The 144,179-nt window shown below is 44.2% G+C and overlaps 1 protein-coding gene across 1 annotated transcript; it reads right to left on the bottom strand.

Annotated features, from left to right (window-relative positions):
- Positions 1-54,281: 54,281 nt before the first annotated feature.
- Positions 54,282-136,298, bottom strand: CRADD (CARD and death domain containing adaptor protein). Its single transcript, XM_074575036.1, has 3 exons — positions 135,767-136,298; positions 132,026-132,331; positions 54,282-54,798 (listed from the first exon to the last, which is right to left on the bottom strand). The coding sequence occupies exons 2-3, from the start codon at positions 132,321-132,323 to the stop codon at positions 54,503-54,505; spliced, it is 594 nt and encodes a 197-aa protein (XP_074431137.1). The 5' UTR covers positions 132,324-132,331; positions 135,767-136,298; the 3' UTR covers positions 54,282-54,502.
- Positions 136,299-144,179: the final 7,881 nt, after the last annotated feature.

The raw sequence follows: 144,179 nt of genomic DNA, 5'->3' as shown, positions 1-144,179 counted from the left end.
TATTTTTAAAAAGTATATAACCATATATATATATATATATTCATTTATCTATGTATCTTTGAGCTCCACACTTTTTCACAGGCAATATGCCTTTATAATGTAAAGGTAAATCAAACCATGCATATATTTAGAGAGCTGAAAGTGTGTTGTTTTATTTTAAAAACAAAAGGTATTTTTCGGGACAATACCTTAAACACAAATGTTGAAGCTTGTGGCGGGCGAACCTAGCTGTTGCATACCTCAGGAAGGAAGAAAAACGCTCCAAAATCCTCCATGAAAACAGAGCTAGCATGGGAAGAAGGGGAAAAAGAAGGCCAGAAAACCAGCACAGGACTGAAAAAAAGAGAAGTCTAAATCCCTGAATCTATAAGATTGAACTCCTACGGGTTTGGAAGCCAAAGAGATACTCCTATCTTGCTCAGCTTGCATTTGTTTAGTTGTCCTTATGTGATCCAAGTGCAGAAGTGAGTCACAAGGTTGTGATAAGGCTGAGAAGTTTGCATGGGATCATTGCAGCAACAGACTGGCAAAAAGCTTCTCAGAGTCCTAAGGGCTTTTGAGTATAGCAGCAGGCACTGAGCTGACAAAAGTCTAAATAAAAAAATAAAATTAAATTTTTATTTTCCTTATTAAAGATAAATGCACTTTAATGGGCTTAGTTTAAATGCATTTAAAGAATCATCATGACCTATATTAACTCCTGATCTTATGCTATTAAAAACCTTTACGTTATATAAGGAACATTATTTAGCCAGTATATATTTGCTTAAATGAAATTTACGTAGAAGTCAATTTACTTATGAAATCACTAGCGGAGCTCTGGAAACAGAATTTGCTAAAGCATTAAATTTCTTTTTGGCAATCTGTAGTCTCTTCTGCTGGAAGGATATTTTCTTCCTATCAGATGTGTTCAATTCAATAGCTACTTCAATAATGTAATAGAATTTGAGAAACCAGCTGGGATTTGAAAAAAGCAAAAAAGCCAGGCTTCCGCTTCCAATTCACTTATAAAAATGAGGTGTGAGAAGGTGACATCTATTAGCTCGAAAATGCTGAGGAACATGCTGATCCGGAACCATTAGTTCAATTAATTTTCTATGAATAATGCTAAGGTATCATTTTGTTGAAAATGTGTAGCATGTACCAATTAAAAGTTTTTGTGTTCATTCAGCACAGGAGTTGTATTTTTAAGCTATGTATTTAACTTGTGTATAGTATATCACCTTGGCTACCAAAAAGGAAATACTGGTTGTAGTTATGGGCTACTTTTAGTAACAAACCAACATATTTTAATAGCTACCAACCAGTGAGAATCAGTTTGTTTGTAGGAAAATAAATCTAAAATCTGAATATAAGTAGAAAGTCAAAATCAAATTAATCAGGACTACTTGATTTATGATTAAAATTAGGTTATTTCAAATAATTTGGTGCTGTCCTGGCATGGGCAACACAAGACCATAGAATCATAGAATGGTTTGGGTTAGAAGGGACCTTGAAGATCATCTCGTTCCAACCCCCCTGCCATGGACAGGGACACCTCCCACTAGACCAGGTTGCTCAAAGCCCCATCCAGCCTGGCCTTGAACACTTCCAGGGATGAGGCATCCACAACTTCTTTGGGCAGCCTGTTCCAGTACCTCACCACCCTCACAGTAAAGAATTTCTTTCTAATATCTAACATAGTTCTACCCTCTTTCAGTTTAAAACCATTATCCCTTGTCCTACCACTACACTCCCTGATAAAGAGTCCCTGCCCATCTTTCCTGTAGGCCCCCTTTAGGAACTGGAAGGCACATCTAAGATCTCCCTGGAGCCTTCTCTTCTCCAGGATGAACAACCCCAACTCTCTCAACCTGTCCTCGTAGGAGAGGTGCTCCAGCTCTCTGATTATCTTTGTGGCACTCCTCTGGACTGACTCCAACAGGTCCATGTACTTCTTATTTTGGAGGCCCCAGAGCTGGACACAGTACGCCAGGTGAGGTCTCATGAGAGTGGAGTAGAAGGGGCGAATCACCTCCCTTGACCTGGTGTCCGTGCTTCTTTGATGCAGCGCAGGATACGGTTGGCTTTCTGGGCTAAGAACCTGGCCCTAAGACAGGTTCAGAGAGAACTGATGTGCCCTGTAATGGGCTGAGTGCTGCAGAGCCTGTCTGGGAGTGCAGTTTCCCTGCTTGACATTCTAGCCAGCAAAGCTTCTGACTTTTTCTGTATAACCTCTGCTGGTCCTGAAATAACTAGAAGATAGATGGTCAAGTTGAGAGCTGAGTTAAGGATCGTGTAGCCTTTAAAGACCCTTAGGTATTAGAAAAGTTAGCTTGGGACTTAACTTTAGAACAAACACATTTAGGACACAAATTATATTTTATGGGGTTATGGGATTCTATATTGATTTCAAAAGAGTAAGCTGTTGAATTGTACTATAGGCAGGTAACTTCAAGGAGTCACAGAGTGACTTGAAAGCCAAGGAAACCAGCCGTTGCCTATCAGCCTGTCCCCCAGGGCATTGCAAACATTTTCTTTCTGGCCTGCCAAACATTTTTTGGGGTGTTCTTCAGTTAGCACTGGATAAAACATACCTTCTTCAAAGCCTTGCACTTCTGATATGAAGACATGTGGAGGTGAGAACTTCACCGTGCCCATGGCAGTCTGGTCCGCTGTTAAACAGCCTCGTTGGACAAAATCTAAATTTTATGTCTCATTTGAGTTTATATGGCTTCAGCTTCCAGACGCTGAACTTGTGCCATTTCCCATTTGAGCAGAGAGCACTTTTGTAGCTAGTATTTCCATCTCCTGAAAGCACTGATATGCTATAATAAATTATTTACACATGCTTTCCTGCTTAATTATCTCTTGCTAGTAGAAGCTCCGTTACAGCAGTCAGGACAGACACCGACACTTGTGTACCTTGGATGGGGATACAAACCCCATGCTCACATCTGTAGATGAGAAGCCAGCCTGTCGCTCTTGATAAAAGAACAAGGCTTCACTATATTAAAGTACACAACTTTTTATCATTCCTTTCTGTGCTCAAATGGAAAAGATAAGTCAACTGGAGAGGAGCCCGGGCACTGCTGGGGCAGGTGCAGCTCCCAAGACACCTGCTGCCGCTGCCTCAGCCCCAGATTTGCTGCTTTCCCTCTCCTTTCTGAAACCATCGATAAGAAACTTGTTCAAACAGGTTTGCCAGAGTTTATTTATTGTAGTTTGACTAAACTCCCCCCTTTTAAGCTCTTTAAACAAAGAGGCACTTCATAGTAAATCTCTGCTGGTTCTTCAGTCGAACACTTTGACCTTTCACAGCTCAGCTGTGATTGAAGAGTGTTTTCTGAGCCTGAATAGCTCCTGCAGGATCTCAGCCACTGGCCCGTATATTACGGGGAATAACCCGGGCAGCCCTTGTCTCTCCATTTGGCATGCTGGTTGGTTTGAGGTGGTTCGGTTGCTCTGTTCCCCAGGGTGTAACTCTTTCTGCAAAGCCAGCTGAATTAGCACCGAGCACGCACACCGCCTGGCGGTGCAGCCTTTTAGGAAAGCACATTTTAGAGCACTGAGGGAGCAGGTGAGACTTTATTGTATGGGAGACCAAGATTCAAGAGAAATGGTGGAGGAGAAGGAGAGCTCCATGCCGGCCTCGCCATGGTGCTGGATGCTGGAGATGGTGGCTCCTTGCCTTCCACTGAAGACTTTGCTCACTCTGCTAGGAACAATCACAGACTTGGCTCCCAGATGCCTCATTTGAGTCTGCTGTGGGATCATCATCCCATGCCAATCCTTCTGAGGGATAGTCAGGAGGAGCCACTGCTTTGAAGCAGGAAAGGACATGCCCCCGTCCCCCAGAATTTGACCCGTGTTGTTTCTTCTTAGTTCAAGAGCTATTTTTAAACATCATAAAAGTGTAGGAAAAACGGTCCTGGTGTTATCATTGCAGGGCCCGCTACTGCCCAGCCTCCCACCAGGCCACTGCTGGCTGCTCTGTTCAGGGTCTCCCTCTGGTGCCATGTTTACCTGTTTTTCACTCTCTGGCTCCCACTCCTCTCCCTTATCTTCATTCTTGTACCCCATAATCATTTGATCTCTCCCTGATTTTTTTCCCTTTCCCCGAGAGGGAAACAGGGTGGATAGTGGCAATGGAGATGCTATTTAGGGAGAGTCAACGGTCCCCAGTGGTCCCTTTCTGGTACTCCCCAGCTTCCCCATTTGATATACTAGGGCTTCTGCAGGGTATCTCCCTGCCTAGTACCTTTAGTGTTGCTTTATAGCTGCACCATAAACTACTTTAACCATTTAAATTGCCCTTTTCTGACTCTGTTATGTCCTTTTGCATGGGGAATGTTTTCAAATCTATTAAGAAGGAAAGTGTCTCAGTACACTTTCTTTGACAACTGACATAGATGTTTTTAGTTTTCCTTATGGGTAGCTAATTGCTTGGAAATGAATAGGCTACTCTTTATGCCATGCACTTTCAAATTACCGTTTTTTATTTCCCTGCAGCATCTCCTTGACTCTAGCCAAGTCTATAATCTTATCTACAATATTGATTTTGGTAGCATCCCTGAGTACAGTGTGTCCAAACTAAGCAGAGGGGTAAGGAGCATACAGAACAGTCTTTCAACGGTGAGTCACCAAATAAAAAGTTGTTCTGGTTGCTGCATTATTAAGGTACTGACAATTCTGCCTTTTTCAGTGCAAGCTACAGAAATCCACCTTGCCCTTAATTACTCAGGCTCCTGGACAATAAATTAATGCCCCTTGGATGGAGAGGCTAGCCAACATTCAGGGTTTGCAAGGAGAATTGATTACAGAAGTCAATTACTAGATCTCTGGGATTGTACTGATTATTTACAGAGAATGCAATATTTTACACAAAACCTGTTTCTGTGAACGCAATAAAAACAAATGTCTGGCAGTTTCCTTGCTCGCCATTTCCAAGACGACTCTTCCAAGGAGCACACTTTCTGCCTGTGATTTCTCTTCGGGACTTAACAACATCAGTCCTCATTTGCTGGCTTTCTCTTGCTTACTGCAGCTTTTTCCTTGTGATATAACCGATGCATCCTGGGCTTGAGGTCAGTTTTCAGAGAATCTCTGAATTTCCGGTGGTGTCTTAGCTTTGGCTTCAGCTTTGCAGTGATGGCTAGGCATTTCCCTTGGGCAGCAGCTTCAGCTACCTTTACATTAAAAGATGTTTGACTATTCCCTCTTAGGGCGCAAACGAAGGCATCTGCGTGCACTGGGTTTACACAGGTCTGTGCTGACTGACTACTGCCATCCACCACAGCAATATTGTCAGAAGTCTGACACAGACCAAGACAACCTTTCTTAAATTGCATAAAAACCAAAGTCTATAAGCTGCCATGATATTCTCATCTTATCTCCATTACTTTTTTTTAAGGTTCATTTAAAACCCCATTGTCACCGTATCTCTTAAAAGAAGAAGCCAGGACGTGGCCTGGTTTCCAAACGCCGTTACCACCTAGGAGGGATTTGTTGCTCTCATGTCTTGACAAGCAAAAAGCAGTCATGCAGCTGCATTCAGTAATCCCAGCTCCTGGCTGGGAGCAGAAACTTGTTATGAATTGCACATGCAATTTGTATGAGAAGGAGCTTCTGCCTGTGATTTAAACATTTTCCAGGAAACTGGGACATGGCACTGTGCTTCAAATGCAGTTAATAAGTGTTGGAAGCTTACTGAAGTATGGGAAGAGTCATTAAAGACAGAGTTCATCCCGCCTATTTTAGACTCCTCTGGTGCAGACATCCACATCTGAGAGAGCTGCTTGAGGAAATCATGCTTGAGGAAGCGTGATTCATCTGGTCTCCTTGAGATGTTGCTGTAGCATGCAGTGATGATAGCCTGGAAGTACATGTAAAACGTTCATCAGTTATAAAAGGAGTGCAGACCCTGGTGTCAGCTGTTGACATCCACATTATAGCTGTCCACATTTGGTCAGACAAACCCCACCTTGTCCAGCTGGACATGTGAGACTGTCCAGTCTTGACAAACCTTCTCCAGTAATGGTGTAACAAGAGGAAGATCCAGATCTCTTCCACCTCAGCTAATGGAAGGTAAAGAAATAGGGGGGGAGTTAAATGTGAATAATCCCCAAACTCTGATCTCTGCTACCAAAAAGGTTAGCAGTGTTTGTTGCTGTTCAGGCCTGGGCTCTTGAACACGGTTTGGAGAAGTAAGACTGAATGAGAAAGGGGGTCCCTGGCCAAGGAGCGGTGGCAATGGCAAGGTGTGTGTCCTGCCGTGGGGAAGTCGGTTTGAGAGGTGGCAGCACAGGAGCCTGGAGGAAACGGGATTGTCCTCTGCTCAGGAGCAGTTCTCTGGATGTGGCGAGGCAGTGGCGAGCACCTCTGAGCTCTGGGGGTCCCAAAGGGATTTTTCTGGGACTCCCTGTAAATGAGGCCTCTGCCTGTTATGCACCATTCTGCTGCATTACGCTTCTTTTATTACAGCCTCATTACACGGAAATTGAGCATTAAAATAGCACAAAACCACCAGAGTGGAGTGAGGAATCGGGATCCTCCCATTTTTTCGCATATAGTTATGCCACGAGCCAAAGTGTGGGTTTCAGATTTTGAAGCTCTTGGCCTCAGGCTTTATGTATGTGTTGCTGCGGCATAAACTGTAGGTTTGATGCTGTCTGGCTAAGCAGTATATTGGCAAAACACAGCAAAATGGTTTGACTCTGGGAAGAGCCTACGGCACAAGTAGAGAAAAAAACTACGCGGTGTGCCTGTCTGACGACTCCTCTTGCTGCTGAAGGAGCTCCATTGCCTCTCATGGACGGCTGCCATCCCTGTCCAGAGGAAGGGGAAGATAGGAGAAAAAGAAAATATGAAAATGAGGAGGAGCACGAGAGTCCCAGGCATGACCACAGCATCAGTATGTGGTGTTCCCACAGCCAGACCCTGGCAGGACCAGGGATGCGGGTGACGACGCCATTCCCATGGGAGAGGACTGATGCTGCCTCCTGATTTCTCTGAGCCTCCTGGAGCCCAAGCACCACCACTTTTGCTCCCTTCACACCCTGAGAGCGATTGCTCCTTCCCGAGCACAGGAGATTTGCAATTATGCAATATGAAAAAGGAAGATGATGGTGTGGGCGGTGGTGCAGGAACATGTCCCCGGGGTGGCCTTGCAGCAATGAGGAGGGTGGTGGGAAGGGCCAAGGGAAGCCGCATGGCCCGCTCATGCCTGAGGCCAGCCCTTGATGGACAGACACCAACGCAAGCCTTCACGGACAAGCGTCGACAGAAACGTTTGGTGGTTTTGTTGCCCAGCACAAGGAACACCTTTCTCAGGATGTCCTGCCAGCTTCCGAGGATGGTGTTACGTGCCACCATGAATGCCCTGGCACAGGATAATATCATCGTGCTAGAGCTAGGTTAATTATAATTGACATTTGAATAAAAAAATCCTCCGTTCCTCACCCCACTGATCCCTTTGCTATTTGATTCCAGTCCATACGTCTAAAATTAGGCCTTTGAAAGTACTTCATGGCAGGGGTTGTAAATGGTATATTTTCCTAAGCCTGCTGCTCTCGAGGCTTATGTTTTGCCATCTTATGACTTGGCTCATGGCCGGAATTGCATCTGCGTAAATTTGGGACACGAAGGCTCAGTAACACACTGCAACTTCACTAACAGGGGAGCTGAAAAAAATCTATTAAAGCATATCAGGTTCATTTAAACAAAGAGCATTATTATTTAACCCTTAGACTTGCGCTAGGCAGAATGTGGGAAATAAATCCTCAGCAGTCCAGGACCTACTCAGCTTTCAGTGTAGCATTATCCCCTCCTGAGGTTTCCTTGAGACACCAGCGGGTACATTTTGGCACAGGGCACAGGCTCAATCTCAGTTGAGCACTGTGTGGATGCAGCATGACCTGCTGTCACTGTGTGCACTGGGGAGGGGGAAAATTGCTGCCTTCTCCACTGCTAACAGCCCGAGCACCCCACTTTGCCACCATCTTCAGAACACGTCAGCTGATTTTTTGTGCAATCACCCGTTACATAAAAATAAAAAAGTAATCCACTAAACCATCTGCACAAATAAGACAAATTTTGTGTCGTCAAAGAAAATTGGCTTCGGATCATGTTTCAGTGGGGCGTTCCCTGAAGGGTATCTCAAAATAAAACCAGGCTATTAAAAGCAACAGAGTTCTATTTTTGTCACGAGTTTTCTAATTTTAGATGTAAGTTCCCACTATGGGCCCCAGACTCTTGTGGGTTTTGGACCAGAGCTGGACTGATAGTAGAGGTCGAGATTCTCCCATGCAATCTGCCTCCTCTGGTTGGGAGCTTGTTTACTTGAAGAAGTTAGTAATGAGGATACTACGGGTGAAAATAAAGGGCAGCAGCGCTCACTCCTTGGACAGTCATCATGTGTGCATCTGACACACGCACCACCATGCAGTTTATGCTGGTCTTTTTGGTAGCAGATTACTACAAACTTTGAAAAAACACTTGCAGCAAGGAGGAAGGGTGAGATACACTTGCTCTTTCTCACCCCCTCGTGCTCCCGCCTGTCCTTTGTCCCACTTTTTTTCTGACGTCAGGGTAACACCACTGTCACTTAATCTCTCTGGTGCACAGCACACAACAATGTCCTGTGAGATGCTATATTAGCTCACTCCAAGTCTGCCTTTTTAGGGCCTCGCTCTGCTCTCTGCATTTTAGCGGCTCTTTACTGTGGTACCCATTCTTGTCATTCCTTCTGATATTTTTGTCTTTGAGTTTCTCCACATCCTGTCATTAAGTGATTTCTTCAAGCCACACTATGCACCCCTGTTATTTTCTTTCCCTCTAAGCGCTTGTCTTTGTCAACCATCTCAGCTAAGATAACCGGGATAATGATTTGGTGTTTACAATAGCTAAAAAAAGTGAAGACCATAGAGGACTTAGGCATACCAGTGCTGTGATTCCATTACCAAATCATTGATGGAAGCAGTATGGCCTGAACAACAAGGGCTGACTGGAAAGGCGGGACAATTACTTACCCTCCAGTTCTTGTGAGGCCCAGAGCAATCACTTAACTCGCTCTCCTTTCCCAGCTGTCGGATAAAACTGAGTGCTGCTATGCTGTGCAGGAAAGAGGCAGTATAAGTGGCAGATAACTATTGGAATTGCTTGCTTGACTTCAAGCCATGACATTTCATATCTCTGGAGACAGAGATCAGGGAAGGGGTTCATGAGAAGGAAGTTCCACATTGCTGGAAGGCATTGATGACATTTCCATTACTGATAGGGAAGCGTGTAAAATAAATGCCATGAAGTTAAAATAAAATCACACATGAGTGGCTTTATATATTAATTTTCTCCTTTTCTATCCCACTGGTTTGAACTGTTCTCGTGTTTTTACCTTGTCAGCTAGAAATCCCCTCAGGGCTGCAGATGCAACTCTTGTGATGATTCGTATTACTCCACTTCAAAGGAAGTGAGGTTGCCCTTCAAGCCAGCTTTTGACTATTTCTCTTGACTACCTCTAGCCCTTGTGATACCCTTCACTGGAGTTTTAGAAGCTGTCACCAGCCCACGCAGGCTCTGTGCATGGCCCAGGGCCTGGAGAAGGCTTCACCTCCCTGTAGTCACTCCCAGATTGGAGACTCTGGAGTCCTACCAATGCTTCTTGGACTGTTGAGGTTGAGCTATTCCTGCTGTCGATCTTTTTTGGCATCTCCAGGCTGGCACTGGAAGTGCAAGCCTCTGCCTGACATCCCCCATGGGGATCTCAGCTCCCTGCTTTCCTGAGAGCAAGTGCAGCTACTGAAAATGTTCCACCACTTTCCTGCTCATCCCATCACTGGTGCTAGCCTCCTGGCACCCTCCATGCACGTGCAGACCAATGGACTCATGCACTTGGACACCACACCAGTGCTTCTCATGCAAAGGGCGAGAAAGACAAGATCGCACTAAGACACTCCAGCAGTAGAGGGCCTGCTGTGCTGGGGATCCTTTATCCAGTGGGATGCAGAAGTCCTTCTGCAGTTTTTCTGCCGCCATGGAGCATGCCACGTCCTGCTTGCAGCACCATGTGCTTCCTTGTCCCAGCATCTCTGAGCCCCTGTCAGGGGGCTGATAGAGAGATGCCCACAAATGGCTCTCCCTGCAGAGGACCTGTGCCCCAGTTTTGCAGCACGGAGCTGCTGTAACCCCTCTCCCAGCCCAGGGTCTATTTTCCACCTGTAGTGCTTGTGGTGCTGGGGACCCCAAGGCTGCTCCATGCTGCTGGTTGAGGGACAGAAGAGGTTGTTGGGATCTTTAATTTTTCTTGTGTACATCCAATTTACTGCATGCGCACTGAATGATGTTTCTACTCTGACTGGACTGTTTGATGTCTGGCCAAATTTATTTTTTCACATCTGGACAAGACTTTCAGGCAGAAGAAAGGGGTGTTTCGTAGAAACTCTCGATATAAGGGTAGTCTTGGGTGACGGAATGGGCCACGTGCCTCATGGGCCTGCAAGGAGAAGTGACAGGGGAGGTGAGTGGGCACACACCATCCGTGAGGGGAAGCAGGAGGAGACTGAAAGAGTCTTTGCAGAAACCCTGCAGAGCCAGGAGTCCAAACCCTGTGTTTGGGAAGGACAGCTGGAGAAAGCCCTCAGAGGGCTAACACATGGAAGCTCGCAAGATGGGGAAGGCTGCACCATTTCAGGTATTCCATGTAAGGGTCCTTCTGGGCCTGTGTTTCTGCAGTTACAGAATCAGTGCATTGCCCTGGGACCAGGGGAGATGACTTCCCTTCAGGGAGGTGTCATGGCCTGTGGGTCCTCAACCAAGCATCTGCATGGAGAGGAACAGGAGATCCATAATTGCAGGAGACACTCTGCTGCAGGAGACAGAAGTCTCTGCCTGACAACCTGACCTGCGCCTGGGTCTGGGACACTGCAGAGATGACCAGGGGTTGTGTGGCCTCAGACTATTACCCTAGCTGCTCTTCCACATGGGCACCAAGGTTACGGCCAGGGACTTCAAGCATATCAGGAGAGAGTACATGGATTTTGGGGTGCCGGCTAAGGGCATGGGGGCCCAGGTTATGTCTCTTCGATCTGGCTGGTGAAGAAGAACTACAAAATCATTGGAGTAACTGGGCCGTGTTGGGACAGCCCACAGAACTGCAGTGCTGTGATGGGCAGATACCAGGTCTTCAGGAAAGACAGGCAGAGAGACAAAGGGGTGTGGATGCATATATGTGACAGAGCAGCTCTGATATATGGAGCTCCTCAATGGGCCAGACAGTTGTCTGCGTGAGAGCTTGTGGGTCAGGGCAGGGGTGAGTAATCAGTAATAGTGGCAATCCGGTGGGAGTTTGCTAATGGTCACTTAATTGGGGTGAGGAAGAAGATGAAGCCTTCTGTAAACAACTTGAAGGTATTTCTGGGTCACATACTCTGCCTTTTATGGGAGATTTTAACTTCCCTGATGTATGCTGGAAGAGAACTAGAGGGAGATGCAGGCAAGCCAGGAGGTTTCTGAAAGATGTCAGGGCCAACCGATTGACACAGGTACTAGATAAGCCAACCTGGGATCAAAATCCCACTCCCTGGACCCGCTAGCCACAAAGCACTCACACCTTTTGGTGGAGTAATAATCAGTGGCAGGCTTGGTTGTGGACGCTCTTCAGGGTGGACTTAAAGATACCAAAGAGAGTGAGGAAGACAAGACCATGGACTTCAGGAGAGCAGAGACTTCAGTTTCTTCAGACAATTGGTTGGCTGGATCCCATAGGAACCAGCTCTGAAGGGCAAAAACCAAAAAACCCTCAGGAAAACTGTCAAGTCTTTACCGACAAACTCTTCCAAGCACAAAACGATCCTAGCGTGCAGGAAAACAAGTAGATGTGTCAGGAAACTGGCTTGACTCAGTGGGGAACTCGTGACAGAGCTACAATGCAAAGACTGCATGTAGGGAGAAAATTCTCCTCCATCAGAACTGCCAAGCAGTGGCTGCCCAGAGAGGCTGTGCGGTCTCCTTCCTTGGAGCTTTTAAGGTCCCAAGCAGATGAAACCCTGAGCAACCTGATTAAATCTCAGTCCTAACCCTGCTTTGAGCAGAGGGTTGGACTGGAGACCTCCTGAGGTCCCTTGCAGCCTGAACGGTTCTGTCATCATGTGAAATAGTTAACTTGGTAAAACTACATGATTCTTTATCATCAATGTCAGTATGACCATTAAAGCCCAGTGAATTTCCAGCATAACACCGCTGAGTAAGCGTGAGCCTAAGGCTCTCTTTTTAGCCTTTTTATGTGCACATTCAGGAAGGCAGCAGCTTTGGAAAGGAAAGTCTGGATGTTGCAGATACTAATAACACTGCCAAAGAATGCTGGAGTGACGTACAAATACCACTATACATCTACTCAATCTCTGTCTTTGTACAGAAGTAGTTCTCAGACCTACCAATGGCTTAAAGGGATATTTTGGCTTAAAAATACAGAGCCATGGCATCACTGACATTATGAAGAGAAACTAAGCAAGGCTGTTATTACTGCCCTCAGCTTTCTGTGTCAAAAATCAGATCTTCTTTTTCCAAGAACAGCCCTTCATGGAGAGATGAGTATTGTTTGTTTTTCAAGGATGATGGAGTAAAGCTTCATATCAGTGCAATCTTTTTAATATTTGGAGATCAGCTTATCTTATTGGGCGAGCCGCCAAAAGTGATTACAGCTGCAGGAACTCTACATTTGAACAGGGATTTTATCAAATCACTCACATCTGGAAAAAGGCCAAGAAAAACAGTGACTGGAGAGAGTGGAAGTCATGCCTTAAAAATGGGATGAGAAACTGTGGAATAATTATTCAAAAGCTATGTGAACTTACATGAACATCTGCCAGGTGACCAAAATTGCCATCTGAATAAGGCATTATCCACAGTTAGACCAGATTTAGCTAAACAAGCCATTCTACCGGGCATAATTTCACATTTTCCATCCTTATAGCTTTTCTATCAAGTGCAGATACCCCAAGAGCACTGTAAATTCATACCCTACCTTAATGCACACTAGCCTTCCCTTGTAGACAAGCCCTTAGAAACAGAGGGACCTCCACCAGCACGAACAGAGAAATGCTTGTTTAAAGGCTACAAGATGGGGAAGCGATTCAGTGATCACTGCAAACAGAAGTGGGTAAATATGCCGCTGGCTATTGGAGTAGACCTTCAGTAATGAAGGTATCCATTACGTTTGTTTAGCCAAAAACACAGAAATATACCCATAGGCATCCACTTCACATATCAGTATACGCCCTCCAGAGTCTACGAGAGCACTGTGTGCAAAAGTAATTTCTCAAGCACTACTGAAGGCTCTTTTTCCACTGATGTGAGAAAAGGGGGAAAAGGATACAACGCTTTTTCCATCCCAGTTGTGTTCCACAAAACAGCTGTCCACAGTCATGAGCGTCAGGCACCCAGAACACCTGGGGTCTTCCAAGGGCCATTAATCACAACCCGTCGGGGAGGAGAGGCACGCAGACACCAGCGTCAGGAGGATGGGCTCCGCGCATGGGGCCAGGGCAGCGGCTCTTTGAAGGTGGCGTGAGACCGCTGCTCCAGCTTGCTTTTTGCTAATGCTCCAGGAGGAAGTCTGCACCAGCCAGAATTCCTCCAAGGATCTGGGGGCAGGCAGCAAGGGCTGTAAAAAAAAAACACGTTAGTTGGTCTCAGGCCATAAGTCTGCATCTGCATAGCAAGATGCTGTTTGCACATGGGTAAATTCAGGATCTCTATTCCCTTTGCTCATTTCAATACAGTCTGTGAGTTCGCAGAGTGAACCTTAAATGCAGATGTGGCTGGAAAAGATTGCCTTTTGAACTAACACTTCTCTTCTGTTAATTCCTTCTGGAGTGTATTGCCTGGAGTAGAGAGTTTACAAGTGCCAGGCTTTCAATTAATTTTGCCTACATCGGGAATCATAAATTAGAGATGGAACACATCTTCAGGTCGTCTAGTTTATCTGCCAGCATAACATTTCACAAAGAGAGGACACAGGCTGTTTTTCAATTGCTTTTTCACTCAAAAGAGGGCACTGGTTTTTTGTAAAAAAAATAATTCCTGCGATATTTTGGTGCCACTTGAGCCCCTGTAGGGCGTAATAGGTGTACAAAATGGGGGCGTGCACACGCATGTGTGTGTACATGTGTGTGTTTGTGCACCAGGAGAAACAACCGATGAGAGGGAGAAAAACAAAACTAGATAGAGGGAGAAAAACAAAATTAAGTGCTTTGTATGCATAAGGCATGTCTACGCAGATGAGTGCAGACAGATGTGGTCTCCTCTGCAGGGCATGTTAGCTTGGGCACAGAGCTGCAGGAACATGGCTTGATGGTTTCCAGACCAGAACTGGCTCCCATTCGATCAGCTCAGAGCATGGCAGATGAGCGTACTTGTCTGGGCCCATCCATGTAGACATGCCCAGACCCACCTCCAGACTTTCAAAATACCCCTGGAATGGAAAGGAGCTTTTCCAGTTAGGACCTAAAACAAATATTTGCTGGGATAACATGCGTGCTTGCTAAAGCGTTTGAAGTGGAGAAAGACAAAAATGACAGTAGAAACCAAAATTAGATGATGATGAAACGGGTTGTTTAAGGAGGGTTCACTTCTCATGAAATCATGGCAGATCTCCAGACCAGTGATAGGTATTTATTTCAGAAAACAGAGGGATGTGAAATATAAAGAGTAAAATTTGGCAGACTTCAAAGGAGAAGAGCACAAAAGGAGGAGAAAAGGCAAAAATGAATTCCCTTTATGAGGCTTATAGTCTGAGCTTTCCTTTGAGTACCTTGGATGCCACTGGCAGTCTTTCTCTCCTTTTCAGCTCTCTGACTTTTGGGTAAAAGAAGGCGTAAAGTCATCATGGTCACTAGCATGTTCCTTGATCAAATTTACCTTAAGCCATGGGTACCTTCATGGGTCTATGGTCTGTCCAAAGTCAGTGAAGAGGGAAAGTCGCTTCCAGAGGCTGCATTTAGGGTGATGAGAAATGAAACTTATAATAAATGACATGAATTACATATACCCTGTGGTTGGCATCTCTCTCCTTCTATTGACTGTAGCAGATGAGTAGCTTAATCTAAATCACCTGAAGCCAGGGGGAGATGAATCTTCAACTTAAAGGGAGTAACAGAAAGAAGAAAAGTAAATAATGGTCATGGAGGATTCTGCACACGCTGGGTCCACCTTTGTCTCTGGTGTATGCCTAAGAGTATCTCCTGGTGTAAGCCGAAGAGTATCTCAAAGATCAATGAGGGTCAACACATCTGCAAATTTTGTAGCTGAAGGAAAGGCCTAAAATTAACATCCTCATTTAAAGCAGAACTTGGAGGCAGTGCTGTCAGAAGAGGAAGACTCGCTTTTGACCAGCTCCCCATCTTACAACCCACATTCCTTGTCTAAATAAGTATCTCAATCTATTGAGGTACTTCAAAGGCATAATTTCTTTTTATGCCAGTACTAACACTCAAAGGCTTAATAGAAAATTGCAGCTTGTGCCATGTGTTTCCTCTGCTTATACAGATATTGTCAGGTCAAATTACAAAAAAACACCACCTCTCTTGCTCCTTGTAAGAGTCTTAATTTAGGCTTTTTCCATTACCCAGTTTAGTAATGACTGAAGGTCAGATTCACCTCCAGGCTTCCCATAACAAATACAATCTGCCCGTGATGTAATCTGAGACACGCTGGTATTCGTAGTACCGCATATCTGAAAAATTCTTGGTAAACAAAACGGACACTTGCTGGTTCTCTGTTCCTCACCACTTACCTGACCGATTCTAGCTGAAAGAGTGGCAGATACAGTGGCATCCTTGACCATCCTCACACGGGCTTTGAGCAAGGACTGGACCCAAGCGTCTAATGTTTACAACGTACGAGGATGAATGCACACTACAGGTCTGTTTGCCTCGGCGCTGCTCTTGCAGCTTATGAACTCCTTATGTTAGAGAAAGAGAGCAATAATAAGCGTGCTTAAAACAAAGGCCTTAATAACGCGGTAGAGGGGCCATCCTTTCCCCTTTGCCCCATAAGTGAGATGAGATAATAAAAAGTCGGTGCTGTAATCCCCTTTCAGGTAAGAAAAAGCCAGGATTTTCATTGCTACCGCTTGGTAAAGAGACTAGCACGGAAAGGATGGAAAGATGGTAAGTATTAGAATACCTGACTGAAAAAAGCCAATAAAGCATGGCGAGCCTAAGAAGGGAAAATCACATCCGCAGCAGCTAATTATGCTGCTTGGCTGTAACGACCTGAAGGCATGACTGTGCTGTGGGGATGAGCGGTCCAGGCCTGCGTTACAGCTTGTTGTGTGTGTGGTATAGTAAAGGCTGGTCATGGCTAATCCTGGTCCTTACCCACTGCTTTAACTGACAGGCCTCACAGTACTCTTTGGGAATGAAGTAAACATCCAGCGATGAACCACTTCTCCACGGCAGGACCCATTGGCCCTCCACCCTCGGTCCCAGAGAAACCTCTGTGAAAAGTCCCTGAAAAGATAACATCATGGCACTGGGAGTATTTTAGATAGGGACCAGCTGTGATTAGGAGATGGCTATCATCTGAAAATCTGTAATTATTAGAATAACTAATGTTAACGTATTCCACTTGGGCTAGACCATCCATGCCGGAGATTATTGCAGTTTAAAAAAATAAAATGAGAAGCCTGAAGCAGTTGTGTTTCTCCAGGAATTTTTTTTAATGAGTGTTTCATTTATAAAGTCCAGATTTTAGTATCCTGCACAGCCACAAGACGACTAGGCCTACCTCAAACTGATCAAAATGGAATTTTTCCATTGGGTTCAGTGTTCAGTTGATCCAAACATCTGTTTTGTGGTTCGTTCAACCTTATACGTCAATATGATGTTAATCTCCTTTATACACAAAAGCTGAAGCAGTGCCAATGATTTAACTTCCTAGGAAGATGGAAGATCCTTTCTCAAGCTGTAAATCCTTCTGGCCTGTGCCCAAAGCGAAAAATGTAAATCACCAGAGTGGAAACATGGCAAACATGATTTTCTGTCGAAACAAGGGCAGTTTTAACTTTGGAAATTAATCAGACTCTTTCTTAGAAACACCTTCAATGACAATGAAGAGAAATCTCCCAGAAAATTACTTTGGAAATTAATCAGCCTCTTCCTTACACATTTTTTCCAGTAATTTTCTAGGAGACTTGTCTTTGTTGCCATTGTAGGTGTTTCTAAGTCAGTAAAAATCTCTTCTTCAAGAACAGAGCCAGCAAAAGCATTTTTTAATGTATTGCAAGCTTTCTTTCTCTACACTATTTTCTAAATAATACCATTCCTTCCTTTCCCTGAAACCAAACTGTTAGTCTGCGCAGAGGTGGACTTAGTGAGGGGGTCGGGGCAAGGGAATTTACAGGCACCACTCCTGCCCCCGCAGCTGGCGCTGTCCCACTTTGGAAGCAGCCACTTGCACCTAGACCTGCGGATACGAGTCACTTACTGTGAGACACAAAGCCCTTTTTTGTTAAAAAAGATGAAGACTCTAGTGAGAACAATCCCATCTTAACACGCTTATCATTCACTTTCAAACTTAATAAAGTTTCTGTTAGGAAGCTGCAGCCCTTTGCTTTTTCTGCTCTTATGTACATGCTTTATGGGTTCCATACACTACAGTGTCATTCCTAATAAATGATCAAATTTAACTGCCCCTGCCCCACCTTGTTTCTTCATTCCCCACAATTTTCTCCAATAAAACAAGCTGGGAAAATCACAGTTTCCCCTTGACACGGGCTGCTTCAGCCCTTGAAATCTGAGAACCACCACAAGCAATTTTTGTCACTCCTGACATAACGTGATGCCAAAGAGGAGCTGGACAGTTTGGGAGCGCACACTCAGGGATGTGGAACTGGGGCAAAGGGAAGTCTGGAGGGATTTTGAAACCGCAGCAAGACTTTCACAGAGTTTTGAGGAGTAAAGGCTCAAGCAAGCAGAAATGAAGGAAGCATGGCAGCATCTGTAGGGTGGAGGTGCAGGAGAGGAACGGAGGAAGGGAGCAGCTGCGGAGAGGGGAGGGATGTGAGCAGCAGTGTGAGGTGGGAATGCAGGAAAGATGTGGATGCGGAGGAAGGGAATGTGGGGAGCACATGATGCCATAAAGCAGCAGATCCTGCAGAAGGGCTCACAAGTCCGGAAGGGCAACCAGAAGTAGATGAGTGACACGGGAAGTGGGATTGTAAGTAAAAAAGTTTGGAAACTGCTGCCAAAAAGTTATTGAAGTTTAGGAACAGGAAAGCAGCTCCTGCTCTGATTCAGCCTGGAAACCTTGTCATGTCCTTCATAAATTCTGGCAGCAAATGCTTCAGGGGAAGGTGTAAGAGCTGTAAGTGGGTGCAGAGGTAAATGCAGCTGTGCTGAGGTTGGGAGGAATGGCCCGACTGCGTTGCCCTGATACCACCAGCGGTCAGAAACGTGTCACATGTGGCAAAGTTTGGGGCTCAGAAAGCTTCCTTAGCTCCTGCGTAAAATTGCTTATCTTGGGAGGGTAAGCCACTTCAGCACTTCATGAGTCACTCTGGCACTTTATCTCTAGAGACTGGCATGAATCTCGGAGAATGAGATTTAGCATCTTTCTTTGACACTGTTTTCAGTACACATGCTATCTGGAAATGTACTCTATCCACATCCATGCCCTCTGTGGCTTTTTGAATCTTACATCTCAGCTAAAAAGAGTTCCCATGGCAATGAATGGTCAAATTATAAGTCTGTGGAAGAAAAGGCTTCCTTTTATCCATCTCAAATTTCTTGTCTTTTACATGTCAGTGATCTATTATTAGAAGGGAGAAAGAACTACCCACATCTTCTACCTAACAGAAACAATCCAGACCTGCCTTATACTTTCACAGACATCAAGTTGCAGAGTAAATAAAAAGGAGAAGATTTACACAGGCGTGAGCACAGCAGGATTTTGCAATAGCAGGAAGATCGGATGAATGCAACTTTTTCTCAGCAACTAATAGAACCACCCAAAACACAAGACTTGCTGTTAATGAGATTAACTCCTACACAGACGCTTGCTAGAAGAGGAAAATAGCAGGGTAGAGAGAGTCCACAAGAGCTTGTGATGTGTCATGAGCAGCATTGTTAATGCAGAGGGTGTAGAAAGCAACTAGAAGAGAGGATCTTCTTCATTTGATTCTATACAAGAACATGGAAGTGAAGGCAACCTGTACAAGTGTCACCATGATATGACATATCCTATAACCCTTAGAAAAAGCAGGAAGAGAAAAGACTAAAATAAAGAGAACGGACTTCCTCCATGAGGAACGGAGGAAGCAGTCCTCAAAATACTCAAAGACCTAGCAGGCAAGATCAACGTAGAAAATAAGTGTAAGAGAGAAAGGACTGAGGGAAAGTGGAGAGTCCCTGAATGTTACAGTAAGGCCAAAAGCATGATCTACTCCAGTGAGGAGAACAGCTAGAACTGAGTGTCAGAGGCAAACTGGGATAAATCATGAGCCTAAAAAAAAAGGTCAGTGTAGTCTCACCATTATAAGGGAACAGAGGAATTACAAGGCAACCAACTTTTCTTCAATTCATAGAAAAATGCTGGAGCAAACAATCAAAGAATTTGGGGCATCTGGATGATAAAAACCAGATGAATGACACCTAACAAGGACCTGTCATGTTGAACTAATATAATTTACTCTCTGTGGCAGGGCAACAGGTCTTGTTGGTTAGAAGGAGGACGTTAATGGCACGTACCTTTTGTTTATTAAGGTTTTCATGTGTGACATTCCCATAAATAAGCATGGAAAAAAGGAGTAGATAAATGTTAGGAAGTACCATAACTGGTTAAAGCCGTGTACTCAGAGAACAGTGATCAACAGCTCATTCTCAGATTTGCAGAAAGTATCTGCTGAGGTTCAGCAGTGCCTGTACTGTGTCCAGCACTATTCAAGATTTTCAACAGTTACTTACATGAGGGAGCAGACATATGCTTTTTAATTACACAAATGACTAAACTGGGAGAAGCTGCAGTGATGACAGAGGACAAGATGGGAAGGTAGAACAATCTTGACAAATTGAAGAAATGGCTTGGACGAAATAGGGTGCAAGTGAAAAGGGATAAGTTAAAAGTTTTACTAGTTAAATAGGAATAGCAAACTCCAGAACGTTAATGCAGGGTAAAGCAGCTTGGACGGTACAGTAGTCTGCAAATTCCCTACCAGCCAAGAATTCAGACACAAAAATGGCAACAGCTGTGTTATGATGGATAAAAATGATCAGTCCATGAAATGTGATGTAGCTCTTTTGCTATATGTGGTGCTGTAAAAGTTGTGTCCCATTTAGGTCTCAGCGATTCAAGAAGGATTTGTCCTCTAGGGGTTGGTAGTAAAGGGTCAGAAGAATTTGGCTCATTATGGAGGAGACTCCAATGAGAAATGATGAGACCTTAAATATTTCATGACGAGTCCTTAGACACACATAATTCACTAAACATAAAAATAATTCTTTAATAGGCAAAAGATAAGTCATAGGAAAGGAATAAACTCTTCTCGGAGTCTGCTGGGTGTTGGATAAAGAGTAATGTCAGGCATCACAGCAAAGAAGACAGGTTACTCATCAGGAAAATTTCTGCAGTGGTAAGGACCCTGCAGCCCTGGAGCAGACTGGCAAAGGCGGGCAGTAAAATCTCCATCACTGGAGCTTTTAAAAAAGGATTACGTGAGCATCTGCCAAGAATGTCATGTGTTTAATTAATCTGTCTTTGCTTCCTTCTTTAAATCACCCATAATTTTGTTACCTGACAACCCACCTTGCTTTCCAAAACATTGATACACAGGCACCAGGACAGGATCTTCTGCCTTTCACCATTTTGTCATAATGAAAATAAATCTTCAGCCCTACCCACTGCTCTCTGCCTCCTGCACAATGTTCAGCTCATGATAATGCTCCGACTCTCATTTTTTCTCTATTTAGCTGCTTGGAGTGAGACCTGACTAGATGGCTGTGGAAATCCAAACAGCTTATTCTGCTTCCAGACATCTCACTGCTCTAGCTTCAATGATAGTTTCAACCAGTACAAATGCGTCAATTAGTGATTATGGCCAGATTTTTCCTTGTGTGTGGGTAAATACTGGATAAGCTTGCCACTTGAAGTCCTCAGGCACACAAAAAGCTTGCTTTCTTTCAGCCCATTTCAGCTCCACTCCTTGAGGAGTGGAGCACCTTCCCATTCTTGGATATTACTATCTGAATGTAGCAATATACAACTTTTTCAGTTTGCTCCAACATTTGGAGACCTCAGCACAAGAAGGACACGGACCTGTTGGAGTGGGTCCAGAGGAGGGCCACGAAGATGATCCGAGGGCTGGAGCACCTCTCCTATGAGGACAGGCTGAGAGAGTTGGGGTTGTTCAGACTGGAGAAGAGAAGGCTCGGGGGAGACCTTATAGCGGCCTTCCAGTACCCGAAGGGGGCCTACAAGAAAGCTGGGGAGGGGCTGTTTGCAAGTACATGTAGCGATAGAACGAGGGCCAATAGTTATAAACTAGAGCAGGGTAGGTTTAGATTAGACATTAGGAAGAAGTTCTTTACAATGAGGGTGGTGAGACACTGGCACAGGTTGCCCAGAGAAGTGGTGGAAGCTCCGTCCCTGGAGACATTCAAGGCCAGGCTTGATGAGGCTCTGAGCAACCTGATCTAGTTGAAGATGTTCCTGCTTACTGCAGGGGGGTTGGACTAGATGACCTTTAAAGGTCCCTTCCAACCCAACACGTTCTATGAGTCTATGATTCTATGACCTCAGTTGTGATATTTCCTCAGCAGCTTCATCGCATCCTTAGGAACAGGACCAATATCGCTGGTGGTAAAGACTTGCACCAAAAGATAACTTTCCCAAAAAACGCCCTTGTCTTCCTGTCGTTGCTTCCTTCGGTCCCTGGTGCTCTCACAGCCCCATGGATTCTTTCCTATGACTAACACTTCTAAAGAAAACATCGTTTTATCTTTACTAATTTTTTTTTGCTATATTCCCTTCAAGCCTACGTTGATCCTTCTGATTTCCTGCTAATTTATCACCTACTGTAATTTATAATCCTGTTTATTGCTCTCAGTAGGGTCAGATTTCCAAATGCTGAAGGACTGGCTCAAGTTACCTCTTAAATCTTGCCACTTGGCATTCCTCTGCCCCGTCTGGTTCCCTTTTATTCAGCCCTAGGCATATCTTCTGACGCTACATATCTGTTTTGAGTAGGCAACTTTCTAGGGATTTATTTTTTTTTAATTTTAATTTTAAAGCCTTTAAAACTAACCTGTTCATCTCTTTTTTTAATGCTTACCAGAACCATGTCACTTTCCGGCGTTTTATTTTCCCTTTGTGAGTCTAATTATATGGTTGTCTCTAATTATTTGAAACTCAGCTACTGTCATTTTCTTTGAATTAACTCCTGTGTGTTAATTAAGACTGCATCAGGAATAGCTTTCCCTCTGATGTGCAAGCTCTTGGCCTACTTACAGTGAGATCGAACACTTACATCCAAGGAACTGCCTCTCTAGGGCTGGTGCAATCTGTCCAAGCCATGGGTACGCTGATGAACTCCCCTGCCATTGCCTCTTCCCTGCTGCTGGGCTCATTTCTCTCTGCTCTCACTTTCCTTCCTTTGATCTGGAGATGTGCAAATCCGCCTTGATTTTCCTGTCAATCTGGCAACGTCATTTTTCTTTGCATTTGTGATGACATTATAAGCTTCCCCTTTCTCTTCAAAGGTTGGGCATATCTAGGTTTTTCTCTGGTTGGTGAGTTGTCAGCAACACCTATTGAATTGTGTCTGCATCGCCCGCAACTATTAATTCCTCTCCTAGCTGAGGAAGCCCGTAGCCCTTGGGCAGCAAGGATACGCTGGCCACGGCATGCTGCTGGGCAGGAGGAAAGCCCTGCTTCCCTCCTAAGGTTTGAAAAAGCTTCCTTTTCCCATGTCTGTCTTGCAGGGGTGAGGAGAGTCCGTGTCCCAGGGTGTATGAGGACCTCTGTGGCAGGGTCCAGCCCTCATGTAGGGGTGAGGAAGCACAACGACTCGACTCACAGCATTTCACTTGGCCAACAAAGAGTCCTTCAGAGAAAGAGTTCACTGCTGTCAGTGGCGCTGGGGCTGCCTGGACTGGTGTGCCTCTATTTCAGTCCTGAGCAGATGATGTATCTCGTTAAGGAGAGAATACAGGTGACTATTAATACACTTCTTTTGAAGAGTTCTCATTTGGGGAGTTAATCTCATTAAATGCATCTGCAGCAGCCTGGGCAGTCGCAAACATCTGCTCGAGAGGCTGCCGTGACAAGGCTATGTCTTCTCCCCACTCAGCTGCCACCGGCGCGGCCTCACCGCCGTGCGGTGCCCGTCACGCACTGCCGGCGACACGCGTCCGTCTGTCTTTGGCAGGAACACGCTGCACAATGTTTGGCACTAATCAGGAGGATGCGCTGGGTGCATGGACACATAAACCCTCCCGGCGTCAGGTTACGTGTTGCACAGCTGTTTAAATTGTTGGGAGGCTTTCCCTCAGTGATTCTTTTATATGGTTTATACGGTGTGAAGGGAGCATTACTCTTGAAGGGACTTAAAGACCTTGGCCCGGTTTGTCTGTGGTCTTTAAAGATCCCATGACGCTTTTTGCGAGAGCTGGAGAATTAATCTCGTTGTGCTGCTTAAATTTCAACAGGGAAAATTATATTTTGCTTTTCTATCCTTTCTCTTTCTGTGCTCTGCTTTGTAGATTCAGGCATTATTAATACGTTTTATAGTATTTTAAATGTACACTGTGTGTGGCACTGTGAATGGAAACCTGAGGGGTTAAACGCAAAGGAAAATCAGGTCCCGAACAGTTTATGTGCTGGGAGAAGATCATGGTAACGGGCAAGAGGCAGCGCTGGCAGCTAACTTATGGGCATTGTGAATATTGCATGAGAAATTACATCAAGTTAAAGTCCTGTTAAGTACATAAAATATTTTTTAATTCCAATATGATTTTCAAATAGTTTTTTTATTTAAAAAAATGAATATTTTCTTCACAAGCTTATTTCTTTGACATTATGATGGAGTTCAAAGGATAACAGACCTCGCATCTGATGTAAATACAGAATACCGTGAGTAGGTGTCATAAAACAACTTGGTTTATATCAGTGTAAACGAAAACAGAATCTATCCCGCAGCAGTACCCACATGGCAGGGCGTGTTAACAGGTCGGTTGTCTCACACGTGGATTCTTTCTCAATATAAGAAACAATCAAGTGCCAAATTCACAGAAATAATTTGGCTTTGCGTAAGAGGTACATAATATCCATTAAATAAAAGGTGACGAAATGAGGGGAAATTAAATGGAAAGAGTTCTTCAAAAATGCAGGAAGAAAAATGGACAATGAGAAAGAAATGGCCTCAAATACAGGATTTTAAAACCCTCAATTAATTTCTAATAGCAGTCATAGGACATGCCTGAAGGTTTTCTACACTAAATAACAGCTGTAATTCAATTACTGAGGACAGAAAGACTATCAACACCACAGACCGCGTCTCTCCCTAAAATGGCCTTTCTACGAGACGTGGTGGTGCCCTCCAGACCAGACACTAATTGCCGACTATTCCGGTCCTAACAACCACATCGTGCCCCAAACGGCACGTCCCAGAGGATGTTTTCTTGCCGGTGTGCCAGCCAGCCATGAGCTGCCTACCACCCACCTCTCAGCCCCACGTCCCCATCCCACTGCCCCCCAGCATGGCCGAGTTTGGGGATCGGTGTGTAGCACCTCCTTTTACTACAGCAGGCAAAGCTGGGGAGCAGAGGAGATGCATTTGGGCAGAAGCCTTCGTGCCAAGCCATGGTGCGCGGGGACCCAGCCACACCGAGCACGGCCACCACCGGAAAGTGCTCTTCTAAAAACACCACCAAAGAGCCTTAAATTCAAACAGCATGTTCCCCCTGCTTCAGGAGAGACCGTGGTAGCAGCAGGGAGGTGGAATGCCAGAAATGTTATTGCTTCATGTCTAATAAGCAATAAATGGATTTTATTATTTGCCTTAAATCATAACCCCTATACTAGCTTTCAGAGCTGCTGCAATCCAAGATAGCCATTATATGAGATAATATATGGCTTCCTGAGGTTCCAACTGCCAAATCACACCCAATAGCTATTGTTCAAAAATTACGTGAGTGTTATAACTGTAACAGATGACACGGGGAAGCTATGTTGAAGTGCTGTAGTCAAATATCACCAAGTATTAGTAATCGCGCAGTGGGGCCATTCTGATTTAACAGAAGCTGGAATTAAGTTTGGAGCTGTATATCCTGATTTCTCTTTGATTTAACACGGGCCATGACATATGTTGTTAGCTTCTTCTCTTCCAGGCTGCGTGGAGGAAGCCTTCTGTCTAGTCAGTGGGTTAAAAACCTAATACGACGCCGCTACAGGAAAAACAGAACTTTTAAGTGAAGAAGCCTATACCTGGGCATGGGTTTCAGGCTAAAGGCTGCTGTTTATTCGTAATCTAAACACACAAGACAAAGAGTTATTCTAATACTTGTCCTACAGACCAGGGATAACATCCAGAGGACATGTGGCCTCCTCGGGCTGACACAGGAGCTCCAGCTTTGCAACTCCATCTGACACGCAACAAGAGGCACAAAACTGCCAGTACCTAATAGAGAAGAGGGTTTGCAGCAGACTGATTTGTCTGATCAAGGGCATTTCCACTTAGAGTGAAAGAGAGAAAACATCAGTTCCCAAGGACTCGAAAGGAAATAAGGGATTATTCCAATGTTTGGGAAACTTCCTTAGTTCACTGGAAAGATTTCACAACTCTAAACCTGACACCTTCTTTGAGTCTTGCAAAGCTCATAAGCCTTTTCTCCAGACATACAGGCCAACTCCTACTTCTGCACAAACCCAGTTTGCCAGGGCAAGGGGGCTGCTCCGACTCCCCTGCCAGCAGCCACAGAGACCACGGGGGTGGTGACCAGCAAGGCACCCCAAAACTTAATGTTCTGGCTCTGCCGGACATACCCACTGACGGTGGCCACGTAACAGTGTCTAAGCTAAAATCGGCACTGAGATTTTCCGTGTGATGTGCCGTTTGCTCCCTTCTCCCCCAAACGGGGCAACTTAAAGCAACCAGGTTGTTCCCTGTTAGAAGCAGGCATTGCCCACGGTCCCTTATCCCACCCGGTGAAAGCACAGGAGCGCTATTGTCCCCCACCACTAAAAGTGACTCACTTCCCCAGGTGTAAGCATTGATGGGACCCTTCCCTTGGCAGGGCTAAACATGCTGGACACATGCCTTGCCACAACTGAAAAAAAATAAATAGCCATACCGCTATCTGAGCAGATTTTTCTCTAGCTTTATTCTAACAGTTAAAACAGTAATGGCTCCCTCAGTGTTTCCTGCAGAAGTTGGAAGACGGCTTTTGAAACGGACTCAGGCTTTGCATTCAGGCTATCCAATCTTTGTATCACTCATTTGATTTTGCTAAATGCATTTTCAAATGAATGCTAAATACTATTAATTTTCATTTTCTCACAGGCACTGCAGACAGACGCAGCTGAGTGTTTGTAACCTTCCCATCGTGCACAAACCAGAGATTTTTAAAAACTTATTATCATACATTTTGAAAAGCTCAGTTGATTTCTCCATCTTCCAAAAACTGAAACATTTATCCACAGCTGCTTTTAACAAAACCTGATTTGTGCACTTCACTGCATTTGAAAAATGTTTGCTCCAAATGAATATAAATGAAATGTAACTGTGAGGAGAAAATGGGCGCTCGCATGTCCTCTCTCTCCTACACACATATAAACACACAGACGCAGAGAATTAGGAAACTGAGGAGCCAAATTTCTATTAAATAGTTTCATTTGCATTTCCTTGAGCCCTGGTGAATGCGGATAGAAATTCTATAAACTATTTGTACAAGAAAAATTAAGATCAAAATTATGGTACCCACTGCCCCCAATACACTCATGCTGCGAAAGCTAATAATATTAGGTATTGTTTTTCATTTCATACCCTGTGCTTTGTAACCAAAGAAGATAACTAGGCTTTGTAATTTTGAGTACTGAAAGGACTTGGCTATCTGCTGCCAGTTGTAGCGGCACTAATCCAAAATAATTCTATTACGTGCAGTTGTTTCACATTTGCTCCATAACGTGGCCATTAATTTTACCATCAAGGAAGCTTACTCCTACTAGAATTTAATTGATGTTAGCAGAGCATTTACTCCACGAGGCTGTACCTCAGCGCAAGGAAGTGAAATAATGAACTCCGCACCGCAGAGGACTGGGAAGAGCACACATAATCAAATAACCAAAAAGCATCCAAACAACTAATGGCAGAAATCATTATCTATCCTAAGGTTTCTTTAGCCGATGGAAATGAAGCATCTCCACGCGATTTTACACGGGAACAGGCTCTCCCGGGCTGTTGTACAACTGCCTGGCAGAGATCATCGCAGCCTCAGCAGAGGGGCGGCCGTTCCAGGGGGGACAGACCTGTCCTCACCCCAGGGGTGAGGATTAGGAGGTGCTGCTGGGGGGAAGAGTTACCTGGCTGCTCTTCAGAATAGTACCTGTCCTGGGACATATTCAGGGTTTCTAGCCTTGTAAAGTGACTTCACATAACTTTTTTTCCTCACAAACCTCTCCTTTTCTTCATGCAGAGAAACACATCTTCACACGTGTTTCAGTCCATCATATTTTGCATTTCTGTTTGCGTAAAGTGAAATCTAAATGTGAAGCAATGCCCTCCACCTCCCCAATGTGGTCTAAATTTCTTTGCTACATAGACCAAATCCTTGGACGTTAAAAACCCTTGGACACTGTTGTTAGAAATAAAACTTGAGACACAGGTCATCACCCCCCAACACCGCGCTCAGCAACAGGCCATGGGGACCAGGATTTTTGCCTTGCTGGCAATGCCCCAGCCATCACCATCGCCAGTGACTGAACGAGCCACAGCTTGGTAACATGCTCTCTTCTCTCTGCAGCTCGGGTGAAGCCATAAGCCAGAGGAGCACCGGTGGGTTAGAGATGTCAGGTGCTATGGGGGCATCTGACCAGCCCAAACCTACCTGATAAGGGAAGAAACCCCCTTCAGACATCCATCACTCCGGCTGTGCTCCAGCGCTCTGCATGTGGGACTAAGAACCGGTGGTATTTTGGGCTTGCTTTCACTAATCCGTCACAAGGTCCTCCAGGTTGTGCTTTGCCTTTCTGCCTCAGGTTACCTGCCCCTGCATGGCCAAAACACCCCCTTTGGCCACTCCTTCCCTGCTTTGCAGCTCTGGAAACGGTTCTGCAGTTCAGCTGGTCAGAGGGTTTAACGATGAAAAGCCATTAGTGTTACTCCACCCTCTTCCAGGCTTGGCTGACTCGGTAACCTGAAGAGAGAAGAAAGTTACGGAGGTTTTTACTACTTTGGCTAATGTGTGATGGGCCTCCTGGGTTATTTTTCGCTAAGTTTGTTTTTTAAAAGCCCATGGTGGAATTATGCAGAGCCTGCCCCACCTGCCAGGCAGTGGGGTGGCAGGAATGGGCAATGCCCGGGCTGCCCAGAGCCCTTCCTCTACCTTCTCTTGCAATTACTCATCCTTCCCCCAGTCCCCTCCTCCGCAGGCTCCTGACTGGAGGTGTTATCGCACATTGTTCTTACGACAAATAATTAAGAATCAATTCTTTGAATTTACCTCTGGCACGATCAGGTTCAAAGTCTCTTACTGTGTTTTGCAGAATCTTTTGTAACAGGATTAGATACGGCTCTGCAGTAACGGCACCATAAATAAGTCATGACTTAGGGCAATTTTTTACTAGAATACCTGTCTTAGTGATTTGTCATAGCTCAGGGTGAGCTGCCCGTCCTGACCTACACCGGCTTCGGGCCATCAATATTACGGCCTTACAGCCTTTACCTCTGTGGGCTGCAGTTTTTCCACTTTCAGGTTGCATCAGACCTTTCAGTTTAGCTTCGAATCCGCTGCTGAGTTTAAGGGCCATTTTCAAAAATCACTTAAATGCCTGGAAACCAAAGAACTTACCTCTACTGATGCTCTTACTATTTTTATGTCTGTGTACTCTTGATGGATTTTCAACTTTTGTACCCGCCTGTGAAGACAGGAGGAACATCCGAGCACAGGATTCAGAGTTGCATGTCAGAGGCAGAGATTTTCAAGAACCAATCTTAAGCCGGTAATTGCAGCAAACCCCCTAAGGACTGCGTATAGTTATACTGATATCAAAGTGCTAAAAATGGACTGTTTTGCTGTAGGACCGGCTAAACTAAGGTTTCCCAACTGAACTCTGCCCCTGCAAAATCTTTTACTGACATAAACATGTATGAGGAAAGAAAAATCAAAACCATAGGAGATGCAATTATATCAGGAAAGCCTGCATTTCTTAAGGATTTCAGGCATGTAATAACTTTCGAAACAAATGAAATCTGCCCACCACTCACAGATTTTAAAGCCTATCAGGCACTTGCACACCTTTAAAGAGCTGGTTCTAGGAGTGTTTTTGGTCTCTTCTTGCTTTCATTTGAAGCCAACAAGACTGAAGTGGTGCTGAGGATTTCGCTGTAGCTTCTCTGCCGGATGGGGAAAACCTGCATGCTGTTTTTGGCATCGGTTGCCCAATATCTGGCCCTCTTGGAATGAAAACATTGTTAGGGTCACTGTCGTCAGTGCTACCTAGTTTACTGGGTTGCCAAAAACTGAACAATGCTCACAGTCAGTGCAAATTAAAAAGAGGAAATCTTCAGGAACGCATGCAGTTTTGACACCATTCAGTTTTTGATGAATTACCAGCACCAAGACCATACCAGGGGACACTTTTGGTGCCATTCCCAGTCCCACCAGGAGGGTATGAGCGCAGGAGAAAAAAGGGCAAAGCATCCCATCACCCCCACATTCCCACAGCCAGGCTCTCCAGCTGGCCCACAGTGCATGAACCTTGCAGGATGGCTGCCCGGAGACACCCCAGGTGCCACGTGGCCATGCTCGGAGTGATCCCTCTGCACGGACCAATGGCCCATGCCACGTGTGGGGAATGACTCCACGCAGGGGCAACCACCCCAAGCACCTTCCACCATTTGCTGGGACCCCTCTGCTACCCGACGGGGGCTGTTGCCTCCTGTCCACCCCCACAGGGCAGGGCTGAGTGTGGGATTTTGGAAAGTGTGTTTATGGCAGCTCCCATACTCCTCCAAATAAGCCCTCTGCAGGCAGGACCCTGTGCTTCGGAGGAGACTGGCCCAAGGATTACCACCTCACCACTCTTTGCTGCTTTTCCTTAACGCAGCAGACCTGATTTAGGGCTGCAGCTGGGCTGGGAGGCAGTTAAACACTTCTCATCGTATTGTACGAGATGGGGACAGACGGTAAAGATGATCTCTGAATTAGTACACATGGCAAGTTTATAGCATCAAACGCTTCTCTCAGTGCTTCTGGCATGCAGACCTGCTGCGGAGGGTAGTCAGAGCTGCAAAGAGCTCAGTGGGAAACCACGCGTGCAACCATAAGAGGTGCACACCCTCACTGACTAATGGGCAGAGCTTAGAAATGATGTTGTGTACGGGAGTGGAAGGAGCTTTAGCTGTTGAAACATGGGTGGGGGATGCCTGAGCATCCCTGTGGGCACAGGTGGGGTTGGAGCTGATGAAGCCCTGAAAGGGGCTGGGGCTCAGGCTTCCTGAGAGGGATGGCGAGGCTCCTGCAGCCTGCTACGGCCAACAGCCTGGCTGTGGGCTGGGGGCTGCGGGGGGACAAAGGCAGGATGGCACCCAGGGCTTGAGAAAATCTCAGTGTTGGGAAACCTCTCCCCATCTTTGCTGGGGGAAGAGGCAGCGGGGCTGTTTTGGGGCCAGGGGCAGGCTGCTGCTTCAGGCTGCAGCCTGCTTTGCCTCGCTAACACTAGCTTTAAATAGAGGAGCTTGCCTGGCGAAAGCATCAGTTTTTACCGATTTCCTAAAGGGAAAAAAAGTTTATTGCAGTTTTGCATAACTGATGGTGTTATCTGAGAGGATAATTGTTGGGTGTAATAGCAAACATTCCTGTTCTCCATGCAGCCAGCAGGTTTTGGGAATGAATAGAGGAATCTTGTTCGAGCAGTTACCCCTAATGGGTTCCAGCTCCTTCCCTGAGACATGGCTCGCTGCACGCTGCGCCAGTTTGGGACTCCCTTGTCTCTCGAACGCAGTGTGCGTTTCAAGACTCTCCCAAAGGTCAGCAAGCCCACAAGGCAGCGGTTGTGATCCTCACCCTCTCCCATGTTTATTTTTAATCAATATGGATTATGTAGTTGTGGTGGGAGCCACTGTATATAAAAAGTCTAGAGACCACCCCACAAGTGAGTTACAAGACAGCCCACGTGGGTTTTTTTGCCAAACACTCAGGTGGCCCTTCGAGCCCTCTCTTGGCCCATGCTACCTCCATAGGCACAACCAAGGGGTGGCACTTTGCTACCAGCGTGCAGAGACCCAAACCAGCCCATTCTGGGTGAAAGCAGCATCGGGAGGGAAGGTAAATAAAAAGGCAGTGGTGGAACAAGAGAGCAGGCCCACACACTATCAGCCCCAGCGTGTATGATCTTGCACGCCTGCTCCACCCCAGTGTGTCAGACGAGCAGGTGCAGACAGCGTCCTGCTCCTCTACCAGGGTGCCAGGGGTGCCGGCCAGCTCGGGATCAGTCCGGTGTTAGCACAGCACTGACCACAACATATTAAGCTGGCGGGAGCACAGGGACACACTATTACGGTAGCAGGGCTTGGGGACGAGGACTCGCTTGCATCTGTTTGCTCCTGACTGCGAAGACATGCTCTTGAGGGGGGAGTGGTGTCACGCTGGGGCATGAACTTTGCTTTACTAAGGTTTCCTCTTCTCTCGTCATTGTGTCCTGACAGCTTTCAGAGAATCGCTGCGGATTTCCCTCCACCGCCTGCGGCCCTGGGCAGGTGTGGCTGGCTTGCCAGGCTGGCTCACCTGCCTGCTATTTTTTCCACAAGCTACTTTTTTAACTTGTACCATTGCAAAAGCTGGATGGGAGCACGAACTTTCATCCTCTTGCTCGATAAGGCTATCAAAAACTGTTGTGTCCCCTTTCTGGTGACAAGGAGCACGGGCAGGCTCCTTGCCCAGCACGTGTGGGAATGGGCAGTAAGTGCTATAAAAAGCCTTTGCGCATGGCAGCTTCACATCTTTGCTGGCATGTATATATACTGCTGTAAATTATCGGCTGTACAGGTGCCTGCAAAGTTGATGCAGTACCCTTGAAAGCAGCAGGGCCTCTGGACATGTGCTTTGGCTTTGCAAAGTTGCTGCAGCCTACAGCTTACCTGGGGAAAGGGCCGGCCGCTGCAGATGGACGCAACCAGGCAGCCAGAGCCCAGCGTGTTCCCCCGCATGGTCTGCCTGGATCTGTAGGGTCTGTCCACAGATAGGGCTGAGGGGGGAGAAGGTGCACACCCTGCTTGGCAGGGGGAAGGACTGCGAGCAAGCAAACGAGCCATCTGAGCAGAGAGTCTGCAAAATCTTACCTTCTCCGTGTTTCTGTCTTGTCTGCCTTTCCCTCGTGCGTTGTCTCTGTCTATCTTGTTTTAATCTCTCTTTATCCATAACAAAGCAAAGAAAGGCTTCATTGTGCTGTCTTTACTGAGCTAGCTACCTGCTTCAGTGAGTTAGTTAAAGCACAGATTTTATAATTCCAAGATAAGGAAGCAGCAACTCAACCAGCGTAAGCAGTGGAAGACGGAAACACAAGAAACCTGTTGGTGGGGACTTGAGCCTAAGAGAGGTGAAGGAACAGGTATTCTGGCTGTAAATAATTTGAAATGGGAAGATGCCACGTTCTCGGGTCACAAAACATGAAAATCTCAAGGGATGGAAAACCAGGAAAAAAAAATCTACATATTTTTCAGATAGGGTGTCTGTGACTTTCTGTGTCCATTTGTGGTACAACGTGTGCCTATGCACACCACTCTCAATAATTTCACAAGCGAGTCATTCTGGTAACGCATTCCTCCAAAAGGCAGGCAGCAACAGCTTCAGGAATCTCAGGAGCTGCCTCCAGCAGCCATCTCGGCACAGCATCTTCTGCATCAAGCAGGAGATGGCGGAGGCAGGCAGAGGGTCAGTGTCCCTAGACAGGCGCTCAGCGCTGGGGCTCTGAGCAGGACACACGCTCCCCGTGCCACCAGCCTTGCTCCAGCACTGCCCATGGCCATGGCCACCAAGTGCAAAGGGTGGGTGGGCTGCTGGGGTGAGACATCGCATCACAGCATCTGCTTGGGCCCTTACGCTGCTCCAAAACACCAAGGGCTATGAAGCGCGATGAAAGCTTGAAGCCATTGCCCAGGGTTTCACCCCTGCAGCGTCCTGTGAGATTAAGTTCTCATTCCAGACACAGAACTAGTCAGATGTGAGCTGACAAACATTGAAATGAGCCTCAGGTCTGAAGCACTTTTTGTTCTTGTTGACAGCATTCAAATCTCTCTGGTTTTGGGCCAAGCTTGTTTTTAAAAAAATGCCTTGTTATTATTAGCACACCTCTGCAATTCTTTCTAAGACACTTCAAGCAGAAAATTCTTATGTGAGTACACCAAAAGACAACCGAGTTTCAAAATTACACTTCAAGCCGACCACAAAAGAAAAGCAGGAAAAGAAAGGAAATCACGAAGATAATAATGAGCCCTCATTCCCCGAACAGGCATGAGGTTGCCATTTGCGCTGCAGTTCTTGGCTCTGACGTGAGCCCAGCATGTTCCAGAAGCGCCTTTGACCCAAGCGTGATTTGATTAGGAAGCTTGAATTAAGCGGCTACTACTTAAAAAGTAGCCTACCAGACTAAACTATGGGATTTTAATTAAGGCACTACCTTACAAGGAACAGTAAAAGGGCACTGGGAACAGGAGCTGTTTAGTGGATGAGCTCCCGGGCGGGAGCCAGGTCTCTGAAGGGGCATCGGCTGCAGTTCCCCTGGCCTTGCCCTCTGCCCCGCCACACAGGCAGGAGGGTTTCGGAGAAGGAGTCCTGGCCACACCTGCTGCTGGTCTTGCTGGCTCACATGCAGCATCAGCAAGTCTGGTCTTGAAAGCAGCCCTACGGCGGCTCGCACCAGCTGGTGTAGACATAACTGTGGTGGCCCAGAAAGGAGCCACAGTGCAGAGAGAAGCGCCTTCTTTAACAGAAGCAAAGAAAACTGCTGGAGTGCATGAAGAGGATCTCTTTCAGGCACGCAGACCTAGAGGACTTCATGAACGTCACAGTTTGCATGAAGAAGGGTATGGTCTACAGGACAGGGTGCACAGGGGATTTGATGTCAATGGCAGCTAGGCAGAGGTGTCTGGAAAATAGCAAAATGTGCTAACAGGAGATGAATAGATAGTCCTCTGACTGGGTTTATGAGCAGTTGCTGCTTGGTGGGGAAGAGATGAGAAGTGGAAGATTAGTATAAAGGGTGTCAGAGGCATGTTTTATTCCAGGTGCATCAGAGTGGAGGATATGCTGCTTCCTTGGGGATTTGCATTCTCGGTCCCTTCCTTCCCCTACCTTTGTCCCCTTGTGCCACAGCAAATCTAGTTCCCATCTTCGAGCTCCAATGACTACCCCCAGCTACGAGACTTCCAATTCCTCCAACATCTCCTAGATTCCTCGCTCCCCTCACACCCTTACCCCCTCTCTGTATCAACTGCTTTCAATGTCCCTCGGTTGCAACCTGGAGAGAAGGAAGCACGTACTATGCTGTGTAGAGCTGTAAATGTTAGATAAAATAAGTGCTCCACTGTATAGATGCCATGAATTTGCATCTCGTTCCTCTCCACGGCTGCCTGTTACCCCAAGACTTGCAGAATCTTTGAGATTTCTATCTCACCGTCAAATATGGCAGAATCTAGTCAACCCGGTCAAATCTATGAAGAATGGGCTAACAGACACATAGGGACAGCACAGATCCATAAATGAAATTACATTAGGAAATCAGCCAACAAAAGGCTTCACTGCTAAACATAAAATGGAATAAATAAAGAGCTTGGTTTCAATTGCAAAGAATTTTTGATCTGGCATTTGTGGTTTTCTGCAGGGAAGACTCTGATAAAGGCTTGAATTCCAGTCAGGGGTGTAGGCAGAATAAAAGAATTAGTCTCCTCCTTTAAATGATGGGAAAAATCAAAATGGCTAGCCCAGCAGACTTGTACTAGGAAACAATTTTCACATCTGTGCTCAAATAACAATGATACAGTCTATTTTTATAGTATATATCAGTGGAGGATCACAAAGTGCCCTGGAGCTCAATGAGCGCTCATACCTCCACTTAAAATGCACCATCTTTGGAGAGATATGCAATAGCCATTTTGCACAAGAGCTGGCAGGAAACATGGAAGACATCCATATCACATCTTTCCTAAATGGGGATTGATCAATATGCTAAGGGTAATGGGTTGTACAGTCAAGAGAAAGGCTAGGGACACGGTTGTTTCACTTTGTGGGTTGCCTCTCTTGACCTAGCTAGATATGCCTACACATCATTTAGACTGTGTACAGAGCAATCCCACGGCGCCCATGAGGATTTGGCAATGTCATGTCACCAGATGGCAGAATTGAGGACTGAAAGCCAGGATTTGTTGGTGGTGACCAAAAGTTTGTCTCCCAGGATGGCTGTTTCATCACCCATGGGACACGAGTTGCTGATCTCAGTGCAGTTCTCAGGGAATAAGTGATCAAATTACCAACACTGTCACCAAGGTCAGTACAATTAGCTTTCTTGCTGGTTGCTTCAGAAATTAGCCCAAGGGTTGTCTCGAGCGTTTTCCCATTTACAATCTCATTGGGTTAAATCTAAGCCAGACCAAAACCTGGAGAGTCCTGGAGGGCGGATCTTCGTGTACCCTTAGGAAATGGCTGCTGAAAGAATTGGGAAGTACAATGGCAGGCAGCCACCAATGCTGATTTTCATCAGTCCGGCCTCAGCCTTGCTCTAGCTATATTTAAGCGGTCACATCTCATGATCTCTGTATGCGACTCTCACAGCTACCTTCTGCCTCACGCTGGCCCGCTCAGAAACCCCTCATACATGCCCAGTGCGGGGCTGTCATTCTGCCCAGTTTGGACTTACACTGGGGCCAGACACAACCTCCTTCGTCACACCTGCCCTGGAGAGCTGCAGGGAGACATGGAGCAGGACTGCCCCAAGGTGAGGCCCATGCTCCATCAGAATCCCCAGCCTCAGCCTTTGGGCACCAGCGCTGCTGCCCGACATGATCCGGTGTGCCATGAGCACCCAACAGCTGTCTACAGCTCCTTTCGGTGGTAGTAGGGGTTGTGGGCAGTTTTAATCAGTGTATTCTTCCCCCAGATGAGCACAGGACTCTTCATATACTCATGCGTTAAGCTACTGGTCTACTTTGATCATGCTTTTGCAAGACAATTGTGCTGTTATTGTTCAGGAAAGTTTCCTATAATAGCTTAATTTCATACTCATGACTGTGTCAAATGAATGGCAGCCTCCATAATAAATTGCAATAGCTTTGCAAACCCCATTAAGTTCTTTATCCATTGAAGGGCTTATTTCCCTTTGTCACTGGCACAGGCTTGTTGATGGTTGTCTTAATAGAGCTAAGATCTATCTACGTACTTTGCAGCACTCATGCTTTCATAGGCACTTAGGTTTGCAGTTGTTTAGGTTTGCAGTTGTTTACTTTATTTACTACCACTGGTTTCCAAACTCCTCTAATCTCTTGGTTATGCTCTTCCAAAATTTATCCCAATTTATAGTGCCCACATGTGAACCTCTGAATTATCCAAATAATATCTTCAGTGCTTGAAGTGTTTGCAAGTGATCTGCTTTCTTCTGTGTCCAGCTTAAGCTGCTTGCACATAGCAAATAGTTTCCGAGTGTCTTTTGTTTATCTGGGGAAGCTGACCTTCAAAACTACAGTCCCCTATGCCGCAAGCCTGTTCGTTAACACCATTGCATTGCTAATGCAATGAGAATGGAGCCTTATGGGGAATAAGAGGGCTCAAAATCTCCCTGTGTTCAAAAGAGGGTCCCCAGGGTCTAACTCGTGTTCTTCCATTGCACTTATGCCCTCTGAATCTCACTTGCAGGTGCTAAAGCTCGAGGCCGGGTCCACAATGGATAGCCCGCGACTGTGCAACACAAGGGAAGGGGTGGGGGCAAGGCTTGGAGACCACTCAGATATAATGGTGCAACCTAATACCCACAACAAATCCTCCTCACCGGGAAAACTAGAAGAAAAAGTGCTTAATGCAACCCTTGCTAGCAGACACCGTGGTGGGTGAGTTGGAGTCACTCAGAAGAACACGGGCGAGTCAGCCAGGAGATGCTCACGGTTCTGTTTGTTCATTCAGTAAAGAGAGGATCTCAGCCCCTCTTTTAAAAGAACAATAAATTTAATAACAATATTTTTTAAAAAAATCAACAGCATTAGAGTGGCACAGCTAGTGATGCAATCAAGTGAAAACTGTCAGCTGTGACAAATGACTCTGCTGCAGACAACCCATTGATGAAAAGCTGTCCTTTTAGATAAATTCCTTTATAGACCCCTGACACTCAGGCGGTGGCCTTTTCCACCGCCCCCATTTTATACATGAGCTTCATAGCGTGCCCCCCTCCCCTCCCAGACCCCTCTGCCGTGTGTTGAAAGCGTCTACATGTGAAGCGGACTGAGCATCGAGCTCCAGGGCTCTTTGGAATCGCTACAACAAATTACAAATGATGTGATCTGATGGTATGAAATGAATAATCTCTGCAGACGGCATGGTGTACTAGCCTGTTTGCTGCATTAGTCAGACACACGCTTCGGTTCAGCAAAGTGCTGCCAAAAATTCTGACCACACCCAGAAAGAAACATGAAAATATTCCTCCCAGGAAAACAGAAAGCTTATTTTAGTTAATTTTTGAAATGAGATGGTTGCCAGCTAACTGGATTTGACACAGAAAGAGGGAAAAAAAGCAGTATAGCTCTCCTTCCTCACAAAGGAATTATAAATCATTCAAAGGGTTTTTTAATTACTGGGTCTTTCCAAAAATGCAGACAAATGCTGGATGTGCTTGAGCATATACAAGTGCGTGTGTGAATTTAGGGGTAAAAGTGTACATAGATCCTAGACAAGTGCGCTGCATATCATTAATGTCCCCTTTGAGGGTTTCAGGGTTTCAGAATATAAGAATGTGAGGAAAAAAAAAAAAAAGAAAAAAGATCCCTGTCAGGTCAAACTTCAAACTCAGCCTCGGCCAGCCCAGTGTCCTGACTCAAAGAGTCGCCAGTAGCAGATGCTTTGGAAAGACTATAAGAAAGCAAGCAACTACAGAGCGATCCTATGCTTCCAACAAGTCATGCAGGGGCTGAGGGGACTTCCTAAGATGCAGGCTACATCTGGAGCCCAGTTTTTAATAGCTGCAGAGATGCTTACTGCTCAGGTGGTCTCTCTGCACGCCGGGGAACTTGGCCCTGTAAACAGCGATGGAGGAACGGCCCCCGGGACTGCACTCGGCTGCTGCAGAAAGAGCTACCACCTGCCCCCGCTTCTCCAGGGAGCCCCCACTTTGGGGCATATTCAATCCCGGGTTTCTTTGCTGAGACAGCCAACAAAAGTTATTATAATTAAAATAAATTGTGGTGATGGACTCCCTAATTCTGTTCAGAGAGGTTATTATGCAGCTATTAAACTGCAACAAAATGTGGCCACTACTGATCTGGCCTGGTTTGAATTAATGACCCAGAAATGAAAGACTTTATATCCTATTAACAGTCCGCCAAGCCATGCCAGATCCCATTACTTTGGTTTATTTGCAACCCGTCAGGAAGGACCCAATGCAAATCCAGATCTGGAGTCGATCCAGAGCAACTCCAAAAGGCCCCTCCATGGTCTCTCTCGCATGGCAGAGCAGCATCTGCCCAGTTCCACCCAGCAGGGGGGAAATGTTCATTTCCATGGGGTCTTGTTCACCCCGGCGCACGTTGGAGGACGATGGTGGAAAGGGACCGGTGAGACATGCAAAGGGACTCGAAGCCCCACTTTGCAAAAGCCATCTGCCGCACTGGTACCACGTTATAAATGTGTCAATGCAAGACAATCACCTTAAATTTCTACTCCGGTCGGTGTGTGACCCTGGTTTGTATGTTGCTGGTTCCAGCTGGCAAAAGAGAGGTGGGTTTGGCAATGGCAGGGCTGCAGGTGACTGCGTACGTGGTGGGTACAGGCCCCAGCAGGTACCACCCGCCAACCCCTCTCCCTGCCGGTCGATTGGAGCCAGTGGGACCCTCCAGCCGGGACAGGGCCACCGCAACAGGACCTTCCCAAGGGCACGTTTCAGCCCCGCTCCCCACCCTGCCACCCAGGCAACTGTTGGTGCAGGGAGTGAAACCTCGGTGCCACAGCAATAACTGCAGGTTATCGCCTTAATTCCAGCAATAAAGCGATAAGGGAATTCCAAGAATACCACGCCGGGAGCGAGTTATGATTGTGGGGGCCTGTGCCGGACTTGGCAGCAGATGGTAGTGATTGCCTGTGGAATAGCCCAGGTAGGTTGTGTGCCGGGCTGACAGCCCAGTCGCGTGCAGCACCGCAGGTTTTCCTATCTGCTCGCTGCTGGAGACGGCAAGTAAGGATAAACATACTAGTGTGCTGAGACGATCCTCAAAAATAAATAATAAATCACCCCTTCCCACCCCATCTGATGTGAAAGGAGGAGGAGAAAGGGGAAAAAACGCATCCCCTCCGCCCCGGCCCCCTGCATCCCCGGCTCCCAAAAGAGCTGCTGCGACAGCATCACCGTCTGGGCATCTGACTGCAGCCGTGATCCAGTCCAGGCTTTCTGCAGATCCCTACTGGAAGGAAGCCATTTTTCTTGAGTGTATTTCCAAGAAACAGTCGACAGGCTTGGCACAGCTATTCCTGGAAATGTTCAATAGGTCATCTTCTGGAAGAGAGTGCTGACTGATGGAATTGAACAGATCTTGTTCTGCGCGCCGAGCGCTGCTCGCTCCCTCTCTTGCGACAGCTCGGCGTTCGCCTTCACACTGTGCCCGGGGGGTCCCCCCTTTCCATCACCTTGGCATCCCCCCCTTTCTTCCCCCACCCCACCAGCTCCACCCAACCCGTTCTGCACCCAAGTGTCCCGCAGGATTCGGTGTGCTGCGAGCCGCGTCTCCCCTCCTGGCAGCACCGCCATGGTTGTCCTGCGCTGCCAGAACAATTGCTGCGTGAAGGCGAACGGCCCCAGACTATAAATTAAAGCTCTGCCCCTTTGCACACCCGCTGGTGCGGTGGAAATCCCGTGCATGTACACACGCACACACACACACACACACACACAGAGGCACGTGGTGGCCGGGAGCAGGGCGATGCCAGCTGTCCGACCCTGCTGTGCCTGGGTGTCCCTGGCCATCCCTCTGCGCTGAGGCGCACACCGGAGATGGGCTTTGAGCTTTTGCAGCGTGCGGCTGTTTGCCAGCCGCGAAAGCAGCGCAGGGTGAAGTCACGCTAGGAGAAAGTTGCTTTAAGGTGAGGCACACCGGCGAGGAGAAAAACACCCAAAGATCCATGTTGGGTGGGTGGTTAAAGGCTTCTCCTGCCTTTAACCTGTTCCTGGTTGTAATTGCCCTGGCGAGGTCCACTTCTTTCGCTGATTTTGGGGCGGACCCTGGCACCTCTTGGGGACTGAGGAAAAGGTCTTGGACAGTCATCCCGGCCCAGCCTGAGCCAGGGCAGGTCAGGATGACTTGCTGGCATTCCCACCCAGGGCAAAGAAGTGCTGCCATGTGCCAGGACGTCCCCTCCAGCGGCAGCGGGGAGGGCCTGTGAGCGTGGTCAGTCACCCAGCCTCCCCAGCCCCTTTTCACCAGCCTCGGCATGTAGACAGCGACAGGGGTCGTGCCCTCAGGGCACCAGCCAGAGAGCAAAGTTGCTCTGTTTTAGAAAAGCACGCAAGGCCGCTCCCCACAAAGTGCCACAGCCTGGCTCTGCCATGTCCCACCCCAGCCAGGATGCAGAGGAGAGCTCGGGTCCCCCCCCGTGCCTTAGCTCCAGGGTCAGGCTTGCCCTTCTGCCCACGACAGCTATTTTCTCCTCATGTTCAGAGAGATTTAGCTGGCTGTGTTTAATGCTGGCCTAGATAGCTCCTTATCATGTTAAAGGATCTTTGCTTCTGTATCAGCACAGCTCAGCAGGTATATGCCGATATCACCGGCAGCAGCCACGTAATGCTCCCTGCTCCTGCTCCACGAGAGGAGCACGATCTGGGCTTGTCTTCATGTCCCTCCCCAGCAGCGTGAGGTGGATCAGGGCCAGGAGGGACAACCCAGGTGCTTAGCTGAGACGTGGTGCAAAGAGCCGCTCTGGCCTCCGCGTTTGGGCTGTGGTGATTCTGCAGGTTAAATGCTGTCTCTGCCCGGAGTCCCATGAGCTTTTTCTTTCTCTTCTGTAGCCTGCGAATGCAGCTGTTCACTAAAATTATTTTTAAATAATGCTCTGCAGGTTCTGTGTTATCCCTCTTCAACTCTATGAACAACAAATAATGTACTCGCTCTCTGCCAGGAATTAAATTTCATCCATATCTGTAAAAATATCAAGACAAAACACACTCGGCTCAAAACAGTTGCCAGAGCTGGCACCTGCTGGGTCCCCAGGCAGAGGCTCAGAGAAGCCTTCCCTTTTCCCCTCTCACATCATGGATACGTTTCAATACTGTGTGATTTCCCCCTTTTTGCCCCGCCCCTGATTGGCAGTGGCCCAGAGCTCATCTTGTCTGTGGGTTCCTAAAACTTGTTTAGCATACAACTGCAGAGGTGTAACAGAACCATAGAAAATTGCCTGGTTTGGAAGGGACCTTTCAGATCCACAAATTTTAAGACAGGAAAAATAAGGACTGGAAGGTAGTCCTTGTGCTAGCAATGCAAACGGAGGCGATCACGCAACGGACACTTGGTCCCTACACCTCTGGAGAAGACCCACTTCACACCTTCCCACTTGCTCTTGGATGTTGCAAGTCTTCCCCATTTGAAAAATGCAGAGTAATTTTCAAGGAGACAGTAAAACCACTGCCCTTGTTTACCGGTGAGCGGAGAGGTGTGAAGGGGGGCTACGCTGGGCTGGGGCACCCAGGCCACCGACTCCAAACTAGAAGCTCCCTCCCCCCCGCCAAAGAGGACCATGGTGCCCAAGGCTCTCCACCCCATTACCGTGAAGTGTAGCCCAAAACAAGAACTTCCCTCAGAGCTGGGGGAAGGTATGAAACGAAAGTCTGATTTTAGAGAAACTCAAAAGGAGAAAGTTGTAACCCTTCCGAGCAGAGAACAGGAACGCGCCTTTACTCTTTAGGCTTTACTCTCTACCTCCGAAGCGTGGGACTGAGGAACGCTTCTCCCATAAACACCCCCTTACGCTTGGGTGTGGGTGACTGCTGCAGCATGTTGGGGCGAGAGCCATGTCCGTGGCTTCCCCCTCTCCTTCCCTTGCCCCAGCCCATGTGGGTCCTCTCATTTCCTGCAGATAACCCCAGGCGCGCAGACACGCCAGACCTAAATTGAGCTCACTGTGGGATGCACCTGCTCTTCAACACTGACAAAGCCATGTTTTTCCAAGTCTACGTCTCCTAGTCCTTTTCTTTATGCATTAATAAACATCTCAAATCATCATTTGTTACTGACTTAATTACCGGTTGTCACCACTCAGCAAATACTTCAAACAGCTGACAGCGGGAAACACCCTGTTATGAGCGGTATACAAGACGAGCTCTTCAAAAAAGATCCCTAAAAAGAGGAGTCGTTCACAGTGATGCTTTTTGGTGTCCTTGCCTCCTAGTGGGTGGGCATACAGAAAAACGTGCAAAAATCCTTCATCCAGCATTCATTCCGAAAAACCTTCTCAGCGGCTTCACGTAATTTTCGGGAGCTGATGGATAGGCAGTGAGACCAGCTGCCGTGCCTTCCCCGGGGAGGCTGCGGCTCCGTGGTCCCCTGGGCACAGCGGTGGGAGGACCTCCTGGAGCTGGAGACTGTGCAGGGCCGTGTCAGGCTGAAGAACGCACCTTTCACCTCATCTTCAAGAGAGCACTTTCTTTAACGTGAGACTTGCCGAGTCGGCAGGAAAAGCAGTTTATGGCTAAATGCAAGGAGGGTGGGGTAAGAGTGGGGAAGGGGTATAGCAAAAGGGGACAAGTTGTGGGTGTTTGAGCGGCTGCAGGAGAGCTCATCCTCCTCTGGCTGAGAAAGAAATCCTAGCTTACAGTTTGGGATAGGATTCACGTGGAAGATACATCTTTTAAATCATACAGTGTTTATTAATAGATTACGCTCTCCTTCCCTAAACCTAGATCCCCTATAACTCAGTGTCTGCCGACGGGCAGCTGACACTCAGTATTGCTTTGTCATTTTTGTTCAGAGCTGTGGTTTTTTAGAAGCTATTTAGAAACGTCTCTTCCATTTTACTTGCCTGTATATCTCCCTGCTCTCTGGCCAGCTTGTGGCTGATAATTCTCAGTGACTCACAGATAAAAACTATTAAAAAAAAAAACCCCTAAGCAGTGATGCACCAGATGTGCAGTGAAATTTTAAAAACATGTTATGACTTTTTAGGAATACATGCAATTAATATTAAACAGATGCTCGAAGTTTCCTGCACAGCTGTTTCTCTATTACGTGTCATGACTTTTAATGGCACTGAGGTGAGACACACAGACATGAGGAAATGCAAGTCTATTCCAAATTCAAGCTTTTAAAATTCTAGCAACAAAGAAGGGCGGGGGGGGGGGAGGATAAAAAAATCCAAACCACCAAACTTCTCACAAGGCGCAAAATGGAACATTTTTACTCTGGCACTTCACAAAGCAGACAGTGACGTACCTTGGTAAAGGTAACACATACCATCTACTGCTTGGTAGTTTATCACCTTTGTTAGGCACCCTTGTCTTTATTGGCTTCCTCTCATATATCTATTTTTGTAGCAGAGATCCACTCTGTGTTTATACACAGCTAGGACTAGAACTGGATTACAAGGCTGCGTTTTGTTCCAGAATCCCTCTTGCTGTGTGTGAACTGTTTATACAAACTGAGTAGGTCTTTTTCCAGGGAAGCTTGTCTACCAAGTTTCAATTTCCTTTTATTGGATACACGAGCCATTTATTACCCCCTGAAAGGCCTCCCTGAAACTCACGTTGTCAGGACCTCCACAGCTGGCAAGGTGGCAGCAGTACTGCAGGGGCTGTCCACGTTGGCAGCCAGAACCATCAAGTCCCTGATTGACTGCACTGTCTCAAAAAATCAGGACTTTTGGGTGGGATTCATTTAATCTGACATGAGGGATGGGATTCATCTCAATTAACATGCATACCTACAGCTGGGCTAGGCATCAATTATAGTCACTGGGGTGTGAATTCATCCCATCCTAGCAAAAACATATGGAAAGGTAGATGAATTTGGCCCAAAAGGTGCCTGCTTCTCTCCCTTGACTATAAAAGAATGTGACAAGGATCAGCTCTGATGTAGGTGTCTCTACGGTAGATGTCTAGATGGATCCTTCTCTGGCTTTCTAACACTAAATGGTTGGCCAGATGAAAACTAGAAGGGATGAAGTCAGGGCTCCACCTCGTAGGGTTACTTTGCTTCAGGATCACACCCTCACCCACGACCTCAGTAAAGCCTCAGCCCACCTTTTGGCTGGCACGGTGCAAATGCATTGGTGCTTTCCCGTTTCCTCAGGTATCTTTTCTGGCTTCAGGGTGAAGCAGTTAAAGCGACACGGGAAAGCCTCTGGATGCTAAGCAGCTCCACCCTGGGCACCCTACAGACCCTTACCCTTAGGGTGCAGTTCCCCCTCCCTCCCAAGGGGATCTCCTGCGGCCCCAAATTCCTCCGGCAGCGGCAGTAGCTGCTGCCTCTCCCTGTGTCCCTTTAGAGGCTCATTATAGTTCTGATATTTGCTCTCTCGCTATTCATCGTGCCTTCTGCGGGGAGTCACAGCCAGTTTATCAGCTACCAGGAGCATGCTTTCTGGGCTGAAAAGCAATTTCCTTTTCTCTTCTTATTGCAGGAGCCTAAGAAGGGTTTGATTTATGCCATCAGTTTTAGATTTAAAAATCTTCAGCTTCACCTAGGTACATTTCCTGGAGATCGGCAATGCTCAGTATAGTAAGCGTTTAGTAATGCTTAACAGATGAGCAATTCTGTTATGCCGTATGATCACCTCTTATATACTAGGTCTGGATTTTTCCTACCACGTTAGTTATAGCCGCTGTCAAATGGTGCCGTTCATCTTTTCCTCGTTCTCTCACCAAGCTCATGTTCCCAGGAGGGTTCACAGCAGCGAAGGTGGCAGCCCGTCGATGCTGCTTCTGATCAGCTGCACTTCTGGCTTACTTTTGTGCAGCACTCCTACTTGGTTGCTGCAATGGCCCTTAAAAAACATAAGGGTTTGCCAACGTGCTCAAGTACAGGAGAACACAATGGCACTATTTGAGAAATGCTGGCTTTTTAATGAAAAACACTGCTGTTTGCCAGGGGAAGTGGCATTCACCACTGCATGGGTAGCTCCAACTCAACGGGCCGCACTCGCCGTTGCTGGATCTCTGCTGGGCTCATCAGCAGGACACCGGGGGGGGGGGGCATTACTCTGGCCATGCCCACGCTGTGACTCGGGTATGGAGCAGTGCTCCTGTGAGCTCCAGGGCACTCGCACAGCTCACCCAGCCACCAGTTTCCATGTCATTAAGATCAGTGAAGCCCAGGCTGCCTGCACAGTTGGTCTGGCCTGGCAGCTGGCCACCTTCAAGTCCCTCTAGGAAGGCACCCAGATGACTCCTGTGCCCAGCACGTCCCAGTGGGGTGGACAGGAAATGGGAGTGGGCGGGTGATGGCACCATGCACAGCTTTGCCTTCCAGCAGGGAGGTCTCTGCTCATGGGGATGGTGAGAAGCATCAAGATGGACTAAAACATGCCACCATGGTCCACCCTGAGGGTCCATGCGGGCCCATGCTGAGAATGCCCATGGTGGGGCAGGCAGAGCAGAACTAGCCACGAGCATGGGTACAGTAAAGGGGCATCCTGAGGAGCAAGCAGGAGTATGGGCCTCCACGTTGGGCCAATGCTCACCCACTCCTCTTCTCCTTGATCAAGGTGCTTTATTTATATCACTGAAGAGAAGAAACCTGCATTTCTAAGACAAGACACTTGAGAGCAGCTGATGCTTCTGTTGACTTATTTCGGTTCCCAAGGAACCAGATATTTCATTTGCCAGTTTGTTGAAGGCAGAAGGCAGGTTTCTCCAGCTGATGGAGCCTGACATTCTCGTGAGGCTTTCCAGCTCCAAGAAAGCTGCACCCAATGGCTCAGGTGGTTAAACACATCCCAAAACTAGGCCACGACAGCCAGCAGGAGGCCATGGATGGGGTGGCGAGGGCTCATCATCCAGCCTGGCACGGTGCATGTCCCGAGGTTGGCCCGGTGCTCACGTCCCCCATTCAGGGAGGCGGTGGTGGCCACGTGCCCCTCGGGGCGGTGCTGGGCGGGCAGCAGCCATGGCCAGAAGTGTTTGCTGTCGGCCATGCTTGGCCAGGTGCCTGCTGGCGCTTCTTTTGGGTGACGACTTTGCTTCAGTCGCTCATGGCTTGTCCCCTCGCCAGGATGCACGCCTCGTGGGATTAGCTTTTGGAAATCGCAGCCGCGTGCCCTGTGAGCAATGTCCCTTCTAGGAAAGCATGTTAAACCTGGAGGCAGCCCGTCGGCTGGATTTCAGGGTGAAATCTGATGTGTTGGGTTGTGTCTGCCTGGGAAAAGAAAAAAAAAGAAAGAAAAGGCCTACCTGCTCTGGCATCTGCTGGTGTCAGAGGACACATCTCCCAGCACGCAGCCTCGTGGCAGGGACAGGGACCTGGGGCACTGCTGAGGATGGGGTGATGCTGGGAGTGAGCCCTCAAGGAGCTCCGGAGCTCATTCTCTCCTCTCCCAGTCCCTTTATTTTTGTCCTCCACATGCTCAAGCATCCGTGTTCCTCTCTGATCTGTTTGCTATTCCCTGTCTTTACCAGGCGCCTGGGCGCTGACTCACCGGAGCCCCGAGCTGGCATGGAAGCGGAGAAGCCCACAACCCATGACACAGAGCCCACTGAAACAGAACAATCACAATCCTCAAATTCACGACAGGCTGGTCATCAAGACTCGGGGCGTTGTTTCCAGTCTAGTTTTCTTCAGATCTTTGCTATTACTCTTGCTTGCTTCTAGGATGTGACTCTTGCTTTAGATAGCTAGTTTCAGGGCGTTTTGGTTTTTTTTTTTCCGAGTTCTGTGAGACCCAAATACTTGGTGCTGGGTGAGAAAATGTGTGCGTATCACAAGAAGGAAAACCTCTGGTTGCCTCCTCAAGAGCCGTGTTGCCACGCTTTGCGCCATGGCTGAGAAGAACGGCCACGCTCCTCAGAGCTCCCTCTGCTCTGCAGAGCTTTCTGTGCTCCACCCTGCTCGCCCTGCGATGGCCACTTGCTCGGACAGCAAACCCCAGGCGTGCATTAAGTAAACAATCTCAGGCTCGCTATACCTTCGTCAAACTCTGCTCATCAGAAGTCTGCATTCGCTCTACAAGTTGCAGCCTGAAGTGGTTTCTCAAATGTTGCAAAGTCAGGACCAGCAATGGAGAGGAAAAATATGTAATTATTGAGGCTCATTTCACATGCAGACATCAGACCTGATGGCACAGCGAGCCCAGTGCGAGGCAAGTAAAATTCCTTCAGAAGGCTTGATTTTCCAGGTCCCTGTGTGGCTTGTTTGTTAATGCTGAGACTTTTTCTCAGAAGCCCTTATTATCCGGAACAGGGGTGTGTGCTGATCGCACACTGCTTCTTGGAAATTACTGGGAGGCAACTTACTGGGAGGTAATTCTAGATGGGAATCTGAACAAAAGGTGTTGCTTAAGCATTTTGAAGAATAATTGAGCACTTGCTATGCAGTTTGTTTAATAACCCAAAAGACGGATCCTTATCAGCAGTCTCCACAAGCTCTAGTTATTCAATTGCTTTCTTATTTAAATAAAGCCTAGCAAATGTGTCCATAAAAATAAAATTACCTCATAAACGGCGGTATCACTGAGGTATGCCTGCTCAGATAATTGAAAGTTTTATTTTCCTGTTAGTATGTCTTTATATCCTTTATTTTACAGGGCTGTTGGGTGCCCATTGGGCTGTCAAGGGCAACGACTGTGCCGTTCCTGTTAAAGTGCAACAAAGGCGAATGTGGTTGTGGGCTCATCCCGACCAGCCTTAGCCAAGTGGGAACACTCCCAGCCCCTTCCTGGTGTTCACAGGGTTGGGAGCGGGGACGCATCACCCTCCCCGCAGAGAAAGGATAACTAAAAAATCAAAACGATCATCAACGGAGTGTAAGAGTTTGCGTGTGTCTGCTTCCCAGGGAACAGTGCTCAGCGTGCGCGCATAAAAATACCCCCACTCCGGTTTGCAATGATATCCTTCAGGACAATCCAAAATTAACGGTGCAAAGACAGAAGATTAGAGACAGTAAAAATAAAATAGCTAAGGATTGAAATCACAGTGAACAGCAACATGCAGATGTCGCAGGTGCTAGAAGAGCTCACATATTTTGGAAGTCAGAATGGCTACTTTTGAGGCCCGCGCCTGAGCTGTGTGCCGTGGGGCAGGCTGACTTACAGCTACGGAATGGCCATGCACAAGCATCCTGATCCCGGGGGCAAAACTCACTCTGCCACCACAGAACTCAAACCAGGAAGCAAGTGCTGGGTCAGCTCTGAATTTAAGGAAAAAAAAAAAAGGCATTGTTAATCAGAAAACAACTCTGACTCTGGAAACGTATCTTCAACTAGAAACACTACTGATGGGATCTGCCTGTGGGCAGCGCTCCCAGCTAAGGTGTTGTCCTACCCTTCCCCGAACCCGTTCATGGGAAGAGACTCTGTCATGCAGAAATGGGACTTTGGGCAGTTAAATATTATGCCTAGACACACATTCCTCAGGAAGGGCTATGACAGCACTCACAGGAGAGCAATAACTAAGCAACAAGTGAAAACAGCTTTTGAGCGTATGCTGCAAGGAGTTGTTACGGAGGTCCCTGTGTGTCCTCTCTGTGAAGGAGCTTGCTGTCGGTGTGGAGGAGGTCTGGGTGACATCTCGGGAAGCTGATGGCCTCTGCATGCACCATGTGAACACTAACACCGGCTGTGGCAATTCACGTTGCCTACTTTGCCCTCCCAGGGTCTAATGGGTTTGTCCCTCTTCTGGGCAGAGGGCAGGTCAGGCACTTGGCTCATTTAATCCTCTATGCCCTTTTCTAAATGTGATAGCAAGGGCTGGTGCTGCGTAGGTCAGAAATGAAAGTCCTAAAGAAAGAAGAAAGAAAATGCACAGTTCATTTTGCACAAGCTGCCACTAGGTTACATTTCTTTTGGGTCAGTGTGGGTTTGGATCCTTGATCTCGAGGTGGAAAACTCCATGAATCTATTAACAATCTCCTGAGCCATCAAATCCCACCTCTTAGGCGATTATTCACATTCCAGTACTCCAAACGTTCTCGGTTTTGGAAACATACCGATATCCTTTGCTGAATGGCTCCACTCCTCTGTTCTTTTTCCTTTCTTATGACGCTTACTTTGAAGTGAATAGTGCAAAGTAGCACTTGAGGCAGTGAAAAGAGGACCCCATAACCTAGACTGCTTGCTACACCCACAAAAAAAACCCCTTTTCTTTTTATTGCCCCAAATCCATAAAGACTGCTTTTCAAAGGGAGGTAGTAAAAGTACCACGCTTCAGCAGGTTCCAATTAAAGAAGGCCTAATCCAAAGCGCACTTTTTTGCCTCTTTGCTGTTGGGGCTTGGACCAGACGTCAGTGTCAGAAATGGTATCTGTAACACGTGCAGACGTGTTAGTGCAGTCACTGCTGCAGGAGTGCCGGGAGTCTTCCTGCACCCCAATCAGGTCTATTGATCATCCAGCTCTCCCCAACAGCTTCAAAGGGAAATTGCCAAGCCATCTCTTTTTGCAACTGAAATGCTAGGTTCAGAAGTGAGTTCTGCTAAAACACACGCTTCTTTTTTTTAGTCTGGAAAGATATTTTGAAAGATTATTTCCTTTTCCGGCAAATGTTCATTTTTTCTCAGGAAATCAGTTAAAAAAAGGCACTGTATTAAGGCCAAAGAAAAGGCAAATCACTGGTTTTATTTTTAGATCTATTTATCAGGCAATAGAAAGACACCTTGGAAATCAAAATTCTTTTCATTTAGGGAAATTTGGACAAAGCTTTTCAATATTCATTATAAATACAGAAAGCTTTTACTTCATCTCTACTTCTTCTATGCCTTGACATCAGCCTATGGCCATGGAGAATACGGAAGTTTATAAACAGATTAGCTCTCAGAGACTGTTTTTATTGCCAATAAGAAACAAAACTGGCAGCATGACCGCATTTAGCATCAGATGAGCGTGCCCGTTATGTTCTGTGAATATAATATGACTTTGTTTATTTTTCCAGCCTTTTGCAAAATGTTTTATTCCATCGATCAATGACTGCCATAACATATGACTCAAGATGGAAATTTCCCCCACATCATCTGGGAGAAGCGGCTCAAAGACGACTGCATTTTCATTTTACTCTACAGTCCAACTACCGTTCAATGCAGCATAAAGCCTCCTTGACATGGTTCTGCCCTGAGGAGATCCCTCCTTTGTGATCATCCATGCTACTTTATACAGGTGGGAAGCAGTGCTCTTAGATCTCGCCTGTTGCTATGCTAAGAGTCCACCTGTACTTGCAGAGTACAAAACAGCTTTTATAAAGCCTGCTTACCACTTAGGAAAGTTACATGGGATCTCAAAGTGTCCTTTACAGACCAAGGAAAAGAATCAACAACTACTTTTTCCAAGGAACAGAAGTTAAGCCATCCATTTCAGTGGAAGGTCCAACAGGGGCCACCTTTACGCTTTCCTCTCTCAGGGCTCCTAAACACTGCCATAGGTAAGTAGATAGCCATAATACCATTTTTACTAGAAAGGCTTTTTCAACACCAATTAAGAAACCCAAACACACCAGAGAACAGTTGCTGCTGCCTAGCCTTTGTCCCTGAGCCCACGCACTAGCCGGAAGCCTGGAGTGGCCACTCAAGGTAAGCAATGAGCGGTGGAAGAGGGACGAGTCCTTGCTGGGGGGGCTGCCCCCAGCTCTCAGCCTGTCCCATGCACCAGTCCTGGGGGCACAGGAACCCCTGCGCAAGCCCCTTGTCGTCACCCAAACTGGTGGCGCAAGGCAGTTGAGGCGAAGGGAGAGATGGGGAAATTCACTCCCTGAGTTGCCTCACTCCTGAACAATACTGAAGTCCCAGCCGTGTCCATGAGTGAGATGTAAATAAATAACATTTGCTCCCAAATTAGCCAGAGAAGAATAAACATTTTAAGAGCTTTTGGCTGTCCTAAGAGAGAAAGAGAGGTCTTGCTATACATTTGAAGAATTAAATTGTCTTAATTGCATCCTTGTGCAAAATAAAGCATTACATACAGAAGAAAAATATTTTTAAGTGGACGGAAAAATCCACTGGGTTAAAGGAATACTACTGTCAAGTTAAATGTGTCCCTGCATTTGTGTGGTGCAAAAACAAGCTTTAATAAAACTGAAGAGTCTAATAGGAACATTTCCATGAATTTAAAAATAACAGCAATGGAAACAGCCTCATAAAATAAGTAAACCTCTCCCTTCAGTATTTGCAACTCAAGTATTACAGCATTAATTTAGGGCCTGGGAATGTGAAAGTAACTATAAATTATGAATTAAGTGCTTTGTTCTACAATACAAGAGGCCAGGTTTTAAATTTCTTGCTCAGCCATGGCTCCTGTCACTTCGGTACCACTGCCGGGATGCAGGATTCAGCCCACCTAAAGCCCAGTTTAAAGACTGTGGGGAAACTACCTGACGAGATAGTGACCCATCAGGTTTCCAGTGGCCCCTAGTAGATCCACAGAAGGATACCTGGATTGCAAGGAAGGCTTCTTTGGCATGAGACTCCACACCTACTCCAGGCTGTTTTCTTAATCATTAAAAATGCTCTAAATATATTAGTTATGGATAACCTGACATTGGTCTAACAAATCAGGAACATGAAATACAAAGTTCATGTAAAGAAGGTGGTACTAGGGCCCTGTGAGTGTGCCCATTACACTGCTCTACCATCCAGACTGGTTGCCTTCCCGGAGCACTGCCTTCAGGCTGGGTTAACTGGGAATGTCTCCTTTGCAGACCAGTCTGTATTAAGACTTGGTCCGTGCCAGCTCAGAACAAGGTAAGGTACTTACATTTATATGACCGGGAGCCAGCTTCTTCCTCTACGTGATTTCAGTAGTTTCTTCCATCTCTAGCTTTTGTTCCTCCAAACTGCTGCCAGGGACACTGCTTTTCCCCTCTTCCCTAACACGCAGACCATGCTCCTGCCCGTCTCACGGGCAGAATTGCTTCAGAGTCCTCATCACACTCCCCATGCTGGGCCACGCTCATCTCAATTTGCCAAATGCCTGTACACCACCTCTAGGATGATTTTCAACCAAAAAGGAATACGCTGGCATTAAAGCATCATGAAACAGAAAAATAAATAAATCCCAAGGCCTAAACTTATTTACATTGTTTATTTGGGACTTGTTGATAGCCTTAAACCCTGTAAGTAGCCATAACAGGATATGATTAGTTAAGATCTGAGTGAGGTATAACAGGATCATGATTTACTGAAGGTCAGAACTGTATGCAGAAGATTAAAACCAAAATACCATCAGACTGCTCTGGGACCTGTAGGAGCTGATACTGCCAGGATATGTTTTCTGTTTCCATGCTTCTTAAAAACAAGGCAGACAGCGTGTCCTTAAAATCTCTTTGTCTTTCCTAATTTCCCAGACGTCTTCCAAAATCCGGGCACAGGAAGAATTAAAAAAAAAAAAAAAAAAAAAAAAAAAAAAAAAAAGGCAGTAAAGTTCATTCATGCTCCAATAAAGACTTCTGACAAGGCTGTTAAGCTGTTAAATTATACGGGGCAGATCGTGTAGGATGGGAAGTAACTTGGCAAAGACTCTGCAGATGAAAGAGTCTACCAGAACTTGCTCATAAATAGACCTTGGATGCAGGAAACCCTGCATCCAAACTTTGTTCCTCGTTTACTGTACAGCAAACTGCCCAGGGAGAATTAAAATGCATTCTGCCTCTTATCAGCAGGCCTCAGAGAGCAGCTGGTCACTTCCATTGCCTTTGGATGCGTACCCTGTGGACTGATCGCCACTTACCTGATCAGCAAAAACCTCAGTGGTTTCTTCCAGCAGGAAGAAAAACTCCCTGCCAGGAGGGGAGGAGGAGAAAAGCCCAAGCTTTACCTTTCTTCTGGATAAAATCTAATCATCACTGGTGGTACGATTACAGCTGGCAAAGAACTAGGGACGGGAGTGTCGAAGCTGCCCCCATTAGGTGCAGAAAAGCTGGCAGAACGCAAATGAGCCTGGTGGATGGCACAAGCTGGAAGGAGAGGAGTGGGGAGTTCATCTTGACCAGCAAAGACCTGCAAGTTTCAGTACCCCGTTGGGCACGCGGTGGTCAGAGAAAGGTGCCTATGACACTCAGCCTAAGAGTAAAACTCCTGTGAAACAAGATTGCCTGGATCCAGAACATAGTATAAAGACTCAGCAGGCACCTGATTGTCTCCCAGTTTATCAGCAGAGACAAACACGGACAACTTAGAAGTTGTCTCATTTTTTATGCCCCTTCTTGCTCTGTTTGCCGTCTCCTGCCTATCTTCTGGTCACTTTTAAACCATGTGTCTTACTAAGAACTCCCCACCCGTGCTATGCTAAGAGATGGCATATATGCACACTGCCTGTCTCCTTGCAGAAACGCATTAAATAATAACTGGAAAAAGCCTCACAGGCACACTAGGTTCCAGTTACTTCCACTTAGGGCCAATTTCAAAGGCAGACTAAGGTGGCAGCCATCTATCCTAGCAAGAAACCGTAGGTGCTAAAACTTTTATAAATGTGAAATTAGCCACCTGCAATAACCGTTGTAAAATTGTTAAATTAGTAACAGTGATTATTCTCATTTCTTGCTGGGATATCAGGGAACTAGCATGGAACAGCAGTAAAAAAGGCTCCTACATAGTCCAGAAAATAGGTTAAACCAAGTGTTGCTCCCGCAATGAAACCAGAAACCTTGCTGAACTCACTGCAGGGCCTCCTGCTTGCAAGGACTTTAAGTGTCACCCTATATCCCCACTGGAATAGTACAAAAGCGAACAGGAAAGAGTGATCCATTTTTTAATGCCTGCTAAAAATTAATCTGGCATGAAAAGAATTACAAGTCACAAGATGCCACAGAAAACTGGAATGTTTAAGCTTAATAAAACCACACTTCCCAACCCCATTTTTTTCCAGTTTGAGGTGTCAGATCTTCAGTATACATTTCAGTGAATCCTCTAATTAATTTAACAAGTTACTTGAAAGCTCGCAATCAATAGCAAAGCTTCACTCCAGCATGTACTGTATCACAGAAGGATCCACTTCTTCTGCCATCAGACCGGCTTGGAGATTTTGGATTGTGGCTTTTTTCCCCAAACGCTGTCTCCACAGGACAAATGCAGCTACGATCTGTGACTGCAGGTTGTGAGGGTGATTGACTTTACATCGATAGATGTCAGTATGGGACAAACCCAGGCACAGAACTATATGCTCCCATTCGGGTCCCAGTCTCCTCGCAAGCTTGTTCAGCTGCTGATCTGTTGGTGAAGTCTTCAAAATACATGGTGCGATTTCAGTTACAGCTGTGAAAAAAGAGAAAGAAAATGCGTACACATCTCACTAGGTAATGATGTAAACACCAACATAAGACCTTGACAAAAGAGGGAATAAGCAAAGCTGAGGTGAAATAATTCATTAATTAAAGAAACAGAATACATACTCACATGGAAAAATTAACTACATAATCAAGCAGAATATTAATTAGAAGAAAAATAATGCTCTGCGGACCATACTAGGGAGCCTTGAGGGTTTGTGTGTCAATAATCCAGATACCAGAATTCTACTCCAAAGCCAAGACTTCCAAAAGTAATTATAGATTTTGGGGAACACGTTTCCAGCAGCCATCACCCTCTGAAAATCAATCTGCTTGCACCAGTATGATATAGTGACTAATGACAAATATGGGACCAATAACATCTTATTACTCCTATCCTGTGACTCTGGTTATATACTTCAGAAATAACTTTGATTCCTTAGTTACTAGGTAGTACTCCATTTTTTGCTGAGGGCTCTTCACAGGAAATTCTTCTGTCTCCTAAGATGCTACTTACCCTTTGTGCTCTGTCATACACGGCAAACTCATCTTGAGGAGACCAGCTCTGGGGGCTTTTCTTCTATTTGAATGAACCCATAAGCACGGTTCAGGGGAATCCAAATGAACAGGGCATCAGCACTGTTCCCCAATACAAATTATGCTTCCTTATCCCTCATCCCAGTTGTAGTTACACACCTGAAAACAGGCATGTATATCCTACAGCCCCACTCACCTGGCCTCCTTGAGGCTGTTCTGAGGAGAGTGCAAGGAAGACCCATGTTCTCTCAGAGATTTCTGCCCTATGTCCCTTCGTATTGCCCAAGTACCCAACATGCCCCAGAGCGCATTCTTCACCCGAGAAGATGGCTCGGTACCATCAAAGTGGTACCTGAGCCATGGAGGACAGGACCAACACGACTATCAAACCAGCTTTCACAGGAAGCATGAAGGTAGCTGTAATTACCAGCGGTAAAAATCTCTTAGGGACCGAATCAAGTATTTCTTACAAACACAAGTGATCCCTTTGTGTGTGCCCTACAGTAATCTGATCATTTAAAAAAAAAAAAAAAAAAAGCATTGATACAGTGTTAATAGAACAGTGAGAGAATACAGTGCTATTCAGAAACATGCTGTACGGGATCCATCTCACGTAACTACAGATAGCCTCTTCTGAACTAATTATACTAGGATTAGTTATCGCTTAGGAGAGAAACAGACCGTTCTAGAACACAATCCATCTCACTGGAAAGAAGATGCCTAAAATAATCAGATGAATTACTCCCCTAAACGTGCACATTTCTCTCCATTGACTGTAAAAGGAGCGCTGGGAAAAAGCTCAGATGTTGACGTCGACACTGTAAACACCCAGTGCTGGTGAAATGATTCTCTGCCTGTAAATTCAAGCCACATACCAGTTGCTTTAAAAAGGTATATTTACAAAAGCAGCATAGGATACCTATAAAGCATATTTGCTCTTCGATACCCTTTGCGATCACAAGCTGAAATGAAGGGTCAATGTAGCCCTGCAATTGCTGCTCTACTTCTGTTGCTGAAGATACTGCATCAAAACAGAGCAAAAATATCCCCAAGAAAATGCTAATTATAGCCTGTCCGTCTGAAGCAGCAGACTCCCTACAGAAGAGCCGCTTTGCAAAATCTAATTTATAGCTCCAATATCATGCTCGCAGTCTCCACTACAGCAGAACAGCAACACTAGAAAGCACCACTCCTTCATTTTATCAAAAGTAATTGTTTTTGCATAGAATACCCAGAGCCTGGAAACGTTTGTACAATTTAAGCCCAATCATACATAAGTACTACACAAAGCTGCTTTGAGTAAAGGGAAAATTGCCTTCTGAAGAGTATTTAGGTCCCTTTGATCTTTCTGTCTCCAGATTGCCAAAGGAAGCCGGGGCAAGTGGCTGGTTCGGGGACAGGGCAGAGGATGCACGGCTCCTGAAAAAGGCTGAGCAATACTGGTGGGGCTGCACTACGCTGTCACATCCCACGGGACACCAGCTCCACAGGTAAGTCAGGACAAGGGGATGCCTTTTGTGAATGCAAATACTTGAGAATAACTAAAATTTAAACTAAATATAGCTACACTGTGCTGTCGGCAACACTGCCTTTTGATATTAAATCCTTGTATTGTCTTACTGAGTCTAAAGCGGCGTGCCCGAAGGAGCGCTACGTGCCAGCCTGGGCTTTTTGCTCTCACGCTGGAATTTTTATACTTCATGCTCACTAGCAGAATGATTTTATGATACTGAAATGCGATCAAGCAGGGAGGCCTAACAATAATACATGTCAGCTTGTCCATCCAGCCTTTGATACTAGGCAGATTTTTTTACTACAACAAGTATCTTGCCTTCAGCCTGTTATCAGCCCTTTAATAAGAATAGGAATAAAACCCATCCAGGAAATCTTTTCATCTTATGCTACCATCTGATTCTAATATGGATGTGGAAAATCCTGGGACAGAAGCCAAATGTTAAATTTAATACAAAGGACTGTTATTTTAGTCCCATTTTATTTTCTGTGATAGCTCTTTTTCAGCTCTGATACAAAGTCACTGAGGAAAATCTGAGACAAGTATTACATGATGGGTGATATTATTTAGAGGTATGGAGAAATATTTAGTGAGAACTTTTAGTTATGACAAATGCAAAATCACAAAAAGATTTGGATATGTTCTAGGATTAATGCCACTCTTAATTTAATAAACATAATGGCATTTCAGGTAAAAGGGAAATGTGTTTTCTGTGCTCAGCACCCAAGCTTCTTTGAACACATTGCAAAAACATTAAAGATGCCTTTTTTTAGTTAGGTTTACTACAGACCCTCACTTATAATCTCCATTTGTCAGGAACTGCCTGAGGGAAGTAATGAGACTAGAGCAAAAGTTTCAATTATGCAGATCCTGCAGTTGCATTTGAAAGGTACGTCGTGGAGACTGAGACCTCAATTTTGCAAAAAATGTGAAGCTCTTCTTGCTTTAGGTGGATCCGATGTGGAGGCATCCATGCTTACATCGGGTACATGCTTCAGCTTAGCAAAACGAGCACTGCACTGTCAGAAAGGGGAAGAAGCGGTGCTTGGGGCACCACTGGAGGGTGTTTAGGGTTTCCTTGGAGAAGGCGATTTGTGGTGCTGCCACCTCCAGCGAGGACACCGAGTGAAACACCGTGTCCAGCTAGGGACATGGTCGAGACCGCAAAGTGCCAGGGCCACACGCTGTGGAGATTTAGAGGCTAAAGTCTCGCTGCTCACGCTGAAGCCACGAAGTCCCTGAGGAAATGGGGAGCCGACAGCTTTGTGCTGGGGAGCGAGCCAGCCTGGTGCAGAGCTGCTCTCCCGGGACTGACGGCCAGCGCGCTGGCACGGCTCTTGGGACCATGAAAATCCCCTTTCTCCAGGTTGGCGGTGGGGAGGACACTCTCCATCTTGGTTTTGGAGATTAAACCGACCCAGAGAAAGACCTGCAGCTCCTTCTATTCAAAGTTGCAGCACAAGGGAATGCGCTTCTCCCCATCTCCAGCTCTCACTGGTCAAGGAAGCTCATCCACCCTAAGCTTTCATCCTATCTGTCCCAGTTAAAAAAACAGGAGATGCTGACAACTTCTGGCCTGTGTGTACATCTGTGCTTCCAGACCACTGCACAGACCAGGAGACAGGAGCTGGTGAGCGTGGACAGGAAACAGAACTGGATATAAATAGACAGTATCACAGATATGCACCAGACAAAACAGAGTAACCCAGATACCAAAGCTACATATGGGGCAAAGGCTGCCAGTCGCCGCTTGTGCGTTTCTTTTTCTTCAGGACCTCTCCAGCCTGAAGTAGGAGACTCCAAGAAGATGTTGCAACAAACAGGGGGATGGAAAATAAACTCACCCCAGCTCCCGCTTGGCACAAGTGGGAGGATGCAAGATAAAGTCCAGTGAAAATGGGCTTTGACTCACTTAAAGACTTTTTTTTTTTTTGCTTTTGCTTTCTCATGACATCTCTAGGTGATGAAAAAAAGCTGAGATCATCTCTTAGGCTGTCTTGTGCCATGGGAATATCTTTATCAGCATCGAGGAACTGACCTCCCGCTCTCCATGCTGTTGGAATGCAGTGGGGAGCAAGCGAGATTGGCTCCAACACAGGACACAGCAGCGAAAAGTGCTGAGGCATTTTTGGGTGATCTGTAAACTACCCAGCTGATTCCTCCAGACTGCTGGCAGCCCAAAGTGCCTTACGGTTTTGTCTAAAGGACCCCCCTCCATGTAAGTATGACTTCTCTGCACAACAAAAATGTGTAGAGACACACAAACCAAAAGCATCTGTTGGGAGTTTCAGGGAGTCTTCTCCCTTATGCAGTCAACACATTTTTACATGATGCAACACAAAACCAACTATTTAGCTTTTGCTCTTTGCTGTGTAAAAAGGACTTCGATGGAAATGATGTACCTGAATCCAAAATGCTGAAAAAGTCTCAATCAGCTGCTGCCAAATCCTGCAAGGACAACTCCACAGGCAGTTCAGGAGACAGCTGGGGAGCCAGGGATACAATGGCCCACCTCTTATCTAATAACTACGTAATAAATCTGTCCCTTGGGAAAGGATGTTCTGGGGACTGGTCTCAGCTTCCAGTGCTGCCTCTGTATTTTATCCATTTAAATGACCATGTACATACTCAGTGGATAAGAAGACAGAAGCAGCCCTGGAAGCAGAGATGGGAATCCAGGTCTCTCTGAGCTGTACATCCTAACGCTGAGGCGCACAGTCATGCTCCTCTTAATTCCTTTTCTCCTGATAAATCATTCCAGCAAAAAATATAAAGATTTCCCTGGGAAGGGCCAAGAACGCTTCCCAGCCTCTAGAATGGAGCCTGGTGGAGAGAAAACTCTCCCGGGAATCAAGGGGTGTGCTGAAACAGAGCAAAATTGAATGCAAGAGCCCTTGGCAGAAACAGTGCTAGGCAAATGCTCTAATTTTTATATAATCACATCGGAAACAGGTAGGTGATTTTGGGCTTCAGACCCTGCATAGCTGGAATGAGACTGTAAAAAGGAGTAGTTGCTTAGGCATGCATCTGGCCTCAGCATCTCCTACTGATAGGTGTACAGAGTCCTTCAGTGATCTGGACTCAAGTCACTGTTGTTCACTTGACCCTCTTACCAGATCCTGTTCGTAATTTCTGAAGAGTTCAAAGCAAGCATTTCAGAGTCCTCTTTAATCATCTTTCCTGGCATCTGGAGTACAGTTCTTCCCTGAGAAGTGCTAAAGTTAGATCAAGCAGTTCCACAAGCAGCAAACCGAAGAAGCCTTGTTTCCCCCAGGTGCGAGTTCTACAGCTGACTCGTGCTTCAGGACGTCTCTCCTCCAGCTGCTTACCAATTTGCAAGACATCATGAAATTGCTCCTTTCCACAACAGCAACTAGGCAGGCTTCTTGAAGTTGGCCAACAGGTTCAGAAGCTACTAGGGGTACATGAATACACACAACGGCCCGCAGCAGAGGAGCACACAGCCGTGGTTACTATAGGAAATTAGGCTAAAAGGGACTTTGAAGCTCCACAGAGTCATCGTGGCTACCATGCCAGCAGCCAGTGACATTTGGGGCACTTCAGCTAAAGGCCAACATATATAATAGAGAATCTAGCGTCAGGCTCTGCTTCCCTCCTGCCCCCTCAGAGCACAGTGCACTTGTTCCACAAACCTGAGCCACAGACCCAGCAGTGGGCACTGAACGGGCATGGTCATGGTTGCCAGACTGTGTGCTGTGTGTTTTGGCAGCTGTGCGATGTTCCAGAAATTATTTAATGACTGCATGTCACAATAGCAAACACAACTTGCACACAACCAGGTAATATTTGCTTTAAAGTGAAATCCCCTTGGCCTGAGCACCTCGGTAGAAGTGGGTCAAGCAGCAGAACAACACTTGGCGGATCAGGTTGGGACAGGCTTTCAAGAGCAATGAGGTGGGGTTGCACAACCTGAATTGGAAGGTAAGTATGCAGTGCTCCCACTAATGGAGAGATCGGAGACTTCTGAGAGCCGCAGCCCCCCCTTGAGCCACCAGAGAGGCTGGATGGAAGGGAAAGCAGAGAGTAAGCATTTTGAGGGATCCCAGTGGGGGCTGTAGGTCACTGAAGTCAAAGACGAGATCACGGTGGAGGTCCTGGAGAGAAGGGTCGAATAAACAAATGGTGCTGGGTAACAGCAGGGGGTGGCTTAGCTCAATTTGTTAGAAAAGGGGATAGGAGGTGACAGTGTACGGCTGCTCCTCTGCTTTCTTTTTCAGCTGTTCTCTCCCAACCCTGTCTGAACAGGTGGAACTGCAGGCAAATGCCTGTCCTCTTCCTACAGCGCATCCAAATTCATGAGCTCTAAGCCAGCCTGTGGCAATGAATGACTGGAGTGCCAGATGAGAAAGTATCACGCTGGATGTAAGATACTTGGCAGGCCTGCATGGAGAATGCAGCGCTTACTCCCTCCTGTGCAAGTTAAAAATGATCATGGAGCATTATAAGGTTATTTCGTTGCTGTGAACTTTAGAAGACCCTTTAGAAGGGGCTGATTCGGGGCCTGTTTAAACACAAGAAGCAAGTTCAAATCGCTAATTGGTGAAAAAAGTAGAAGAGACTATCTAGAAACCAACCCCTGCTATATAATTTATGTGTTTCTTTTTTTTCTTGTTGTCGTTGTTGCTAATTAAACACCAGACTGATTCAAAGGCTGGGAAGGGAACATTAGTGTTTTGCAACAGCTCCAAATAATCATGCTCCAGGGAACATGGAAAAATACTTCTCTTCTATGTATCACCTTATAAGTATCTTTTCTACACATCTGCAAACAGCATGGATCACGCAGCCCATTGAAAAGCCACCAGGTCCTCCTCCTGGTGTTGATGGGTTTCAAAAAGCGCTCGACCAAGAAGCGAGAAAAAATTGAACTGTAAATCCTGTACTACTTGAAGACAGATAGCTGACCCCATTATAGATAGATCTTTCCATATATAAAGTTAATACACTCAGATTAAAATAACTTACACAAGAAGATTACAATATCTTGGAGAAGATGTAGAGCCTTCTCCCGCTTTCAGCACGTACATAGCTGTTTCTCTGTCTCTCCTGACAAATGTGAGTGGTGAGTTACATGGGTAGCTGCGAGGCGGAAGACTGTGGTAGCTGTTCCACTTATCCATGTTGGTTGCCTCCTCTGTAGGCTTCTGCTCACTACCAAAGAGCTGCCCACCTCCTTCATCCCATTTGAGGCTATCGGAGGACACCATTTAACGATGGCTGCCAAGCATGTGCTGATCTCTGATCTCTGCTTGGGAACTTCTGCTTCTTCCCCCCATAGAGCTGACTCAGCACAGGGAAATCCCGGGAATGGAAAAACTGCACCTTTGTAGGAACAACAGGCCCTGTTACCTTCCTAAGAATAAATACTATCTTCTCTGATGCCATCAGAATCAAATCTTGGTCAGTTAAATTCCCAGACTAAACTGCAGACTGGACTCTGTACCATAAGCACATTAAAAGAAAAACACCTAAAACAAGGGTTTAGAAAGCAGCACATTTTTTTCAACTGACCACGTTACAGTAAAACAAATTTGAGAGAGAATTTTATGTTCGTCTGAGTATATGCCGCAGTTATGCTTCACAAATGCAGGATTGTAAAGTTTTCGTACCTTGATAATTTCTGATCTGATGAATGCAAACAGTCATTAATATACAGAATGTGTATGAATAAAACCAATCTGTCAATTAATGATCATAAAACACATACTCGTAAGCATGCTTCTATCATGGTAATTTACATTTCCATGTCTTGTAATTAAATTATGAAAGGCACTAATCAAAATGAAAGCAAATATGACTAAATTTTTAAGACTGGCTGCATTCCTCCGCATCGTGCTGTTTTTTTAAGACTTGTATTAAAAGACAGGAAGTTCTCTGTCTTATTTTAAATAAATTGGAATCTAATCCTATGACAGCCAACTTGCAGAATAAATTGTGGCCATGATCCCATGATAATCAAATCTATGGCAACTTTACACAGTCTGCCTCAAGTGACGCAAAATCCACCCATGGTACCACATTCAACTCCTTCCTGCCAAAGGCTTGCTGGGACTCAGCATCACCGGTGTAATTAAAAAGTACATGTATCTTCATTTGTTGGCAATCTCTTCTCCTGTGCGAGCTCTAAAGCATCACGCTTTGTGACATTAAATACATTTTGGGTATTAGGGCAGGCAAAAAAAGACAGCACAAAATTTTTTAAATCTACAGGCAATTCAAGAACGCAGATGTTTCTATTTTGGCTCAATACCAGCAGCTAATTCGTATATTCTTTATCACTTGCTAATGACTGCCTAGTAGCTGCGGATGTGGCAGCAGACTGCTAAAACCTGAAACATCAACATTCAGATCTCGTGACAAAAGTTTTCAACTGTATTCCCACTATTCAGTTCCAGTAGCTACGCAGTTTTCCTGAACTTTTTTTTTAATCTGTTTTACAGGTTTTGTACCACAGATCTCTGCTATACTGATGGCCTTCAGTATTAATCCACGTTAAACAGATTGACAGAGAAGTCCCTAAATAAATTCATGCTGTCTTAAGTTTTCATCCTTTTCAAGCTGTAGGGAGCAATCCCTGGATTTAAGGAGTTGAAAGAAATTGGATTTTCACTTTTTCATTTGTATTTTATTGGGAAGAGCAGGGAGGAAGTTTCAGCAGTTAATAGCGTGGATTTTAATCTGTTTCCCATGCAAAAAATTCAATACAATCCCGCCTAGTATTTCTCTGCTGTTGCATACCATGAATTCAAATAGTTAATTTCATAAATAAAGTGGCGACTGCAGATGCATGCAAAGAAAAGAATACCTATGCAAAGAAAACACAAACACAACACACTATAATAACTGTTCTCTTTTCAAGCAGGAATACCCTACGTTACAGACAGGATTAGACTTAATGATACTGTATTTTTATACTTTTTTACTTTTAGCAGCACTTGATGCTGATGTAGGCCCTGAAATGGAAGTGAAATTAGCTTAATATTTCCTATAGGTTTCTATATTGCTATAAGTAAATAAGCTATATGCATCAGCACTGAAGCCACAGCTAAGACTGGCATCCTTGCGGTGATACCTTTGCTATGAATGCATGAACAGGTTCAGCATGCAGCATTACACTAATGAAGAAAAAAAATTTTTACTCAGTTGGGAGGTTCTGAGGAATACCTGAGCTTTTAGGAATTATTTGGAAGAACTGCTGAAATAGAGATACTGAGCGTTCAGAGCTCGGCCAAAGATTTTTTTTTTTTTCCCCAAATGAACAAATACAACTTGAAAAGTTAAATGGAAAGAAGACGTATGACCGCTTTTTGGAAGCCAGGTGCTACCTTGATTGCCTGAGAGAGGAGAGGTGAGAGTCTGCAGTTCACATGCTGGCAGTTGCAGCAAGAGTCAACTCTAGAAATAATGGTGAAAAAATCAAATTCTGAAGTATGCCCGTGGATTTCTATACACTTTTGAATGCTCTGCAGTTCTTAGTGAATTCAATGGAGTTTGATAATACTCATGACACTTTCAACCATTAATTATTGGTCTGAAGCACACAAAGCCAACATTTCCCTCAAGTAAAGTTTCTTCTCCACGCTATCACAAATAATAATTAACAATCAGCGGATGATAATTGTAAAGCACATTCATATTTGCAGTAGATTTCTCACGGTTTCATAGGAGGCAAATGTTTACCTGGGTGGGCAGGGCAGCTCTGACAGGGTAATTCACCCACTTCAAGTGCAGAACAAAGACAATTGGAGCAATTAATGATTATTTTCTCAGCTAGGTGACAAACTCATCTATGCAACTTTTGTCAGGGGACTGGAAGTTAGCTTCTTTCGACAGATGCTACTTGAATGCTTATTTCAAATAGCCTAAGCTGTCTTTCAAAGAGCTGAGGCAAGTGTTAATCCTACTGCTCCTCTGCGTGCAAGAATCACGGCCGACTCCTTGGGCTTTTTATCTCCTGAGTACAATAAGTGAGTAAATTTTTCACTAGCAACTTTTCTACTGAGAAATCTTTCTAAAGGCTGCAGCATTTCAACAATAAAATCATGTGCTTGGACTTTAGCTATCGATGTTCCTTTCACGCAACAACAAAAATCATACTGCCAGTATAAAGGACTGTTTTCTTATACAACGCAACTAATCGCACATGTTTCCCTTACAGGACTTAAACCAAGTATGACAACAAGCCATTATATTTAGCCTTGATAAAACTGTTCATTCCTCCTAGAGATTTTTTTTTTTTCCTTCAAGTTGGCTCTTCTTTTTCCTTTGGCTCGAGTAGTTAGAAATATCAGAACCGAAGATCTGCACAACAGATGGAGCTCGGTTGAGAAGAATGCCTTTGGCTGGTGAGGATCTTTGCCTGGCAGGTGTCAAACCAAAATTAATACTGCACATATTATGCTTTACCGAGTTTCAGATTTTAGCGAAGTGAGACTGCGTTCCTTCCTGACCACAAACATATATTAATAGAACAAGCCATGCAGAGCAAGCTAAAACAGTACAATCATTATGCTGAATCTTCCACTGCTTGGCATTTTATTTAATCATTTACACCCATGCAAAGCAAGTAAACAAAATGCAACGTGGTTGTTTAGTGTCTCTTTACAGACATTTTGTGCAGGTGCAAAAGGCTTCACAAAATGCCATAAGCAACACAGACCTAGACCCCTCTTGCTTTCTTTTTTTTCCTCCTTTTCTTGTGTCAGTGCCTTAAAGGCTTACGAAATGCAGTAGACTTTTTGACATTTCAAAATCCACAGGAAAAAAACAGGTACTGGTACTAAAATACACTGCCCAGCCACAGCCGGTCGCTACGCCCAGCTTGCCAAGCCTGCGATTCAACAGCCTGAGTCAGAAGACGGGACTTTCCATAGGTGTCAGGAAGGAGAGCTTCAGGTGGCATCATCTGCTTCTCTGCATTTCCAGCGGGAGTGGGAGGCTTAGCATCGCAACCAGCCCTCTCAAGTGCCAAGTCGCTTGAAGATCTGAAAGAAATTGATTTGGAATCTCAAGGCTGGTTTGACAGACCCGTACTGTCCGAAAGCAACTTTAGCTGACTGATAGGGCAGTAATTTTAGAAGGTCACAGTCACAGGACTTTTAATTATCTGTAAAGCAAATGTGAGATTATATTTGTCTGTGTGCATAAATAAGTAAATAAATAAACAAACATTTTCAAATCCTTAATAAAAAAAGATGAGAGTCTTAGACATCTACAAGTCAAACTCATCCCCTTTTAGACTTCCATTTCCACCAATTCAGGTCAGGGAACTGTCACACCACCCTGTGAGCAAAAAAGGATGAGAACGGGAGCATGGGCGAAGTCACTTCATAAACAGAGGTCCTAATTCACAGAGCACTTTACATTGCCAGGGGTTTGATGAGTGCTCCTTTCCCCTCCGAGTCAGCACTGACGCAGTATCCCGCGCTATGTGCTCGCTGGCGTGGCTCGTGGCTGCCCTGTGACACGGCTTTTCGCAGGTGACACCCCGTGCTGACCCGCCACCGCCATGATGGACCCCAAGACACTCCTGAAAGTCATGAGGTGACTCACAGCTGCAGCCACGCACTTGAAGGCACTGCAGACCCAATTACTCTTTTACTCACTCAGGAATAGTAGTTTGCCAAAGCAACTGAAGCAAGTTGGAAAACAAACAAGCTATTAGCAAACATTTATATTACTTACAGCGTTTGTCAAAGATTTATGCTAGTATTAGTGGGACAATTCATACGCAAAACCTAAACATCTGAAAAAATCTTTTGCTTAAACAATTCGTTTTCATGTCTCATGCATACAGAACAATGTTTTCCCTCACAGTTTTGTAGTCTACCAGCTGCCAGATTTTGATCCAGAATTGAAATTTCAGTCATTTTGGCTTTCATACATAGCAAATCAGAAATAAAAATGTTTTAACATCAGAAATGAAAAGGCTGGAAGATCAGACAGACCATAAAAGATTTGTTTTACTTGGTTTGGGATTTTTACACAGCTATGCCTAACATAAGTGAGACTGAAACAAAACCAAAAGGCAAAACAAAAAACTAGACAGATCTGTTCTGTCCCAGAGATGCAGAAATACAAATGATGCTTGTGTCCCTGGGGCAGACAAATCCGAAATCCTGCTATGAACAACAGAGAAGGGCTGTTATTTCCTCGACAACTGTTCCTGATATCACAGCTACCTTCTGGAGGTAACAATGGAAAAGCAATCTTAAGAAAGGATATTTTTTTTCCCTTAAGCAAACATCTTTTCAGTTCTACAAAGTCGTAAACAAAGAGACCAGGTTGGTTTTTTTATAATGCTGAAAACTTTAGTGCCAGAACTGTAAACATCAACATCTTTCTCTTCCTTCCTTCTTCAGCTGTAACTGCTGTGCGTTGGTTGACTTTAGTAAAGAAATCAAACATACCCTGCAATGAACCTTCTAATTGACTTCGGTGTTAGACAGGGCTAAATATTTTGAGCTTCATGTTCAATGTGTTAACTGATTTTGAGTGTTGCGCTCCTCAGAGCAGAGCCGAACGATCTGGCGATGCGAGGTTAACACATTCTGCGAAAGCGGCCTCGAATTTCCACCCGCAGAAACGCGCCGTACCACATCGGCGTATGCAAACGCAGCCTTGCTGGGTATGAACCACACAGACAGTGCCCAGCTACCTAACCTGACCTTCCACTTGCACTTTAGTGTGTGTAAATATGCTAATGACAGGCACGGAGGGTTCATGCGCAAGTTCACAAGTTCAAGTGCAGAAGACAGACGAAAACTTGGCTGCAACACTTTGGTTTTCCCTCATTTTGGGGGATGCCAGCTTTCCAAGTCTGTTATACAGCCTAGGAGGTGCGTCCTAAAGCCACAAGACTGAACTATTTAAATATCTTTATTCAGTTCTGTAGATTGAAAATGAGGGCTTGTTTACTCAAAAGAGGTTGACAAGAACATGAAGGTACTGCTATGACTCAGGCTTTTCAAGATACGTTATTTACTAGCCATTATTTAGTGATATTTATATTGTACCTGAATTGTTTGAGAACTTTAGGCAACCCATGAGAAGTCCTTGCTCAAGGCATCTTGGAATTTAAAGATTTGTGAAAGTGTTTACCTCCAAAATTGCCAAGTGCATGGGAGCAGTCAAGCTGAAAACTGTGAAAAGCCTCAATGCTTCCAGGACACACCTGCACAGTCCATGCAGGTGGATTGTCAGACTCAGGACAAGAATCCCTGGATCACCACAAGAAGCCACTAGTCCTTTTTAAACAACCCAGGTCCAAAGCATTCGACAAAGCGACTCAAGAGACCCCTTCTGTAAACCAAGCAAAGAAAGCAGAAGTGATTTTTAATACTGTTCTTTGTGTCATGCAATTATTTCCACATGCAATTAGAGAAATCGGTCAATGAAAGACGTCTGTGTCTGTAAGTATGGCAGGAGCACACCTTTTACAGGGAACAGTATGTTTGGAACAGCTGAACATAAGCTTAATGGAGTAATTTCAAACAACATATAAAATCTGATATAAAAAAAATCAGATTCACAACTGCAAAAAATTTGTAGCTCTGTAAACCCATGGACTGCTATTTTAAAGACAGTTTCATTAAGAAACACAGCTTGAGAATATCTATCAAATAAGATCAGAGCTACATGCAGGGACAGCAGGAGGCAGCTGAAGCAATCTGCAGCACAGCTCTTCTGCTCCTCAGTCTCTGACCCTGAGAAAAAATATAATTACTGCATGAATACACATATTAGACCAAAAGAGAAAGCCTAGGAAAAGACAAAACTCTACTAGAAAGAGATGGTGAGAACTCCTCAGGTTTTATGCAACTGTCTCCAGCTCTGTATGTCCCGATCCGGTACACTTTGTTACACTGACAACATGGCTATGGCTTTAATTTTGAAGTCCACATTTTTCTATGGGAATCATTAAATATGACACACTTGTCCTGTTCAACAGAAAAACAAATCTGCCTCTACTTTTTATTCCTCTGAAGCCTTAATTTAATTGTGCAACATTTGCTTTAGAAACATATTTGAAGATGTTTTAGATATTACCTCATTTGTACACCATCCCAGGCTTTCCAGGAACTCTGAACCAACAGCCTCCCAGCCTTTCTTATATCTGAACTACTGTATTTTATGGCTGCCACACTGTACTGTCTGGAAACTCCCCGTGAGACTGGCCTTGTTGTGTTAAATACAAACATGTAGGGAGGAGAGATGCTGCACCGGAGAGTTTGCAATCATCTCAGGCGTGGCTTGTGAAAAAGGGCTTTGCATGTATTAGTTTATGTACACAGAGGTTGCCATGATTATGCTCAAATAACTCCAAAGAGCGCAGGTCCAAAAGGAAAAGCACTAGAGGAGACAACAGCCCAGCAGCTCATCCGTGCTGGATTCCCAGCTCATGACCACTGCTTCGAAAGGTGCCCATCGTCAGCTGCTGATGGAGCTCTGCAGTTCTAAACAGAGAACCTAATTTACCAGGTTCCAGAAGTGTAGGTAATAAATTGTCCCAAACGATCTCAGGTATGGAATCGAGCATATTGGAATTTGGAAATCCACTGAGGTACTCATAACCAGAGGGAGCAGACAACCAAAGGGGCCAGCAGCTATTTGAGCCAGAAAGGCTGAAATGTTACTGGAGACAAATACGCACACGTGTGCTTGGGACGAGGCTGGGGCTCCGACCGCGGGGCTCTGTACAGAGCAGATCCTCCTGAAGCTTTTGACCCATGGAGCTAGGAAGGCTCTGCACAGAGGAGCTCCCATGCGTTTAAGATGGAGACTTTAAGTGAAGTTTTGCCCTGTCTGTTGCCAGCCATCCAGTGACCGCAGGTAACTCACGAAAGTATCTGAAAACCTCTCCCATCTGTGCTCGCTGTGCATGCAGGTGCTGCCATGACCATTTCTCGAAAATTCATGAAAAGCTACACAAGACCGTAGCTGATCCACTGTCACTGCTTACCAAAGCATCCTCCAACGTCTGGACCTCACCTCTACTCTGCCAGTTGCTTCACGTGGACTTTAAGGCATTGGGTTTAATCTGGAAAAAAACACCTTTGAGTTAAATGCCGATGTCTGCATTTACATGAAGCGAGAGATTTTCCCAGACAGTTCACAGCATGGATTCCTTCTGGTCTCTCACGCTTAGCATTGACTTAGCCTATTCCCACTGTCGGCCATCTCCTCCATCTCTCTTCTCCTCTCTGCCTTGTGCTGTGGCTGCTGGAGGACCCTGGAGCTGGGGCAGGGCACTACCACTGTGTCCCTCCATCACAGAAAGGCAACTGGTTTGTCTCCTAACCCACGCCGGGCAGGCACGCAGCCCTCCCACCGGATGGGTGGACTTGCCTGTGTCAAAGGTATGTTATGTTGCAAGTTTTTCCGTAACAAAACTCCCCTCCTACTTTTAAAGAATGAATTTGGTTTTTTCTTCTCCAGCTTTTTCTCTCCTTCCCCGCCCACTTTTTCAAGCAGGAAGGAGAGTGACAGGGAGAATAATGATTCCCTCAGCTTCTGTTGGAAAAAAAAACACAAAAATTTTCCACCAAGACAGAAATTTTTTTCTGGGTGTTTTTTTTTTTTTTCAGTGTGGTTCAGAAACCATTTTTTTATTTGAAATTTCCTAAATAAGTGTCCAGTTAATACTGGCATTTGGTGTGGAAGGTAGCAGGGAGCTGGTACCTCTGTTTCGTTTAGCACAGATCCCAGCCTTAAGTGTGGCAAGAGGTCAGCTTGAATTTTTCCTCTTGAATTGTATCTTTGCAAACCTCTTTTCAGGGTTTCGGCTGTATAAATCAAACCCCGTAGCCCAGCGTGGATGCACAGCTTGTGATGCTTTCCTGCTGCCAGTTGGCTTCGTGCAGCCCCGGTGTTAATCCCCGCTGCCTCCACATGTTCGGGAAGGAGGGAGGAAAGCACTGGTGAGCGAGAAGACGACCAGGGCGGCCAAAAGCTGGGGCAGCCTTCCCATGCACGGAGAGAGCGGCGGAGACCGGAGTGGCTGGTAAAGGAGAAGAAAAAGGCACTGGAAGCTATTGATTTTCCAATGGCGTTGAGGGACAGGGATCTGAGCAGGTCAGCGGTGAGAAGGGAGTGTGTGGATACATCGCACGCTGTCTCTGTTTCTGCTCAGGAGTCACCCTTGTTTAAGGCGTGCTTTGTCTGAGCAGATGGCAAAGCATGATGGCTGCTGGGTTAACATTTTGCTGCCAAACAAGCCCCCGGCTGTTTTCAAAAATAAAGACTGCTGCTCTCTTTAACAATGCAAAAATAGCCGTCTCTCCAATTCCCTCCTTGAAACTATTATTTTATGTATTACAGGAGCGCATATCTAGCCAGACTATATAATTAACATTACACAATTTTTAATTAACTACCTACAACAATCTTTTTGCTTTAACTGGTGGTGGTGTTGGAGTGTTGGTTGGTTTTGGTTTTTTTTTTTTGAAGCTACTAGGAAAATCCGAATTCCCAGCTAGAAAATCACATGGTTCAGAGCTGAGCCTGCACCACCAGGTGCAGAAGGTGACCCGTCGCTCCGGCTATACCATGTCTCCCACGAAAAAAAAAAGTGACACAGGAACAAACCCAAACTTAATTTGCAATAGCAAGTACATAAGGCAGGACTGTACCAGAAAAGACAGTGACAGAAACACATACTGATTTAGTTTATTCCCTCGGCAGCTTTTTTTTTTGGGTTGGTTTTTTTTTTCATTTATTTTTGGCCAGGAACCTCCTATAAGGCTTGGCTGTTAACCGACCGAGCCCTTTCCAGCTGAGTCTCCAAGGGTGTGCTGCGACGACAAGGCAGCACGGCTTCCTTTGGGTATCCCTCCTTCCGACGGTGCGGCAGCGCTCACCAGCACAGCGAGATGTAATTCAATGCCAGCCTGACCCAGCAACAGGGCGTTGGCCTCCTAAAACTCAACAACTATCTACAAAACATGAAATAAGTGAAAGTCCAGCGACCATCATTGGCACAAGTAAGTTCCACGCAAACCAAGACAAATAACAGCTCTTGGAAACATGACGAGTTCTGGGGACAAACAACAACCATCCTCTTTCCTCCGTGACTCTGAGTCTGCTTGCACCTGGAAACAGGAATGGAAGAAACATCCCAACCACACGCGCACACACACATGCAACTTCTCAGCAGACCACCAGCAACTGTTGATCCAGCAACTGCAGCTGGAACACAGCAACCCTACACCAGTGATAAAACACTGATGGGTCAGATTTTATGGTGTCAGCCCAAATTCAGTATCACGGAGCATGCATCAGCCAAGCCAGCTGTTCTCTCCAGCTTCAGTGAGGCTTGAGCTGTGCTGTATGGAATTGCTGCTTTCCACGTGGAATGTCTCATTAAAAGCAGCGTCTGCCACAGCAACTGCAAGAGCACCACACGTTTTTGGTGTGATAAGCTGTATTTAGAGTGGGAAAGTATTGCTTTGTGAACCGAAAAGCAAACCAAACGAGCGATTAAGTCCAGAGCTTCAGGCCACAGGCTTTATTAGGTTTATCCCACCTGAAGTACTGCATCCAGCTCTGGAATCTCCAGCTTAAGAAGGACATGGACCTGTTCGAGCAGGTCCAGAGGAGGGCCATGAAAATGATCAGAGGGCTGGAACACTTCTATGAACACAGGCTGAGAGAGGTGGGGTTGTTCAGCTTGGAGAACAGAAGGCTCCAGGGAGACCTTATTGCAGCCCTTCAGTACTTACAGAAGGCCTACAGGAAAGATGGGGACAAGGGGTAATGGTTTTAAACTAAAAGAGAGAATATTCAGACTAAATATAAGGAAGAAATTTTTACAGTGAGGGTGGTGAAACACTGAACCAGGTTGCGCAGAGAGGTGGTAGATGCCCCATCCCTGGGAACATTCAAGGTCAGGTTGGATGGGGCTCTGAGCAGCCTGATTAGTTGAAGACGTCCCTGCTTATTGCAGGGGGGGTTGGACTAGATGACCTTTAAAGGTCCCTTCCAACACAAACTATTCTATGATTACCTGATTCTATGATTTAATAGCTGATGTCGGTCTCATTTCCCAAAACAAAGGATAGTTTACGCACGCTGTAGACATTATCTCTTTACTTACACTGCACATGAAGTGTCCTGCACCCCCACCCACACAATGGCCTGAATTTAAATTCACCCTGCTGTTGCTTGTGGGAGGAAATCTAGGTGTGTTGCAGAGCTGATGGGTGCTAATATTCTGCAACAACATCAGGCAGAAAAGACAACACGCGTCCTTCCTCACAAGGCTCCAGGGTCCTCCCAGAATGATTTTACTATCACCCGTGGCAAGGAGAGGGGGGAATGGTAGACAGAGCTGTGGCAGAGCTAAAAACTCAGGATTTCTGGAGTCTCCGTCATACGCCATAATTGCAAAATCATGCTTCCACGTACACAGCAAAATGTTTTTTCCCTTTGTCCTGGAGGGGATGAGACAATTAGGAAATTCCCGAAGCTTCCCTTACTTAGGTTTTTTCCCTTGTTTCAGAACCTGACTTCAAAAAAAGACCAGGCCATTGAACGCTGTCTGGACTTTTGCTTCCAAATACTTCTTTCAGCATGGAAAGGATCAAGCAAGGAATAACCAAGCAAGTCACCCTATTATGCAACAGATGGGAAAACTATTTGTGCTGTTACGCTGTGGTTTTCACTCCTCTGAAGGCTCCTCTCCTCCAGGGAATTCCAGTAACTGGACTAACTGAAGTGTGTTTTGACAAGTTATAACAGCCCAGAAAACCCACCTATGAAATTACATCCTGGTAGCATCTTCCAAAGTAAACTGAAAATCTTGGTATCGCAGCTCCTTTGGGAAACTAGTATGCCATAGCTTTCATTTGTTATGAGATCATAGCTTGAGTTTTTGTTGTAGATAACAGGTGGTGTTACACCTAATGACGTGGGTAAATCTTCCCCTGTAACAGGTTTTTGTACAAGCAGAGGTTCCATGGATCATCTGCTGAAACTATAACCAGAATAAAAACATATAGTCTTAGTTTATTCTCATTTCGTCTACTTTCTTTCACTCTCACAAAGTCATCAGCTCACCCCTAAGGTTGTCCGTCTGTCCCCAGTAGACAAAATAATGGAAGAAAATCAGAACAAGCTGCCAGCATAGATGCCAGCCTGTTGGGAAGACAGGGACTCTGGCAGAGTACAAGGACCAAGCAATGTTACTCTGAGAAAGCTTTCTTACTACTAAAACCAGCAGTGCCCATGAGCCCCAGACACGTGCCACACGCCAGGCACAGCACCCGGTTCCCATCACTTAGGTTTTTGTGGTTTATTCCACTACTCCACAAGCCTAGTGGTCTTATACTGACTTTTGCTTGCTGCTGCCATGGAGAGAAAATATTTGGATGGGGGTGGGGGTGGGGGGGGCAGGAAGCTGTTATATACAAATAATTTAGGATTCGGAAGGCAGAAGCTTTAAAATGCTAGAGGTTAGAACATTTTGGAAAGTGAGCCACAAGAGGTATGCATAGATGGACCAACTCCTTTCTGGCTCCTGGGCTCAGCTGCATCCTGGACGAGTTAGCACGTCCTGGAGATATCTACCAGGAAGACAAAGGAGACAGAGGGAGCGAAAAGGAAGGAAGTCCCAGACTAAAATATTTCATTTTTCCATATTTTTTTTCATGAATATCCCAGAACAGAAAGCAGACAGATTTTTTGCAGAAGTGACCAGGATTTATTAAAGACAGGATATTGATATGAAACATTCATGACCCTCAACTTCGCAGTATTTCTCTTGGAAGGGGTAACGAAGCGAATTTATTACATATCAGTGCCAAGAAGCTCATAATAAAAATACAGATTATAGTTCTCAGATTCATCAACTCAAACCAGATATTTTTGAAAAGACACTTCAGCAGGAAGAATGTAAGTGTCATAAGATACTTGGGCTACCAAAGCAGCATATGAAATACGTATTTTATCCAACAATAGGATACAAAGTAAATGATTTGATTTAAAAACCCTGGAACAAAGACTGTCTGTGAAGACATGAGGAGACCCCTTGTCATGTTATCCCAGGTGTGGGGCATGCAGAGGAAGATAGATATATGTGTTAGACATAAACAAAGCAAGCAGAGATTTTATTGCATTGGGAGCTGATGATTTTACAAGACTTGAAATAAAATAATAAAGCACGGATAAAGCAAGCAAGATTGAGAAACACTGAAACTTCATGGGAGGCCAGGTTTTGGGTTTTGGCAAAGGTTTGGACAGACCACAGCCACAGCAAACCTTCACATCTGTTCTACCCTGACCATTTGGTCTCCTCTTCCCTTCCTCTTCTGACCTTCATTTCTTTCTCTACTGAGACATATCTAGTGGCAAATCAGCCAAGGAGGTCCCGTTTATTAAATTCCTAATAGTGAGCTTTGAATATTTCATTCAGCTTCTGCCACGCTGCCTGCAAAAAGGAAAGATCTCTCTTCAAAATGCCCCCAGAGCTTGCCTACATCGCATCTGCATGGTCTGCATGGCTTCAGGAAGACATTAGCATTCTGTGAAAGAAGGAACTTGTATGTCCCTAGGTACGACTGAAGGCATTGTCACTACCGAAAGTTTCCATAAATCAGAGTGTAACAGACTAAGCCATCTCTCCTCATTTCCAGACATACTACCAAGGGGAAAAAATCATTTTGATTTTAGTGCCAAGGATTTCCAGGGTTTCCAATTCTTCACTTCTCCCAGCCCATCCTCAGGAAATACAAAGCAAAAAAAAAACCTCCAAACAAATCTCCCCCAATCCCCAAAACCCCAAAGCAAAGAAAAATAAAACAAACCAAACAAGTAAGTATTATAGTGTTTCTAATTACCTTCCAAAACACAACAAACAAAAAAGCATTTAAAATTGCTTTAGTTTGGGGAAATTACTAATCATGAGATCTCTAGTGCGTGTATGTGTTTAATAGAGAATGTAATGGAAAAAACCATAGAGCATTAGTGACCATCCAAGAAAGATTTCATGAAAAACAGGGTGGAAGGGAGTTTGTTTGGATTTAATATTTCCCCAGAAGCATCTCTAGTCCAAACATTACACCACAGGTCAAATGGAGGGGAGCCAGGAAGTGAAACATTTTAAAAATAGCCCTTAAAAAAGGAAAGTGAAAGTTGCCAGTCTAGTTCCACCTTTTGTGACCACGAAATGCAAATTCTGTGATGAAAACCAAATTTGGGCTCTGGTACCATCACTGAGTGTCAGTAAATACTGCAACCTATGCATGGGAAGTCCAACAAAAAAAAGCTTCTAAAATTCTTCCAGGCTTAGCAATCCAAGCTGGTACTACTGCTTATCAGTAAGCTTACATGAAAATATTTCCGTTTGGAACTGACAGTTTAAAATAGTATGAACTGTCCTCAGCCCTTTGCTGTAGCCCTTCCAAGCCGCCCCCTTGCAGATGGAGAAGCTCTCCCAGCTCCGTCTCCCAAACGGAGCAAAGCTCTTCCATGAGACTGACTGCCACCGAGATCAGAAAAAACTGCATGGGGCAGCTGCCTTGGTAATATTTTATAGCTGTAAAGTTAGTTTTACCAGCCTGTTTCACACATTTCAATACTTGCTTTACTTTAGACATTCCTTCCAACTGACGGAAAGTAACTTTGTTAATGTTTGGTAATGCTCAGACTTTGCATCCTGATGCTCATTGTAGGTTCATTTCTCCTTTACAGCATTTCCCTGGGCCTCAAGGTTGAAGATGCTGAGTGAAGAGAGAAGGATGGTGTTGGGCAATGGAAAGCAGTCACATCCTCCCTAGTAGATTCTTGCAGACAATCTCCGCAATCCCCCTCGATGCCTCTCAAATTGGTAAGACTGCAAAATGCCTGTAAGGCAATTTTTCTCTCTTCTCCAGCTGCTCTTTGAGAAAGACATGTGCACCATTAAACGGGGAACCGGAGGGTTAAGCATTAAATCGCCTGAAAGACAGAGCACTTGAGGCTCAAACAAGCTTGAAGTCTTAGTCAAAGAAAAGGCAATTCCAAACTTCTTGTCAAGCGTCATTGAGAAAGAAGTGATCTTACTCAAGGATGAAATGACCAGCAGCTTGCAGCACTGAAGCAAGAAACACAAGCTCTGGGAGCAAAGTCTGACACGTTCTCAGAGGATGCTGGGAAAGCTTTGAAAAGCTAATCTCTCCTGAGGCTCATGAGGCTGAAGGGGCACCCCCTGAGAAGGCAGGGGAGGTGGCACCTATCTACTCTGATGTGTCATCTTCCGGGAAAAGTCGTAGCCCAATAAAGTAGCAAAGGAGAAAAACTGAGAAAAGACAAGTTCTGTATTTTGGAATTGACCCGGAGGGGGAGACCTGCTCCAATACTGCAAGCTGAGCACTTCAGGCTTCCGAAGTAAGCTACCTCTGCATTTCTGAAGAGGAACAGGCAAATGTAAACAATGCTCCAGGGAAAAGACCATGATGAAAGGTATTGTGTGCTTCAAAAGAAAAAGAGCAAACTGCTCCAAACAGCTAAGGGCTCCACAAAGGTCTGAACAAATGCAAAGTGGGAAGTGCAAACTTGCAAGATTTCAAAGACTGGATTTTCATGGGACCTTTAGATGCCTTCCTGAAGGCAGAGGCTCCGTCTATGCTGTGCATGGGGCAAGCGAGACATGTGAGAGCATGATCCACAATAGCTGGCAGACTGAGCAAAAACCAACTTAACGAAATGAGAAGTGCTGAGCCTTTCTGCCCTCGAGAACAACGTAACACAGGGCCACAAGGAGGTATGTCTCCATTCAAGGTTCTCAGCCTAGAATCCTCTTCCAGAGCAGGATAAATCCTTTATTTCAAAATCAAGCAATGCCACGGTCCTCGCAATGAGATCCGAAGACCGGTGCTGTTGCTGACCCACCTTGCCCAACATCCCTAGGCACCTGCAATTCATTTCTAAGGGGGTTTGAATCCACACCTCTCAGTTCCCACAAAAATGCCTACGTAAAGCTGTTTTTCTGGCTGCCCTCAGGCACCAAACGCGTGCATGGCTTTCTAGCCTCCTGCCTCGGTGTTCACCACCAGTGGCTGCTTGAGGGTCTGCAAATGACAGCAAAACTCTGGGCCTGAGCTGCAAAAGGAGATAAGACTCGAGCAGGGCACAGCAGAACTTCCCGTCCCAGCACAGCTGGCGGAAGCCAGGGAGGAAATGGGAAAATTGAGTCAATTGAGGAAGCAGTCGTGGCCAGGAATGTCTTTGGTTTCTAAACTGCCTGATTTAAAAAGAAAAAAAAAAAATGGAGGGGAGGGGGGCGGCGAGGGGGGAAGAAAAAAGAGAGAAGGAAAAAAAAAAAAAAGAAAAAGGCTGTGGTAGAAAAAGCCCAGTCAATCAATTAGTCAGTCACTTCCAGTTCAAATATTTCCATAAGTGCTTGGCAGTGTTTTCTACGTAAGGGATGTCTACTGCTGGTGAAAGATTTCTTAGATGGCAGAGAATTCCCCTTGATGACAAACTCTCCTCAGACAAGCTCCAGTCTGGGCAATTTCCCTTTGGAAGCCCTCACAACTTGTTAATTTGTTCGAGCATTTTGAGTCTTCTTAAAAGAAACGCCAGTTGGCTATCAATTGCATTTCCAAGCCTGATACAAACCTGATACACTGAGAGAGACGGTGCTGAAATGTAGGAAAATTCCTAAATTTAAGACACCAGGAGCATATTCTGTACCTGACCTGAATACTCTACCTTCACCAAAAACATTTACACAAGTCCTAGATGTGTCCCAAACAGGTCTGTGTTTCAGAATAATTTTGTCTGTTACTGAAATTCAGCCTCATCTGAATTATAACCTGGCAGCTAAAAGCTGGCAGTTCTTACATAGAAAAGTATATAGCTAAAAGCAAAGAGAAATACTGCAATCTTTTATATTCTGATAACCTAAACTCCCACTGAAGTTCTAAAATCTAAATAATCTGACATTTGGCTGTGGTTTTGAATTTAGGCATCTTTTCTTACAAAAAAATATTGTGGGTTTTTAGACAGCCCCATGAGCTCAGCAGAGATTTACAAGATAAGGAGTTCACAATCTGGCTCTGCAAGCAGGCAGCAGTATGTTCCACTTCTAAACTTATTAAAGCATCTATGAACATCACGGCTGTTCTGCCGTCTTCCGCTCTGCTGCTGATGGGCTATATCCTTTGAGATCACCTTCTGTGCTTTCCGCGTTAATCAAATCGGTCATGCAGGTTTGCTGAAAAACTAAAAGGCTTTGCCAAGAAGCTAGAAGCTGTTCTCTCCCATCCACGTTTTCCCTCCAATTCCTCATCACAGCCAGCCAGCTGCCTTACACGTCAAGCGATGTGCATATGAGCACAACACACCCGAGTCCAAACTGGAGAGCAGGGCACGGCCAAACTCTCATTATAAATCCCAGATCAGGCCATACTCCCAGGAAGGGATGTACAGGCCAGCCAGCAGGCAAGGAGGATTATGAACACTAATGACACAAATTTTAATTATGGTACATAAGTGTCTCCATTGGGCAACAATATCTAAAAATATCTACTCATTTATTCCCAAACTTCAAAAAGTGGTTGCAATGCCAGTAACACAGGATCTGCAATCACAGCATTAGGTGGCTTTGTCTTATTTTCCTTTATTGGTTATGCCAGCAAATCACATATGAGGATAGATGATAAATATTCTTCATACTGGAGAATGCTCTAATGCTTTCTTATAAAGAGATCTAAATGATGCAGTTTCTCTTTTTTTTTTTTTTTTTTTGCTTGTTGTTGAGGATTTTTTAGCTTTGAAATGGGAAGTGAAGTGCTCATCAACTGCAAAGTGTTACTTTAATATCACCCATGCAACAATTACCTCTGCAATAACCTTCATTACTTTAAATAACATGTTATCCTCCCTCAGCTCAGTGTGAAGACTAGCTGGAGAATAAAACAAGAAAAAAACCCAACCCACTGAAAAGCCATTGTACATTACTGTGCCTACACAACAAAGGTGAATGTACTTCCTGCAGGGAAACTATCACTTGAGAACTGCCTGCCTTTGTTTGAAGTCTTAAATAAAACCTAAGTGAAGTCCCCTCACCTATTCTGATATTCGTTTCACCGTATTGATGCGGTGCTATTGCTGAAAATGCGTATCTATGACTGCATAACTCAAGAGTGGTGCAATATGTAGTCATAAGGAGTTAAATAGTGAAGATGATTTTGCTTTCAGTGTTTTCCTAATTTTTAATAATTCTCTTAGCAACCCCAATAGGTCTCTTTCAGTACAGAGCAGAGATACACATATATTCCATTACTTTCTCTGAATAACCAGTACAAGTTTGTTTCTTTCTATTCCATTCTAAAGATATGTCTGTCTGTACTTGCTGGCTTTTAACAAACAGAATCACAGAATCACAGAATGGATTTACCTATTAAAACACATTTATAAAACATATTTACCTATTAAAACATATTTACCTATTAAAATTCTGAGGTTTTTAAAGGTAATTTTTTTCTGAAAAGTGGCTTATTGAAATGACATTAAAATTCTGCACCTTGTATATCTCAGTGGCTTCCAGACAAAATTAATTCCATTTACAAAATATAAACATTTTTGGTGGTGTCTTTTCTTAACTCTCAGCCTTATTCACTGCCCAGGAGCTGAAAGCTCAGCTGCATTCTTTTTGATTCTGCCATTAATGCTGGTAGTAACAACTATGCAGGACAAGACGAGAGAATGTGTCAGAATGCAATAACTCAGGAAAAGATTTAATTCAATTCAGTGACATCGAATAGAAAGCAGTTCATAGTTATGCAAAAAAATCAGTATTCTGAAAAAAAGGAAACAAAAAAGGAACTAGTGAGTTTCAGGACATTGTGGGCAAGGCACATTCCTCATTGATGAACAACCTCGTAGCAAGGCCATGGGAAACCGCAGCACCATGAGTGGAGGTAGAGTGAGACTGCACAACAGAGGTGGACTCTGATCATAGACTCATAGAATCTGTTGGGTTGGAAGGGACCTTTAAAGGTCATCTAGTACAACCGCCCTGCAGCAAGCAGGGACATCTTCAACTACATCAGATTGCTCAGAGCCTCATCAAGTGTGGCCTTGAATGTCTCCAGGCATGGGGCCTCCACCCTGGATGGAGCTGAATGGAAAGATGAAGAGTTCTGCTCCAGGATCTGCAGCCCCAGAGCGAAGTCTGAATATCGAATGTCAAATCTTGTCCATGTCCTTGGACAGAAAAGGTCAGTGGAGGGCAGATTCCTCGGGGCCCTCTCCATGGCACCGTCCTGCCCCACGCCGGGCTCTGCGCTGCCGGAGCCTTGGGCTCGGATCATCTATCTGGTCATAACTCTGTGACGTCCTGGCTAAGCTGGACCAGTAATAATGATCATGTGTATGACCAATATGTTCGCTGGAAAGAACTTGGAACTGCGTATGCTCTTTGACATATGTTTATGCTGTGAAGCAATCACCACCTGCTGAAGTCTCAATGGAGACAGGGTATTGCCAGCTCTATCCCAGCCAGTCTGGATCTCTGAAAGTGGTCACGGCTTATTCTCTCCAGCCTTTAGAAACCTTGTTGGAAATTGGAGGAACTGGTTGAGAAAGAAAAAGAGACCACAAGCAACAAGACTATGATCAGTGTCCCTGAACTCATGCTCCTGAAATTCAAGTGTTGCTACTGTTAACACCTTTGGCAGCAAAGAGATCCATCACAGGAAGCCCCACTGATGTTTATCAGCTCTCTATCAGCTTCTCATGAAACTGCCCTCCTACTCAGCAAGTTCACAAGTTTATTTTTCCCTCCTGAAAGTGAAGAGCTCACAGAGGTACTCCATACTGCAAGCATTGTTTTGGGAGTTTGAGAACTCCTCCATTTCCAGAGAAACAATGAATGGGCATCTACTTGATTTTCTTGTCAAGCATCACAGAGATAATGTCCATCAGGGTCTGCACTGTGGATTTTTGACAAAAGTGAGAGAATACAGTACCATATTCATGGTTCAGAGTTCCAAAGCATTCATAGGATGTGATGTCTTCTAAATACCATGCCTGAAACTACATATTCATGTAGGCTCCCCAAATTATTATGGAAACATCAATAATCAAATCCTCTACTGGGGACTGGTAAGCTAAGAAGGAAAACCTGCTGTGGGAGTTTAACTTATCTGTCAGCTGGGGAGACATGAACCAGCATGAAAACTTTTCTGTATATTAGCTGTTAAAATAAGGAACAGGTGCACCAAAGTTAGAGCTTTAGGACACACAGGTAATGTCCAGCAAGCAGCAGCACATTCATGAACATCAAGGTATCTTACAGCACAACAAAGCATATCTAGATTGTCACAACTGGATTTTATTTCAGGTCATGTAGCACTAAAAGCAGCAATCATTAACAAGAATAATTTTAATCTTTGTGTTTACCGTAGCTCCTACAAAATTTGTCATTGTTGGTTGCATCAGAGATGACATTACTGCATTTTTTTAAGACCCAGCACAAAACCCAAGACAACATGTTCTAGGCTGTTTGCAGTTTGTTTTCTTTCTCTTGGGCAGAATTTCCAACTATCACATTACAAGACAGTAGGAATTTAATTGTTATTACATTTGAAGCTATGTTGAGGAATCATACATGAAAGTGTACTATGGAAAAATTGATTAGTACTTTCATTTATTTATTTGCAACATACAAAAATAAGCAGAGGAAAGGAGAAAGGAGGATAATCTTTATTCACCAAACAAATCTAGAAAGGACAAATTTGAAGTCTGATAAAAATACCCGGTTGGATGCATTTCATGGTCCGTCTCAGGACTACAGAAAGAAAAGGGGAGCTGTAATAGGATCACGTTTGCTTTATTCTTTCACATCCTCATTGGAAAGACAAGCAGACACACAGAACATGAGTGACCCTGACAAACAATACCCTTAAAAAAACCTTTCCCAAGCTGACACACACCTATTGCAGGATGGGACGCTGACACATACTTAAAGAAGAAACAGTTTGGCCTCTGGCTTCTAAAGGAGCACCCATTAGGCACTGAACCTATCTTTATGCAATCCACATAGGACTGATGCTAACTGCCCTTAACACACATCAAGCTTGCCAGTGACTGGCACGTACAAATGCACCGTGGGCGAAATCTTGGCATAACTGAAGGATAGAATAATTCAGACTGGAAGGGACCTCAGAAAATCTCCAGTCCAACCTCCCACTCAAAGCAGGATTAGCTGTGAGATCAGATGAGGGCTTTATCCAGGTGAGGCTTGAAAACCTCCAAGGACAGAGACCACACAGCCTCTCTGGGCAACCACTGCCTGACCGTCCCAGTGGAGAAAAAGTATTTCCCTACATCCAGTTTGAATCCCTCTTGTTTCAACTTACGCCTGTTGACTCTTACCCTACCACCGTGCATTGGTGTGAACAGCCTGGTTCCCTCTCCTCGATTACTCCCACGTAAGCAGTGAGGGGCAGCTACCAGGTCCCTCTGAAGCCATCTTCCCTCCAGCTTGAACCAGCCCCGGTCCCTCAGCCTCTCCTTACACGTCAGGTGCTCCTGCCCCCAACCATCCTGATGGGCCTTCACTGAACTCATTCCAGTTTATCAATGTCTTTCCTGTGCTCAGGGGACCAAAACGAGCCACGATATCTGTATGTGCCCTCATGAGTGCTGAAGGAGGTAATCACTTCCCTCAATCTACTGTCTCAGCTTCTCTTGAAAGAGGCCAGGATGCTGTTGGCCCTCTTTGCTGCCAGGGGACAGCGCTGGCTCATGTTTGCTTGCTGTCTATTACATCCCTACATTTGCTTTCAGCACAGTTGCTCCCCACAGTCAGCCCCCAGCCTGTGTTGCTTCTTTCCTGGGTGCAGGACTTGATGTTTGTCCCTATTGAATTTCCTAAGGTTCCTGTTGGCCCCCTTCTCCAGCCCGCCTAGGTCCCTCTGAATGGCAACCTTGTGCTTTAGCATACCGGCTGGTTCCCCCAGTTTGATGTCATCTGTGGGCCTGGTGAATGTGCACTTGGTTTTCTCCCCCAGGTCACTGATGTCAAACAAGGCATGTCCCAGAACAGACCCTGTGCTAGTCCACTTGTCACAGGCCTCCAGGTCGAGTATGACGCATTAACTACTAAAAGAGTCTTTCCAACCTCATACCACCACAGAACAACAAGAGATTGCATCACCTGTGTAAAAATTAGTATTTTCGCAACAGCAATATCACAAACTGCTTTGTGGGCTACAGTGAGTTTCAAAAGATCATAAAAACGTATGTTCTCATTTTATTTGCAACTGAGTCTGTGAACACTAAAAAGCCACCATCTGTGCAGAGAATATATAATCTTCTTGAGAAGATTATTTGTGCTCATACTTTCCATTTGGTAATGATTTTTTATATTTAGTATCTATCACCATGTCAGCAACGCTCACTGAAAACAAAGGAACAGAAAGACAGATGCAAGCCACCCTTGAGCACAGGTGCTTACCATACATACCTTAACAGGCTGCGTATAACTAAAAAGCAGGAAGGAAAAAATTAGCTTTTTTCCTCACTACAATTTGCCAAACTCATAGACACAGGATGTTTTGGAGGCTGAAGTATAACTGCGTTCAAAACAGATTAGATAAATTCAGAGGATAAACAGTCTTCAGTGACTACAAAAGACAGTGATTCAAATGCAGCCTTTGGACACGTTCAGGCCCTATACTTCACCACCATCTCCCACCAGCCTCTTTCAAAGAAGCAACACTGCGCCAGGTAGGCTCTTTTTCCAAGCCAGTCCACAGCTTTTCTCAGGCCTCTCTAACAGAGAGAAATGCTTAAAAATAGGGCCTCCCATAAAAAAAACAAACTTCCCATCGACTGCCTCAGAGGTTCATCTTAAGTTCTAGCAGAAGGATCCTACCATTTTCTCTCAGCATCACAGAATCACGGTACTCCAGGCTAGTGCTAAATATCCCTATGGAGCTATCATGTGATATTAGCCACCATGATGCAAGAAACAAATCAATCCAGAGGTCCAAGTCCAGATCATCTGAATACCCGGAGTAATTATAAGAATGCTTGCAGAACTTCTAGAAATGGGTATCTCTGTTAACAGGTTACATCAGCATCTTCTAACAGACAGCATCCATTCCTAAAGTAGCCGGCTAATCTGGAGGGAAAATCTGTCATTTGCTCCAGATAAGCTTCTTGCAACTCTTTCTCCAAAATTCTCCTTTGCTATGCTGCCTGCAAAACTTCAGCAATATTCAGAGCACAGAGACGCTGAGTTCAGTGCATACCATCTTGCTGACAAATATCACTTTATAATGCACCGTGGAGCATGGTGGCATGTTTGTTTGTTTGCTAAGTAATTGCAGTGGTGTAAATAAAGGTTGGGATTTCTGAGAGGCCCAGGAGATTAAGATCTCTGTTGGCTGGCCTAAAAGTCAAATAATTTCTTTTTCCATAACACAGAAGAAGGAACTGTTTCCTGCTAATTAGGTAAGAGGCAATGAAATGTGTTATGTGCTAATTGGGTAGCTTGGAATGCATTGAGAAGGTGGGGAAGATGATGTGATATAGGATAGGGAAGATGATGTGATATAGGATGATGAGAGCATTTGGGTATGACATTATGAGATAAAAAGTTTGCATAAGATATTTGTAAGGTCACTGTGACACTGATTATATTCAAAATTCAAAAGCAGGGTGTCGCGGGCGGAGTACATTACCCACACAGGGTAAATGTAATAAAAGCAGAGTTCCTATAATAAAAATCAAATCTGATAGTTTGATTTATATGGTTTATAAAAGGCCGTGTATGTGGAGCTTCCTCCAAAATAGTGACTCTACCTCTTTATCTCAACAGAACAAGATGACCAAAATATAAGTATGAAAATTATCTCAAACCTCTGGGGGAGTTATGAATTTTAAGAGTACCTCTTTGATTTTAGTAACAATGAATGTTTCTGCTTACACGAACTAATAACTTTCCTTTAAGTATCAAATGATTTATTCTGTGCTATAACAATTTATGTCAAGAATGACTTAAAGCAGGAGATATCTGCAAAATGAAGATGACACTTCGCATTTGCATAATAACCCCTGGTTAGTCCCTAAGCCCGTAATAAAATGAATATAAGAAAAATAACAACAAAACCACACAACTTAAAGTAATGTTTCACAGTCAAAAAACGTATCTCACAACAAATACCAATTTCCCAACAATGTATTACTCCCTGTCATCTTCCCAGCCCTACACAGAAGGATGAGAGCTGTTCCTGTGTTCTGAACACAAGTTCCTGGGAGTTATAATTGATGGATTTCTGAAATGCATTATAAATGCTGTTTTTATTTTTAGGCCAGTTATTTGAGTAAACAGCTTTTCTCATAGGTGGAGTTTCTATAGGTGGGTCAGATAACAACAGGTGATCTGCTTGGAGATTCATGTCTGAGATTTCTAGAGAAGACTAGTGGAGTTCAGTGGGAGCTAAACCCCAATGCACTGACATGTTTTTGGAAGAATCTCAGACTTGGCTCACAACAGTCTGTTACTTCTGATCCGTGGGACTATGGTCACAATTCAGTACGATGTCCAACACTGTCACTGCCACAGTGATTTCAGTGGGAGGATCACAAGCGGTGACAGACCTATGACCTAGCTACAGCAGTCTCAGTGTACTTTCTGCTGTCCTAAGAAGATAATTTTGCTAAATTATATGGGTTTCTTAATTGCTCCCCACATTATTAATTCATAGCTGACTCATCTTCAAGGCCTTACACACGCCCAGGATTACAAGAAAAAACCAACACATTGTAATTGTTGCACCTTCCATCGGAGGATCAGAGGGTACCCTATCCACACAGCTACGCCTTTGTGAATTAGCCAAATGTTTTCTCCATTTTATAAATGGACACGTTGACCTACAGTACTTTTGCTCCTTGCCCATCCTTGCCTTGCATCTATTTTTCCAGAAAAGTCTGACCAAGTTCAACAGAAGTTATGAGGTTCACGGAAGAATTACTGTGCAGAGTATGTGAGCTATAACGTGGGAGGGCAGGCTAAACAGCACCTTACAACTCCCCACTTCCCCCGCCTAGCCCAGCCTTAAAATTGCATTGACAGGATCCTTATCTTCTATGTTTCCTTCCTAGGTCTTAATTGCAGGGCCATCTTCTATCTCTTAAGGGGAGTTATGGGGTTCCTCAGCTCCATTCCTGTATGGTTACACTTTCCTGGGGCAGTTGCTACTCCCACATTTTCCAGTCTTTGAATTTTGAGTGTGGGTAGACCACCTCGTCTTTCTAAATGATTGTATCCACGTCTGCCCTCTTCAATCTTTTCTGCATATCTAATCCCAGACTTTTAAGCAGACGTTTTACAAGTGTGGCACTAGCTGAATTTCAAGGGCTGGAGTGAGGTACAACTAGGCTCCTGCATGCTCTTGACTGTCCTCAGACAGAGACCTGTGTGTCTTAGCAGAAGTAGCTACTGGCCACACTTTTCCCAGAGGCATGCTAGTTTTCACTCCATCTCATGATGGATGAGTCCTACAGCAACAGAGGGGGTCAGGCTGGATGAGGGGCCATGTATGACCCAGAGTTAGATGCTGAACCTCCCCGCTCTTGTCTAACCTTTTGCATTATCACAAACCATTTTATTTCAGATTGTTGCTCTTGCACTAAGTTCAGCTGTGTTTGAATACAGGGCAAATTTATGTTTGGCTACAGCACATCTTCCGGAAAATTTTCTAGTCTTCAGTAGCAGATATCAAGAAATATTTAATTTGTCGACCAGCATTTTACTCCAAAGGTTAGCCACCTCCCTTATTAAAAATATGAACCCTGCTTCTAATTTGAAATTTTCTGGCCTCAGCTTTCAGCCACTGATTCCTGTTATGCCTTCTGCTCCTGTTCAAGTGACCTTTAGTAACCCACTATTTTAGCATCCCATATTTTCTCCCCATGAAAGTACTTTGGCATTACAAATGACCCAATGCTCTATTTTCATTTTAACAAAAGAACTCAAATTGATAAGTTTAACTCTCTCCTTAAGTAATTGGAGGTCATATAAAAAAATTCCTTGTTTTCCCTCATTTCTTCATTCTCTTAATTAGAGCCAAATGTTAGAAATATCCTTAGAAAGACAGAAATAGGCAAGACATCCCTGCTTGGCCTAGTTACACAGCATGACTCAACAGTGGCCACAGAGTTGCAACACATTAAAACGTTAAGAAGAAAAAAAAAAAGAAAAAGCACTACTTATGTAGGCAGTGAGCCAAAGTTACTCCCTGTAAATCTAGTATAGTATTGAACACTTATAAATGATTAACTAGCACAGAAATTAGAAAGTTAAACTACAGCAAGAGATAAAAAAAGACCCCAACTGGAATAGCAAAACAGTACACAAAATCGCAAAGTCCAGATTTCACTCTGATATAGTTTACAGTATGAACAAATTTAGCCACATTTGAAAAGCCGTAATATTGCGGTGTTATGTGGCCTTCTTCCCTCTGATACCTAAAGAGCTCATAAATTATTGTTGCTAACCTGCGTGATCCAAATTTCAAGAATAATTTTTTGCACTGATTTTATGTCCTTTTTTTTGCAACTAGAATTATAAAAAAAAAACCAGCTTGAAAAGTTTTACTAATTATTTGTTAAATTAAATTAAAATACATTTTTCGATCTTAAAAGTAGCTGGCTTCAGGCTTAAAATCGCATCTGAGTTTCACAGTCCACTGAGATGCTAGCTAGCAAATCCACTGTCTGAGAAAGTAATGCAACAGTGTTTTAGCTGCTGCTTTTTTCCTTGGTCCTTTCATGGCAACCTGATAGCCCAACCTGATAGCCTTCTATGATAAGATGACTGCTCAGTGACCAGGGGAGAGTAGCACGTGTTGTTTATCTCAAATTCAGTCATGCCTTTGACACTGTCTCCCATAAGATCCTAGCAGACCAGCGATGGGGTTCAGTCTAGTTAGGTGGACAGTGAGATAGACCAAAAAGGGAATGAGCTGGTGGGCTTCGAGGGTTGCACAAAGTCCAGCTAGAGGCAAGTCACTAGCGGCGTGCCCGAGGGGAAGATAGTGGGGCCAAAACTATTTAATCTCCTTATGAATGATCTGGATGATGGGACAAAGGGCACTCTCAGCAAGTCTGCAGACGATACAAAACTGGGAGCAGTGTCTGACACACCAGAGGGTTGTGCTGCCTTCCAGAGGGACCCGGACAGGCTGGAGAAATGGGCCAACAGGAACCTCATGCAGTTCAACAAAGGGAAATGCCAAGTCCTGCACCTGGGCAGGAACGACGCCAGGCAACAGTACAGGTTGGGAAGCAGCTTCTCAGAAGGACCTTGATGAAACAGTTGACCATGAGCCAGCACTGTGCCCTTGCAGCAAAGCAGGCCAACAGCCTCTGAGGCTGCATTCGGCAGAGCATCGCCAGCAGGCCGAGGGAGGTGATCCTTCTCCTCTCCTCAGCCCTGCTGAGGCACAGCTGGAGGGCTGGGTCCAGCGCTGAGCTCCCAAGAAAAAGACAGACATAGACACTGTGGAGAGTCCACCAAAGGGTCAGGAAGAGGATGAAAAGGCTTGGAGCATTTGACATACAAGGAGAGGCTGAAAGAACTGGGAGCGTTCAGCCTGGAAAAGGGAAGCTCAGAGGGATCCTATCCATGTGCGTAAACAACTGATGGGGGGAAGTAAAAAAGATGGAGCCAGGCTCTTCTCAGTGGTGCCCAGCAACAGGATGACAGGCAATGAGTGCAAATTCAAATATAGGAAACTCAAACACAAGAAAATTTTTTACTGAGTGATCAAACAAACAATGGAACAGGTTCCCCAGAGAGGCTGTGGAGTCTCCATCCTTGGAGATGCTCAAAATCTGACAGGTCACAGTCCTGAGCAACCTGCCCTGGCTCACCCTGCTGTCAGCAGGAGGGTTGGACTAGATGCTGTCCAAGGGTCCCTGCCAGCCTCAACCATTCCGTGATGTCGTGACTGTGCCTATGAAAGTAGTAATTCTTTTCATTAGGGACATCGTTTTGCCACTCTGAGAAGTCACTTGCCCCTTGCTGCAAACTAATGTGTTTTGAAACTTCCATGCTCTGTAGAATTTTGTTTTCTTGGTCTTTTTGATAAACATTTCTTTTTCCGTGCCTCATCCACTCCGTTAAGAGGAATGAAATCCTTCCAGTCTGAAAAAGCCTAGTGTGTTTTGGGGGTGAAAAAGCAGGAAGAGGAAGATAATCCAGGATGAAGGGTCAAATATCACTTCTTACGCTAGCAGAAAATACTATATTTAGAGAAGTCAGAAAATGGACTCTTGGAGACAGCTTTGTCAACACCCATGATAAGTGGGACTACCCCTATGCTTGAAGTTAGGCTTGTGATTAAGAACTCCATTGAATAAAGGCCAGAGTATCAAACGAGGAAGCCCCACGCTCAGCATATGGACAAAGCTTAGAGCAATAAAATCATCCAGACAAGCCAGACTAACTCAAATGCAGCTGTATCACTTGCTGGCTTTTCACTAACCATTCCTAGTAATGAGGATATACCCATTAGCCCTTGAAGTTACATCCAATTTACATGCCACTGATACCAATTCACAATCGGTTTGTTCTATATTCATAAAGCTGCTAAGAAATTATTTCCGTTTCAAACACAAGCCATTAGAAAGGGACACTAAGGTTCCTGGACAAACCCAGCTAGAGCCAAAATGGCAAAATAGCTTTGCTACCAGGAAACTGAGGTCATTCTCAAACACACACACACACGCCTTACAGTGCAAATCATCCTGAGATATCCACTGATGTGCACCACAGCCATATGACAGAACAGGCCATATATGCACAACATGTACAACATGCCAACATACAGTTATACTCATTACAGTGACATTTTAGCAGAAACAGGGCACCAGGGATCACAAACATGAAATACTCTAATCTCCATTCTGCTTTAACATAAAAATGGTCCTTAAGGTCAAGAGGACTGAGGGAAGAAGGACAGGGCAGTTTTAGCCAGTTTTGCTATTACTCACTAATAAATCAGCTTGGCAACTTGTCCTCATTTTAATTTAGATATTCTGGAGGGAAATTGGGGATAGATAATTTCAGAATAGGTAGCTGTGTTGCTAGGGAGTCCCACTCTGGCTGCAGTTTGGTTTGGAGAGTTGGTTGTTTTGGGTTTGTTGGGTTGTTTTGTGTGTGCACGTTGCTCTTCTTGTAACTTTGAGAAGTACCTGAGAGCTGTGTGGTTTTATGCTGCACAGAAGATACCACTTCCTACAGGGCTGGTGAACAAATACACGCTAACCACACTCAGAGAGATCCTCTTTTATTATCACCTTGAACTACATTTGAAGAGCTGTTTTTTTATCATTAGCTTGAATAAAAGAAATACGTGAGGAATCGGTTTCTCCCTTGCTTGTTTTCTCCCCTTCACATTAAAAAAAAATAAGACCGCCCCAAGATTAATTTTATCATTTAACACTCAAATTCAAAAGTGTAGCTCAGGTTCCTTATCAAATGCCAGCAAATTTTCTAAAGAAAGGACTGATCAGCCTCCCCCACCTTCCACAGGCATCCAAGGGCCCCAAGGGGCCTCCAGTCCCCTCTAGTAAAAGCAAACCCCAGTTCAGAGAGGAAAAAGAGAGATATTCAGTATTTTGGCCTTGATACACAGATTCTATTAAAATGAGCAAACAAACCTCAGGGAGAAAAGAGTAACAGGAATGGGGGGCATGCTCTGAACACTGACGCCACCTGCTCTAGTCTCTCTAACCTCACTGACTGCACCTAAGTTTCAAGGTTTTCTTTACTTATGCTGGCTTTAGAAAGCTCTGATTTACCACAGACAAAAAGTACTTCAAGTCACTTCAAAAGCCTAACAGCCTAATAGAAATAAAAAGCAAAGCAGCAACTTCAGCTGACAGTCCCTGGTTTCTGCGAGGACCTCTGCTATTTGTATCACTCCACCAAGCAAAGCTCACACCAAATGGATGTTCTGGCAGAGGTCCCAGAGACACATGCCACCAAGTCACACCACTCTTACTAATGAGAAGGAGCAAGCTACAGCAGCAGTTCTTCAACATCTTTTCCTCTCTGCTCTCCTGGGATACATTCCTTATGCCCTCTCCTGCCTTCCCCAGCCAGATGGAGAACTGCTGAGACCCTGGGAGAAACAAGGAAAGGAGAGATGGGGAACTGCAGCCTGTGTCCTATGAGAAAGAGGCTGCTCTTCCAAGGAAAACCATGGGGAGGGCAGCTAGCAGTGATGACTGGGCAGGGGTGGCAGGAGGTAGGCACCCAGAACTGACCACAGCTAGAGGAGGGTAGGCTGGCAGCCTCCATGACTAAAGACTGATGCTGCGCCAGCCACTAGTTACCATGTGCTCCGGCTTCTCCTGCTTGCTGTGTTCTCCTGCTCCTCCTTCATCTTCCCAAAAAACTCCCCCAGCCCTGTACCAGCCACTTCTTTCCAGGTACTCCCTTTGCTCCACTCCCTGAAGCACACCACGGTGCAACCCGCCCTGGCCCCCCCAAGTATATTCCACATTCCCCGTCAGACAGAGGTGTGTCCCAGCTTGGCAAGCCACCGTGCTGCATCGCTGGGAAAAGAGAACAGCAAAACATTATACGGTGTGAAAAACTGCTTGGATGGGAGGGTAGGCAGCTGGTATGTGAGAGGAGGAAGATTCAGAGGGAAAAGTTGCAGAGCAAAGCCAAGCCCAGATGAGACACTGAGCGGTAGACACAGTAACAGCAGGAGCGAGAAAAAGTAAAGACAAAGATCTTCCTTCAAAAGAGCTGGAAAGGCTTATGTAGGATTGTGACCACATCTTTCCTCAACCATCCAGACCCGCCTTCCAGCTAAGCAGAAAAAAGGAGAGCTCATTTTTCATTATGCACAAGAAAGCTCTGGGAAGTTTCTTTTGAGATGAGTGGCTATTCCTCATTCAGGGGACAAGAAACAGATTTTCCTTTTGCAGATTGCTTCAAGCACTGAGATAATCCAGGTGGTGGTTTCTTCCTGAAGCCTGGGAGCCCTAAGCGTGTACAAAACATTCATGAGCAGAATAGCTAGCTCATTCCAGAAAGCAATGGGAAGGAAGAGCAAACAGATCCACCAGACTGTGACAGCATCTGTGCGTGCTGGAAGTGAAGTGGGACACTTTAGGGAGCTGCCAGAAAGGGGGATGGGTGAGGGCAGAGGCCTTGGCCACAATCAAGGCCCAGAAGTCTAATAGAAGGGACTGAGGGTTTGGAAACCAGGGAGTGGAAGCATGAGCAGCTTGAGGATTCTAAGGGGGAAATCACAAAGAGAGTCATGACTGGGGGAAAACGGAGAGAGCTCTCTAAGGAAGGAACTGAAACTTATATATATATCTCCATTACATCATTGTCTTCCCCTCTAGGGAATTAGCATCTCTTCTCAATGCTCCATGCTGGTCACCTGGGTGGGGTTGGGGAGACACCGTATCACCAAGAGGGGGGAGACCCTGCTGCTGAGTATGCAGGATCCAGCACAGGTCTCATTATCCACTAGAAGACACCAGAGCCCTGAAGCCAGATTTATCATTCCGCTAAATCAATGCAATTTACCCTATGTACAAGGCAAAGTCAACGGAGGAAGAAGGCGGTTTCTCAATGCTGTTTTGGGGTGCGACATGAGCCACACCATCTAGCCTTGAATCAGTCTCTTTCCTTCTGCAGGAAAGAGGTCCCTCTTCCCACAGGCCCACTAGTGGGAGGGACTGGCAGATGAACCTGCTGGCACAGTCTCAAGGGGAGGGTGGCAGCCATTCAGAGGATAGGCAGCATGAAAAATCACTGTGCATCTCTGGGTTACGAGATTTTGGATGGTTTATCTTACCCACTTCTGTGGTCAACGTTGCTGAATGGCAGAAAAAGTTGTGATGTGTTCCAAGAGAAAGAAGGCTTCAGCAGGAGAAGGGGATCACAAGCTTGAGACCGACCTAGTAGGTGCCAGTAGAGGCACTGTCTGCACAGGGACATCGCGAGGGTGGTGATTTGCTGCCTTTTCCTGTCAGGTGTGCGAGTCCAGCAGGGCTGTGGCGACAGCAGCGAGCACCGAGTCCTGTATGAGGCGCTTGGGAGTGGTACATCTTCAAGGATCCAGCACGCCCTTCCCTTGAAAGGTGTTGTACAGATTACGTCACATTTAAAACACACTTCATCACCAGGGCATACACTCTCCTTTCTTCTTTCCACTTATCTACCAATAAGTCATTCAAATGAAAAATTACTCTCCAAGACAGCACAGGAATTTACCACACCCAATTTCAACACCTGCTCCCAGCAGCACAAGCACAGAGACATTTTATGGAGGGATCTTCTTTTTTTTTTTTTTTTTTTTTTCCCTTGTTATTTTTACACATTTCAGCTAGCCAGAGACTTCTGACCAACAGAATCATGATATGTGAGAAAACACTTCAGGTTTAAATAATTAATCTTAAATATTGGAAGTTCAGTACTCAAAGGGAACCTGATGGGAAAAGCAAAGACACAACTGATACCAGCATTAGAAGTAAGTCTGCACTAAAAGGCCAACTCTGCTGCTCCTTGGCAGGGAGAAAATTGCAGGTTAGGAAGAAGATATGTCTTTCAAATACAGAGCTTCACTCAAGTGACCTGCTACAATGAAGTGAGAAAATGGATGTTGCTCCTGTCACCTGTAACTGCTACAGGACTCAAGCCAGTCTCTACACACAACTACAGGTGCCAACATGTCAAGCAAAAGCATGCATATCAACAGGAATGTCGTTTCTTCTGCATTGAGAGAACTATAATTTAATTTACTATGGTTGACATAAAGCAAACACCAGCTATCGGAAAGGAGATTGCCTGTATCATTAGAATCTACCAAAGAAATTCAGCTGGAGAAAAGGAAAAGCTTTTACCCAGGAAAGTGCAAGTGATGAAAAAGAAGAGCAAGGCAATATTCAAGATGCCATTAAGATCAATTATCTGGCCCACCAATCCAAAAGAGCAGCATTAAATCTTGAAATGGGTAATCATGTATCTGGTTCTGAAGGCACGCTGCAGAACCTCAAAGAAATGCAGATATTACATACTGCTTACTTAGGATTTGCTTGGCTAACAGCACACAGCCAGTATATACTATAGTATTGGCCTTCAAATGGGACAAGTGTGGAATGCATCCCAGGACGTGCGCCAGGACAAGGAGTAGGAAGGTATTGCTTTGGGAGGCAGCGAGTCTTAGCTTTTTGAGGGCCACGTTAGGAAGGTGAGATAACGGGCTCTAATGAGGGGCCCGTTCCTGCTGGAGGAGAAGCTGCTGAGACCCAGGTCTGATGCGAACAGAAATGGTCAGCCCCCTCCGGAGCTGTGGAAGAGTCAACTTCGCTACCAGTTGTTGTCTGTTTCAGACCTGCTTTCCCCTTACAGACTATCTCCTCTTTGCACACATCAATAATTCTTACTCATAAAATAAACCTGGGCTGTGACAAATGAAGTATTTGTCACTGTGCACTGACTGACTCCTGGGAGAGCACTTGTACTCTTGACTGACAACTCTTTTAGGCTGGGCTCAGAGTCTTCCACCAAAGCCATTATTCACTTTTCGTGGATGGCAGAAACGGGTGTAATCCCAAACAGGATTAGCAGAGCTATATCATTTTACATCATGTGGGAACCAGCCTGTTTACCTTAAACTGCATTTAACTTCATAGGCTACTTATTTCATCTTTTCCCAGGAGTGATTACTGTGATCCTGAAAAGAGAAGGAGGAGAACCACACTGGGTATTAAAATCCAACAAGATAGGTCTGGCAGCTGAGAGGTACATTCTGAGATAATAGGACAAGTGAATTTCAGTTCCTAAAACCAAGCTTGAATTCTGCTGATGTGATAACCTACTTGTGTTTCACATTTACTAGCCCGGTGCTTCCTTCCCTCTCCTCTCTTTTTTTTTTTTTTAAATTTAAAATAATAATAAAAAAAAAGTAGGCATTAATAATAGATTTCTGCTTGCAGCCCCCGGTGCTGGTGACTGAGGGAGGGATGTCTTCTACTCTTCCTCACTAAAAACAGGATGGGATCTGAAAGCCTAAGGAAAATACTGCCGTGGTTTCCTCTGAATACTGAGCATCATTGGACTTGGGCCCTGAGAAAAGAAGAATGAGGGTGGAGAAAATATGAAAAAGGCAGAAAAGGACTAACTTCTGAGGAAACAGCTGGAAAAAGAAAAGAATCAAATGAGAGAAAGGTTAAGTTTTGGCAAGTTTAACGTGAAAAACAAATTAATAGGAAAATTATAGGAAAGAAGGAACTTCCTACTTTCACAGAAGCCAGTGAGAATAAAAAGCAGATATGTTTCATTCAAGTGCAGAGGAGAATGGCAACAAGCTATTACATAATTTCCGTATTTTAAAAAATGTGATTTTTATTATTTAGTTAGTTACCCCTTCCTTTTTTTTTTGTTATTAAAATCACTCTCTTTTGGAGGGCAACATTTGTTTGTTTAATGTAGCAAGAATGTATCTGCAATTACTGCTTGTGGTTATTTGCTTGGTAAAGTGCAATTAAAGTATATTAAACAAGTTTACAAGATAGCACATAGACTAACAAATTAGAAACCTCTATTTCACTACTTTCCAAACTTAAAAACAAACTCACTGAACTGAAGGCTTTATGTTTTCAAATTCTAAGTAGAACATTTCTTAGTTCCAGAATTCCTGGAAAACAGTAAGAGTAACTGAGAAAAAAAGATAGGAACAGCAAAAGCTCAAAAAATAGCAACCGTAACTTAATTAAAATTTACCTAATTTCATGCTCAGCTGCAGGAGACATCTGCAATTGTAACAGAAATTTTGGTCTCTTATTCAACTATCAGACTGAACTAATTCATCAATATTGTATACTTTAATAGGTTTTGCTGGAGAGGGAGGAAAAATCCACTAGTTTTTCACAAGCTTTAAACTATGCTGTTCTATAGAAAAAAAAATTTCGTCAGTCTTGAGAAAGAATAAGAATGTAAACCTCTGACTGCGACTCCACCAACAAACAAGCTTAAATAATTTCCCAATTACTGTAACAGATTTCTGTGAATGATAAGAAATTATTTTGAACGTTGCCTGCATTCTTTTCAGGCTCAAACATACAATGAGAATTTATCTTATTAGAATCAGCCACATTAAAGAAATATGCTGCTTTTGTCTATTACTTAGACTTTTCCACAGCTTCAAAGAGAAACGCTTAATTTATAGAAGCATCTTCATTTTTCAGGAAAAGAAAACATTCTTTGAAATTGCAGCTTTAAAGTATCTCTGTCAATACGTACAGTCAAATAGTAAAATGCTTTCCCACAATGCTGCTACGCTGGGTTTTTTGGTATGCATTGTAGTCAGAGGTTCCTTTAATACAATAACAAGCAATATTAAATTCATCAACTTTTACTACGCTGCGTGCAATTCCTCAATGTAAGTCTTTCTATTAAGCAATTCACCAACTGATTACGGTATGTATTTTCTCGAGAAAGAAGCCAGTAACCGTGGACCAGATCCAGCAGCCTTGGAGCCAGCAGCGGAGAGAAGGAAAGAGGGCAGGCTGTTCAGGAGCTTGGAAGGGGAAGGCTTTTCTCATTGGTTTTGTTGTTACAAGTTCAGGGCAAGGATGAGAAAACGACGACAGTGACTACGGCAGCAGTGGGGCAGACCCAAATAATTACAAAGACAAGAGGGATGACTGGATATAGAAAGTGAGGCGTCCCACATCCTTGACGGTGTATTTGACAGATGCTTTTTTTACACAGGGAGACAACCAGTACAGCTCAATACCGTGGCAGGGACTTGGCACAGATTTGCCAAAATAAAACAAACCAAAAATCCCCTAGATAAGGGTGATTGTGTAAGCAGAGAATGAGACCTATGAGCAGTGGAGGGAAAGGGAACATGAGGGAAATAGCATTACAAGAAAGAAAAGAACTGAAACATGGAGGGACTGGATCCTGACTGTTCTGGAGACTGCAGCTAACACAGCAAGCAGGATGCTCCACCGACAGGAGAAAGGATGGAAGAGAAAGGAGTCAGTGTCCCCCCCACAATGGGGGACTGTCCTTAACACGAGCTGGAAACCTGTCATCTAACCGGATCTACAGATAAGAATTGTGTATTGAATGGATATAGGATATCGAGTTAGGCTTAAAAACGATCCTGAAAAATCATGCACTTAAAAGATATGGCAATGGGCAAAGGAACGTCAGTGAGTAAAAAATGAGAAAGAAAACAGATTCAACACTGCCGAGTACAGTGATTGAGAGGAAACACAGGATTATGCCTAATCCAGCAAGGGAAATGGATGCGGTTAGTGAGAAACAAGTATAATGTTTGTGTACTAATACTTAGGCCACTGACCGAAGAAAAAGGGGAAATTTAATCGCTGGTGCAAAATGTGAAGCAATACGTTGCAGGAAAAAAAGAAAATGCAATCAGGACTAGAACACGACTGTGTTTTCTTAAGGTAAAAACAGAAGTAAAAATGATAGACAAGAACTGAGCATGAATAATATCAATGGCAATGTGATAAGAAGGAATAGCATCGATAATACAAAACCCATTTAGGAGAAATGCTCTGCAGTAGGCTCTCATTTCCTTTGCAGAAGATTTCTTCCATTTTCCCCAAAGGAATTTATACCTGCCACTCAAAAGACACAATTCCTACTAGAAAACAGGATTTTAAATTATGAGGTACAGATAGCAGAACAGCAGGGGCCCAGTTATTTCTGGATGTGAGATCCTGTGTATTCCTTTACCAAACACTGGTTAAACAAGAGGGTCTGTGGACAGTCTTAGGGTCGATTTTTGGAGTAGCAAAGATATCTGTAATACAACCGATTAAGAAAATAATCATGAGTTGAAAGATCTTTACTTGCTTTTGTTTAAACTAAACAGAGATAAGCAAAATGCCTGTAATAAAAGTTCAGGACTTCAAAGGGGCAAGTTTGATAAACTAAAAGAAACCAGTTTATTAAATAATCACCTGGCCTGAGGAGATATCAAATAGGAAGAACTATCTGAGCTGGTGAAGCATTGCTTTAGAAATGCAACTGAAAAAGCAAGATCACGAACAAAAGGATTGAAAGCAAAATTTCTGCTATAAACTGGAAACTCATCAGCTAGAAATGTCAAAGAAGACAAACCCATAAAATCGCACAGAGAGTCACCCTGATATAAGAGACAAAGACACTGCTAAAGTGTATCAGATGTGATTCTGCTAGATAAAGATCGCTGCAAGAGCTCAACTGGAGCACTGAGCAAAGGCTTTCATTACCCACGTTGAAGGAAACTGGTCCCCAAACTGGTGCACAGCAGGGTTATTGAGGTGGTCAAGGGAGCAGACAAGCTTCTCCTAGACGAGAAGAGGACCTGAGGAGCTTGGCTCGGTTAGCCTCGGAAGACGTAGGTTGAGAGGGCTACAAGATTTGTTTCTATAAATATATTGCAGAGGAAGTAACAGAGCTATTTAAGCAAAATGACAATGTTCACTCAAGAACAAGTGGATATAAACAGGCCACAATGAAATTTAGGCTGAAGTTAGAAGAAGGCTTCTAGCCTGACCGCACTGAGGTTTTGGAACATATTTTTAATGACAGTAGTGAAGACAAAGAACTTAACGGGATTTTGATCAGTTTGCAAATGGCATAGCAGGAGGAGGTTGCCTGGAACAGTAAGAGAACGAATGCTAGGTTCAGGAAATCTTTTCCATTCCTAATTTAAATAAAAATTTGTTCACTGAAACTTGGCAGAAGTTATTCAATGCTGTCTTTTAATGGCTGTCTTTGTTACTTCATGAAATGTACTTAAAAGGATTGTTAAAAGGAAAACCTTTCTGTTGAAAGATAGCATGGTGTTTTTATGATGTACAAACAATAAGTATCCTGGAATCCTAACAAGCACTCCGAAAGCCTCTAAAATAAGCTGCAGCAAATTCATTAGGAACAGTGATAACTATAAAAATGAGGAATTATTGAAACAGCTTAAACTTCGTGCATTCTGGAGTTATGTATTTTGGTAAGATTCCCCAAATCCAATTCCAGATTCCAAGTGAAAATTCTATGCAAATAATTTGATACCTATTCTTCATGCCCATTGGAATCTTATGTTCAGACATGTACAACTGTACTGCAAAAGAATTTCTCTTTTTTTAACACATTCATCTCCGTGCCGCCTAATTCCCAGAGCAGGAGTAAGCCCCTGGATTTACAAGGAAGGGAGTAAGAACGATAGGAAAAAAGATATTTAGAGCTAATATAGGGTTCCAATCTTTCAGGAATTTAAAGAATTATTTTACCAGGTTTCCTAGAAAACATACACACTGATGGTTTTGAAATACTACCTCAAGAAATTCTCTACAGAGGAAACAGCAATCTCTGTCTTCTCTTGGGACCATGGAAGAATTCAGAAGTGAGCTAGTAGGAGACTTCAATCTCAGAAGTTAAATTCCGGCAAATTTTGAAGTAAAATAGATACCAGACATTAAAACACTCACAGGTTAAGATGGACCAGTGCCGTCAGCTCTGAGGTATCCCTGAAAAACAGCCTTGAAAGCTTTTCATTTAATTGATGATAAGAAAAACTGTCTGTGGTTAGGACAGTGGACTGGGACTTAATACTTCAGTTCCTGAATGCGCCATGAACTTTGGGGAAACTATTCATTCTGCTGCTCAATTTGTTAGCTGCAAAAGCAAAATAAACATCTTTTTTTCCCTTGCCCTACGTATTGAGGTCTCCACACCTGGAGACGGTGACTGCTGAGAACAACGGAGCCGGTTCTCATTTTACATTTCTCCTGTTACCGCGACCAGCGAGTTGATCCCGCAGGATGACTTTGGCTCCGTTGGCTTATTCCCACTGTGCTGACTTCTAGCAACTGATAGGGCTAAGCTTTTACATGTAAAATTACACAACGACCTGGAACCCAACCATGGCAGAAGTTGACATATCAACCATATTAGGTCTGTATCAACTGGGAAGATCAAAGCTCTGGCTTGGAAATGAATTATACATAAGTGAAAGGCAATGTGATTATAATCACACTTCACAGGGTCAGTCACAAACCTTCATATTAATAGCCCCTAGTCTTCGAGTTCAAAGGTCAAACTCAGTCATACTGTTAATATTTAAGTAAAAATAAAATGTACATTTTAACTTCATCTTTAATATCTTTTTTCTTCACAGAATATACCCTAAATTTTAAGGCATCTCTCTGAAAATGCTAGTTTCATTCAACTTCAGTACCTTCACAACAATGTAACAAAAGGAAATGGGACAAAACACAAGGATCTCAGTGTGAGCAGAGACCTGCTGCATGTCTGAAGAAGTTTTCGTGAAAACAAGGATTACCACATTTGAATAAAAGTTGACTTGTTTTAATCCATATTTTGTAATGGGAGGCCTTTCATAATTTTCTTGCTGGTTATTATTATTCTTACAACCTATAGGGCAACATGGAAACCCATCCTACCCCCTGTGAATTAAACACCCACAAACTTTCATCTTCATTTAAAAGCACCCCAAGCGGCTATGAATTAATAAGCACTACTTAATAGGACATAGGACAAATTCTATCTGTCTGGTATGCAGAGAGCACCGTTTTATTATCTTCCTTATGACTGTCAAGAAATCCATCGAAGAGAAGAAGTGGCAGAGCAGATGGAGTGGCTCTTTCGATAGACATGGAAGACTGCCTGCGTTAAGCAACTTCCGCAACACAGCACATACAATTTCGCATTACTGCTGAACAACTACACAAATGGCGTTGATTAATCCTATGCAGAAAAGAGATCATCAATGCTGCAAGTTTCAAGCTTTGTTTATATGTGTCCAAATTTATCGATGGACCTTTTACAGTAGTATCTTGCTTACAGGACTTCAGAGTCCTTCATTACCAGTTATCTACAAATCACATTCACTTAGCGACATGGTTTAGTGGTGGTTTTGGCGGCGTTAGGTTGATGGTTGGACTTGATGATCTGAAAGGTCCCTTCCAACCTGGGCAATTCTATAATTCTATGATCCTAAGATGTGCCAGCCAGAATGCAGCCACTTATAGTAACGCTGCTGGGGAACTACTTTATACAGGGGAGACAGACAGACAGACAGACATTGCCCTTCCACGTGTGAAGCTGGTTTGTCATGCATCGCACAGTGACAAAAGGCAATGCTTCAAGTCTTCATGCGAGGCTTTCTGTAAGTAACACCAAACTGATACCTTTGGGCAGTTGGGTGCCATTATTCTTTATCAGAAGCATTTGTCAGACTAAAGCAGTCTCACTACATAACTCTACAGAGCCCATCCTAAAGAAAAAAGGCTCACTTTGGTCTCCTGAGCCGAGCAAGACCCCTGGTGAAGGAAGAGGAGAGGAAGGTCAAAGAGAAAGGGCCTTCCTGCATGCATCTCTTTGTACAACTGGACCTTGCCTTTGTGCTTGAAGGTAGATGATTTATTACATAGTCATCACAGGCTACATCCTTAGTGAGAGTATACTGCTCTCTCTCCTTCAAGCCAACCACGCTTGGGGAACAGAATGGGAAAGTAGGTCAAAAGTTGAATCCGTCACAATCTCCCAGCACCAGATTTCAACAGGCACATTCTCTAATTCAGGGAGAGAAAAATCCACGGAGTACTGTACAACACTGAGATACAAACGGCAGCTCATGACGCCTCCAAGCCCCAGCCTGAAGGAAGAGCAAGGCAGGTACCCACTGCTACAGGCAGATCCTGTTCTTGCTGCTTTCCCTCAGCCACGGGGCTACTGATCTTAATCAGAAACAGGTTGCTGAGACAGATGGACCTTGGTCTGGCTTCATATGGCCATCCTTAGCTTATTTTTATGTTCAGTTTTCTCGAAGTCTGTTCCCAATACGCACACAATATGTCATTTCAAAGAGTTAACACATGGGTTAGAAGAAATCAGTGGTAACTTTGTACAACACTGCCAACCCTGAGCGGCTTACGCACCAGCACAACAAAATAAAAGAAAAATCTGGAAATGGCAGGGACGGGAGAGGAAGTTTAGTTTGCAAATTTTGACAGAGTAGCCAATTTGTTTTTTATAGTTTGTTTCCTTAATTGGTAGGGGCAACATTTTGACATTATCAAGAATTCTTTGCAGGATTCAAGTACCTTTGCAAAGGGAAAATGAAACAAGAAGCTCTAAAATTGCTACAGATCTGAGCAGCACAGTATTCAGCATGTTAATACCCTCTAAAATCAGAACTGCCTTGTTCTTTTTCTCTCCCAGTGCTCCTCAATATTAGCTCATCTAGCGCACATTGCAAGCAAAAACTGAACCTGCTGATGAAATGGATGCAGAGGTCTCCCTCCTATATAAAACCAAAGAAAGAAGGTTTAGGAAGAAAGTCAGGGCGGCACTTCATCTACTGCAGCATGAGATTTGTCTCCCTCTGCTTATGTGGGAGGAACAGCTGTCCCTGAAGAAGATTCCCAAGATATTTCCTTGATCTTGGGAGCGCCACGACATCCCACTCTGGCGTCAATCCCACGAAGGACCAATTTCAGAGCCATAAGCCTAAACCATGAGGGTGACTCCAGGGGAGCTGCACCTGCCCTGGCCTGGCAGCAAGATTCTCGATGGCACACCTACAGCTCTTTGCTAAATTTTCTTTCCTAAGCTATATGGCACCAGGGCTGGGACCAAGCATGTATGATAAAGGGCAATGCTCTTTCCTTCTGCCAAATCTCTGCTCCTGCCACGTGAATCTGAGATCCTTTTGGCCTACCCAAGGAGTAGGAGAGGAGATGGCTCAGCCTTTGATATTGTCCCTGCCTTTACATAGTAATGAAAAAAAATCAATGACCAGAGGAAAAGTATCAGTCCATCAGGATGTTCTGTATCACAACAAGAACAAAGTTACTGAAAATTTCCTCCCGTGCCAGGCAAACTACAGCCAAAGACAGAAGAGCCTGCTGGTTATAAAGCATGCTGTTAATTTTTGCTTTTCCCTTCCTCTTGCGGGCAAAACAGTCTCAACTCTGTGAATTTTACTTAATTCACTTAATTAACACAAAGTTTTAATTACTGATTCAGATGTTGAGGTGGGGAAAAAAAAAAAAAAGATGACATGAACTTCTCCCCCTTCCTAGCCTCAATTTCCCTGGTTTTCCCCAGGTGCCAGGCTCGTTCTGCGGGCTGGGATCCAGTCCGGCAGCTGCTCCTTCCTGCTGCGCCTCCATCGTTCCTTCTCCTCCCCACATCTCGTTCTCCCCCGGCCCCTCCGAGGGCCAGGAGTGGGTCCCCAGCCATGTCCCCAGCGATGGTCCCCTTCCAGATGTCTCCTCCCGGTGGCTGCCCGTCCCCCAGCACGTGTGGGCCAGGCGGCGGGAGCTGCTCAGGGACATCCCCCTACCGTGGGGCACCCCACGGTCCCCTCCACCCAAACCCCACAACTTACACCCCCAAACCCTCACTGCCACCAAAACCCCAGAAGTCAGGGCTGTTGCAATTTCAGAAATCAAACTGTGAAGCCTTTTTTTTTTTTTTTTTTAACCAGCAAAACAAGGAAAAGAAACAGCGAGAGGCCAAACCACGCATTGCCCAGGCATCTCCTAAAGCTGCAGCGGCAGGGCTGCTCACAGGCTGCGTTTTTGCTAGCTACTCGTTCTGTAATTCTTTTTTCCAGGCAAAACCAGTTTTAGCCGCAAAATCCAGTTGTCCAGGTGGGTGTCTCTGGTCTGGGGGGAGGGAGGGGGGTGTTTCGAGCATGGGGAAAATGCACGGGCAGGGTTTGGGAAGGGGCAGGCGTGTGAATTTTGTGCCAGCAAAACTTTCAGCGTAATGCTCCAGAAGTAACAGCTGTAAATATTTATCTTTTATGCTTAAAAAACTTGACTGCACAGAACGGGTAGATGCTGGTGCATGCACTGGGGGACAGGAGAAGGGGAGGAGAGTCGAGGCCCTGAAGGTTGCCCGCTAAGCTCCTTCTAAGGTAAATTTTCTGTAGCCTGTTCGCAAGAAATCATCCGCTTTAGAGAGAAGCATGCATTGGCGTGTTTTGTTTTCTCAGAGAAGTGTGGAATTTGAAGCCAGGTCCTTTGGCTTATCTGTTGTAAACCATGACTGCTTCTCAGTGCCACACCACTCAGTATTTCCTAGAGAAGGGATTCTGAGAAAAAAGAAAGAGCCCCAGTTCCCTAGAAGCATTAAATTAACACAAGGGATCTGTAAACGAAACAGCAGAGGTTTGAAAGCCTTACCCTTTACTGTTTCCTGCTTTCTTGGAAAAATCTCAGTATTAAAACAGATTGGATTACATTACAGGACTAGTTGCTGCTGAAGAATTTTATTTTGGGTCATAAAACACAATGTTTGCTGTTTTTCTAATTCAATTTGCTTTTACCTTCGTTATGTCACACTGTTACTAGGGTTCCTGTGAGAAAATGCAGGTTGTTATTGCCTGCAAACTACCCCAATTATCATCTGCTCTCACTTTGCAAAGTAATCGTGGGTAGAAACTATGTAGTGAGTATAATCCTGACCTAAAGAAATATGTCATAATTTCGAATCTATTTACAGCTTTTACTTTGGGCATATAGAAGAATTACATTAAGAACCTTTCTTCAAAAAAACCACCAAACCCTCCAAAGGTTAACACATTTCCAAATTAAAACAAACACTGACCATAACACTACCAAACAGTTTACATCTCTGAATTATAAAATGTAAACAAGTGATCTTGTAAACTTTATTTTCAAGGGCTTGTGCCTTTGTAGAGAAGTTTTCAGCTAGAATAACAACACCAGCAACCTTGCGTGGGCTCAGAATAATTTCACCACGAAGGGCTGACTGTAACTCCAGCCCTACTCCTGCAGTCCTGACACAAGGAAAACTCGCATTTAATAGAGTGGGAATTTTTGCCAGGTGATAGCCACAGGATCAAGCTTCCTGGGCAGGATAAAAATCTAAAGCAAATTTTTATATTCACTTTTAAATGTTTTAAGTAGGTGAAGTGAAAATTCTTGGCACTCCCAAATTACATCAAAGATTGAGGGAGGAAAAAACCAGAAGATTCTTGGTAGCAATATATTTAGCACCTTTCTTGGAATGTAATTGTTACTGGAAAGTTTGGGGGTGTATCCATGTGCGTTAACCACTCTTGTACAGTAAAGTCCAGTCTCTGAACTCATAAAAGTATTACACAATATTCTAACTACCTCGAGAGGCCTGATAATGATCATAAAATCATAGCGCTGCACCATAATCCTAAAGATAAAGGGAATAATTAATTTGCAGCTGGAAAAAATATGCTACTGCATGTGTTACCGCAATTACAATTTCTCTGCATACTGCAGTGATGCTTCTCACATAGCAAGAAAGAACAGAGTTAAAAATATAAAAGTGGCAGGCCCAGACAAGAAATTGACTCTGCCAAATTTATAGATGCATGTAAAAATTTGATTTAACAATTTTTTTTTTCAAGTATTCATGAGCGATGTGAAAAATGGGGGATCAGGGGGAAGTTGCAGTGAAAACAAGCGATGCAGGTCAGGATCAGATTGTTTTTCCTGTCGTCTTTTAGTAATATTATTCATCTGCTTGGCTTAATCTTCCTACTGCCACCTGCATGCTAAAACAGTGAAGTTTAAGTGAAGAACATTTAATGATACTATCATGATTGTAACCAATATTCCTTCTTGAAATGGCACAGCACAGCACTATCAGATTTGAAAAAGAGGGAATTGTGTGAGTGAAAATCTCTAGCCACTGCCCAGTCTGTGAGCTTGTTCTTGAGTGTTTGTAAGCAGTTTTGTTTAAAGGTAAGAGAACAACAGGACAGGCCATCAAAATCCCCTGTGCATTCCTCTTGGCAAATATTTCGCCACCACCACCTTTATATTTAGACAAGACATACACCAATCCAAAACCAGACTGTAGAGCCATTTTTAAGCTAGACATGAAGAAAATATAAATGACATGAACGAACTAATGAAAATGACAGGAGAGCCCTGCAGATTTTTAAATTATTTAATTCTTGTTCCCTTGTACATACTAATGTATTTTCATATGCCACAAGAAGAAAATATAGACATCCAAACATACAGTTATTACAATATTAAACACATACCTAGAGAGTAAAAAATTCTGCATTTGAAACTGAAATACCGAGATTTTTTTCAAAAAGCTAAACACAAAAATTATGGCTCAGACCTGCCTACAATTTGCAGGTGACCTAAAATTACTTGAAAAATAAATTAAGATACTATTCACCCAAATGAATTCCTAACTGAGTATTCAGACCAAACAGCAACAAGGACAGTAGCTTATATCATCTTTAGGATGTACTTTTTAAAACTCAGCCATGGAATTATAGCAGTTTTGACAGCACAAGGAATATAATTATGGTTCATACAGAAGCCTTTCTGTCTACCAGCTTCACATGTATCTACTAAGTTATAATAAGATAAAAAGGTACTTGCTGAAGGAAAAAAATTATTTTAATTTTTGTTGTTCCATACAGAATATTCCTGTTCAGCTCTCGATATTTTCAGAATTATTTTCTTTTACCTCATCTCCTTCAGAGTACGTTTATCACTGACCATGAGATTTTTCTAAGTGCTGCCACTGTCTGCCTCAGGACATGAGGGGTGCTCCTTATTTTAACAATTAAGCCCCAACTACATTAAAAAAGCATGGAAAACATTAGTGGACTGAAAATTATTCTAGGCTGTCACAACCAATAAATAGCCACGTCTGAATGTTTTTAAAGGAAGTTAATGTTAAATCTAGGTACTCTATTTGAGTTACAAACATACCCAATATAGCGCAAGTCAAGTAGAAAGGAAACAGTCCGAATTCTTCCCTCTCTTCTACAACGCAGTCCCTACCAACTTCGGGGAAACTTCGTATTTCAGGAAAATCAGACCAATGTTACATGAGAACACAGAATTTAGGGAAATAAAACATTTAAACTCCTTGTAAGGTTCTACACCCATGTCTTATTTTTATATATATATATACACACACACACACAAATATATATGGGTGGGTGTGTATGCACATCTATTTTAGACATCTGCATACATCTGACTTCTTCAAAAAACTTAAATATTGATCACATATTGTGTGATAACCATGAAGTGCTAAGCTACCCACAGCCAACAACAATAACAAAGCTATTCTCGGAAGAGATTTTTCTTAGGCTCTTGTAATATTTGCAGAAAACAGTTCTGCATGGTTAATATTTGTAACTAAAAATTATTCCACTAGCAGATTTGTGTGAAAAATACAGACATACTTAATATTTGGTATAAATCTTCAGAATAAATATAATTATTGAATATGGTATAGTATCAGTTATTTTATATAAACATTCAGATTTTGAGAGTATGACACACTTTTTTTTCAAGAGGCTCTTCTAGCAAACAGGTTTTAAGAAATTACTGAACATATAAAATATATTTATCATGAAAATTATATGCTTGGAGGAATACAATCCTGATTTAAATGTGGATGATATGACAAAATATTTGCTTCGAGGACAGGGAGGGACAGAATTAGAAGAGCAAACTCGTTCTGTCTGAAATATTTAAACAATTTATCGAACTTCCTACTCTAAATCCTACTCACGATATTCAATAGGAAACCAAGTCAATATAGCTTGATAATAAAACCAGAGGTAGTGCTGTAGCTGGGAGCCTTGGGTGCAAAGGAGTAAGTTGCTCAAATGCAGAACGTGGGGCAGGTTCTCAGTTGACAGTCCACTGGTTTAGCTGCTTTCAGTGGGACTATGACAATTTAAACCAGCTGAAGGGCTACCCCACCATTTTGTTGTTCCAACAATTCAATATGACCCCTGCTTCAGGGAGAAAAGGAGGGCAAGATTTCTAATAAAATGAATACCACCACCTGATTTTGTGTTTTCTTTATTTTTAAAATAGGCAGAGCCCTAAAAGTCAATAATAATATCACATTGTAGATGCAGGACCGAAGTCAATAAGACACAGTAAATTCAGTTATGGGAAACAGCTCTGAATGGTTTTAATTATATTTTCCTAGAAAGGCTTATAGAATGTTATTGATATTTGACCTGGATAATTCTGTTTTCTATTACAAACTACATAATATCAATACAGCACCATATATGTCTGCATTCAGCAGTCCTTAACCCTTTGTAGGCCCCAAATGAAAGGAGAGGCAGGTGGACACATTTACTTTTTTTTTTTCATCTGAGAAAAGCAGATGCCATCAAACCTCTCACCTGTCATAAAGCATTAAACCTCAGCTGAAGTAAAGAAGTAATGAGGTCTGAAACACCATCACATTCTAGCATGACAAAGAGAGCAGACTAGTCATTTTGTGTAAGGTATTTGTATGTTAACTGCATTAGACATCTTTTATTTTACCGTTGCCTCATTCTTTCTCTCTCTTAAAGCCGGCTCATGCGCCCAGCCTCCCCTGGGAGCCTCTGCTGTCTGTCACTTTGCAATGTGCACATTCCAGCTGATCGAATCCTTTATTAAATTAGATACCCCCATACTGAAAAAAAAAAAAAAAGGAAAAAAAAAGAAAGAAAAAAAACCCCATACAGTATGAACAAAGGAATCCAGTTTCTCAGAACTATAAATTTCAAATCCATCTGGCCTGGGAGGGGGACAATAAAAATATAGAGAAAGTGATTAAGAAGTACTCCATTGATACCCACTGCAGCTAGTTACTGCAGGTCCTGTGGGTCCATCCACCCTGTGCATTCATACCGCAGCTGAGCAGCTCCAGGAGATGCATAAATGAATATCATTGCCTCCAGTGAACGTAAGGGAAAGCAGACCAGCAGTCACTTGCCCAAGGCCACGCTTTAAATCAGCGCTAGAACTGGGAATAAAATTCCCAAATCATTCTGTTTTCCTGGTTCAGGCGCCATTCAGTGGATTGCAGTACAAAAAAACCAAACAAGCACACAGACAAAATTAACAGTTTGATGGAAAGAGAAAATTCTTTCAAGATCGGAGCATTGTGGCAAGGCTGACGGCAGCTGAACACCACACATTTGGGCTCAATCAGAGCACCCACCTGAAACGGGAGTGCTGATAAGCCTCAAAGAAAAGTGGGCAATTTTAGGAGGCCTGGGCATTATCAGCACACTGGTTCAGGAAAAAAGCAGGATTTTTACACGCTGCAGCCAACAGTAACCACCCCACTACTTACAGTATATATACTGTATATATACTTGTGTGTGTGTATATATATGTCCACATAGACACAGAAGACAGCTCGCCATGCTGATTCAGTAAAGTTAGAAGTGAAAAGGAGGTGCACAGCACGCGACGTGATGACAGAAGCAAGCAGAGACAGCAGGGTTCGGATCCATGCCCCTGTCAGACATCGGCAAGACACAGAAAATCAGAGCTACAAGTTTGACAGCAAATATAGGTTAGAAATACACGGGAGTGACTGGTGGAATAGGCCAGGGGAGTTGTTTCAACACCCTGGCGCGCTGCTCACAATGATCTTTAAAATCCATTAAAAAGAGAATATGCAGTGAGAGTGAAAAGGCAGCAAATGTAAAAGATTAAAGAAAACAGCCTCCTGCCCAGTTAAGGCTGTGCTAGGCTGTGTCCTGCTCCGACACAGCATCAAACTGAAACCAAGGGGGCACCAACACACACAGCAACTTTTCTCCCCGGTTTTCCTTTTTGTTTCAAATACCAAAACAAGCTTCCTTCTGCTCCACCGCTTAAATGCAACTGTTAACCCTAAGAAGGCAGGGAAGCAATTTTTCAAGGAAGAAGTTATATCCGTAACTTAATAATATGGGGATTCTTGAATATTTCCGAAGAAGCTCTAAAACTAACCAGCCTGGTATTATTTGGAGGGATGGCACATCTGGGAGTAGTTTGAAGAAGCCATCTTCTGAAAAGGTAAGCAAAAGGCTCTTAGGGTAGTTTTTTGATGCTTGAGGAGGAAGTCTTCGGAGGGACCATTTACAGTGATTTTAAGGGCAGGGAGTAAATTCAGTAATCTTAAAGGAGGAAGGGAACTGCCCTCAAACTATGACAGGATCACTCTTTTGGAGTGTAAGACATATGGCACTCGGATAAGTACACCAGATCGGGCCAAAACGCAAAACAGAACATAGATGAGACCACACGGTGGGTTGAGAGGTGGCTCGACAACAGCACGTCAGGAGACGGTTTGTGACCTGCGAGACGGGACGTAAAAAGGCACAGTTAAGCTCGGGTGAGTGAGCCAAGAATGACGAATGCAAGAGAGCTACCAAAGTGCCCTTTAATAAATAAAAATCCGGCTCACTACTGCAAATAAACGGAGATTTGCACGTCAAGGAAGGCGTGAGTTGAAGAGGCCGTCTGAGGAGTGAGGCTGCTGTCTGAAGCAGGAGGTAGCAGTCTGGTCTCCATGTCTTAAGGCTGTGGTGTCCACATCCCACCCTTGCCTTCCCTACTGACCCAGGACCGGCAGCAATTTCTCCACAGGAACAACACCCTTTGCTCTTTTGCCTAAATGCCCGGCTCCTGCCATCATTTTGCCAAACCCACTGCCCTTGGTTTTCATGAAGAAAAAGACCCCTCCATTCTTCATGATGAAGGGAGGGAGTGAAGACTTGAAAACTTTCACCTCAAGAGTCAGAAATGAAAGCCATGCATTGCCCCCTTTGCCATGCCCTTGGCTGGGGGTCACAGGCTCCAGCTACCCCCCAGGACACCCCAGAGAAGAGGCAAGTGATCTCACAATGGCCTCAGGAGACAGCAGATTTCTGGGATCTCGGTTTGGCATCCAGACAAAGTTTAGTCATGGTCCAGATCGAGACCAGAGTCCCTTGTTTAAATATCTCTTCTGCAGGCACAACTGTCATGTAAGCAATCATCTAAAACCCATTTTCTTTGGTAACATCTTTTAGGAGGAGAACAATAAGATGGCACGTCTGACTGTAGCCCATCTCAGCCACCCATGGCAGTGGAGCAGACAGTCTACATTAATTTTTTTACATCATTTTTTGCTATTGAGTTGAAAGGGGAAATTTCTTTTCCAAACAATTTTTATGGGTAGTCAGCGTGTCCTGGACAAAGATCCACGTAGAGTAAATTACAGAATAGTTTGGGAAGTTCAAGTGCTGTAAATCACTCGCATCAGAAATTCTGAAAAAATAGCATAAAGCAGCAATGACCCTTGCTGGTAGAGCAAACTGAACCCTTTAAAAGAGCAACTATTCCTGAAAAGTCAATTATGCAGTGCCATTTTTAAAAGTAGTCAAGTCAAGGCAGAACACGACAATTAACACACCAGACATTACCAGCAGCAAACCTTATCTCAGTCCAGGGGAACGGAGCAAGACAAAAACATTAGGTTACACGTAATATCATACAGTCAAATCAAAACAGATTGGGTAAAGGAAAATTGAGGTTTGCACAGCTACTGAAACCATGAGCTCAGTCGAATGACAACGTGTACTTTAGACCAGTTTCCTCTTCTCTTCCAAATGCAATACAAGGTGCTGATCACAATCTGAAACCCTAAAAAAACTGTACTACAGTTAACAAAGATGTCTCCCATGGCAAGTTACGAATACCTGGCACTTCCCGGCTTCACCCCTGGTGTTAAACTCCCCTCCAGCAGCGAGAGGTGCCTTGCAAGAAAAGTTCAAATCTTTGCAAAGTGCACCCTCTGAAACACCATGCTACAGGGCCCCTGGGCCCTAAGGATCTTCTGTATTATACCAGTCAGCTGTATGTTCTTTTATGAGTTTTAAATATGAACCACTGTAAAAGCTTCAGGGCCTAAGAGTAAAGTGCCTATGCAAGATCAAGGCTTTCAAGATTTTTTTTATGTGCTTCTTAATTAAAAAAAATTAAATAAATCTTTGCTAGCCTTTAAGAAGCCTGGGAGCTTTGTCCCTCTTAACAAGAGCTTTCTCACTAATCCCAGTGTCTGGTGGGAATATGAGGTGTTTATACTCTGAGATGTTACCTAACACTAACTCGGTTTGAAGTTCAGGTTTCTCCTGCATATTCCTTAGGGGAGGTCACAGAGTAGACTTGAAATCCAGCACTTTCAGCTTGAGATGTATGTAATAAAAGTCAGCAGGTGATGCTGTGACTTCTGCTCCACAGGCAAGGTTCTTTATAGAAATTTCAATAAATTGTTATCAAATTAAATGATTTTTTATGTCACTGTCTAAAGGTCCTGCTATGGATTTTTCTTTACAGATTACAATCCGACTGTTCAACCACAGTAAGAACAAAAAACAAAAAAACCACATATCATGGAAAGACAAAGGAGCGACAAAAGACAGCCTTGCCTAGTTCCCAGAAGTGTGTTGGTTTACCAAAAACTTTGATAAAATAGCATGTTCTACCTGTGGTTCACGTTTCTCATGGTCTGCAAGAAAACAAGAACTACTAAGAAACACGATGAGAAAACAGATGGACAGAACTTCATACATCAAAATCACCTTTTCCTTAATCTTTCCTGATATTAGAAGAGTTCATTTGTGTTCAGAACAAAACCAACCAAAACTTGAATCTTCACCTTGTAACAGAGAGAGTTATGACTGGGTTTACCTCCAGACAGGAATGATTCTTTAAAATTCCATTTCAAGACTTCGTAACGAAATTAGACCAATTACTAGGCTTTGAACATTAACTGAAACTCTACAAAACAGCTGTAGACAAAAGGCAAACTTCAGCTTCTCCTCTGGCTTTAGTCACAAAAAAAACTACCCTGAAATTAAGTTTTGGTGTATTTTACAGTATAAATGTAACACACACAGTACTTTTGGTACTGGGGCAATGCTCTGGCTGCTACGTACTGCTTGTTCAAGGTGCAAGACACTTTTCTGAGAAGACTCAGCTCAGCTGGGTGCTGCCTGGAGCGTAACACACCCAACTTGTACAGACAGAAAAAAGAAAGTGATAAAAAACCATTCTAAAGACAAGCCATTTAGCTTTCTTCTGTACAAAACATAATTCAGTCATGCAGATTTCCCCATGAGAAAACATCAAGAACAGCAGGAGATTCAGCTGTTTTTCCTCCCAAGGCCAAAGGTTCACCAGCCAGCCTGGGTACATCACAAGCGAAGAGAATTGTGGTCTGCCAGAAGCAGCAGTTCTCTTGAACAACCTACTTTCAGCTACTTAAACATACATTTCCCGTTGGAAATAAACTACTTAGGTATGTATATGTATTCTGAATTCACGCTACCAAAACCAGGGTGACCCACTCAAAGCTGAGAACAGCTCTCAACACTTTCTCATAACCTGTAGGCAAAAACAAGCGTAGAATTGGTTGTAGTTCTGTCAAAATAGCTACATCCTCTTTGGCATCCCTAAAGCACCAACCACATTTGTGTGCAGGCGCCAATACTTATTTTATAAACCTGGAACGGTGGACGAAGATTATCTAATAGCGCATTTCCCATATCTTGATCCTAAATCGTACCTTGTTTTGAGTGATTGCCTTCTGCCTGTATGTCTGAAGTAATTCATTTTGGTGTTCCAGACATGGCATATGCGCTTTCTTCAGGTATGTGTTGTATTATCACTTTGCATGAAAATAATGATGACTGTGGTGTTAAAAGACAGAACTTTGATTAGCTGCCTCCAGTGAAATAAAAAAAAAAGTCAAACTGAGTACTAAAACCTATGCCTAAAAAGGCAGTCACTGAAAACCCTGGAATTAAATGCTCACTCTCAGCTTATTTCCTACACCACTATCCTGACTGACTTTCCTACCTCGGACAAGCAACAGATGGCTAGATGTAGGGGAAACAAGAAAATGACCGCGTGTGACTATCAAGAAAAAAGGAGAGAGGCTTGAGGGTTATGGAGTTCAAAAAATGTAAGAATAGGGGGCCAAAGGGGAGCTTCAAATAAGGCATCCCTGACACCATTTCCCAAAGACACATAAGAAACTATCAGCTGCCACCTGGCACCTCTCTGTCTGGAGACAGGACAGCAAAAGGGAGTGGAAAGAGGTCCTACCCCACTGCTGGCATTTCACCAGTCAAGCTTCCTTCTCGTGGTGGTGTGCATGTCTGGCTTGACAGAGCCTGGCAAAGGTTAATGGTGAGCTCCTTGGCACGGTGGACATATTGAGCAAAACAGACCCAGCATGACTGCCCTTTCATCATCTCTCATCCCAGTGGCTATATTACAAAAATGCTGAACAAAACCTCAAGCATCTCTCCTTTTACAGCTAAGACTTCACGGGTAAGGAAGTTTTCTGAGCACCTGCGAGACTACTACAGGAGAAGTAACATTACTAACAACATAATGGATCCCACAGGCGGAAAAAAAACCATCAAAGCCTATATGCTCCTACAAGGCCCCAAAAGGCAAGGCAAAGAACACTGGTAAGTTTGTAATGTAGGCTATGCAAGGATAGGATAGGATAATGATTATGTCTTGAGAAAGACCCTTTTTCAAAAACAAGGTGAGGAAATCTATAAAACATAGTATGAGGAGTAAGCCCATCAGCTGTGGTCAGGAATCAGTGAGTGTCTGCTACACAGCTGCAATGATTCAAGGACAAAGCAGTAATCACAACTGTACATTAGAATTTATAACAGATATATTACAAACTGGAAAAGACGAAAGACCATGATGGCAAACATGAATGTTACCACTGCAAAAGAAAGATGAACAGCTTTTGTAGAAGGAAGATACTTCAGGGTCATTTTGGTGTTGACAATTTTTAACACAAGGAATAAATTATATCCAAAAACACAAATGCAATATCCATTTGCAGTGTCATGCAGAAAATAAGCACATAGATAACTCACAGCAGTTCCCTATGGTGAGACAAAGCAGTCAATTCTTCATACTTTATACATTCTATGTGCCAATGACATTTGTTTTGGCCTTGTAATACCACTGGACTCAGAAGCCGGTAAGAAAGGACATGAAATAATAACATGACCGCTCCAAACATCCTGACAAAGGGAGAACATGCAATCCTAGAGAAAGGCCCAAGTAATCACTTTGCTTTTAGGTCTTTAAAGAAGATGCAATACAACGATGTTTGGTTTCTTCACAGAAATGCTATTAAACTCTTCTCTGGAATGTATGACTAACGTGCTTTGCGTCTCAGAATTAAATCAGATATGTTATAATGTTAACTGATCTGTGAAAGGGTTATGTATATGGAAATAGTAAACTGAGAAGGAAAAAGCCGTCCAGAATGGAGAAAGGCTCAATAGTTGTGGCTCGGAGATGCCTGAAACCAGATAAGGAGAAAGGGAGCCATTTAGAACTGGGTGTACATGGAAGGCAAAAATTTCTATATGTACAATAATGGTAAGAAGATGACTAGGGAGGGTGTGGGCCCCCTCAGAAACGGGAGAACTGGTGACAAGTGATATGGAGAAAGCCAAGGTCCTCAACAACTTCTTTTCCTCGGTCTTCACTGGCAAGGGCTCCAGCCACACTCCTGGAGTCACAGAAGACAACGGCAGGGGTTGGACAGAACTGCCCATCATAAGTGAAGATCAGGTTCATGACCATCTGATGAACCTGAAAGTGAACAAGTCCATGGGACCTGATGGGATACACCCACGGGTACTGAAGGAACTGGCAGATGAGGTTGCTAAACCGCTCTCTATTATATTCCGCAAGTCATGGCAGTCTGGTGAGGTCCCCACTGACTGGAAAAGGGGAAACATAATCCCCATTTTCAAAAAGGGAAAGGAGGAACCAGGGACCTATAGGCCAGTCAGTCTCACCTCCATGCCCGGTAAGATTATGGAGCAGATCCTCCTGGAGGCACTGCTGAGGCAGAAGAATAACGAAGCGGTGATTGGGTACAATCAACACGGCTTCACCAAGGGCAAATCGTGCCTGACAAGCCTGGTGGCCTTCTATGAGGAGGTCACAACATCGATAGACAAGGGGAGAGCAACTGGCATCATTTACCTGGACCTGAGCAAAGCCTTTGACACTGTCCCGCATGACATCCTGGTCTCCAAGCTGATAAAATATGGGTTTGATGGATGGACAATTCAGTGGATAAAGAACTGGCTTGATGGCCACACCCAAAGGGTGGCTGTCAATGGGTCCAGGTCCAAGTGGAGGCCAGTGACAAGTGGAGTCCCTCAAGGATCAGCACTGGGACTGGTCTTGTTTAACATCTTTGTCAGCGACATGGACAGTGGCACAGAGTGCACCCTCAGCAAGTTTGCTGACGACGCCAAGCTGTGTGGGGCCCTGACACGCTGGAGGGAAGGGATGCCATCCAGAGGGACCTTGACAAGCTGGAGCGGTGGGCCCATGCCAACCTCATGAAGTTCAACAAGACCAAGTGCAAGGTCCTCCATCTGGGTCAGGGCAATCCCAAGCACTGATACAGGCTGGGCAGTGACTGCCTTGAGAGAAGCCCTGAAGAAAAGGACCTGGGGGTGCTGGTAGATGAGAGGCTCAACATGAGCCGTCAGTGTGCACCAGCGGCCCAGAAAGCCAATCGTATCCTGGGCTGCATCAGGAGAAGCATGGCCAGCAGGTCGAGGGAGGTGATTCTCCCCCTCTACTCCACTCTTGTGAGACCCCACCTGGAGTACCACGTCCAATTCTGGAGCCCCTACTACAAGAGAGATATGGACATCGTGGAACGTGTCCAGAGAAGGGCCACGAGGATGATCACAGGGCTGGAGCACCTCTCCTATGAGGACAGACTGAGAGAGTTGGGGTTGTTCAGTCTGGAGAAAAGAAGGCTCCGAGCAGACCTTATAGTGGCCTTCCAGTATCTTAAGGGGGCCTACAAGAAAGGTGGTGAGGGACTTTTTAGGATGTTGGGTAATGGTAGGACTAGAGGGAATGAATTAAAACTAGAGATGGGTTGATTCAGACTGGACGTTAGGAAGAAGTTCTTCACCATGAGGGTGGTGAGGCACTGGAACAGGTTGCCCAGAGAAGTCGTGGAGGCCCCATCCCTGGAAGTTTTTAAGGCCAGGCTGGACGGGGCTCTGAGCAACCTGATCTAGTGGGAGATGTCCCTGTCCATGGCAGGGGGGTTGGAACTAGATGATCTTTAAAGTCCCTTCCAACCCAAGCCATTCTATGATTCTTTGATTCTATGACAAGTGGCTTTCCAGGGGATATTATACCCTGCTCCTGTACTAGCTTACTCAATAAATCAAAGGATTTAATCTATTCAGAGGGTAGCTCTTCACTAATAATATGACAATATGAATGCTCTTCTTGATGTGTAAGATTAAATTAGCAGTCTGAGTAACTAAACAGTGGTAGCTCTATGGGAGGAAAAAGGGCTACAACTTATACAGTCAATAGGAACTGCACAGTCAAAAAAAAACCAAAAGGCCACACTTATGGCATAAAATCGGAGAAAAGGATTTTGTTTGTCAGTGCAAACCCCAGAGGTGTACAAATGTTAGCTGGTGCCAAATCAGAAGGCTAATTAACGCCTGGCAGCACAGAATCTCTTACCACCTCCCTCTCCCCACCAGGAATAGGCATGCTTTGGGACTGTGTGCCCGCTCTGATGCTCCAGGATTAACAGTTATTGGATCCCCAATTCCAGGACTTCTGTTATTCTCCAGCCTCGTGTGGAAGAGTTCATAATTACCACAGGCAGTAATGCAAGAGAGCAATGAAGTCTGAACAGCTCCAAACTTGTCTGGATATGTCTGTCTCAGACAATGCTGCTGACATGATGACAGTTTCCCAGAAAGATCCTACAAGGTAAGGACAGCACATAGAAAAAATAGTGTCCGTCTGTACATAAGACTGGAGAGGTTTTAACTGGACAGCATATTATTTAGTACAAGAAAAACTAATAATGCTGTATCCTGCATAAGTAATTCATAACCCTTCCTCGATTCACACCAGGAGTAATCAGTAGGCATGAAAGCTGTATCAAGACGCGGACATCCTGTATATTTCCTTAACTTAGACCTCTGAAGCTTTATGGACAAAATATTATCCAATTTTTGATAATACTCAACAAAAGGATGCTGAAGTTGAAAGACCAAGATGAAGGAATGTACAATGGTGAACTGCACCTTGGGGCACGCTATCAGGAGGTCTACAGGAGGAATTTTAACAAGTGCATGGGCTACTGAGCAGTGGAAGGGAAAGCTGTTAAATTTATGGTTTCACTCGATGATCTTAAAGGTCTTTTCCAACCTGAGTCTATGACTCTGTGATTCTAAATCATAAATTCATGGCTGGAAATCACACTTCCCTTCTTATCTGGCTTCATAAAACAAATGGGGAGAAATCTTCTAAACCAGAGCCTGGTATGCCAAGAATTTTGTAAGAGGGTGCACGTACACTCTGCAGTGGACATATAATCACACTAGGAATGCCTCTGATCAGCATTAGCCAGGAAAACACCTTGTCATGCAGCAGGCTAGAGCATGAAACTCAAGTGAACAGCAATGTTTACACTCCAATTCTTCCTGATATTAGTGTGAATGGAAAGGCACCACACTACACAGTTGCACAAACAAACGTTTGCAGGTTGAGTTTGACACTAAAAATATACTAGCTCAGGCCTTTTAACTAGCTATTCCAATTAAACAAACTTTAGCAACGCACGTTTCCACTAATTGAAAATGGACACCATGTAAGATGACCATTGCCTTCTGAAGACTGAGGAGCTCCTTTCAGGCCTTCGTCTTGTGCAAGATATCAGATCAATGCAGTGCCACAACAGCAGCTGGCCAACTTAATTTTATCTAAACAGAAGTATGGTAACACACTTCTAATTAAAGGGTAGAAATTTGGGCTGAGCATGTATTATACATTTCTTTCTTACCTATATTCTACGGATTGATCATACTGGAAGCTGAAAAATCCCTAACATAGATAACAACTTCAAATAGACAGGAGAAGTGTATGTATTTATAGTTTGCATAGGAGAAGAAAGATCACATACTCAACTGAACAATTTAAAGATAGAATAGAATCATAGAATGGTTTGGGTTAGAAGGGACCTTAAAGATCATCTAGTTCCAACCCCCCTGCCATGGGCAGGGACACCTCCCACTAGAGCAGGTTGCTCAAAGCCCCATCCAGCCTGGCCTTGAACACTTCCAGGGATGGAAGCATTGCTATATATGAGAACTAGGATCAATGAATTATATAAACAAATAGTGATCAATGAAAACAAGACTCTCTGTAACAGGGTCAATTCTCCTGGATCCAGATGCAAGGAAGAGACACGGGTTTATCATCAAAGCCCTTCCCCCAGAACAGGTCTGAATTATTTCTCTCAAATCCATGCACAATTTGTGGGGAAAGTTAGGGGCATTAAGAAGGGGATTCACAAAGGCCAGCACGCCGACTTAGAAGCTGCCTCAATTAGCCCAGACGAAACACGGAGGAGAGGAAGTCAAGCCCTACCTTAGCTCTTTCTGGAACTTACACTCATTTCTTTCAACTACTAGGAAGGACTTTATTCTAGTCAAAATTCAAGATTTCACAGAATCATAGAATGGTTTGGGTTAGAAGGGACTTTAAAGATCATCTAGTTCCAACCCCCCTGCCATGGGCAGGGACACCTCCCACTAGACCAGGCTGCGCAAAGCCCCATCCAGCCTGGCCTTGAACACTTCCAGGGGTGGGGCATCCACAACTTCTCTGGGAAACCTGTTCCAGTGTCTCTCTCTTTGAGCTCTCTCTTGGAGCTACCCCTCCACCAAAGATTTATAAAACACAGCTGAGGGGGCACCGCTCATATAAACCATAGATCCGCTTACTTGGGGAGTGCCTAAGAGGTCAAGTCACAAGGTGGTATCCTACCCATTACAATGTGGGGTCCTATTAATATTAAACTAATCCATGCAAAGAGCTGCACCTCGCTGCCAGCTGCTGGCAGGGATGCAGCCCCATCTGACAGCTGTGTGCCGCCACCGCCCATGGGATTTGGTCCTGCGGGCAAGATTGCTGGAAAAAGGCCTGGCTGCGTGTCCCGACACTGGCCCTGAGCGAGGCACGGTGCTGCTCAGCACTGTCGAGGGGGCAGGCAGCCTGGGACCTGCCCAGAGCAAGCTTTGAAGTGCCCGGGGAGCTCCCGCACCAAAAGCTGTGGTGCCCAGGGACCTGGCTGTGAGCACAGCCAGCAGCTGGGTGGGAAAAGATTTAAGGCTTCCCCTTTTTGGATGCAGGTGCCCGCAAAAGGAACGCTCCAAGAATCCCGAGTTAATTTCTACTGCAAACAGCCGGCTAGCATTTATAGTGATAACCTGATCCTGCTTTTAAAACGAGCATTTTGTAGGTGAACTCCCCTGATCCAGCATGAGGACACGAGCCACGGGGATGATGCGAGCATTTTGCAACCCTAACTGCAGCAATCGCTGTTCAGGGGTACGAAGATGAAACCAATCTTATGTGGGATGTGGCAGAACTGGATCACAGAGAAATACATGATGTTTTAATTAAACAGAAGAGGAGTAAGAATAAAGAAAATGTCTTCTCGCTTTGAAAAGCTGAGCAAACACAGCCATCGCCTACAGTAAATAAAAACATATTTATATAAATACTTTCTTCACATAAAAATACTAGAAAGTACTGGTTTTCCTTTTTGCTCCAGCTTTCCTTTCTCAACAGTTATTCTGCTGAGGATTCCTATGCCCCTGCTTAAATGCAGCTTCCCGTGGAGGAAACCCACCTCCCACCAGAGCCAGCCAGAGACACCCAGGGCCGGCAAGGGGCTCAGTCAAGCCGTTACCTGTGTAAAGTCCTTTCACTCAACCGTAGCACATGTTTTATTAGAAAGATCCAAAGACTGAAACAGGCCGTTCGTTAAAGAGCTCAACATATTATTAACTGCAAATGAAAGGTAAGACTTTCAAAAGCATCAGCACAGGACTAAAATTGCCTTCTTTAAAGCCAAGGGGAGCTTACCCTTGACCTCGACGGGAGGAGGGTTGGGTGAGCTTGGGTTAACTATGAGTCCTTTTGAAAATCCCAGGCAAGGTGGTGAAACACGAAGATTAAGAAGGCTGCCAGAAGAAGTGGTGCACTAATGGCAATTTATTCCCCTTGACCCGATGCATTAATGCTTATTTCCTGCACACACAAACTGTATCATATAAATCAAATCGGCTCCTTCTCTAAATGCAGATTGGAAGAAACACCAAAGCTTCCCTTCAGTTCACAGCAGAGGTGTTTGTTAAAACAGCTGTACAACTCCTTGCCAATACATCGATATATGAGGGAACACAAATCTATTCACAGACAAAGCAAGAGCAGGAAGAAAACTTACAAAGAAAATTTGGCATTATACTGGAACAATGGTCCAATGGCTAAAAGAAGCAACAAGACTGGTTTTCTGTTTACACGGACAATTGCCAAATAGATAAAAATTGGCTTTAAAAGCGTTGTATACAGACGCATAAATCTTCTAACAAGATAAACTGCAGCTACATCACTCTGAGGTAACAATGAGTGATACTCGGCCGCTCTAGTTCTCATTCATATAAACATATATATGACCGTAAACAAATCTGGAAGGAGAGCTTAGTTGCATATGGCAATGCAGGGAGGGTTTCAAGATATAATAACCATGCATAATTAACTGTATCCTAGAGGACCGTCCTGACCTTTTCCATGCAAGTGACATTTCCCAGTGAGAAGTCACATCACTGCTGATATTCTCAGTCAACAGGAAAAAAAGTGCAAAGTCTGAACTAGTAACAGCTTTTCAGCCGCAGAAATTATTTTTCTTTGAAGGTCAAGACATGCTTCCACATCAGTGTAGGGAAGACGGCACAGCACCCATTCCTTCACCAGAGAGAACATTTCAGTCACCAGTGGCGAGACCTTTGCCCTGCTCTGGTCAACAGGACTTCACAGGAGTCAGACTTTCACTGTGAAACATGGGTTAACATTTTTGCTGACACTCGATGGCTACGCAGCCTCCACAACACACGGAAACTAAGGTGAACGTGTTTGCTGCTTGGTTGTTTTTTTTTTCTTTAAAAACAGCATTCGTAGACTTTATTTATGAAAGACAATAGATTTTCCCCACAATGGGAATATAAAAATTAAACAAACATTTTCAGATGGAGCTCCAAGACAATTCTGGAGGTGCTAAAAGAAGAGCTGGCCAGCTCTGAAGGGAAATATTAATGAAGAAAAATTTCATTAAAAGAAGTCTACAAAGTCTTAAGTATGCAATTCTCTCAACTGCTCTGGAGCATATATTAGTGTGTATCAATGGGCCACAAAGGCCATTAATTAGTATCAATTGAATGCCTATACTGATGACATAATGCAAAAATAACAACTGCATCTTTCTTTTTCATGTTTACAAGTAGCTTTATCAAGCTGCAGGATCAGGTCCTTACAAGAAAGTTTCCAGTCTATTCTAGAAAACTATCATTGTCTGTACAAAGCTTTTTCAAGGGTTCCTTTGCCACATCCTGAGACAAGACCAACAGTGGGAAGCTGGCAACAATTAACAAAAGATCTCAAGGATCAGAGAGGACTGCAACTATGCATGTTTTTTTGGAAATACAAGACGCGGGCATGATTTTATCACACTGTGATGTAAGTTGAGGAGGAAAATGGACACACAAGATTATTTTGTCTAATGGAAAACTAGAGGTAGGGAACTCTGTAAGCCATTTAGAATGGACATACCCCAAGATGAGAAACAGTACTATAAACTCTGGGAAACAGAGATGCTTAAATAATTAAAGAAAAGAAATGCATTTATTTGCATGCAGTAGCATCCCTGATGTGATGCACATCTACATCTATGTGTAGGTATGAACACAGAATTTTGGGAAGAAAGGATTCCAAGACTGCAGGTGTTTGTGGACAAAACCATCACATTCACTGGACAGCAAAGGCTACGTCTATATTAGCAAGCAGTACAGATCAATCGAAGAGGACCTACAGACTGATACAGACTATACACAGCTGGAAGGTTTAATTTCTAACTGGCTCTAGTCTGGTCCTGCGGACTCTGTGAACACCCAGAGTTCATTTTCCTTTTTAGACTCACCTGAGAGAAATCTAATTCAAACACTCCAATATACTTAAAAAGCACCTTCCTAATCTGAACTAGAAGTCATGCATACATATCCAAAGTATCCCACGTCAGCACCAGTTATATTTGGATTAAAATCCCACATACTGAGTACAGAGAGTGTGATGCCAAGTTTACAGAATCACAGAAAAATTTAGGTTGAGAGGGACCTTTGGAGGTCACCTAGTCCAATCTCCTGATCAAAGCAAGGCTAGATACAAAGTCTGGTCAGGTTGCTCAGGGTCTTCTACTGCTGAGTGTTGACTGTCTCCAAGGACAGAGATTCCACAGCCTCTTTGGGCAACCCTACTTGGGCTGCAGCCTCTGGTGTCCAGTGCTTAACCTGTCTTGTGAATTTTTTTTTTCCTTATATCCAATTAGAACATCCCTTGCTACAACTTGTGGATGCCACTTCTTTTCCTTTGGCTGCATACCTGTAGGAAGAGTCTGATTGCACCTTTTCTGAGTCTACTTGGCCTTCTCTTCTCTGAGAACAAATTCACTTGTCTCAGCCTTTCCCTGTACTTCACGATAAACTAACCACTTTAGTGGTATTCCACAGGACTCTCTAGTTTGTCAGTCTCTCCCTTGCACTGGTGGCACAAAGCTAGACACAGTATTTTGAATACGGCCTCCCACTACCAAGTACAGGGGAATAACCGCTTTTTCAGCCCTCTGGCTTTGCTCTTGCTGATGCAGCTCTGTGTGCGGTTAGTCGTCTTCATCATACTTGCTGTCTATCATGACATCCAGCCTCTTTTCTGCAGACTTGCAACTGGCCAGTCAGTGCCCATCTTGTGTTATTTTGCATCCCAGGTGCAGGACTTTACGGTTACTTCTGCTGAACGTAATGAGATTCTTGCTGGCCCATTCATCCAGCTTGCTGGGATCCCTCTGAGAGGCAGTCCCACTCTTCTGTGTCAAGTGATCCACAAGCCCTGGAGTCATCCTGCCTCCCTCCTTTAGGCACAGTTCAGAAGATCCCAGAACACAAAACTGACAAGTGTGCCAACAAAGTTAATTCACCTACAAACTTCCTGAAGATACCATCCCTCCCATCACCCAGGTCACTGACAAAGAGGTTAAACAATTGGTCCTACTGTCAGCCCTGAGGAACGCGACTCGTAACTAGCCTCCAGTCAGATATTGAACCACCGACCACCACCCTTTGAGCCTGGTGGTCAGGCCTTTTTTTCACCCACTGTGCAGTCCACCCATTCAGTCCATACCTCCTCCCCAGTTAGCCACAAAGATGCTATGAGAATGTGCTGAAAGCCTTGATGAAGTCAATTAAACAAAATCTACTTCTGTCATGTACAGTGACAGTCATTTTATCACAGAAGGCAAGAATCAAGTTGGTCAGGCTTGATTTACCTGTGGTAAACCCAAGCTGGCTGTTCCCAGTCACTTTATTGCACTTTGTGCATTTGGCTTTCTACAGCCTACCAAACATGACAGAAAACAGCTTCTCAAAAGCTGTCTCCCCAGCACTCTCAGACACATCCCATCCAGCTCTGTGGATTTGTGTATGTCCACTTTACTCAGGCAGTTCCTAACTCAATTCTCTTCTACTATAAACACCATCTCCCTCATCCAAATTCCACTACTAGGCACAGAGACCAGGGCCAACTGACAGCAGACTTTGCATATGAAGACCCAGCCTTTTCCGTGCCCTTCATCAGTTTTTGCCTTCCACTGCCAATGTACCTGTAGAAGTCCATCTTGTTGTCCTTCACATCCTTGAATGGTTTCAAACTCAGATAAGCTTTGCCCTTCATAACTCTATCCCGAAAAGCCCACAGAATGCTTTTACATTGCTTCTGGGTAGCCTGTCCTCACTTCCACCTCCAAGACAATTCCTTTTTGAATTCGAGCTCAGCTGGAAGTTCCCCTTTCAGCCAAGCTGGCCTCCTGCCATGCCTGCTGCTTTTCCTGTATGTAGGAATGGACCGGTTTTGTGCTTTGAAGAGGTTTTCCTTGATCAGTCAGCTCTCCTGGGTGCTTTTGTCCTTCAGAACTGTCTCCTACAGTGTCCCATCCATCAGTTTCATGAACAAGCTAAAGTCCAGGACCTTTACTCTGCTACTTGCTTTCCTCTCTTCTCTCAGTATCTTAAACTTGAGCACTGCATGGTAACTGCAGCCAAGACTGACATGAACAAATACATCCCTAAACAATTGTTCCTTGTTTGTGAGTAGCAAGGCCAGTAGAGCACCTCCCTTAGTCTACCCCTCCAGGACATTCATCAAGATATTGTCCCTTCTGCATTCCAGAAGTCTCCTGGATCGCTGTACTGTGTCACGTTCCCAGTAAACACCAGGGTTATTAAAGTTTCCCCAAGAACCAGGGCCTGCAATAGAAATACTCTTTTAAGAAGACTTCATTGTGGCCATAGAGTTCAAAGTGCTGCCATGACACCAGGTGCAGAGAGAGGTGAGAATATGCAGGATGCATCCACCCTTTCCCAGGTTTTTCCCCTTGAATGGCAGGATGGAGAACACTGCTTGGGCTCCATCCCTTCACATGGGATCACTGAGTCCCGTAGTCATCCTTAATCTGATGAAGTATTACTAGTGCCCACATGAGAGAGTAGCAAAGTCTGATGATTGGCCAGGCCTTGGCAACCTCTGTGATGTCCTGGATCCAGTCTCTGGGGAAGCAGCAAACTTTGGAAGTCGTCAGATGCGGTCAGCAGACAGATGTCTCCGTTCCCTACACCAGGGAGTCTTCAATCCCAATTACCCGTTGCTTCCTCTTAGTGGCACTGGTTATGAGTAGCTGATCAGGCACAGCTGGCACAAACACCTCTCTTGCCAGAACTCACTCCTCCTCTCCTGTTTCCAGGGACTATATGTTTAATTAAATCATTATTATTATTACCTTCACATATTTGTGTTACTGAGGATGACACCAAGTATGGTTATATATTTCCACTAACTTACCTGAAAAAAAGCTGTTTGAGACTGTTCAGAAAATATTATAGTTCGTAACAGTGATGCCTAAGAGGTAGGCTTCAAAAAAGTGAAAAACATAGATGTAAGCAGCATAAACACAGCTGCTTATTAAAGGTCAAAAAAGCAAATATCCCTTAAACGGTTAAAAAAAAATAAAAATAAAATCTTATGTTCATATACACATTACAACCAGAATACATACACAGAATGCTCTGTAGAACGAGGGACGTTGATTACTTGTCCATGCCACGATGCATGCTGTTAATATTGAGTGTGTGCACAAACCTTTAATGCCAGACTTCACAGATCTTGCTGCGGTCAGGAACAAAGCCAAAGCTGTAAATGTAACACCCGATTTTCAGGAGAGATGGGAATGTGGAAAAGGGTTTGGGAAATTCTCCTACGAGGATGCCTTTGAATCTCTCCAGAGAACATTTTCTATAGCCTCCAGGCACTGGGATGTGGCACAAGGGCAATTCCTTCATCTCCAGGTCAATCCAGTGCAGCCAAGGCTGCTAAGCCCATCCCTTTCCTTCAGACATACATGGGAGGAAACTCCCCCTTCTGCCACTGGACTATACAAGAGAGGAGAGGGAAAGGGAAGAAAGCAAAAAAAAAAAAAAAAAAAAAAAGCACCGTCTTCTATCCACCATTTTAGAGAGAGAAAAGGAATTCATCAGCTGCTCTCCTATCTGACATCCAAATGGAAAAGGGCAAGAGACCAGGCTGTTTCCTTGCTGCATTAGACATGAGAGGAAGCAGGATAGGAAGAGGGCAGGAAGCAGCCAACAAAAGGTAAGAAGAGATGCTAAACTTCCCCGTGTCCCTAATGCTGTTGCATTTGAATCTGAATTCTTAAAATCCTACAACCTGGCTGTGGAAAAAGGACTTTGGAAAAGCTGGGGGGCGGAGGGAAGGATGATTTTCTCAGCAAAAGTACATGTTTTGCTTTGTTTTGTATTTGCATGCTTCATCCAAAGGGTTACACAACATGAGCTTTATACAGCTATATGAGAACACACGCTCCCCACACATCCAGAGAAAAACCCCAACCACACCAAAATCTGTTCAAATGAACAAAAAACCTCACCCAAGACTAACAGGACCCTAACGCAGACTGCTCACTAGGTACCACAACAACAACAAAATCATGGATTCGAAAATATTCCTTGCTTAGTTGTGAGAGAACAGCCTTCCCAAGACGGTTCTGTGTAACTCCATGCCCCAAATTCACTAACATTTGCCAGAGAGCAACGGCTGCTGCAGGATTCCTTTGGCAAACACTGTATCTCAGACTTTTCCCTTTCTCAATATGCTGCGATTTCCTGTGGAATGGAGAAATCATCTATATTACAAAGAGGTGCAGTACTAACACTTTTGGAAGTAAATAATTTTATAGCAATATATAGTATAGAGAGAAATATAATACTTGGGCAGAAAAATTCCTGAGTGGAGAGAAATTAGAAAAACAGTCTGATAAACAAACGCTGTCAAAGCTTATATTTTTTTATTCAGTGCAAAAAATACTGAGTAACTGTTTGCTGTTCCTAGAAAGAATGGAATTCTGTTGCCAACAGCTGTAGTTTTCCATAGGAATTATAATACTATATTGAAGATTTATGTTTCTGACAAAGGCATAAAGTTATCCAAACTAGGGCAGAAAAAGCAGAATAGTCTTTTCCCAATGAAGCAGACCCACATTATTTTTGTTAACTCTTACTACGGCAGAAGTTTTGATCTTCAAAACCAGGAACTCATGCTGCAGTTCATGCTTATAATGATTAAGTCTTGCAATGCCACTCTGCACAGGGTGAACTGTTTTATCACAGGTTCTTACACAAGCGAGAAACACACCCTATCACCTTGAAATCAATTAAAGTCATAAACATTTACCTCCAAAAGCACATGACTTTATATTTACTTCTTGAGATTCTGGGGTTTTACAAGGATGCTTTCCCTACCTTAAGAAAAGTTCTCCCCAAAGCTGTGGCATTCTGCCAGACCCATACAAGAGAGGAGAGAGGTGACCCTCGGCAAAAGGCTGCCCTGTGCATAAACAAGCAAGGGGAAGGAATTTGGGGCGTCTCTGCTGCAATTACACAGATACAAGTGGCCCTACCTGCCTGCACATCACTCTCCTGATTCCCATGCAAAAACTATTCCTCGTGCTCTGCAGGATTAGGCTCTTCTGTGTTTCTTGGAACTACGGCAGATAACAGTATACAGAAATGTTATTTTTTAAGTCAACTGACATTCAGCAATAAAACTCAGGATATCGCAGGTTTTAAACTTCGTTTATTTGCAAGCAGCCAAACTGCGTACTCTGGGTTGAATCCTGGGCCAATTTACAGTTACAGTCTATGCTGCTCCATGAACATTACACCGAGTTACACAACTTGGGAATCAATAAATCCATTGCCTTGGAAGAATTTGCCCAAAGGCTCCCGATGAGTCAGTGGCAGTCAGTTTAGGTCTCAGACTTTAGCTTCCATTTTGTAGTTGCTCGGTCCACCAGATCGTATTTACGCTACATCACCAAAAATGTTTTTATTTCTGTCCTTCTGAAATTGCTGTTTGTTTGGTTCAGTTGGTTTGTTGTTTTGGTTTGTTTTTTTTTTACTAGGGGAAGAAAATAAATTAAAAACTTCTTAATAATTACAGTTGTGATTTATTTTTTTTAACTGGGAACCAATAAACTATATTTCTCAGCCAAAGCAAAGATAGAAAGCCTGATCTCTTTGAACAAAATGCACAATAATCCAAAGGCCAACATAGAAAAATCACTGTGCATGTGCCACAGTTTTTACATTCAGATGGAGAAAACGTAATAGTCTACTTTTACTGACTTTAAAAATCCTACGTGCAGTCAGTGAGAGGTGAAAGACTATAGAATAAAACCTTCCTTCAAGGAACAACTTGCCACCAGTCCTTAGTCCTGCAAAAGATCTGCAAAAACTGAGGCTATTTTGCTTGAGTAAACAGAATTTTAATTGAGCATAAATAAGTGAACAGCAGGAATGTGATTTCCATAAGTATGCAGGATTCAAAGGAAAAAAAGATTTAAAAATCTGGGGTCATAAAACCAACTTCAATTTTAAAAGTTTTAAGGTCTAGAATAAGGTAGTGTGTATGTGGCAGGCTTTTTTCACTACAAATGGATTCTTTAAAAGAAATTGCCACTGACAAATCATCATTTATAAGGACTGTTTCCAATAAGGCAGAAGTTATCTAGCATGGCACTGAAGAACACATTTAATTTTAAGTATGCTTATAGTTTTATTAGAGCAAATGGCTTTTTCCATGCTTAAGGCCAAGCATATGCTCAAGCACTCTGCCGAGACAAAAGCTTACAAGTTTGTTGTTTAGAATGCAAAGCTAGGCTTTTTATCCCAAACCACATTTTCTTGCATGTAATCAGCACTGATGATGCCGCCATAGTTTCCAATTCATTCCAGGGTGCACTCAGCATTTATTAGGGCACAGATGGTGCTCTCTTTCTTTGGCTTCTAAAGAACATGCCTAAATATTAAAACAAACTTGGCTATCTGCCTCTTATCGTGTTCTTACACTCCGTATTGCCACAGTAAAAATAACAGTAACCTTTGATCTAATCTGGAAGCCTTTTCTAATTTACACACAAAATTTGGCAATAGGATTATCAAGTACAGTCAGCCCACTCGAAACCAGAGAACCTGATACGCATAAATCCAGCACATTAGTCACAATCGATCAAGAACAGGAACAAGCAATCCACAAAACAATCAAAAAAACCAAAAATCAGAAACAATTTTTCTGCTGACAAAGTACGCGATCCTGACTGTACTCGATGGCTATGTGTGCGTTTCTGGAACCGTAAGGATTATTTCACAGCTTAACCAGCAATTAGCAAAGGAACAGGCTGATTTGTAAGGCAAATAAAGAGCACTGGCGTGACAGGATTTGTCATAACAACGAGCAAGGTCTCTTCCATCACACTCAATGCTGCAAGTTTGCGTTGTGCTGAGAACTTGCAGTGTTTTCCCGGATGGGTAGCATGGGACATTTATTTCCCAAATTCTGAAAATTATTCACCCATTTCTGAACAAGCATAACGCAACCTCCACAGAGAGCCAGCAGAAAGACAAGCTGCCACAATATTCCGTTAAAAATGTCCTAAGGTAAGATAATGTCAGATTTGTCCAGCAGATCTTGACAAAATGTTCTTGAACGTGCAGCTAACTGGGATGCAGGTGCACATGGCGGTCAACGGGTCTTAGTCACCCATCTTCACAGGCTTTCAGTCTCAGGCAAAGCACATTGACACTGGAAAAATCACACGTCACGTGCATCAAAATACATACGACCAAACTCTAACAGGGTGGGGGGCTGGGGTTGGAGGGCTTGGAGAAAGGTTAATCAGACTGCTCGGAAACGATGTGCCCAAGTGAGGATTATTTCACTATCTCACTGGTAACATGAGGTTAGCAGCCAGCGCATGCTGCCAAAATCTAGGGCAAGAAACGTGCATTTTAAGCAGTCGTCTTGACTTCAAAACAGCTCAACAACTGCGTGCACAGATTGGCAAAGAAATCACTTCTGAACAAACACCAAGTCTAGAAAACTAGTTCTAGAAGTACATTTAAATGTCAGAAAGCCAGAGATTTGACTAAATGAGATTATCTAACACCCACTAAATCAGTTAGCTCCTAAATTTGTTTTAAAATTAATCAATGGCTAGTAATTTTGGAAGTAATGATCCTAGACATTGGTACTCCAGTAAACATAAGAAACTGAATAAATCTAAATTAGCACATGGTACTAAATCAAAATTACATTAAAATCATAATAAAAGTAAGCAAATAAAAATTCTGTCAGTATGTACAATCCAGAAACAGACCACTGTAAAACACACATAAAACAAACAATAATCAGGTATGGATGGCAAAAAGACTGTTCTGTAGCTAGTCAAAACTACTTTTTATACCCTGTTCCCTTTGAGGTAATGGAGTCTGGGTCCTCCTACATCCTAGCCTCTCCCAAAGCAGCCCCTCCTGCCGTCTCCCAGTCTCCTGAAACTCAGCCCTGCTCACTCCCCAAACTTTGCAATACTTCCTGGGGTTTGGCTGGCTTCCCCTTTTGTTGGCATCCTGCTCCATATCTATATGACGCATAACTTGAAATTACTGGTACATTCAATACTTTCAAAATTACGGCTTGAGAACTAGCTTCGAAATATCAGTAACAACAATGCTGGCCTTACCTTCAGGATCTTGTACTGTCATTTCCTTACGCTTCATCATCAGCTTCTCTTTAACCCATGGGAACTCCTGCAAGGAATCCAGAAACACATCAAAAGCCTTGGGTCCTCTGGTGGGGAGAATATCAAGGAGCATCATAGTTTTCCTCTGACTGGTGGTTTGGGACTTTATTTCTTGAACGTGACTGTCCGTGAGAATCCCTTCTTGGTAGAGATACTGAATAACAAGTCCATCCACCAGCACCTCTGTGCAGAGCTCCAGGCGCAGGGAGCGTAAAAGCTGCTTGTCTCTGGCATCCATCTGACAACCTAGAGCGTGAGAAAAGGAGTAGGGAAATGCGTGAAGGTTAAAATACTTCAACCTTTAACATCCAGAAGTGATGTTTGATACCCGGCAATCTTTAGAAAGAATGACAAACTCAGAATCACCAACCTTGGAAAACTATTAATGATCCCCACCATCTTCTTTCCGCTCAGATTTCACTGTCTCATGAGCTAAAATGCAACCATATCTGGGAAATATTAGACAGGAAGAGAACCTTTGGCATTGTGAAGACCAGTCCTTCGCTGGGATAAAAACCACGCCAAATAATCCCGCTCACTAACTGGTCAAGGCCCATGCTAAAGGCAGCTGGAGCATTTGCCAGCCCTTAAGAGACTCCAGCCCCCAAAAGTCAGAGAAATGTCACACCTGACCTCTGTCACCGATGCCTGTGACGCTATTGCTGTTGCAGCACTTTTGCTGCAGCAGCGCAAAAGCAGCAGCCAGACTGGCAGAGGCAGCACAGACAGGCGGCAGCAGGGACAGAGTCAGCAGGTAGCTTTGGCCTACGTGATGCATTTTAATTTTGCAAGGGGTGGAAATGTACCTCAGGCACCAGGTCGTTCTTCCCCCTGACTCATCCTGGAAGGCTGCTCTGGAATTCCACTGATTTGATGATGAAAAACTTTCTTCGAATTTCCATCTCAAATTTATCCACCTTCTATTTATAGGCATTTGTTCTGCCAAAACTGTTCTTTAGCTTAAGTAGCTCTTCTCCCTCCCTGGTATTTACCCTTCTAATGTGTTCACAGGAAGCAATCGGATGCCCTCTGCCAGCTTTCATTTCACTTGACTAATACTCTGACTAGACAAAAGCTGGAAATGATGCATTTTATAGCCACTCTACAGAAGAGGAATCAAGGTCCAGAGAGACCAAACAACTCATCCAAGATCATACTGGGAGTCTGAGCCAGACCTATGAACTGAATCAAGATGTCTAGTCTAGACCTTAACGACAAACATATCCCTGGGCCTATTAATGGAACTTGAAAAGGAAAATGACAGAGTCATACAATTAAATCTCATGCCTAAATAATGAAGTCAAAAAACTGCAGCAGGTGTTGAGTGTAATTACCAAAAGAGTTTATGATAATTAAACTAGAAGCTGCCGTTTGAACAGCTAGACCTTGCAGAAACTGCACTTGATTCAGCTTGAGGATACAAGGAGAGGCAGAGGTTTTCAAAGCTTTTCTAAGAAACCTGCTCAAGTCTTTATATCATCAGAGCTGCCTACTGACTCCCAAGGCCCCATCAAAGGTTGGGTGGTTGGCCTGGTTGTTAAAATCCAGGGCAGGCAACCAACAGAACATATAGGCACATAAATGGCATCTTGGACAGAATGCAAGAGCATAGGACAACAAGAGAGAGACTGGAAAACCCTATCTGTGACCCTCTCTGATAAAGCCACTTTCCAAAAATGCTTCCCCCAAGTGCTGAAAGCATTGCTGGATGGCACCTTCCCAGGAGGACTCCATTCCATCTTCCCTGGGCTACCCAGTATGTTTCTTCTATACTGAAGTGAATTTTGAGGTGCCTACCTTCTGCCTAGCGGTCATTCGGGGATCAAACCGCTATCCTGGCACATGTCCTTAAAAAATGTGTTTGCTAAGCATAGCTCAAACATCAAACTCCACCACAGAATGAGATGATAGTGCAAGAAAGGGGCTGGGAAAAGAGCAGGCAAGAAGGAGAACTGGATTTCCCCATTTGATGTTAGGATGCTCATCTTGGACAGGTGAAGCTGCAGATTCTGGTCCCTAGCACGCACTACCTTTACACTACTGGGAGCAATCACCGGGCTAAAGCAAAACCAGATAAAATTCAGGCAGCAGATTCCTGCCATTTCTCCCATCCAGGATTCCCTGACTGCCCCCGAGCTTATGAAATGCTCAGAGTCCAAGACAGGCACCCAGTGGCGGCTCTGAGGGCCTTATCTCAACCCAAACGGAAAAACCCAGGCAGTTCCAGATGAGGAACATTGACTTCTCCAGCCACTGTACAGCACTTGATGAGCTCCCCTTCTTCATGACCAAAGCAGTCAACGCTTTTCAAAAATAAGGCCTTTTCAAACCATCTCAGTTTGCACCTTTGTGCACTGAAAAAACGCCTATCAAGCCACGAATCTGAAGGGGGAATTTCTGCTGAAAAAGGCCTTTGGCTCACTGACTGCAGAGTGAGCACAACTGAGGCTTTAAAGCCCTTAACACCAAGGCTGGTGGCCCAGTAAACTTCCAGGATGGGGTGTACTGATTTTTAAGGTCTTTTTAAAGATTAAGTATTTCTTTGTGTGTGTTTACTGTGAGAAGGAAATGTCCAAGTCAGTAGCTAAGCAGCCCAGATATGTAAATGTATCAGGATTTTGGTGTGTAACAGTGTAGGGATGGAGCTTAGTGCAATGTAGAATTAAATTAAAATTAATAATTTTAATCACAGCCTGTATCTGGAGATCCAAAGTAAGCTCTAAAATAAATTTTCCTCTAGTAATGCTGGTGCTAGAGGGAATGTAAAAAGATGAGATGTCCATTTACCCAAAAGATTACATGGCTCAGACCTTCCCCAGATGCTTCTAAAAATGCATCTTTTCTGTAATAGAGCCAAATTTTACGAAATCTACCCCCACGTCCCGCTGAATGAGCACAGTCCTTGACTTATCACCACACCAAAATGGGCGCATTTGCATTTTTCTGGATCCAATGCAGAATCTGTCCGTGAACGGGGATAAAACTTCTGAAAGCCTCGACCCTAAAAAGACCCCTTCTGATCCTAAAAAGAGTACTCAGTTCTTGCCTGGAAACACCTTGGCACTTTCCCAAGCACCACCTGCACCGGCTGCCCGTGGCTCCCGGTACGTTCCCACGTGCTAAGGATAAGGTCCACCCTGCCTAATTAATCCATGAGTGATTTCGGCTACTGGCTACACGCCTACGGGTTAAAAATCGCACCCCCACCCCAAAAAAAAAAAAAAAAAAAAAAAAAGTTTAGCTTTCAACTCCTCCCCCGTAACACAGGTCGGGAAGCCGCCGCTCCTGCCGCCGCCAGGGTCCGGCTGCCCGATCTGCCGCCACCCGGGCCCCCAGCCTCCCGCCGCGGCCCCGGCCCCACGGCCGGACCCCGGCCTCCCTCCTCTCCGCCTCCCTTCGCTCCCTCTCGCCGCGGCTGCCGCAGCGGAGGCGGGCGCTGCCGCCGTCCCGCGGCCCCCGCCGCCCCGGCCCGGCCCGCCCCGCGGAAGCCCGTCCCCTGCCCCAGCGTCCGCAGCGCCGCCGGGGGCCGCCGCCGAACGGCCCCGCTGGGGCTGACACCGTTACTCCCGCCTCCCCCTCAGGGCGGCGGGAGCTGGGCCGAGCCGGGAGCGGGGCGAGAGAGCGGCGGGGGCGGCGAGCGCCGTGAGGAGAGAGCCCCCTCCGCCCTCGCCCCGTACTTACACCAGGGAAGTGGGGAACTACACGGGGCGCCCCGGCGCCCGCCGAGCCTGCGCGGGGACCACCATCTTTGTTGAAGGCAAGAGGGCTTCGCCGGAAGCCGCCGCTGCCGCCGCCCTGCCGCGGGCAGGCTGAGGGCAGGCCGCCGCTGCCGGCTCCGCTGAGGGCGGGAGTGTGGGGGCCGCCATGTCAGCTGTGGGCAGCGGTGGGCTGGGCGGCCCCCGCCGGTCGGGAGGCACTGCCGCGTCCCGGCCGCCTCCCCGCCGGGAAGGTGGGCCTCGGGGCGGGGGAGGCGTGCGGCGGGGAGGGGGTCTGCTGCCGGGTTTGTGGGACGGGGGACTGGGGGGGTGGCAGCGGGGAGCCGGCCCACGTCCACTTCGCGAGTGGGCAAGGGGGAGCAGCCCCCGGCCCCACGCCGGCTCGGGAACGGGCCCCGCCGGTTGCCGGTGCCGAGGGGGGGCCGGGGATACTGGGGTGAGTGGTGGCGTGGGGGGACCCCGCGAAGGAGGCTCCGCGCCGGGAGTTTGGAGGGAGCTGCTGCGCTCTCAGCCGCTGGGTGGTTTTTTTAGAACGTGGAGGAGTTGTATCTAAAATTAAATGAGAAACTACAAAACTCGCAGTTTTCGGGGCATTAGAAACAGCTGATCTCATTGCTGTCTAGGGATACTGGTTCCTATTTGCAGGCATACGCGAAGCCAAGCTTCGTGCGGGTGCTGGTATCAAACATACAGCGATGTTGTGTGGAACACTATATATATTTAGCTTGATTACTTTCATCCGAACAGCCTAAAAATGAAGAAGCTTTCACAGATGAAAACCGCTGAGTAAGATCCAGCCGGTGTCTACCACATTTCAAGTGCTGTGGATGTTCTCATAGTGTTCTTCATCCATTACTGAATACAAAAACATCTCTTTCACATAATTTTATGTGAATATTTGAAACCCAAGTACAGTAGAAGAGGGGAAAACTGTGATTCATAGGGCTATAAAAACGAGGCGGTGTCATTTCCTATCGCATCTCATTGAAGAACTTTTTCCCATATTTACGTAGGAGTCAGGTGTCACACGGGCTTCAGCAGTGTCAGCCCTTTTCTTTCATGCCGGGACCGCAATAGCGATGAAAGAAAAGAAAAGGGAAAAAAAAAAAAAAAAAAGAAGATCCTGCAGAGCTGGAACGCGCTACCTTGAAGCTGCCGGCAACCGCGGCGAGCTGACTGTGGTCTGCTGGGCTTGCGAATGCCTACCCTCTGGAAAAGCAGGGAAGGTAGTTGCTGCAGCTGCTGCTAGAAATGCTGCCACTGTGTGAATCCCGTTTGTACATTCAGTGTAGACTAATCATACAGATTTAAGGGTATTTGTGGGATTTAAGGGTATTTGGAAATTAGTTATGGAAACCTTTACATGCCTTTCCATGATGTTGTACCCAGGAAATATTTGCCATGGAAAAATATAGCTGAAAGTATTATTGGTAGAGCTCGTGTGCTGCATATGCTCAAGATGATCTTTATCTACAAGGTTTTGCATACAGATACACACCTTAGGCATGCTCAGAAAGCTTAGATCCTTTTCCTTCGATTTTCCTGTGGCTGACAACAAAGTTGAGAATTTATGTGGACGCAGAATGTAAATCATAGTCTTAAAGGCAAAGTTTGTACGCTGGATTTGAGAAATGCTTAAAAAATTATATACGTTTATTATGTGTCCAGCTTCTGCAGAGATGCCAGTTATTTGGCAATTTTTAAGCAATATTTTTGGTTTAATTGACATAGGGCTTTTATCTAGGATCATTTCCAGACAATAAATTTGATACAAGGGCGTTAAATTTCTTTTAAATAATTGATAAATAATACCTTGTTCCAATACACCTGTTAAACCAAGGTAAATGGTTTTTTGTCTCAGGCACATGTGTTAGTCTTCTAGAAACACAGATATCAAAAATTTAAATACTCCTATGGGTTGTTTCAGAGTGATGCATTAACGTATTTACTATGACCTGACAACACTGGATACCACACAAGTCGTTATCGGTAACTCTAAGACAAGAAGTATGCTGCTGTTGTAGCCAAAGGACAGCAGAGGTGGTTTTACACTTTCATGTCATGGATAGTTTGTAATACCGGTTGTGAGAAAAATACATTTGTAAACAACACAAACGGGCACCAGGGAGCAGAGAACAGCACAAACCATCTATATGATCATTCCTCCGCACAGCGCTCTACAGCTGCTGAAAGTTTCCTTTCTTAGCTTCTTGTATTTCTGATTGCCAGCTTTTTTCTTTTTTTTTTTTTTTTTTCAGTCACGATCTAAGGAACTGTATTATATCTGGAACTGGAGTGACCAAACTTGGAGACTTAAAATATCACATCATTGTGATCCTGACAGCTGCATTTAATTGCAGATAATGTGCACATTAAAATAGAAAATGAAGACAAGCAGTTACATCACTTGCATTACTGTATCTTTTTGCCAGATGAGGCAATTAGGATTATTTATTTTATACTGTCCAAGAATATCTTAGAAAGTTAGTAAAACATATGGATAGGCACAGAGCAACTCCGGTTCCCGCTCAAGTAAATGGTAGCAGTCGTACAGCCAGCATTTAGTCACGTCTTTGCCTACAGCCTAAACAGAGATGCAAGGAAGGAAACCAGTGAAAGGAAACAGATAAGCCTGGGAAGGAAGAGGATGACAGCAGATGTCCAAGTCTAATTAAAGGAAAAATCTGGCGTTTCCTTTTCCTTCCACGAGTTTATACCTAGTGCTGTGAATTCACTAGCGGATACTGTAAATGCGCTACTGGTGTTCCATCTTTAGCAATGCCCCCCAGGCTCACTGATTATACTCTGCAGCTACAGAGTAAGGATGCGGCACAGGTAATACTTGAAGTTCAAGGAGAGAAGCCCTTAAACTTTTCATTTCGGTTCTGTTTGGGTTCAGCCGTGACAAGTTCTTCCAGTTCAGTTCCGGTCCAAGTTCAACAAAACTTCAGAAGGACAGTTCAGCTATATTCCTGTTTTAGGGGAAAAAAATTAACAAATATATATATATATGTATATATTTGAGCCAGTTTGGGTTCAGCTCAGCTCCCCACTAACTCTGCTCAAATCTCAAAGCCATGTAAATTAAAAAAGTATTTCCTAAACTTTGTGGATCAACGAACCACAGTCAATCCTGCACATCAGTATCATTAGACTTTTAGACTTAAAACCTTGTTCTTTCTGGTTCTGTGGACTGGGGAATCGCCGGTGGTTGTCAGGCCATGCTTTTGAGGACTGCTGAATTTGGGGTAGCGAGTCTGAATCTGTAGGAACCAAGTGAAAGCAGCATCTCTTCAGACAATGCTCTTCTATTTAATGTGGGTTATTCCAGGTCAGAGTACCAGAATTTTAAATATACCATACAGTTTTTTTAAAGCTTACTTAAAAGTCCCAAATCTTTTTAGAAACTGTACAAGTATAATGAGATTTAAAAAAAAAAAAAAAGCTTTTGAGAGGATCCTTTATGCTAATTAAAGTCAAGCTGTATCCTAGCATGTTCGTATTTTCTTTGTTTTCTACAGACTAATTTGTTTCTGCTGATAACGAGAGCCAAAATGTGTTTTTAAAACTGGTGCAAGCAGATGTAATCTATTAGGACTACGCTGTTTTCAATTGTCTGTAGGACAGCATTCCAACTTTAAGGACAAAAGAAAAGAAATATGAGCCTCTAGATTTGTTTATTAAAAACACATCTAATTGGTTAAACCTCTCACAAAACCTCTGAAATGAAAATGGAAAAAAAAAAGAAACATGTATTATATGGTTGCCTGTCATTTTTAGAAAGAAGAACACAGAAAACATTTCTGAATGTGATGTATCTCAAAAACACTGCTAAAACACGAGTTGGGGTGGACCAAACTCAGTGGCCTGAAGACCACATTGAGGGTCTTGCAAGCCATTGCCATCCCGGCAAGAATCCCTTCCTTTCCTCCCTCTCCTCTTCCTCCTCACCCTGGTCCCCGTTGCACTCCCCTTTGCAAGGGTGGCCCTCCCTAATGCACGAGCCACCGAAAACCAGGCTGATGCCAAGGAAGGGAAGGTTTTTGGTACGGGAAGAGTGTCCAACTTGTGGACGGAGCTTAGGTGCGCTGTGCTGGGTGCCAGCAGGGCCTGAGGGCACTGGGCTGTGGGTTGGGAGGGGGTGTCACTCTTCAGGTGGCATTTGGTACTCCAAAAGTGATTCCGCATCGCTCCTGGGAAAAGGTGACGGGCAGGACTGAAGGGGATCAGCCCCTGAGCTGCAGCTTACATTATTCTGACACTTCGTTAGTTTCCATCCATTTAAATAATACAGGCTTTAAATTAAACACAGTTCAAAGAGAGCAATGGCTACAAAATGAAGGTGACACATCATGAACTTCCTTAAAAGTAGTATTTTATTAAAAGGCATGTCCAGCATGTAGGTAAAGTTTCAAAACACAGAAAGTTTCAAAACATTTTAAACCATGGGGTTTGAAGTGACCATGTAGTGTCTATATATTTACATTTGTTTCAATACTAAAAATGTTTATTAGCCGTACTGCAATGACTTAATGCTGTTTATTTTGATACAAATAATCTCTAGGCAAAAGTTGAATGCAGAATAGTTATACGAAAAGAAGCAGGCATCCAGTGTGAAACTTTTGTATTCATTTCAGAAAAAAATATAATAAATCTCTGCAATGAATTGTAATAAAAAACCCGCAACTAATATTTGCAAAATGTGACTCAGTATTTCTCAGAATTTTTAGTCCATTTTCTTTAAATATATGAATAATGTAGTTCTCTGGTTTTGAAGTTTAATTTAAAGATGCTTTGAGGAGAGAGATGAAATAGTGCAAGCCTCTAAATATTTATTCCAGACTTACGAAACTGGTTTTTAAATGTAAAACAACCATTTTAATAATGAGAACAAACAACGAAAATTCAGAAATGAGCCTGAAAATCAAACATTGACAAATAAGTAAAAGGAATTTAAGATTCAAGTCTGAAACCTTTTCCCAAACCCAACTTCTTTTATTTGCAAATTACAGCATATGAAGTGGTGGTCTAGCATTTTAGATAAAAGACTGGAAGGTTGGTTTTACTTAGGAGGAGAATAACTGCTGCTTTTTGTCATCTTCTGTTTCTTTCCCAGCCTTTGAAGTGGACAAACTCATAAACAGTACTTACATTTTTAAAGGGTCTTACTTTAAGATTAAACTTTTCAGGAGCTAGTAAGGAATCATGGAAAGATTTTACAGGTAGCCTAGCAAGAGATTTGCCACTGCTTATACTTCTTCCATAACGTCCCATTTTCAAACAAAAAATACCCTTGGATTAAAAATTCGCTTACGCAATTTTGTTCCCTTTCAAAAAGAAATCTGTCTGCAGGCGTGGTTACAGTGGGCGAGTTAAGCAGCCTGCAGTAGGTACTGCATCCTCCGTCAGGGGAGTTAAACAGATGAATTTCCAGAAAAGAGTTCTCTTGCAGGCAGTTTCCCTCGCAGACAACACGCCCCTGAAGCGCTTCAGCTCACCAAGGAGCTGCGATGCCACTTCCACTGCAATCGAGTGAGACAAGAAACTCACTTTTCTAACTTATTTTCTTCCCGCTTCCGAGCAATGCAGCCATTCAAAGACATAACCATCACTGCAGCTGAAGTTCCTATCAATGTTAATAGAAATATACGCGACTTTTCACCCCACACTGATAAATTACAAAATGTTAAGCCTACTTTGCAGGCAGGTAAATTGTAGCTAACGTAGGCTCAGTCTTATTTAATATTGCTCTTCCTAAAAGAAAGCGAAACAGCTAAAAATGCCATAAGCAGTTAACAGTTGATCCACAACTTATTCCACCCTTCAGACTGCATCAAGGAGCAGCGCGCTAGGTAAAAAAAAGCAAATGCATGATATGCGTAAACTAGGTGTCCAGAGCAACCCCTCAGATTCGGGGATTCCCCCTGGGACAAACTGAGTGTGGGTTCAGAGATTAAGCTGAACAGATCCTATTTCAGGGCTGCAACCTAAAGAGATACAATGAAATTGTAACAAAGCACTTTGAAAAGTGATTTTACAGCCTTCAGATATCAGCCTTGCAACTGTTTCTTATATAATTCTTGTTATCAAGCCTGATCCAAATAACCTCAATAAAGGCAAAAGAAGAATTTGCGCTGGGCTTTGAACCTTTTCCCACGTTTACCGTAACCTCCGCATTTACTATTTTTTAACCAACAGTGCACAAATTGCAATCCTCAGCTATGAAACATCAATTATGGAACAATTTGACTGTAAACAAAAGGGTTTACTTATATAAACCCTGCCTGACAGCGAAAGAAAACTTATGGCAGGCACATTGAATTTGGGTTTTTTTTTTTAATGTATTTTGTTCTTTGCAGCACTCGGCACTAAACTTTTCTTGGGTATTATCTGTCTGAACTTCTTCCTAATAAATGTCAGCTTGTTTCTTATGCTAACATAAATAGCTTTTGCTCCTGCATTTTTTTACTCCTAATATCATAGAAAGTAATTATATTATTTTGGTGTTTCAGTTCCTGGAGAGTTAATGGCTCCAACTCTGAATGAAAAAAAAAAAAAACAAAACACAAAAACAAAAAACCACAAACCAAAACACAGGTGCAATCATTTTTTTTTTTTTAATAGGATTTAAGTAGAATAAAATCACAATTTATCAGGGAGATTAAACACCATAATTATGGTGATATGTTTTTACATTTCCCTAGAGTTTCTCATAGGCACTGGCTACTTCAAAGCCCTGTAGATAACCCAATTAATAAACACAGTTAATCCCTCCTCGCCCTTGGCAACCCTGTGACCAGGACAGACTGATTTTGATATAAGCTTCATTTTTTCCCTGAAGTTCAGTTATCTAGCCAGACTTTGTTTCTATGTGGTTTCAACTCGTGTTGATCCTAGTTACTCCCCTGGAGCTTTCAGCACAGCACTAGTCCCGATGGTTAGTTATTTGATACACCGTGTGAGAAGCGCCACCTCTCACAGGAGCTGCTGCCTTTTCCACGTTCTTTCCTTTCGGTCCCTTCTCAGCCACCCAATAATGACCAGCGATGTCCGGCACCGATGCCTTTCACAGCCCTGGGCACCGACGACTCTGTCTCCCAGTTTCATGGACGGATCTTCAGCCCCTTGTAGAAATTACCCCATTTCGGTAACACCGTGGCGAAGCGCCATGTTGTTGTAAAGCGAGCTCAGACCTTGGTGATCTGAAGTTACGTGTCAGTGGAATGTTGTTTCCAGGCATTTTCAGTCATGCTAAGGGCTTAGCAAAATACGGAGAGCTGCTGAAGTCAACACTAATAAAGAAGCGGTTTTCAGGAGCTCGGCTGAGATACCAGAGTAACTTGTCATCCCTATTTCCTTTGTGTATACAGCGCTAACTAGCTCAGACCTTTCAAGTAATTTCTGGTTATTCTATTTGGAAATTTTATGGCTTATGTACTAAACGTTTCCCTTATTTCTATAGTTTTTTTAAAATAAAATTTCTCCTTTCAACAGAAAAGCTTCTTGTAATTATTGAGAATCAGTAATACAACCGTTAGAATCCCTCAAGCCATTACTTCCTCTAGCAGTCAATATGATACTTAGATTTATTTTAATGACAGCAAAGTTAGCAGAAGTTTTACTTTACTTTATCTTAAATAACTGTTAGACACGATACCCACATCTAAAGGCATCTTTTCCCATTTCCATCATCTGTTTTGGCTTTAAAAGAACAAAGCCCTGACACCTCTCAACTTACTTTCTGCTAGATCCTAAGCTTATAGACAAAGGAAAAATCCATAGGAATTTTATCAGAGATACAGGGAAAAGCTCTTGAATAGCACATATAAGTAAATAAAGCTTTTCTATGATCTTTAACAAGGTAATTCACACACAGAAACACTTTGCTAAGGCACGAGAGGTGGCTAAAATACAGGAATTCATCCAACTGTAGAACCCTGTCCTTCCTATCATATGTAGATTCTGTTTTCTTAAGGTAATGAGACTTAGTAAGAGTCTCAGATTCTAAAGCTCCACAGTCTTTAGTAGGCAGTAAATTCTGGATTGTTTTAAGGTGTAAAAACTCCTCTTCCCCCCATATTCTAGTGAACAATTTTTCCTTCTTGCTAATAATTGTATATTGTTTATCTAGAATGTGGTTACATAAAACCTAATTAGGACAATACTGAAGAGATCAGATTAAAATAAAATTAATTACAATGCAATGGGCGCAGCTGCTTGGTTACATTCCCGCTCTACCCACCCGGCTTGTACTTGAACCATTTTCTGTCTCTGCTGATAGCACTAACAGCAGGGAAATACCCATACAGCTAAATTGGAGCCACAGTTCACACTTCTGCTAGGTTTAGTGCTAAACCAAATACAGTAACCAATTCCAT

The sequence above is a fragment of the Larus michahellis genome, chromosome 1 (assembly GCF_964199755.1).
Source record: "Larus michahellis chromosome 1, bLarMic1.1, whole genome shotgun sequence".
Taxonomy (NCBI): domain Eukaryota; kingdom Metazoa; phylum Chordata; class Aves; order Charadriiformes; family Laridae; genus Larus; species Larus michahellis.
This window is presented reverse-complemented; position numbering and strand designations above follow the sequence as displayed.

Bases quoted from the DNA above. Each gene is read 5' to 3' on its own strand.
- CRADD (XM_074575036.1), bottom strand. From the start codon at position 132,323: ATGGATGCCAGAGACAAGCAGCTTTTACGCTCCCTGCGCCTGGAGCTC. The intron at 54,799-132,025 runs GTAAGGCCAGCA...CTTTTTTCACAG, and splicing joins GACAGTACAAGATCCTGAAG to CTGTAACTGAAATCGCACCA.